The sequence below is a fragment of the Erythrolamprus reginae genome, chromosome 9, assembly GCF_031021105.1.
Source record: "Erythrolamprus reginae isolate rEryReg1 chromosome 9, rEryReg1.hap1, whole genome shotgun sequence".
Taxonomy (NCBI): Eukaryota; Metazoa; Chordata; class Lepidosauria; order Squamata; family Dipsadidae; genus Erythrolamprus; species Erythrolamprus reginae.
Genome location: NC_091958.1, coordinates 5,770,244 through 5,914,422, shown reverse-complemented (window position 1 = coordinate 5,914,422; position 144,179 = coordinate 5,770,244). Strand labels below are relative to the sequence as shown.

Sequence of the window (144,179 nt, the reverse complement as noted above, 5' to 3'; positions counted from 1 at the left end):
TAAAACAATGAAAACTTACCAAACAATTACAATATAAATACTTAAATAAGTACTATCAGTCGATAAATTCCCCATCGCGGATTTCACCTATCGTGGCCGGGTCTGGAACGTAACACCAGCAATAGGTGAGGGACTACTGTAATCTTATTTCCATAATTTCAAAGTGAATGTGATCCACCATGTACCAGTACCATGTATCTGTATTGATTTCCTCTGAATATCAGATTTATTTATTTTATTTATTTATTATTTGGATTTGTATGCCGCCCCTCTCCGAAGACTCGGGGCGGCTCACAACAAGTGAAAAACAATCCAATACAATCCAATTAATTAAAATATTATAAATTTAAGAAAATCCCCTATACTAACATACACACATACAGGCATACCATATATAACTTCAACGTGCCCAGGGGGAGATGTTTAGTTTCCCCATGCCTGACGGCAAAGGTGGGTTTTGAGGAGTTTACGGAAGGCAGGAAGAGTAGGGGCAGTTCTGATCTCCGGGGAGAGTTGGTTCCAGATACATAGAACTAGTCAGTGTATTTGTCTTAATGCATGCACTTTTAAAAAACTTTAATAAAATATTAAGCAAATAATTTCTCTAGATAAAAATCTAGATTCCTCTAGATTTTATCTATCATATAGGTAAAATCATATATGAATTTAGTAGGAATATATACATATATATCAAAAGAAGGATGTATAAGATGGCCTATAAATCACGATATATAGGATCCAGACTAGATCAAACTTAGAGTAGGAGTATTGAAATTAATGGACTTAAGTTATCCATTAGTGATTTAAGTCTCTGTATGTTAAGAGTTGCAGAATGTGTATTATTTTTTTAAGTACAGTAGTCCCTCGCTATACAGTACTGCGCTTCACCTACTGCGGCTTCACTTCATCGTGGGTTTTCAAGAAATATTAATGAGAAAAATCATTCGCGGATCTTCGCTGGTTCGCGGGTTTCTGAGGAAGTCGATCGGCAGATTTAAACAGCCCACGGAACTCGATCGGCAGGTTTTTCAAAAATAATATATCTAAAATTGTAAATACTGTATTTAAATACTGTATCTAAAATAAATACTGTGTGGGAAGGGTTTATAAACACTTAAAACAATGAAAACTTACCCAACAATTACAATATAAATACTTAAATAAGTACTATCAGTCGATAAATTCCCCATCGCGGATTTCACCTATCGCGGCCGGGTCTGAAACGTAACACCAGCGATAGGTGAGGGACTACTGTAATCTTATTTCCATAATTTCAAAGTGAATGTGATCCACCATGTACCAGTACCAATTCTGTAATGTCCATTTTTTAGCCTCTTTCCAACCCAATACCACTACTGCTTGAGCGCTTTCCAGTGCTGCAGTTTTTATTTCTTTAAAATCTCTCAACTCAAATCACCCTTTGAATTGTAAATAAATGCAAATCAGAGCTGAGGAAATAACAGAATATATACTCATAAATAATTGAACCCCCCCCCCCCAATTGGTGGTGGGGAATGTATGTTTAGTTGGGTAATGGGACACATGCACAGAGCACTGTAGTATGTTGTTTGTATTGCGTTATGTGTGTGCAAAAACCAATAAAATGTTGTTGTTGTTTTTTAAAAAAGACAGCCTACATGCAGTAACCCCTGCATAGCTCCATGGAGTCTGACAGCCCATTGGAGTACATCACATACACAGAAACAGGGAATCAAGAGGTGGGACCCAACAGAGGTCATAAAACCAAGGGACTCCATATCTTTTCACCCCTTTTCTTTTCACCCAACATCTGGAAGCATAATGTGAGCCACCTTTTCTTTCCAGGAACTCGTGTCAAGCACTCCTGTCCTCCATTCAACCGTCTTTCCAAGCAACTTCCATGAATCCAGTATCTTTTTCCCCACTTGGAACAGAACCCAGAAGAATATTCCTTCCAACACTGTTAATTTAACTGACCGCTTTCCAACTTTCTAGCAGTTACATTATTCCAAACGTGAGGCCAAATTACTCAGTAAACCAGGAACAGGAAAATTATTCCAAGAAATCAGTATTCCGAATTTTAGCAAAGCTGGAAGTCTGGGTTTAGCAAAGCTGGTTACTGAATTTGAGGGGCAGTTTTAGGATGTTTCTTTGCTTTTTGGTTGCTATGTCTTTGAGAAGTTACATAACACGGAAGTCCAGAGGTGGGGTTTCGAGGACTTCCGTGTTTTTGCAATGCTGCAATTTTGCTGAGGCTCCCCTCGCTGGGAAACCCCACCTCCGGACTTCCAGCGAAGCATCCATTTTTGCACTGCTGGGATTCCCCTGCTGGGATTCCCCTGCAGCATCACAAAAACACAGAAGTCCGCAGGTGGGGTTTCCCATGGAGGGGAGCCTCAGGGGAATCCCAGCAGCGCAAAAACGGGCGCTTCGGCTGGCAAAAGGGTGAATTTTGGGCTTGCACGCATTAATCATTTTTCCATTGATTCCTATGGGAAACATTGTTTCGTCTTACAAACTTTTCACCTTACAAACCTTGTCCCGGAACCAATTAAGTTCATAAGATGAGGTATCACTGTATTTCCAATGGCCTTAGGAACTGAGACACCGCTCCTCTATCAATCTCCAGGCAAGACCACCCACATGCTAATAAACTACTACTACTACTACTACCAAAAAAATCTGTATCATGGGAACATCTGAGCATGTGCAGAAGCCGGAAACTGATCAGCAGCCAGTGCAGGCCGCGGAGTGTTGAAGAAACGTGGCCGAGTCTTGGAAGCCCCACGATGGCTCTCGCAGCCGCGTTCTGCACGATCTGAAGTTTCCGAACACTTTTCAAAGGTAGCCCCATGTAGAGGGCGTTGCAATAATCGAACCTCGAGGTGATGAGGGCATGAGCGACTGTGAGCAATGACTCCCTGTCCAAATAGGGTGGGGAGTCCAAAGTTGGCTGGGGAATTCTGGGAGTTGAAGACCACGCATCTTAAAATTGCCAAGACTGAGCAACACTGCTCTAGCCTTACCAAATTACGTCTAGCTCTTCCTGAACTAGGAAAAAAAGTCCTGATAATTGATATTTTTATCAAGTGTTTTTAATTAACAAGCAAAGGTTGACGTGCATACATTTTTAAAAAAGGCAAACAGACAGTTGAGTAGCTGTTGAACATGATTTAATTCCACAGTTTGCGGCGATTAAATGCAACGCGGGGATAAAAATTTGCCCAAACTATTTAAGCACAATATTAATGATTAACAACGTTTTCATTCACATATACATTTCATTAAAGACATAACTGAATCGTAACATTGTACCACTTAGGAAAACAGAAAACAAAATATAATATATATATATATTTTCAAAATAAGACTTTGTTTCTTTGGACAAATATAACTCTAATTTTACGACTGGCACATGGAACTCAAGAAAGAATATTGCGATATTTTGCACCCTTGATCAAAGACAATAATTTATATTTCATACACATCCTTTCAAGTCATTTATCAGACTTGGTCAGAAGATTGCATCAGCAGAGCTATTTGCAGTAATACAACCAAGGGTCCTTTAACTTCTCTCAAAGTTCTTTAATTAGTTTCCTGAAAACAAATATTCTATTTTAAATTGTATCTGAAGTAAAAACCTTAACTGGAACAATTGTGGGATACATGAAGCCATTGTGACGTAGGACTCTAATCGTTTTGGGAATTCCCTTGGAAAATCTTGTATCTTCTGCTCAAAGAGGAACATCAACATTAAATTGGTGTTTCTTCTCTCCTTTCAGGAACTTCAGGCACGTTTTTACGGTAAATTTCCTTTTTTTTTTTAAGGGTAAAATCTTAATTCATTTTTATAGTAGCCAAATGTCCTTTGACTACTTCCTCTGAGTCAAAATAACAGGCAAAGTCATGGAAGTATAAAGCAAATTTCATCAAGGCTCCTCAAAAATTCCTTACAAATCGAGTCTTTGCCAATTCAAGTTGGCAAGAGTAGAAGGTCTCACGTCATCTCTTGTGCAAATTAACAAATGTATCTTGATTCATCACCTTTTTTGGGAGCCGTGAGTTTCCATGATTCAGCTTTCATCTTTGACATCACTAGCAGAGGAACATTGGATGCAATCTGGCTTTACTTCTGAAGCCACAGCTTGGTTCTCCTCTTCAACATCGGGCGGTTGCTCTCCAGGTTTGTCCGCTGGATCCACAACTTTGAGGCTCTTGCCATGTGTGCAACCCATCCTAAGGTATCGGGCAACACCGTGTTTCCTTGTTCAGGTGGGTAAAGTCCAGAAATGGCTAGAATCTGAAAGCTGAAGGCATCTGTGGAGCTTCTTGTCCACAGCTAAGTAGTCTTTCCAGCTGGAAACCGCTGAGCTGAAGGATGTTTGGGGTTTCTTTGACAACCTTCAGATGCTGACAGTCAATTTTCTTCAGAGAGGCTCTCCTACAAAGCAAAAGAGTTGTGTTTTCTGACAACACACGTTCTGGACCACTGATTCACAAAGAAGAATGACGGTTGACTGTTCGTTTTCCAACGCACTTTGAGGTTGGCCTGGGGTGGATCCAGGGAAGGAATCCTTATTGCCTGGGCAACACCTTGACCAGCCTTGTCAATATTTGCTAGGATTTCTTACCACGCAATCTTTGGTTCAAACTTTTTCTGTTATAAAAGCATATTTATCATAACCAGGAAGGGCTGATATGTTTGGCCGAATTACCGTAAGTCTTTGTGGGGGGTAAGAAGAAGAAGAAAAAAATATTGATTGCCTAACTTGGAGTTACAATATTTATTTATTTTTATTTATTTGTCAAACATGTATAGGATAGTAGCTTGTATAAACATAAGTAAAAAGTAATGATAAAAATTAATGATAAAAAAGGACAATATAAACCTTTCTCTTTCTTCCTTGATTGCCTAACTTGGAGTTACAATATATATATATATATATATGTGTGTGTGTGTGTGTGTGTGTGTGTGTGTGTGTGTGTGTGTGTACCTTTCTCTTTCTTTCCTTTTTATCTAAAGGTAGGTTATGTAAATTGGTGAGAAGCATCCAATTCTTGAGGCTAATTCACTTCGGTTTAGAATTCTGAATGTCATTATTTGTACTGTTGAATGTAAATAATTGCTTTATCCTGCAAGTATGTGTTTCCAAACCGCTGAATTATATCCTAAAATGAATTCAAATCGTATAAAACAGCAAATTCATGGACACGTTTCATAACTAGTTATATTCTTGATATCACTAGAGCTATGGAATAGGATGTTATTTCCATATTCTTCTTGTGTGGAATTTCTTAGAGGAAGCTGTTTTACTCCATTTTCGAACAAACTTGCTCAACAATCTGAAATCCAACCCAATTAGAACTAAACAAGATATAAATCCAATAAATAATAATAATAATAATAATAATAATAATAATAAACAGTTTTATAAAATATCAAGGAGGTGACAGGATGGAGGGATTGATGGAGATAGAAAGATAGAAAGACAGAAAGACAAATAGACAGACAGACAGATACCGGTAAGTGGGTAGGTAGGTTGGTAGATAAGATAGATAGATAGATAGATAGATAGATAGATAGATAGATAGATAGATAGATAGATAGATAGATAGATAAGATAGATAAGATAAGATAAGATAGATAGATAGATAGATAGATAGATGATAGATAAATAGATAGATAGATAGATGATAGATAGATGATAGATAGATAGATAAGATAGATAAGATAAGATAGATAGATAGATAGATAGATGATAGATAGATGATAGATAGATGATAGATAGATGATAGATAGATAGATGATAGATAGATAGATAGATAGATGATAGATAGTTAGATAAATAGATAAGATAGATGATAGATAGATAGATAGATGATAGATAGATAGATAGATAGATAGATAAGATAGATAGAAAGATAGATTATATGATAGATAGATTAGATAGATAGATAGATAGATAGATAGATAGATAGATAGATAGATAGATAGATAGATAGATAGATAGATAGATAGATAGATAGATAGAAGGGCGGGCGGGCGGACGGACGGACAGACGGACGGACGGACGGATGGATGGATGGATGATTGGTGGGTGGATTTATGAGGAGGAGGATAGATATGCAGATGGACGAAGATATAGAAAGGGGGCATGAGGGGGAGAATATTCCTATAAACCAGTGGATCTCAATCTGGGGGTTGGGACCCCTGGGGCAGTTGAATGACTGTTTCACAGGGGTCACCTAAGACCCTGGGAAAAGACAAATTTCCCACGGTGTTAGGAACTAAAGCTTCTATTCTGGTGCCTTGGAACATACTTTTACAATCCGACCAATCAGGCATTTACAGTGAGGTTATCCCTCTGACCTTCCTGCCAATCAGGTTAAAGTTCTGTTGGGAGAATTGGCACTAGACTTATGGCTGGGGGTCACCACAACATGAGAAACTCTATTAAGGGGTCATGGCATTAAAAAGGTTAAGACTCACTATATAAATATTGTTCTAGGTTCTTTACAGCATGCCTGACTTATATTTTAAACACTAATAAAACTTAATGAAGGAAGACCCCTGGTTACCATCTCCACAAAAACCAGGGTTTCTCAAATTGGTAACCTTCAGATGCTTACCAGCTCCCAGATGTCCTCAGGCAGCATCTTCACCCATCTTAAACTTGCCAAGTTTGGGAAAAGCCATTCTAACCCATTCTTAGCAATAAGCTTCATTCTCTTTCCCAACGTGCTTGTCCATTCAGTCCATCCATGTGTCTCCCTGTTGACTTCCGCCACCTGGTCTGCCCCTAACATTGTTGTTGGTTATGACCTATCAAGCCCTTCATGGCATCGGACCAGAATATCTCCGGGACTGCCTTCTGCCGCACGAATCCCAGCGATCAGTAAGGTCCCACAGAGTTGACCTTCTCTGGGTCCCGTCAATTAAACAATGTCATTTGGCGGGGCCCAGGGGAAGAGCCTTCTCTGTGGTGGCCCCGGCCCTCTGGAACCAACTCCCCCCAGAGATCAGAATTGCCCCCGCCCTCCTCGCCTTTCGTAAGCTCCTTAAAACCCACCTCTGTCATCAGGCATGGGGGAATTGAGATATACCTTCCCCCTAGGCCTATACAATTTATGCATGGTATGTTTGTGTGTATGTTTGGTTTTTAATATGGGCTTTTAGTAATTTAAATATTAGATTTGTTTTATGCTGTTTCTTATTATTGTTGTTAGCCGCCCCTAGTCTACGGAGAGGGGTGGCATACAAATCAAATCAAATCAAATCAATATATAGAGCGCTGGTGAGACCACATTTGGAGTACTGTGTTCAGTTCTGGAGACCTCACCTACAAAAAGATATTGACAAAATTGAATGGGTCCAAAGACGGGCTACAAGAATGGTGGAAGGTCTTAAGCATAAAACGTATCAGGAAAGACTTCATGAACTCAATCTGTATAGTCTGGAGGACAGAAGGAAAAGGGGGGACATGATCGAAACATTTAAATATGTTAAAGGGTTAAATAAGGTTCAGGAGGGAAGTGTTTTTAATAGGGAAGTGAACACAAGAACAAGGGGACACAATCTGAAGTTAGTTGGGGGAAAGATCAAAGGCAACATGAGAAAATATTATTTTATTGAAAGAGTAGTAGATCCTTGGAATAAACTTCCAGCAGACGTGGTTGGTAAATCCACAGTAACTGAATTTAAACACGCCTGGGATAAACATATATCCATCCTAAGATAAAATACAGGAAATAGTATAAGGGCAGACTAGATGGACCATGAGGTCTTCCCCAACCTCTCTAGAAAGCAACTGTTTGGAGCCTTTTATGTCTCCTGCCTTCTCTCCTCCCCATCCTAAGGTTGCTTTTGCAGAATATTATTTATGGCTCTACCTAGGAAACAGGCTTTGGGATGGCGAGGCATTTGCAAACCTTTCTCATAGCAACAGCCGGCTCCAGTCGGCTCGGTCCAGCCTCCGTTTCCTTAGCAACACGACTCACTTTTTTTCCCTCCCTCCCTCCTCTGTTCTGCATTTCCAAGTCTCAGAGGAGAGTCCTATAATATCCTGGAAAAATAAAATGCATTTGCAGTGGTCAGCTTTAGAAGTTGGGCCGGGAGGCAGGAAAAGAAAGGGGAGAGGAGGGAAGCCGTAAAGGGAAGGGGAGAGGGAGGGAGGGAGGGAGAGAGAGGGGTGGGAGGGAGCCACAATTTCTTAGCTGTCATTTGCATGCTGTTATCCAGGGCAATATGCTTTGGATATAGAATAAAATATAGAAACTAGAACATAGAACATAGAAAACATAGGAACATAGAAGATTGATGGCAGATAAAGACCTCATGGTCCATCTAGTCTGCCCTTATACTATTTCCTGTACTTTATCTTAGGATAGATATATGTTTATCCCAGGCATGTTTAAATTTGGTGACTATGGATTTACCAACCAAGTCTGCTGGAAGTTTGTTCCAAGCATCTACTACTCTTTCAGTCAAATAATATTTTCTCACGTTGCTTCTGATCTTTCCCCCAACTTAGCTCAGACTGTGCCCCCTTGTTCTTGGGTTCACTTTCCTATTAAAAACACTCCTCTCCTGAACCTTATTTAACCCTTTAACGTATTTAAATGTTTCGATCATATCCCCCTTTTCCCTTCTGTCCTCCAGACTATACAGATTGAGCTCATGAAGTCTTTCCTGATGCGTTTTATGCTTAAGACCTTCCACCATTTTTGTAGGATATAGGATATTTTGTAGGATATAGGTTGCAGTGGCTCAGTGGCTAAGACGTTGAGCTGGTCGATCAGAAAGGTTGGCAGTTCAGCGGTTCGAATCCCTAGCACTGAGTAAAGGACTGAGCTCCCATTCCTTGTCCCAGCTTCTGCCAACCTAGCAGTTCAAAAGCAAGTAAAAATGCAAGTAGAAGAATAGGGACCACTTTGATGGGAAGGTAACAGCACTCTGTGCGTCTTTGGCATTGAATCATGCTGCCATATGACCCCGAAGACGTCTTTGGACAGCGCTGGCTCTTTGGCTTAGAAACTGAGATGAACACCGCCCCCTAGAGTCGGGAACAACTAGCACGACAGTGAGAACATATTTGCTGAATATAACTCTGCATTGACGATAAGGGAGGGCCAGTAAACACTCAACTCCATTCAGTTGACAGATTCCATCCCATCAGGGATTATAAAATGATGATTTTAAGAGGAGCTGCTTTATCTGAAAATCCATATAATATTTAAATTTTTTTATTGATTGATTGATTGATTAGATTTCTTTCTGTTCTGTCGGGCTCTCTGGTAGACTCCTCCCAAAAATTCACAGGTACAAATTTCAAACACAAACACAAGTTTGAAAGTTCAAAACTATGTTCTTTATAATGAAAATTCACTTAAACCAAGCCCTCTTTTGGTATAGCAAAGAGCCCTCGTCTCCAAACAAACTGGTAATTTGTACAAGTCCCTTAACAGTTCTGAGATACTTAGCTTGCAGCTGTGAGGCAATTCACAGTCCTTCTTCTTTCACAAAGTGAAACACACTTTGGTCTGGTTTAGTTTCAAAGCGGGGAAAAATCAGCACACAAAAGGTCAAAGTCAGTAAAGCAGTCACGAAACACAACGATCAGAGAATCCTCCACAATGGCCAAACCCACAGGCTGCTATTTATAGCAGCCTCACTAATGACCACAGCCCCACCCAACCACAGGTGGCCTCATTTTCTTTGATAATAATCTCTCAGTCGTTGTTGCCTATGCATCGCTCTCCGCATGCCTGGCTGTATCATTAACTCTTGTTCTGAATCCAAGGAGGAGCTAGATAATTGATCTCCTTCTGAGCTGTCTGCCCCACTCTCCTCCTCCCTGTCACTCATGTCTTCTTGGTCAGAGGAGCCTTCATCATCAGATTCCACCGGGGGCAAAACAGGCCTGCTGCATGTGGATGTCTCCCCCACATCCACAGTCCTTGGGGCAGGAGCTGGGCCAGAGCTAACCACAACACATCCCATCAGGGATTATAAAATGATGATTTTAAGAGGAGCTGGTATATCTGAAAATCCATATAATATTTAAATTTTTTATTGATTGATTGATTAGATTTCTTTCCTTCTCGAGGTGACTCAGGGCGGTGTATTATAAATGAACAACTTTCTGTGTATATGTAGTTCTCACTTTTTATCTTGCTGCCTCTGTTAAGTAAGGATAAATAAATTCCCAAATAAATCCTACATCCTACATCATTTGCTTTCATGCAGACGTGTTTTTGCTTTCCCTTTAACCCCATTCATTTGAAACAACTCTAGTTTTACTCATCTCCCAAACAATGCCTTTTGCTCATTTTATTTTTAAAAGTTCCTTAACAACCTATTCCACTTCGTGGGTTCCACATCACTTTTAATCGGTCTTTCCTCCTCCTTTGCTTTCTGACGCTTCACTCACCAACGTCTCAGCATGTCTTTTAGGATTCCTTTAACTTCTCATTTGCTTTAAGGAGACATTGCCTTCTTCCCTTCGCCCGTGTTTTCCATAGCAACTCAGATTATAATATAATCTATAAATGAGTTTCTACCAGGAAGAAGTACTTTAGAGAAGCAATGTAGGATCGCCCTCTGGTGGTGAATATTGAAATGGCTGATGCACGGCAAGGCAACACGTTTCATTTCTGCTGCTGAAACAGTGCGAGAAACGGCAGCATTTGGTGTTTTTTTAATTTGTATTTTTATATTTTCTTTAAAAAGCTTCAGAAAGGTCTGTTCTTCTGAGTCCATTGTGCAAGGACCATTCAACCAGGACCTGTTTTTACCATGGTCGGTGTTCTGTCTGGGTCCCTCCAGCAAACACCAACCCAAAAAGAGAAGCCAGACACACTGGTAAAAATCAAAGGCAGTTTATAGAATTCAAAGCAAACACAGGTAACAGAAAATGTCCTTACACTCAGGAACACGCTGAAACTTCAAAGATGTTTCACGAAGGCCATGAAGTAAAACAGGATTCTTGCTGTCAAAAACAACGCTGGAGATAACAAACCTACGCCTCCCCCAAGTCTTCCAGTCTTCTAGGCCACAAGCCAAGATCAGAGACGCCGAGAAGCAAAGCAGGATCACAGGACTTTCAAGTTGATAACGCTCCACATGGCTTCAAGGGCTGGCCTGCCTTTTAAACCCTGCTGAGGAGAACCACACCCAAACCCAGCTGTTGCCAATTCAGTGCTGCCAATACCTTTCTAATTGGTCCCGTCTCTGAGCTGCACGTCTCTGTCTCATGTCAATTATAGCCTTTGCTTCCTCATCCAATGAAGCCAGGCTACTGGCTGGGGAGAGCCCCCCCCCCCCCCGGGGCTCTGAGGCTGCTCCCCCTCATCCTCTTCCTGACATTCCTCTCCCCCGTCTGCCTGGTCCTCCCCCTCCTGTTCACTGTCCTCCTCCGGGCCAGAGACGCAGCCGGTCCCTGAGGAGCCTCAGGCTGAATCACAACAGTCAGCTAGCTAACATCAGCAGCATATAGATTCCATCTGTGATATAGAATGAACTTCGATCCTCATGTTGGGAGAAATGTCCATCTGGGTTCAGTTCCAAGTGGGGAGAAAGACAGTGGAAACATGGAGACTGCTTGGAAAGATGGTTTATTGATGAACAGGATGACAGGGCTTGATATCCTGGGCAAAAAAGGGTAGAGATGCTGGGATTGCCTGGGTTTCATGCCCTCTGTTGGGTTTTGAATTTCAGCTTTTGTTCTGATTGGTTGTCAGACTCCCATGTGACCATGAAGGGGTAACTTCGTAAGTTGCCTTTTGAGTCCCAGGCTTGGTTGAGCCTTGCTGGGTGATGACATAATGAAAGGGCTTTGGGCAATACAGTGGTACCTCTACCTAAGAATGCCTCTACTTACAAACTTTTCTAGATAAGAACCGGGTGTTCAAGATTTTTTTGCCTCTTCTCAAGAACCATTTTTTACTTACAAATCCGATCCTCTGAAACTGTAACCGGAAAAGGCAGGGAGAAGCCTCCGTGGGTCCTCTCTAGGAATCTCCTGGGAGAAAACAGGGCCGGAAAAGGTGAGGAGAAGCCTCCGTGGGTCCTCTCTAGGAATCTCCTGGGAGGAAACAGGGCCGGAAAAGGCGGGGAGAAGCCTCCGTGGGGCCTCTCTAGGAATCTCCTGGGAGGAAACAGGGCCGGAAAAGGCGGGGAGAAGCCTCCGTGGGGCCTCTCTAGGAATCCCCTGGGAGGAAACAGAGCCTCCACCCTCCCTATGGTTTCCCCAATCGCACACATTATTTGCTTTTACATTGATTCCTATGGGAAAAAATGCTTCTTCTTACAAACTTTTCTACTTAAGAACCTGGTCACGGAACGAATTAAGTTCGTAAGTAGAGGCACCACTGTACTTACTATGGCTCTGCCTAAAGGTGGTAGATCTTTGTTATGTAGAATAGACTGACCCGGGCCTTAATGGCCCATTGACAAAGGTGGGCGGAGGCTAAGTTTCTGCCTTTTAGGGAAAAATTGTGTCCTTTTAATATTTCCTAAAATATCTCATTTTCCCAGGAGAGGGGTGGGTGCTAACTTCCTACACTCAAGCTGTGGCCATTTTCCACACTGGAAAAGGCTGGTGAAGAGTTCCACCATAGCTTGAACCCCCATAAAGCCCTTCATGGTACTGGACCAGATTACCCCAGGGACCGCCTTCTGCTGCACGAATCCCAGCGACCAGTTAGGTCCCACAGAGTGGGTCTTCTCCGGGTCCCGTCAACCAAACAATGTCGCTTGGCGGGACCCAGAGGAAGAGCCTTCTCTGTGGCGGCCCCAGCCCTCTGGAACCAACTCCCCCCAGAGATTACAATTGCCCCCACCCTCCTTGCCTTTCGTAAGCTGCTTAAAACCCACCTCTGCCGCCAGGCATGGGGGAACTGGGATACACTTCCCCCTAGGCCTTTACAATTTTATGCATGGTATGTCTGTGTGTATGATTGGTTTTTATATAATGGGTTTTTAACTGTTTTTAGTATTGGATTTTGTTATATACTGTTTTATTGCTGTTGTTAGCCGCCCCGAGTCTGCGGAGAGGGGCGGCATACAAATCCAATAAATAAATAAAATAAATAAATAAATTTCCCCCATCACCATCACCATTTGACAGACCGCAGTCTTGGTCTACATGAACAGCTGCTTAGCCCCCCAAAAAAACATCCTAATTTTTTGAAGAGACATGAAGTGGAGCCTAAAAACCATCTTGCACCGTGTAGAAATTGTGTTTGCAAAAGGCAGCTCCACCCTTTGATCCCGGCGTGTGGAGACGCAGAATTATGCAAACATATGCTCATCGCAGAGAGAAACCACATCAGCAAGTCCCTAACAATAAGCTGCTTCCAACAGTCAAATGCACAATTGCCACCTTAATCAATTACATATCAACAGTAGAGACCTTCAAATTTCTAGGTTCTATCATATCTCAAGACCTAAAATGGTCACCTAACATCAAAAACATCATCAAAAAAGCACAACAAAGAATGTTCTTTCTGCACCAGCTCAGGAAGCTCAAACTGCCCAAGGAGCTGCTGATACAGTTCTACAGAGGAATCGTTGAGTCTGTCATCTGCACCTCTATAACTGTCTGGTTTGGTGCTGCAACCCAACAGGACCGACACAGACTTCAGAGGAGAATCAGAACTGCAGAAAAAACAATTGCTGCCAATCTGCCTTCCATTGAGGACCTGTATGCTGCACGACTCAAAAAGAGGGCGGGTAAAATATTTACTGACCCCTCACATCCTGGACACAAATTGTTTCAACTCCTACCCTCAAAACGTCGCTACAGAGCCCTGCACACCAAGACAACTAGACACAAGAACAGTTTTTTCCCGAACGCCATCACTCTACTAAACAAATAATTCCCTCAACACTGTCAGACTTTCTACTAAATCTGCACTTCTATTCTACTAGTTTTTCTCATCATTCCTTTCACCCATTTCCTCCCATGTTGACTGTATGACTGTAACTTGTTGCTTATATCCTAAGATTTTTATTAATATTGCTTCTTCATTGCTTATTTGACCCCTATGACAATCATTAAGTGTTGTACCACATGATTCTTGACAAATGTATATTTTGTTTTGTGTACGTTGAGAGCATATGCACCAAGACAAATTCCTTGTGTGTCCCATCACACTTGGCCAATAAAATTCTATTCTATTCTATTCTATTCTATTTCATCAGCACAAAAATGCGATCCCAGATTGGACTTTAGCTTAGCATGGTATGTTTTTATGCAAAAAAAAAAACACCATGGTTTGCAGCAGCATTGGCTGTGAACTCAGTCAATTGGAGCGTCTTCGCCAACATCCATACGCTTAGAGGAGCCATGGACAAACCTGCTTTGCCGGTAGGGAGATATCAGCAGAGGTGGGGTGGGGGGAGGGGCAGCAGGGGGTGGAGCCATGCAAATCAGGCCTGTAAAAAAACTGTGCTGTTTAACCACAAGGGGTCGCCAGGATCCCAGGACCGAGCAGATTTACAGCCGATTGGGTTTCATTTCTCTTTGTTTATTTTTAAATGCAACCTGGTTAAATTTCAAGAAAAATTAAAAGAGAAAATGACTACAAAATAGAGGGAGAATAAATTCCAAAAGGAAAAAAGGTTTAAAAAGGAAGCAAAAAAAAAGGAGAGGGAGGGAGGGAAGAAATAAAAAAAATTTTTAAAAAATAAAAGTCTGGGGATTTGGGGAGTTAGAAATACATGCTTCTATGGAACACCACAGGAGGAGCAGAGATGGACAAACTAACGTCAGAACTCAAAAACAAAGAAGAATCTATATTTTATAACTGTTGGGATTTATTCTACTGCTGGCTACAGAAAAGGCCAAACCGTCACAGCCTACTAAGTTATTAAAGTATAAAGAAAAATGACCTGGTGACAATGTGTAAAGGAAATTTGGAAAATTATGATGTTTATACCAATTGAGATTATTACTCTTATTTTCAATCAGTAATTATTAATTATTATTTAAAATAGGCAATAGAAAATGTACAGTTGGTACCATTATACAGACTTGCTGCACATTCGCCTGCTTTCTATTCTTTATTCTTTATTTTTTTTATTCTTTGTAATTTTTAAATGTGTTTATATATATATATATATATATATATATATATATATATATATATATATATATATATATATTGTTTTCGTAAATTTTCACGGGTATATGTATGTAGATTGTTCTGAGTTCGGGTTTTGCCCTGTGTAATATTTTGCATGTCTATGCGACGTTTCGGCGAAATCACATTCACCATCATCAGGCTGAAGTTCCAATCTTTGTGTTGTTGTAAAATGGAATGTTAGCAACTGTCATTTCTTCCTAGTATATAGTGTGGGGGTGGAGATTTGTTTTGAATGTAGCAAATAGATTGGGTGATTATGTTTCAGTGATCTGATTGGTTGGTGTAATCATAATTATTAGAAGGAATGACATGGAGATTTTTATGAAGTGTTTTGTTTAAGGCTGATTTCCAAATATAAAATTCTAAAATCATAATTATTATATATGGGCAAAACCCGAACTCAGAACAATCTACACATATATATGTGTGTGTGTGTGTGTGTGTGTGTATTTACATATATATATATATATATATGTAAATAAAATTTAATTTTTTAAAAAAGAAATCCATGCTTCTTAAAATTGCGTAGGGAAACACTGCGGTAAGCCATGAATGGATATTGGTTGGGTTAAGTACGTTGTCTGAATCCAGCCACTGTCATTTGCAAGCCATTGTGGTTAACCGGCAGGACCTTGGGGAAGAGCCTTCTCTGTGGTGGCTCTGACCCTGTGGAATCAACTGTCCCTAGAGATCTGCACTATTTCCACCTTACCGGTCTTCCAGAAAGCCGTTAAGACCTTTTTTTTCTGGAAGGCCTGGAATTAGGATTGACTGTGTATGGTTTTTTAATAACATTATTGTTTTTTATTGGATTGTTGGTTTTAGTGTTCAGATTTTTACTGCTTTTCACTGTTGTTTTTATTTATGTTTGCTGTTATTTATTTATTTATTTATTTATTGGATTTATATGCCGCCCCTCTCTGTAGACTCGGGGCGGCTAACAACAGTGATAAAAAACAGCATGTAACAATCCAATACTAAAACAACTAAAAAACCCCATTATTATAAAACCAAACATACATACAGACATACCATGCATAAAATTGTAAAGGCCTAGGGGGAAAGAATATCTCAGTTCCCCCATGCCTGACGGCAGAGGTGGGTTTTAACAAGCTTACAAAAGGCGAGGAGGGTGGGGGCAATTCTAATCTCTGGGGGGAGTTGGTTCCAGAGGGCCGGGGCCGCCACAGAGAAGGCTCTTCCCCTGGGTCCCGCCAAACGACATTGTTTAGTTGACGGGACCCGGAGAAGGCGTCGCTGGTATAACCACTGTTAACCACTCTGAGTCCATTTTGGAGTGAGTGTCATATAAATACAATACATAAAAACCATGGCTGAGCACAATATACCTAGTGATGGTTGATACAATGAGTTTGGGGCTTCAAGTAACTATTTAACCCAAAGGGGCTTTTCCAAAAGGCAACTGGATTTTCCTAGTTTTCTTTTTTTCCTTTGAGAATGTTTCACTTCTCATCCAACTTTCTTTGAATGAAAAGTGAAATGTTTTTAAAGGGAAAAAAAATGAGGAAGTCCAGTTGCCTTTTGCAAAAGCAATTTTTGGGACAACCACAGCCTGGATGATTGAGAATCTTCATAATCACAATTTGTTTATTTGTTTATTTGTTTATTTGTTTATTTGTTTATTTATTTGTTTGTTTGTTTATTTATTTATTTATTTATCAGATTTGTATGCCGCCCCTCTCTTTGCAGAGTAGGGGAGGAGAAATGCTCAAAAGGTTTTGCAAAGAAATCATTTCCAAGAAAAAAATATGTATTTTCTGCCCTTGACAGTGGGTCTCTTGTTTCAAGAGAAATAATAATAATAATAAAAAAAACATTTACCTGGATGCTCTCATCGTTCAACCGACTGGCGTATGCTGTTTCCCGTAAGCCAAGCATTAAAGCCCGTAATGTTTGAAAATTATCTAATTTGAGCCCAGACAATTGAATTTACCCCATAATCTCTTCCTCTGTATTTATATCTCAGGAAACAACGGCAACAAAAATAAACAAAATAAATCCCAAAATGGCTCTATGCTACATTATTTTCATTGCTACCAAATGAAAACAAAACCAAACCAGAATGAGATTCAGGATTGGATTTTTGCTTATTGTTATAAAAACAGGTGGCTGTCATGGTTATTAAATTCCTTCCCAGACAGAGAGAAAGACATACATGGATGAGATATATATGGAAGATAGATAGATGGGTGGATGGGTGGGTGGGTGGATGGATGGCTTGGTTGGGCTGGGCTGGGCTTGAAGGGAATGGAATAGAATAGAATAGAATAGAATAGAATAGAAAAGGAATAGGAATAGAATTTTGCCAGCCACTGTAAGATCACTCTTGACTCAGAATTGAGTTATTACTTCGTGGACTCGTGCTGGCTGTTAATAAAATTGAATTACAGTGTTCCCTCGATTTCCGCGGGGGATGCGTTCCGAGACCACCCGCGAAAGTCAAATTTCCGCTAAGCAGAGATGCGGAAGTAAATACACCAGTTTCACAAGCCATCCCTTAACACTTTAAACCCCTAAATTACCATTTCCCCTTCCCTTAACAACCATTTACTCATCATTATTACTGGTACTCACCACTGAATAAGACACTTAGTGATCCTGATATTTATAAACATAATTACTTATTATCAATAATAATTATTTTTTGTTATTTATTTGCAAAAATTATTAGTTTGGCGATGACATATGACGTCTTTGGGTGGGAAAAACCATGGTATAGGAAAAAAAACACAAAGTATTTTTTAATTAATATTTTTGAAAAACTGTGGTATAGACTTTTCGCGAAGTTCGAACCCGCGAAAATCAAGGGAACACTGTATAGTTATAGTTATAGTTTATTAGATTTGTATGCCGCCCCTCTCCGAAGACTCGGGGCAGCTCACAGCATAACAGTAATACAATACATTACAAATCTAATAATTAAAAAAAATTAAATCCATTTAAGAAGACATTAATACCATAATAAACCCCTAACTATGCAGTCATGCACATTAACAGCCGGTGTTCGGAAAAGACGGCTTTAAACTGAATTTGTGTTTGATGACTACTAAGAAAGCTCATTGGTAGTCCTTAATGTCCTTAAACTTTGTACAGATTTTGTGTGTGCTGCGTTCTTTGTGGTCTGTAGCTGGGGCAGAACAGTGGGCCACACCACAAGGGATGTTATCACACCTGGCTGGAAGAAGGCGGAGTGATGCTACCTGGTTGCCAGACCGCACCGTGATTGGACCATGTGACAGTTTTGAGAAAACAGAAAATATTTCACTTTTAATTAGGGGGGAGTCTTCAAAATCGGTTTTCACCAGGTATGTGCCAATATAATATTTCCAATAAAGCTGTTCTTTGCGGAATCTAATTGCCTGGCGGTATTGCTTATCATGGGTCCTATTCTTTTTAATATGTTTGTGAGTGACATAGGGGAAGGTTTGGTAGGGAAGGTTTGCCTATTTGCCAATGACTCTAAAGTGTGCAATAGGGTTGATATTCCTGGAGGCGTCTGTAATATGGTAAATGATTTAGCTTTACTAGATAAATGGTCAAAGCAATGGAAACTGCAGTTTAATGTTTCCAAATGTAAAATAATGCACTTGGGGAAAAGGAATCCTCACTCTGAGTATTGCATTGGCAATTTTGTGTTAGCAAAAACTTCAGAAGAGAAGGATTTAGGGGTAGTGATTTCTGACAGTCTCAAAATGGGTGAGCAGTGTGGTCGGGCAGTAGGAAAAGCAAGTAGGATGCTTGGCTGCATAGCTAGAGGTATAACAAGCAGGAAGAGGGAGATTGTGATTCCCTTATATAGAGCGCTGGTGAGACCACATTTGGAATACTGTGTTCAGTTCTGGAGACCTCACCTACAAAAAGATATTGACAAAATTGAACGGGTCCAAAGACGGGCTACAAGAATGGTGGAAGGTCTTAAGCATAAAACGTATCATGAAAGACTTAATGAACTCAATCTGTATAGTCTGGAGGACAGAAGGAAAAGGGGGGACATGATCGAAACTTTTAAATATGTTAAAGGGTTAAATAAGGTTCAGGAGGGAAGTGTTTTTAATAGGAAAGTGAACACAAGAACAAGGGGACAGAATCTGAAGTTAGTTGGGGGAAAGATCAAAAGCAACATGAGAAAATATTATTTCACTGAAAGAGTAGTAGATCCATGGAACAAACGTCCAGGAGACGTGGTTGGTAAATCCACAATAACTGAATTTAAACATGCCTGGGATAAACATATATCCATTGTAAGATAAAATACAGGAAATAGTATAAGGGCAGACTAGATGGACCAGGAGGTCTTTTTCTGCCGTCAGTCTTCTATGTTTCTATGAATTTATTACTTGAAACCCTGACCGCTCGGGAAACTGGGTAATGCCAGGTGATTATGGGCTGCTTGGTAAACCTAGGTGAAGTCAAACTCGGCTTCATAGGTCGTGTGAATGCAGCCCTCAGGCCCTGGCAAACTCTTTTGAGAATTCCCTTTTCAAAGGCAAAACTGCTATTTCTACCCCAGTTTCATGACTGCAGCTTGGGTTTTTCTTCCTGGGAAAATTCCCACTTCAGTTTTACCGCCCGGATAGTTTATAGCATATGGTCTCCCTTGGAATATATGGTCTCTGTCTTAATAAACAGCGCTCGTGCCTGCCGCCGTCACAGGGGACAGCAAGCGAGGTTTTACGCTTCAGAGTTTCCAACAGTTTTTATTTTAAGCCTCTCTTCCTACGCAGGTTTGCTTGGTGATGATGACTGTACAGGAGGCTGCAGCTCTCTCTTCCCTTCCTTGAAACTCTCTGGGATTAAAAGGAAAAAAAAACAATTCAAAATTGTTTTTGTGTTTAATCTTCTAAATATATATATATATAAGGTCCTTTAAAAATTGTCCCAAAGGGTTCTGTTTATTCTGCAAGAGGGGAATCACAGATCCACGTTGTGAAACCGTGCAGGATAAAACAAGGTTAGTAATAAATTCCACACCCTCCTAAACCTAACAGCCTTTTCCTCATTTATTTTCAGAGCAGGCTGTGAATTGCGTTAGGAATAGAGTACTGCAAAGATCGCACTTCTGTATGCATAGCTACCTGGTGGTAAATTCCATTAAATTCAGTGGGGCTTTTTATTTTATTTTTTATTTTTTTTACTAAAGAGAAGCTTAGGTTGTACATCTGTAATCTCTGGCCAAACAATAAAAATAAAATAAATTCTGGATGCTTAGCAGAATAACAGAGGTGGAATGGACCTTTGAAATCTTCTATTCCAATTCCCTGCTTAAGCAGAACTTCTACCATTTCAGACAAATGCATGTCCAATCTCTTCTTAAAATCCCACCTCCCCCTGTTAGGGCACCCACCCAATTTATTCCACTTATTAATTGTCCCCACTGTTAGGACATTTCTCCTTAGTTCTAAGTTGCTTCTCTCCTATATTAGATTCCACCCGTTACTTCTTGTTCGCCGCTCGGGTGCTTTGGAGAATAGCTTGCCTCCCTCTTCTTTGCGGCAACCCGTGAGATCCTGGAACACTGCTACCCATGTTTCCCTGAAAATAAGACTGTCTTGTTTTGGTTTTGGTTTTTTTGAACCCTGAAATAAACGCTTGGCCTTATTGCCATGTACTCAAAAGTCAGATTGGGTTTATTATCAGGGAATGTCTTATTATGGGGGGAAACAGGGTATCATGTCTCACACACACACAAAACCAGTCCTTCTTTTCATCAATAGAATAGAATAGAATTCTTTATCAGCCAAGTGTGATTGGACACACTGGGAATTTGTCTTTGGTGCCTGTGCTCTCAGTGTACATAAAAGAAAAAGATGCATTTGTCGAGAACCATGTGGTTCAACACTTAATGACTAGACATAATAACTAGACATTCCCAATTCCTGCAACCGTTCATTGTCTTGTTTTAGCCTCTGGCCCCATAGAATAGAATAGAATAGAATAGAATTTTATTGGCCAAGTGTGATTGGACACACAAGGAATTTGTCTTTGGTGCAGATGCTCTCAGCGTACATAAAAGAAAAAGATGCATTTGTCAAGAACCATGACATAATAACTAGATATTCCCAATTCCTGCAACCGTTCATTGTCTTGTTTTAGCCTCTGGCCCCATAGAATAGAATAGAATAGAATAGAATAGAATTTTATTGGCCAAGTGTGATTGGACACACAAGGAATTTGTCTTTGGTGCAGATGCTCTCAGCGTACATAAAAGAAAAAGATGCATTTGTCACGAACTATGAGGTTCAACACTTAATGACTAGACATAACAACTAGACATTCCCAATTCCTGCAACCGTTCATCTTCTTGTTTTAGCCTCTGGCCCCCTAATCACCTTCGTTGCTCTTCTCTGCTCTCTTGGCAGCTGAAGGATGGAAGGAAAAGTTCTCCTTGGCTGGATTCGCATATCGTGCCAAGCCCTACGGTTTATTTTAACCACAGCTGGATAAGTAAAGCACAGCAGCTGGCTTTACGGACAGATGGAACTTCGATTGCTGAATGATGCAACTGTTGCATTGCACCCCGTCTTATTCTTCTTGGTCACGGTTGTTAAGTGAATCGTTCCAGTCAAAGTTATTATGCAAACCCTGCTTTCATTGACTCCTGGGAAGATGGCGATTGGTGATACGGTGACTCCAGGGTGCTCCAACCATCATAAACACAAGTATTTATGTATGTATGTATGTATGTATGTATGTATGTTGAAAGGGACCTTGCAGGTCATCAAGTCCAACCCCCTGCTTAAGCAGGAAATCCTACAGCACCCCAGCCAAATGACAGTCCAATCTCCTCTTGAAAATGTCCAAAGTTGGGGAGTTCACAACCTCCACTGGCAGGCCGTTCCACTGGTTGATCGCTCTGACCGTCAGGAAGTTCTTCCTTATTTCTAGGTTGAATCTCTCCTTGGTCAGCTTCCAACCTCTTCGTCTGGCCCTCTGGGGCCCTGGAAAACAGCGTGATCCTCCTCCTCTCTGTAGCCACCCCTCAAGTACCTGTAGACTGCTATCATGTCCTCCCTGGCCCTTTAGGCTATCCATGCCCAGTTCCAGCAATCTCTGTCTTGGTTTCTAGTCCCCTAATCATTTTGGTTGCTCTTTTCTGCACCTTCTCCAGAGTTTCTATGTCAAGTAGTCCTTGACTTACTGTTCTGTTCCAGCACTGAGCCCTCCCCCCCAAAAAAAAAAAATCAGAAGCAGACCACCAGGTTTAAATAATAAGACATTTACTTTGTATGAGGAATATTTATTTATTTATGTATGCATGTATCTTTGTATGTATGTATGTATGTTAGTCGTTTTTAAAGATTGTAAATCCCACCAAAAATAATTCAAGGTCAGCTCTCTTAGATCAGGTAGAAAGGATGGATCTCTTCCATAAATGTGACAGACAAATGATTTTCCCCGATCTTCCTTATACAGTGATACCTCGTCTTACAAACCCCTCGTCATACAAACTTTTCGAGATACAAACCCGAGGTTTAAGATTTTTTTGCCTCTTCTTACATACTATTTTCACCTTACAAACCCACTGCCACCGCTGGGATGCCCCGCCTCCGGACTTCCATTGCCAGCGAAGCACCCGGTTTTGCACTGCTGGGATTCCCCTGAGGCTCCCCTCCATGGGAAACCCCACCTCCGGACCTCCGTGTTTTTGTGATGCTGCAGGGGAATCCCAGCAGGGGAATCCCAGCAGTGCAAAAACGGGCGCTTCTCTGGCAACGGAAGTCCGGAGGTGGGGTTTCCCAGTGAGGGGAGCCTCAGTGAAATTGCAACATTGCAAAAACACAGAGGTCCGGACGTGGGGTTTCGAGGACTTCCGGTGTTTTTGCAATGCTGCGATTTCACTGAGGCTCCCCTCACTGGGAAACCCCACCTCCGGACTTCCGTTGCCAGCAAAGCACTCGTTTTTGCGGTGCTGGGATTCCCCTGCTGGGATAACCTTGCAGCATTGCAAAAACACAGAAGTCCAGAGGTGGGGTTTCCCCATGGAGGGGAGCCTCAGGGAAATCCCAGCAGCACAAAAACGGGTGCTTCAGCTGGCAAAAGGGGTGAATTTTGGGCTTGCACGCATTAATCGCTTTTCCATTGATTCCTATGGGAAACATTGTTTCATCTTACAAACTTTTCACCTTAAGAACCTCGTCCCGGAACCAATTAAGTTTGTAAGACAAGGTATCACTGTACTTTTGACACCCTCTCCTTCAATTACAATGTCCAGGGTTTCCCCCACACAAGAGAAATGCAGCCTTTGATCCAGGGAACTGAACAGGTTTAATAGACTGACCTTAGCACTGAAAGCTCCATTTATTTCCAAGATGTATTTTGATTTTGTTTGTTTTTTTCTCTTCAGGGCTGACCTTTTCAGCTGGCTAGCCAGATGCATCTGTGTTTGTTTTCCGATCCCTAATGCAAAATGTAAATCTCCTGAGATAAAAACGAGGCAATACGAAGATAGCAATAGCATTTAGACTTGTATGCCGCCTCACAGGGCTTCCCTTCTGCTCCATTACTTGTTGCCGATTCTGCCTTGACAACTGGAAATGTATCTTGTAATTCTTTGGATTTGCAGACTGAGCAAAGCGCAGTCCCGATATATCCACCATTTGCCCATTGTGGCTTATAAGCTAAGCAAGTTGCAACAGGAAGTCGAATACAGTGTTCCCTCGATTTTCGCAGGTTCGAACTTAGCGAAAAGTCTATACCATGGTTTTTCAAAAATATTAATTAAAAAATACTTTGCGGTTTTCCCCCCATACCACGGTTTTTCATACCCGATGATGTCATATATCATCACCAAACTTTCATCCACCTTTAATAAATATTTTTTTTAATAAACTTTAATAAAGAAACATGGTGAGTAATAATCTAAATGGTTGCTAAGGGAATGGGAAATTGCAATTTAGGGGTTTAAAGTGTTAAGGGATGGCTTGTGATACTGTTCATAGCCAATAATGGTGTATTTACTTCCGCATCTCTACTTCGCGGAAATTCAACTTTCGCGGGCGGTCTCGGAACGCATCCCCCACGAAAATCGAGGGAACACTGTATACCCAAATAGAGAATTAAAGCAGGAATATTTAATTTAATTTAATTACGGGACCGCCTTCTGCCGCATAAATCCCAGCGGGCCGATCAGATCCCACAGAGTTGGCCTTCTCCAGGTCCCGTCGACCAGACAATGTTGTATAGCGGGGCCTAGGGGAAGAGCCTTCTCTGTGGTGGCCCAAGCCCTCTGGAACCAGTTCCCTCCAGAGATTCGGACTGCCCCCACATTCCCCACCTTTTGCAAGAGCCTTAAGACCTATCTATGTCACAGGTGTGGGGCAACTAGTATATGCCCCCCCCCTTCAGACCATTAAAAGTTATGTGTGGTTATGATTGTAATATTGATTGCTTGTTTTTTAAGATAATGGGGTTTAGCCATAGTTTTAATGATTAGATTTGTACTTATATTGTTTTATTGTTGTTGTGAGCCGTCCCATGTCTCTGAAGAGGGGCAGCATAGAAGTCTAATAAATTATTCTTATTCTTGTTGTATTTCTATGTCACTCAACTCCCAAAAGACTCTAGGCGGCTTACAACAGATTATAGAAAATACATTTCTCAGAATGTTCAGAATTAAAAACAATGAAAAAGTAGGAGTGTTCTCCACCCCGCCCATCTCCCAACATTGTAGCTCACAACACACAACAGCTGTATTAACCACCATGCTAAATGAATCCAAATAAACTATACTGTGATTTAATGCAACATGTAAATTCATTCATTGATATTCTAGATGTAACATATGTATGTATGTATGTATGTATGTATGTATGTATGTATGTAAGTACGTACATGCATGCACATATACATGTAAAATACCGGTACATGTATGTATAAAATATACATAGTCAAGGTTATAAAAACAGGAGGGGCTGCCAAAAGTGCAAAAAAAAAAAGGGAGCAAAAATCAGGACGGCAGCAGCAAATTCCTTGTGTGGCCAATCACACGTGGCCAATAAAAGAATTCTATTCTATTCTATTCAAAGCAGGAAGCCCGCCTCCCTTCGTTCTGCCTCTTCTACCTACCACGCCCCCAACCCTCTTGGACTTCAATTCCCAGACACTCTAGCGCGGCTCGCTGCGAATCCTGGGAGTTGAAGTTCCAAGTCCCTTCGCAGCCTCCTCGCTCAGCGGCTCTGTAAGCTTCCCGCCTCCGCCTCCCTTAGTCGGCTCGGGAACCTCCCCTTTCCGACCAATCCTCGAGCGGCTAACAAATATGCAAATATCCCCTTCTTCCAGAACCGGGCGGAAAGCCCCGAGACGGGCCCGCCCCCTTTCTCTTTTGCAGCAATCTGTCCCTTGCGCGGGTTGGCTGGCACGGCCGTTGAAGCCTCCTCCCTCTTCTCCCCCCGCCCCCACCCGCTCGGCCCCGCGTGCCGGGGAGCTTGGCCACGCAGGCGCAGTCCGAAGGGGGCGGGCAGCCAAAGGAGGGGCGGGGAGGGGAGAAGGCCCCGCTGGCAGCCGCCGGAGCAGGCCGCGGCAGGACGGGTGGGCGGGGTCGGGCCGGGGCCACGCCGCGCCCACCCCGGAGGCTCCGCCCCCTTCCCTCAGCAGCCGCCGCCACCACCGCCGCCGCGCCACCTCCTGCCTCGGGCAGGGCCTCCGCCTGCCGCCGCGCTGCCCTCGCCCGCCGGTAAGCCACGGGGAAGAGCCGGGTGGGCGGGAGTCTGAGGGAAGGGAGATTAAAAAAAAAAGAAAAACGGGCGGCCGGGCTTCCCTGAGGCGAAAGGGGAGTGGCCGCCGCGCGCTTCTCTCCCTCACGAGCTGTCAAGGCGCCCTGAGGCGGGGGCTCTTTCCGCCCGACGTCCTCAGGAGGGGCAGCAGCAGCCGGCGGGGTCGCGTCCCGCCCGCCTTCCAGGGCCCGGCCTGTCACGCCTCTGCCTGCCCCTCCTCAGCCGGGATGTCCTGCCGGGCTTCCCCTTTCGGGGTGGGTGGTGGGGAGCGGGGAAAGGAAGGAGGGGTGGGGGGGGCAGGTGGGTGGGACTTGGTACCTCAGGGAAGCCTTCCTCCTCCTCCTCCTCCTTCTCTCCCGTCTGAGGGAGGTGGTCGCCCTCCGCCGCTGCCCTCCCCTCCCCCACACCGCGCCCACGTGGGAGAGCGGCGGGGCGGGCGGCCGCCCGCGCGACTGACACACGCGCGCACGCGCACACGCGCGCGCTTCCTCCGGCGAAGGGGGGGTGGGGGCGGCGGCTGCTCCCCCCCTTCTCTCTCTCGCCCCCCCCCCGTCCCCTTTTTCAGGTCTTCTTGGAAGAGGCTTTGGCTTCTTGTCCAGGTGGCCGACACAAGCGATGCCAGCCGCCAAAAAGGGGGGGGGGGGAGGGGGGGTAGAAAGATAGGGTTGCTGCTGGTTTTTTTCTCTTTTTTTCAGAGTTTGGGTGTCCTATTTTAAACACGCCTGGGATAAACATCTACCCATCCTAAGATAAAATACAGGAAATAGTATAAGGGCAGACGAGATGGACCAGGAGGTCTTTTTCTGCCGTCAGTCTTCTAGGTTTCGATATGTTTCTATTCCCTCGCCACCACCATGCCACCAACTCCTCAGATCTGGGATTTTTCCCTAAGGCTTTTGCTGGGCTGCTGGCCATCAAGGGGGCTTGGGCGAGGAGGAGGGTGCCAAACAATCAGGGTCAAAGGAGATCCATGTTGGGCGTTGAAGTGGGCGGGCGCCAGGGGTGCGTGTGATGGAAGTTGGCTTCCTTGTCTCAAGCCGAATTTATTTATTTATTTATTTATTATTTATTTATTTATTCATTTGATTTCTGTGCTGCCCTTCTCCTGAGACTCAGGGCGGCTTACAGCAAATTTATGCGAAACCTACAATAGAAATCTACAATAAAATCTACAGTAAAATACAACCTTAAACCCCCAATACTTAAAATTAATCAATGACATACATACATATATTCAATCATTGCATGGGGCTAGATATTAGGTTTGTTCTTCTTGTTCCCTCGACGGTTTGTTCTTTTTGTTCCTCGAGGCTGCTTTTTCCCCCCTCTGCAGCCCCATAGCTTGTTGGGAGGGTTTTCCCTACAAAATGTGGGCGGGAGCTCTAGGTGTAACTAACCCAGGGCTGCAAAAAGAATAGGTGTGTTTGGGGCTCCTGGGTGTAGGGTGGAAGGCGAAAAGCAAATGGTTTTAAGGGAAAGAAGCATGTTGTGGTCTCGTGGGGAGAATATGAGGCAGGTATGCTGCACAGCAGCTTCATGCTCTACTTTTTGCTGCCATGGTGAGGGTGACTTCTTCATCATAGATCCAGAGTCATGTGTATAGAAGAGGACTTGATCCAGCAGGTACCTGAGTTTGCAATGAACATCACTTCTATATTCCTCATACTGTGACTTGTAGCCATGCTGCCAAATACTTCAAATGATGTTTGGGAGTGGGGAGCACTCTGGCCAAAGAAAGAATATCACATCCTGATCCACGAGGAAGACTTGTGCTGGTCTAAGAAAGAGCGAAGTTACAGTCAAAGGTGCGAATGTGCCAAGCAGGCATGTAGAGCTTCATTTAAAGCAGTCCCTCTTCTGAAGATGCACTGTTAGATCCACCAGCTCTTTCCCACCCAGGCCAATAAGAACAAGAGAAACGGCTGATGCCCCCCCAATATGTGCTCAGTTTTTAAGGCGGAAGTGGAGAGGGTCTCTACATGAAATAGCAGCAATAGATGTAGTGCAATGGGTAGAGTTACCTTGATGGTTGAAAGGAGAAAAGATTATGTGTTGGCTTACTAGGAAGTTTGTGAAAAGTCTTAGTGCTGGGTTGAATGACAAATAGTTAAAATGATCACAAACCATATTTGAACTAAACTCAGATCAAATCAGAGGTAATTCCTCAGCAGAATGGAAGGTAGCAGATGTTTGTGGTCTACAGTCTTTGAAAATCAGAATATGATGGGGGGGGCGGTTGTTCTATAAATGGTAGAATATCTGACACTATAATAGTTTGTTCAAATTTATTATTTATTTTTAAATTGAATTGCACTTCTGCATTTTTCTTCTTCCTCTGTTGCACTGACATTCTGCCTTTCCTCAGATGGGTCAAGGTGTCTTATGTATATCTTCCTTAACTTTATCCCCACAGAAGCAACTCTTGAGGGATGTTGGATGAAAGATTATGATTGGCCCCAAATCACCAATGCACTCCAAGATTCAAGGAGGACTTGAGCCTGGGTTTCCCCAGGCTAAGTGCAGTACCTTTATAACAACAGTAGAATAGTTTTTTTTCTTTATTGTGACTTGTTCCCCATTTCTCTATCCTTGTTAGCATAGATAGAAAAAGCCAACAGTCAATGGAATCCAGATGTGGGTGCAACAAATTGATTCAGTGAATTATCTAAACAGACGACAAAGGCAAATGTTGAAGGGGGGAAAAGAGGCACAGTATATATAAGGCTTGCAAGTCAGTGCTGTATCTTGCTTTTGAGAAATCAAGGGGGAAATTAAGGTGGGTTTCTTTCATAACATGTTTAATGTAGTTAAGCAAAAATAAGAGATTCACTTTGGTCCAGTTTGTTAGAGGAACATTGAAGAAATGAACAGTTGGATATAGTTTTGTAAAAGTTGGGTGGTAACAATCACAAAAATAAAAGCATATGCTTCAGCTTGCAGAAGATATATCAAAGTAAACCAGTTGGAACAATGTAGGATTTCATGCTGTCATCCCTCAATGTGTAATTTTTTTTAACATAGTGGTAATGATAACGGTGGCTGATAATGCATTAAAAATATAAAATGTGAAAGTTGTTCAAGAACATGTGGAAATAGGTTTCATATCATCATTCATATTTTCAATATATATTTACTGAAGGTGACATAATGTACCATACTTCATATATATCCCCATTTTACAGTTGTTTGCATATCACCCGTCTTACGTAAATTAATCTACAGTTGTTTTGAAGTATTATTTTTACAGAACTCTGATAATTATATATGTTTTCTAAGATGTCTGCTCATATTGTGGCCTTTATATTTTTTCTGATGCAAACTTTTATGCTTTATAATTTTAGCTTTTAATGAAAAGTTGGGTAATTTGGCTACATATCCACTTACTTTAAGTGGGAGATGATTCCTTTAAATATGATTATTTCAAATATGGACAATAATCACTTCTAACTACGTTACCATTTAAAGCTATCTAGTAATGGCTGTGGCCACACCATCAGTAGACCAGAGGCTGCAGAGCCGAAGGGATGGCTGTAAAGGAAAGGTTGCTCTGAAAGGCTGCAGCAGTGTTACACACTACAGCAAGAGAAAACCTTGTTTAGTCCTGTGCATCCCTAAATAACTGGGGACTGCTGGCTTATGTGTGTACACATCAGTTTTATATTAAATTACTTTTTCCTTGCGAATTGTCATATACAGTGAAAAGCTTGGTCCTTTTCTAAATCATGGTTAGTAATCTGTAAGTTCTAAAAGTTAAAAGATCTCAGGGAAATAGAGCAGGGGTGATTTTTAAATTTAAAGTTGCATAGATTTGATTTTGTTCCTATCAATAGAGGACTGTAACTATTAGATGCAAATTAACTTGCAGTAGGTAAAAGAGATCAAACAAGCCCTCTTAAAATTCATTACAGCTTGATATCATAGCCTTAGTGAATTCTCATTTTGATTGATCACCATGTTATGAATTAGTCAGCATATTTATCATGGTATTAAATCATATAATACAAACATTCAAGCTCAAAATTTATCCATTTTGAATTTGAAGTAACCTGTTCCAAGTTCAAAAAGTTTGAAACAGCTGTTTCACTCTTGCCAAGTGTTCTTGCTCTGTCCTGTGCCTACTGGACATGTTTCAAACTTGAAATGGTTGTGTTTCCATTTCAAAACTGTTGTTTTATAATTCTTCTGGAATGATTGAAACATTTCCAATTAGATCAGGACAACCTGTTTTGAAATTCAGATATGTTGCATGTCCCTCCTAAGTTTGTCTATTGGAGTAACTTATTTTCTCCACTTGCAGCATCTGGGTATAATATAAAATATAATAGTTGTGCTATAAGTAGTATGACTGCTCTATTTAGTCTGTGATGTTTTATAATTAATATGTACTTTATTGTGATCTTTCATTACTATATTAAGAAATGTTTAGGTCAGAAATGCTAGTAATGGAAGTTTCCAGATCCTTTCTAACATACACAAATTAGAGAAGTATAGAATAAAAACATACAATACAGATGATTTAAAGAGCCTAAAGTGCCCACATGATCATTATCTAGACCAGGGTAGGCAAAGTTGGCTCTTCTATGACATGTGGACTTCAACTCCCAGAATTCCTGAGCTAGCATGATTGGCTCAGGAATTCTGGGAGTTGAAGTCCACAAGTCATAGAAGAGCCAACTTTGCCTACCCCTGGTCTAGGATCATGCTTGATCTGTAATCTACTCTCACGCTGATAATTAATTTTCAGAAACAATCTTTGTCATCTATTCCTGGTGTGCCTCATTTTCATCCTTCTTATCAATATTTCTTCTTCATAGTTACTTTCACTGTAATCTAACCAGATTCTCCTAAACATTGCTGATTCTTCTCTTACTTTTGGTTTAAAACAGTGGTCCCCAATCTTTCTTTGGCCATGCCCCACCTAAGGATTCTTAAAATACTGATGCCCCTCCCAGTGACATACAATTCTTACTATTCAAAAAGTGAACTCCTACTAAAAGCCCATTAGCTTGGTTTAAATAAGGTTCCAATTGCTCCCATTAAAAAGCAAATTGCCCACCTGTGGAGCGTGGGCCCCACATTGGGAACCAGGGGTTTAAAAGTAATATACTAAACCAGGGATCTTCAACTTCAGCTTCAACTCCCAAAATTACTCAAACAGTACGCTTGGCTGGGGAATTCTAAGAGTTGACCTCCACAAGTTGTAAAGTTGCTAGCGCTGGAGACACTTGTGTTAGATAACTCATTGGGTGATCATTTCAGAAATATGTCCTTACCTAAACAAAAACAGAACAGCAGTGGGAATAGCCACTTATTTTCTGCCAGCTTCATCATTAATTTTCTAACCTAAAACTGGCAGGAAGAGTCTGATCTCCTGACCATGGATGAGCACACAGTGGCACTAAATGAATCCCAATTTTGCCAAAAATTAATCCCATGGGAATAATGGATTCTGGGTGCATTCATTCAACTAGCCCATTTGAGGTAGGTTGACCTATAAATGGCCTGGTTTGTCCACATGAAGGTTGCAAATCAGACAAACAGGAGAATTTGAGTAGTATATAGATCCTGATAACCATTTGTATTCTTATCCTGTATGGGTCTTAATTTCCCTTCAGTCCTCTCTAATAGATTGTCATCTCTATATCTTTAATGAATAATTTTTATCTTGTAAACATGTTGAATGAAGTTTTAGTTATTCTTTTTCTGTCTCAAATCTCCCATTATGTAATATGTTCCATAATAGAGTCTCTAGTGTCTACTGTAATGAAAAATGTTATGATCTTAACTTTTTAATAGTAAATTACAGTATATATCTAGGATAAGCTTTTTGCACGCCTTGTAATGTCTTACAAGTGTGACTATTTACTATAGCACTATTACTGATATAGTAGAAACTTTACTGATTTAGTCATTTGATCATACCAAGAGTATAAAATTATGGCAAGTTAATGCAAACACAACAATAGAACATTTACTTACAGTATTCACATATTGCAGATTCCATAAGGATTCCTTGGTTTATCGGTGTCATTTAACTCTTGTAAAGCTGGTTCTGTGGCACTTCTGCCATACTAATGCTTTGTTGTTTTCCTCATCATCTCAGCTCTGCTGTCCCAGTACGTCTGCTAGAAGAAAGATTTTTTCAATCAACACCGGTGTGTCAGTGTAACCTGAGAAAGGGAATCAGTTTGTGCACCAAATGGTAAGAGGGTGATTTTTTTGGTCACCAAATGAAATAGGTTTGCTCTTTGTCATCAAGCAGTTAGCCAAATACTGCCTCCTCAGAGGGACACAGCTTATAGGGATTAGTAAAATGTTTATCAATGTTCACCTTTGACAAAGAAAGCACTGTACACTTGATATATCTCAAACCCTGGTACACAAATTCTATTTGTGAGCCCCCCCCATCTGTAAAACTTAGTTTTGATAGAGACCTTATTCTGGGACAATTCTGAGAACTGTCTCTGAGGGCAAACAAATCCCTTGCTCCACCAAAACAGATTTATCTCCCGAGTATATTTATTAAGATCCAGATAATCTATTAGTTATCTGATTAATAGGTTATTTCATTCCCTGTCAAAATATTAATAAGGTTCATTTAGCTTAAGATCAAAGCATGATGTGCTATTGGCTCTCATAAAATGGGAGCAGTGTAGGTTTTTCTAAAGTTCCTTCTCCATAATTCTTGTAGACCCCGAGAATCTGCTCTTGGGGGGCTAGGAACATGATTTAGAACAGCAGAAGTGTGAAGCAAGGGAGTAAAAACCCATAGAATTTTAGGTGGAAGTTACCTTCAGGAGCCCAAACCACTTTCTGATTTAAGCTGTAGGGTGCCCAATTAAGTCATGAAACGTTTTGCTGGCAAAGTGTAATGTTTCTCAAGCTGAGCCACTTTAAGTTGCGTGGACATCAACTCCCAGAATGCCCCAGCCATCCAAGCTAGTTGAGGCATTCTGGGAGTTCAACTGGTTGCATCTTAAAGTGTCTCAGCTTGATAAACAATGATCTAGTGGATACACCTTGGATAGATATCAGTACTGCCTGTGCTATTGCGTAGAGATTCCTTCCCATTTCACCCAGTTTCAAAACTGGCTTGTAGTATTAGGTCATACGGAATTTAGCATTAATCAATGGATGCTTCTTGACCAGAATTTACACACTATAGTAGCTCCAAAGCCTGGCCTTAAAGCTAGAGCGAGTGTTTAATCAACTCTCTAATGGGAGCTCTAAATCTCCAAAACATTCTTATCTTGATGTTTCTGTGTTAAAAGTTAAATTGTGTCTTAAATCGTTTATTGGGCCATGGTGTTAGATAGTTTTGCTGGAAGCAATGCTTGCTTTGTTTAATTAAAATGTGCTTTAATTAAGAACTACTTAAAATTGGTAATACTGGGACATGCGCGCTTAATGAGATTAAAGTAATAGCTTTTCCACCAGTGCTATATGATAAAACATGATACTAGAACTGATGTTTCCGAATTGTTTATATTTGCAGAGCTGTGCAGTGCCTCAATGCCTTGCTCTCATATCCAGCTTTTGTATTTTCAACCTAACATTTTTCATACCGGCAAATTTGCAGCACTCCAAGAAGATATTATACTAGAACTGAATGTTTAAAATTATTATTTATCTTTCAGATCTGCAATGCTACCCAATTACATCAGGGACCAAATATTTCCCAGGACTAAGTAAAACTTTTAAACAAAATGTGCTATGTATTAATGGGTAAGGATTTTTTTTTCTTATTTTCTATTAAACTCATGATTAAATTCTTCATTTATTATAGTTTCAAGACATGTTTGAAACTAGGCAATGTTATAGTTTATGTAACTTTTGCATTTATAAATATGTATTTGAGGAAAGTTGCTGGCATGACCAGAAGGGATGAAATTAAAATAATGAGACCATAAGAGAAAGAATTTGCAATAGAACCAGTCTTAAAATACCTACAAAAACAGCAAATAAAGTGGTTTGCACTCCTGGAGAGGAGGATGCGGGATTCCATACAGTAGGAGGCATATATAAAAAAGGAGAAGGTCCAAGAACACAAGGCAAACCCAGAAGACAGAGAGACAATATCAAAGACACATTGCAACAACATCAAATAACAATGGTTGAGGCCATCAGAAGAGTAAGAACCCAAAACATTGTATCACTCTTGATAAAAGAGAAACTAAAGAAAAACATAAATGCATATATTCATACATAAAAATATATTTAGCAACATACCAGTAAGAAGATATCAGAAAGTGTTTACGGAATTTCAATTACAGTGTTAATATGTTTTACTCTGAATGAATTCATATAACACACAAAGCCAAAATCAAATAACTATTACGGCTTAGTATTGTGTATGAGCTTACTCCCCTTAAACTGAACATATATATATATTAGTGAATGTATTTCAGTAAAATATAACATCACTGTGGAAAAGAAAGAACGGGGCAAAGTATTGAAATCAAGCATGATAAGTAAAGTTAAAGCAATATGTTATTCAGTTGAATATATTCCTTCAACCACACTGACATTTATTTTCCATGTCCCTAAGGAATATATCTTATCCCATGTGCGGCTACATTTTTGGAGAATTTCGGGGGAATTTAACTGAGCTTGCGTACTTAACTTTGATACCAATAAAAAGACATAAGCCTGAAGGTTCACAATTGCTTTGCCAAACAAACAAACAAAAACGTTTTGTGGAACCAGGCATTTTGGATTATGTTCACTTGTATAAAACTTGCATGCTGTCCAACTCTCAACAATTTTGGGCAGCTCACAACATAATTTAGTACAAAAAGCTATTAGTATACATTGTTTGGGAAATGTATCAAAACCTGTCTAAAACAAATTTAAGTAATGGGTTTAAAATATGTTTATTGCATAAGGTCCTTTTTGTATTTAAATGTCACCTAACAGATACAATGATTCAATTCCTTTCACCCATTTCCTCCCATGTTGACTGCATGACTGTAACTTGTTGCTTATATCCTAAGATTTTTATTAATATTGCTTCTTCATTGCTTATTTGACCCCTATGACAATCATTAAGTGTTGTACCACATGATTCTTGACAAATGTATATTTTATTTTATGTACGCTGAGAGCATATGCAGCAAGACAAATTCCTTGTGTGTCCAATCACACTTGGCCAATAAAAAAAATTCTATTCTAAATACACAGTAACTGAATGATATTTCAAACTGTTTAACTGCTTTCTCCATCCCCTCCTTCTTACCTAGGAATTTTAAAACACTTCAAAATCCTATTTCTACAAAAATACTGGTGGATGTCAACATGGCTTAGATGAAGTGCTTCCCACTGAAAAAAGTATTTTGTGTGCTGCCGTGAGACTTGCTAACTCCATTTGTGGTAGTGGCAAAACAGCACAACTGTATCAAAATGACCGATCCTATGATGGACTTTTTTGATGATGCCAATCTTTTCAGCGATACCTTGGAAGGCTTATCAGATGATGCCTTTGTGCAAACGGGGCCTGTTTCTCTGGTTGATGAGTTGAACTTGGGCGCGGAGTTTGAGCCGTTGCAGATCGATTCTTTAAACCACGTGCAGGAGGCACCGACTCAGCAGAAGCTGAACGACTACGAACATCTCAACCAGTACGACTCTCTGAAGCTTCAGGTCAGCCAGTCCTTCAGCAGCCCGGTCGAAAGCGTTTTATCCCCGCATTCCGACTTCAGTTGCTCTCCTGTCCATCCGCAAACTCAGACCAATGGGTTGTTTCCTGACGATGTAGCAGGCGGGAGCCCGATGTGGGGCCACCAAACCTCGAGCAGCGTTTCTAACCAGAACGGATCTCCATTCCATCAGGGGCCCACGCCGTCTATGCAGCAAAACAAAAGCTTTGTAGCACACCACAGTTTTGCCTTATTTCAGGCCAGCGAACAGCATCATCCGTGCGCCTCGTTGCAGTTGCCGCCAAGCGTGAACGCAGGGGAGAGTACTCGGAATCCGCCTGACGGTTTCATGGAGGTGAACGCGTCTGTTTCACATAGAACTAACATTCCCCATCCCTCCCAAGCTGTTGACGTATCCAAATCGCAACAGTCTATCTCCATGCCCTCTTTTTCCCAGAGTAGGAATAACTCTCCCCACTTTTGCGGCAATCAAGAAGGAAGCTACGACGGGGCCTCTCCTGCGATCACGCCGTGCTCCATCAACACCCAGTTCTCGCCCTCTTTCCCCTACAATAGCAACCAGATCTCTCCTTCCAGCCTTCTTCAATCTTCCACAACTCTTTCTGTCGGCCAGCAATCTCACCCTCTGCCTGACTTTTCGGGGAGCGACGCCTTCGCGACCCGAAGAGGGACCAAACAAGAAGATTCGGACAGCCTCCTCAATTCAAGTACATCACTGACTTCGAATAATTTCCACGTGTTGCATTCAGCACAACCTCAGGGCACCTTCAGTAGTTCAAAGCTCTCTGCGGTGAACATGAATTTTTCTACTCCTCCTGGTTCAGGTCCTCAGCTAAGCCACTTCAGTGACCCCATAGAGGGCAATGGTTTTTCATCTTTGGACGAGAATTTGCTCCGCCAGGTGGAGTCTCAAAGTGCATCGTTTACAGAACTCGACCCAGAAGCCCTTCTCCAGGAAGATCTCCTCCCCCAGTTTGATGAAACTGCCTTTGTTCAGGATGCCCCAAGTAATGATTTAGAACATCAGCTGGAGCAGCGGCTTGTCCCACAAGCCAACCTCCTTCAGACTCAGTCCCAAAACTGCAACCATTCGTGGTATCCTCCTGGTTCTCATCTCCATCAGCCAGAGCAGAAGGACATCAGTGCTGAAGCCCTGGTAAGTAACAGTACTGTTGTGGAATGGTTATCACAAAGGTATTTTTTTCAAAGGCAACTTCCATTGTGGTCCTCCAAGACGTTTCAGTTCTCATCCAAGAAGCTTCTTCAGTTCTGATTGAAGGACCCTAGCGTCGGTGATGTGGCTGAGCTGAAAGTTGGAACTGAAGAAGCTTCTCAGATAAGGAGCGAAACTTCTTCAAAGGCAATAAAGAAAGTCCAGGTGCTCTTTGAAAAAAGCACCTTTGGGACTGTTGTAAGGCAGTATTATGCTATGAAATAAAGTTTATTCTTTACTGTGCTATTGGCCAACACTAACAGGCAAGAGCAGAACTAATTAGTATCTGTCTTGAAAGATATTTATGCCTTATGAGATTCGTGAAATGAAGTTATAATTATCTGTGGTGGGGTAAATATCAAACAGCATAAGAAATTAAAATGAATGTCCATTTCAGAAACTGCAGTTTTCTGCTATGTTTTGCAAAAGACACCGAAACACACATTTTAAAATTTGTTCTAAATTTGTGGTTTGACATTGTAATTACTATTTGTACTTTCAGTCTTGCCAAGTGTTGAACTTTGTAATGTAAAATGGAAGAAATAAAACAACAAATTGATATAATCAAATTCATTAAAAAAAATTTAGATGCCTCCCAAGCAAATCTCTTTAAAAATATTTTTGTTCAGGTATAAGCTTTTTTGGATCTTGTGCGTACAGTTTTTTAACCATAATATCACCTAACACATAAACAGGCTGTACATGTGGATGAATTGACTATAATGTTACCCTTCCAGTGTTCCAGTTCACCTTGGAATTTTTAGCCTACTTTTTGTTGATTTTCAGTCAGTTACCAGTGCAATTTAATAAAATAAATAAATACTTTAGTATTGATAGTTAATTTTTATACAGAATATAATTCTGGGTAGCACAGTACTATACAGATGGAATATTGAATGCACATTTTTACTTTGAAATATGTCACAGGATATCTTGAGGACATGACTTGGAAGTCTTGTCCTAGACTAGAGGCAATACTTTGTCGCTAAAAATCAGGGATATGGTTTTTTTAGAAGTATTAAATTATATAGGTAGTACATGTGGATGAATTGACTATAATGTTACCCTTCCAGTGTTCCAGTTGACCTTGGAATTTTTAGCCTTCTTTTTGTTGATTTTCAGTCAGTTACCAGTGCAATTTAATAAAATAAATAAATATGTTAGTATTGATAGTTAATTTTTATACAGAATATAATTCTGGATAGCACAGTACTATACAGATGGAATATTGTATGCACATTTTTACTTTGAAATATGTCACAGGATATCTTGAGGACATGACTTGGAAGTCTTGTCCTAGACTAGAGGCAATACTTCGTTGCTAAAAATCAGGGATATGGTTTTTTTTTAGAAGTATTAAATTATATAGCTTCTCTCTTCAAATTACAAGTTTTCTAATTATTTAATCACTGTTGAGAAGGCATGAGCATCTGTATTGATTTCCTCTGAATATCAGATACATAGAACTAGTCAGTGTATTTGTTTTAATGCATGCACTTTTTAAAAACTTTAATAAAATATTAAGCAAATAATTTCTCTAGATAAAAATCTAGATTCCTCTAGATTTTATCTATCATATAGATAAAATCATATATGAATTTGGTAGGAATATATACATATATATCAAAAGTAGGATGTATAAGATGGCCTATAAATCACGATATATAGGATCCAGACTAGACTAAACTTAGAGTAGGAATATTGAAATTAATGGACTTAAGTTATCCATTAGTGATTTAACTCTCTGTATGTTAAGAGTTGCAAAATGTGTATTATTTTTTTAAGTACCAGCTTGTTATTGTGAAGACATATAGAAACATAGAAGTCTGACGGCAGAAAAAGACTTCATGGTCCATCTAGTCTGCCCTTATACTATTTTCTGTATTTTATCCTAGGATGGATATATGTTTATCCCAGGCATGTTTAAATTCAGTTACTGTGGATTTATCTACCATGTCTGCTGGAAGTTTGTTCCAAGGATCTCCTACTCTTTCAGTAAAATAATATTTTCTCATGTTGCTTTTGATCTTTCCCCCAACTAACTTCAGATTGTGTCCCCTTGTTCTTGTGTTCACTTTCCTATTAAAAACACTTCCCTCCTGGACCTTATTTAACCCTTTAACATATTTTAAATGTTTCGATCGTGTCCCCCCTTTTCCTTCTGTCCTCCAGACTATACAGATTGAGTTCATGAAGTCTTTCCTGATACGTTTTATGCTTAATAGAGAAAGATCTAGGCTACCAAAGGAAGAGATAAATAATTTGCATAATATTACTTCACTCAAAAGTGAACAGATGCCCGTTTCCAAGCTCTCTTGATCTGTACAAGTTAGCCATTGCAGTATAAAGCCCTACAGGGCAACGGGCCAGAACGAATACCTACCGGACTGCCTTCTGCCACACGAATCCCAGTGACCAGTCAGGTCCCACAGAGGTGGCCTTCTCCAGGTCCCGTCAACTAGAAAATGTCAGTTGGCGGGTCCTAGGGGAAGAGCCTTCTCTGTGGCAGCCCCGACTCTCTGGAATCAACTCCCCCTGGAGATTTGTATATTTAATTAATTGGATATAAAATGTCATACATTGTTTTATTATATGTTGTAAGCCGCCCCGAGTCCTTGGAGAGGGGCAGCATAAAAGCCCAATAAATAAATAAATGCATTGCAAAAAATATGGATTTATATGAATATATTACTTTTAGAATCCTCAAGGCAGTGATTCTCTCTGTCGCCAGTTATACATTAGGAGAAAGTTTCCTTGTCCTGAACTGGCAGCCAGAATTGAAATATGAGCCTGGCTATTACTTGTCCTGCGTTGCAGAAGCTGCTTTGCACTGCCAGGAAACTCAGTAACTGAAAGCAGAGTCATTAACAGTAGTTTTCATGCTCTTGGCGTCCTCTGTTCCTCCTTAAAGCAAAGTATAAACAGGAAGTGGATTCCAGGAAGCAGTGGGAAAAGGGAGCGTAATAAGTTGGAATTCGTGGTTCACGGCAGTCTATCTAAAGAGTAATATGCTGGGGGATCAAAGTCAGGCTAAGCCCAAGTCGCCTCTGAATTGAGCTTTAACATGATTCTGAAACAGAGATACAGTGATATAAAAAGCACCTTTTATATAGTGATTGTAAAAACATACATAAGATGTGTGAACTCCAAGGTATCCCATCCAACATGATAATTACAATGAATTCTATTATTTGAAGTCCACTTTCCTAAAAAATGCCCAGGAAGTGATGAGAGCAATCTCCAACAAACTCTTCGATTCTTTCTTTTTCACCTGTTTCCTTTTTTCTTTTGTTTCTCTAAAGTGAAATATTACTAATTTTCATCAAACATGGTCTTGAACTACAACAGAATTTTGAATTGTACTGAATGTTAAATTATGATTATATTGAAACAAGTCAGCTGTAGAAACTATAGTATGAAATTGGCAAGTCTGAAACCATCCTTAAAATTGAACATAGTTTGCCATATATAGAAGGAGAAGAGAAAGGAGAGTATGTGAGTCTCATATTTATTGTAGTATATTTCCGTAATAACATTGCATGAGGCCCACAAATTCAGTCATTTGTCCCTTACTTAATGAAGTAGTATGCCGTCTGTTGAAATCTTTGTTTGTTAAAGCTCCCGCTAAATTAAATTTGACTGAGGTATATAAAGTCTATATATTGCACTATGGTTTAATCTGCACATGACATTTCTTTCAAAATTAGTTCATGAGAATCAATAGGCCAGAACAGACAACCCCCTTGAGACTGTATGCCCATTATGGTTTCAGCTGAAATAAGCATCAGATATGACCGTCTATTTCTGATTCCCCTTTTTTCTGAATTTGTTTTTTCTCTTTTATCCCTTGAACCTGTCTTCTACCGCAATCCTGAAACAATTACTTGAAATCAAGTACTATTAAATTCATTAAACTTTTGCTTGAAAATATACTTAAGAATTCTCAGAATCTGAGTGCATTTCATAATTCTCTAGAAGTATTTAATAAACAATGAACAGAAGTATCGTATTTTACAAAAGAATGAATTTGTTAAGATTGTTGTACTTTTTAAAATTCAACATCCACGATTGGGAATTTGAAAAGTTTATTTTTTATATATTTCTGTGTAATGTGATCAATTCATCAGCCTTATTCTTTGTCACTGGAACCATTTAAGGAAAATATGTTAACTTCAATAGTTCCACTGGTTTCATAAATAGCGTGTGTAACTCTTTAAATACTGTTTACAGAATTCCTTCGGGCTTTGTGATCTTCTCTTTTTGTAGTATGATCTTGAAATTTATTTTCCACTCTTTTCATCTTTGAGATTTTATATTTAAACGCAACTATAAGTATTGAGATCTAAAAGAAATATTGCTTCAAAGTCGACAATACCATGGTTTGTGGAAGATTTCCGGGAGTATAAGCAAGATTATGATTGCCTTCATTCTTTGGGCTAAACAAGAAAGTACAGATGTTTTTCAGAAATGTTATATGATCTTTGTCCACAGTATTCCAATGGTATAAATCCGAGTGATTTACTATTATCTAAATTGAAATCTCTGGCTTGTGCTTATTCCAGCAAGTTGGAATCCGAACTGTGGTTTCTTCATTGGTTTTGATTTTGTGGTAGTTAGGATGTAACAAATTATTCTAACTTAACCTGCCCTGCAGTTTCCTTGATTTGTTTATAGATGAACGAGGGTCATTTATTCACTGTACGTCAAAATTGTTAAATTCTAGGTTAGAGTTATATATAAATAAAACTTTAGTAGCAAATACTGTAACTTTTAGATGCTAATGATTAATAGAATAGAATATAATTCTTTATTGGCCAAGTGTGATTGAACATACAAGGAATTTGTCTTAATGCATATGCTCTTAGTGTACGTTCATCAAGAATCATAGGGTACAACACTTCATGATAATCTGGGTACAAATAAGCAATCAAATCATATTAGGAACCAATCAATATAAATTGTAAGGATACAAGCAAGAAAGTTACAGTCATATGGTCATTAGTGGGAGGAGATTGGTGATGGGAACTATGAGAAGATTAATAGTAGTGCCGACTTAGTAATTAGTTTGACAGTGTTGAATGAATTATTTGTTTAGCAGAGTGATGGCGTTTGGGGAAAAACTGTTCTTGTGTGTAGTTGTTCTGGTGTGCAGTGCTCTATAGTGTTGTTTTGAGGATAGGAGTTGAAGCAGTTTGTATCCAGGATGTGAAGGGTCTGTAAATATTTTCATGCCCTTCTTTTTGACTTGTGCAGTATACAGGTCCTCAATGGAAGGCAGGTTAGTAGCAATTGTTTTTGCTGCAGTTCTGATTATCCTCTGATATCTGAGTTATCAGATGTCTTAATTCAGTTCCATACTAGTAAGACGTAATCAATATTGATCAACCCAAAAATGATTTTTAAAACCTTTTGCTTTTAATATTTAAATAAACCCGTGGCTTCAGTCTCTTTTCCTGCTATGATCATTATAAATATTTTATTTCCTTTCTTGACAAAAATGTGAGGATGATATTTTAGGAAATATTCTCAACTACCATATTTTTCAGAGTATAAGATGCACCAGAATATAAGACGTACCTTAGTTTTGGGGGAAGAAAATAGGGAAAAGAATCTGCTTACTAGATATTCTTCTGGCTAGCGTCCTTAGTCTGGTCAGCTTATCCCCTTATTAAGGGCTTAAAAAATTATTCTGAGAGTAATAATGAAAGAGCTTGCAAGCCAGTAAGAGCTGGGAACATCGTTAGCATCTGGAAAGAAACAGTCTGAGCAAATAGAGCGATGAAAAAAACCCTGCAAAGAGGGCTTGGAAAACATTCTTCTTTGCGGAGAGCAACAATGAAAGAACTTGCAAGTGGGTAAGAATTGGGAACATTGTTAGCACCTGGTTAAGGCTGGAAAGAAACATTCAAAGCAAGGAAAACAATGAAAAAACCCCCTACAAAGCCAGGGTTTGGAAAACATTTCTTGCAGAGAGTAACAATGAAAGAGCTTGCAAGTGGAAAGAAATTTACTCAGCAAGTTAGAGTAATTAAAAAAAAACCCTGCAAAGACTTAGGGCTTGGAAAACATTCTTCGCAGAGAGAAACAATGAAAGAGCCTGCAAGGTAAGAGTTGGTAAGATCGTTAGCAGCTAGTTCTGGCTGGAAAAAATAGCTACATTCAGAATATAAGACAACTCTAATTATCAGCCTCTTTTAGGGAGGAAAAAGGTGTGTCTTATACATCAAAAAATACGGTACCCAATTTGCCTCTAAATATCACAGAATGAAAAGAAGATAGAAGATTAATTCTGGATTAGACAAGGTGTAAGAAACTGAGTTTAAACATCAGTTCAAAATAATATTGTAATAAACTCTTGTTGAAAGCATCAAGTTAAAATCTGATACTAGAATATTGTGCACTAATAGTTACAAAAATAACTCATCTGGCAAAACAAGGATTCCACCAAAACAGTTATTTGTTAAGTTTTAAACACTCCTTATATACATCACCCATAAAAGTAGATATTATTCCAGCTCCTGTAGAAGGTGGACGCATGAAGAGTTAACTCTACTGCCACATGTAGGGAAGAACAGTCCGTGGAGGGTTAAATTGCAGAGTCTAATGGAATAATAACTGGTAGCACCATCTGCTGGCCTACTTCCGCAGAAGGAGTCAGTATTTTTTAACGACATCTCTAATATTCTCGCCGCCGATGCATTTTGATGCTTTGTGCATTCGTTTCTTTGGGTGTTTTGTGGGAAGGTAAGCTCTCTGCTCGGGAGAGCTATTTTGGAGAGCCTGCCGCCCCAGGATGGCCGAGGGTGTACTTGTCCAGCAGAGGAAGGAGACTTAATGCCAGTCCAGAGGGGGGAGAAAAAAAAATGTTGATAGATCACAATGTGTGTTTGCGGAAGGCTGTGTCTGCCTTGGCTCTCGGCTGGCTTAAATAGGCCATTCAGCAATCTCCTTTCAATGCCGTTCCCTTGAACGCAACCTACCTTCTCGGGTGGTGGAAAACCCGAGGGCAACCTTTGTCTCATGCCAAAAATGTCTTCAGCGAAGAGGCCAAGAGGAAGGGTAAGTGAAAGCTTGAATGAGTGGGAGGAGGAGGGGTTCTTTGGGCTAAAAGGCTAATGGGATTGAATAACCTTCCTTATTACTGGCTGCCGCTGCTACGGGAGTCGTGCCTGTATCGCCATCTTGAGCTTGTTGCTGTTTTTCCCCCGAATCTGGGTGATTTTTGTTGTAGCTTGCTGGCCTTGAGATGGCATTTTGTTGAGCTGTCCTTAGCCCCGCTTTCTCCCTGGTGCCGCAGCACTGTGGGTTAGCGCTTGGATGAGATAGGGGGGAAAAATATGTATCCAGGGAAGGAAACTGGAATTGTCCTGAAAATGCACTTGGAAATTCCTGATTTCCCCCTTTGCTGTAGTGAGAGGCACATTTATGGGTGAGAACATAACATAATTATTATCTCTTTATTTGTCTCTCTTTCTCTCCTCCTTTTTTTCCCCTTTCCCTCCCCCTCCCCCCCTGTTTGGATAGGAAATTCTTTCCATTCTTTGCATTGTGCTTTTTTAAAAAAAACTGTCTTCCATGCAGTCTCAGAAAAGCTAATTGTTTATGCTGCAATCAGGCATTTCAATCTGGGTACATTTAGAAACAACGGTCAAACAAAAGGGACTGTTGAACTGCTTCCTGTGAATCAGCTATACATGAAATTTTAAACAAAGGATATTTTCATAACTTATTGATTGGGATCATCTAAGTGTAAAAGGGGTAGCCTTGCAGTGAAAGTCTGTTTGAGCTAAATGCTTTGTGTCTGAATGTAAAAAAAATGCTTTACATACAGATTATGTTATGACGTTAACTTGTGTGTTATGTAAGTGTGTGATTTTTTTTTTCCTTGATGCTTCATCGGTACATCGTTTGACATCTTTAACTTCACTCAGTGGCTAGAGCAGTGGATAATGTAGTAGTAGTGACCCTTTCCCCTGAGTTCTTTTTACTACCATATTCTGCTTGTCCAGAGAGGAAAAAGTGCTGTTAATTCATAATTCCATTTAAAAACGCAAGGATAACTAAGAATAACTAAGAAGCAATTGTTCAAAAAATACATTTAAAAATGCGACCTTTGTATTTTTGTAAGCACAACAAAGAAAACACGAGTGGGCCTGCAAGAGGCAAATTTGTGACTCAGGTGAAATAGAGCAGAAAAGAAGGAAGCAAAAATTAAAATGGAGAATATGGATAAATGCAGTTGCAGCAGGAATGCTACACTGGCCCACCCACAATTGTGATTGAAGACTGGAAACTAGACCCTTGTCTAGAAGGCTGCTGATCTTCTGTTGTGCTCTGAACGTGTGCACGCTCACTAATCCCCCAGACTCTGAAGGTTTCAAGCCCTGCACATTTTATGCAACAGAATTTTCAGATTCCAAAGTCAAAAATTGTAAAATCCAAAATATATTGGAGCTTCACTGTTTTGATCTAACAATTTGCAACTCTGCTACTTTGTATATTTAAGTATAAGTACCATTTTCAATGGAGGAAAAATACTTAAAAACATTATCTGCCTTTAACATGTTGATGCTTGTTTTTTGTTTTTACTGCACAAAATACATAGGGCCTCACATGAAGTCATTTTTCTTGCAGCTGAAGTTAGATAATCTCCCCCCCCCCAAATGTTGCAGAGAAGTCAGAGTATTGGATTTTTTTTTCTCATCAGGAATATGATTTATACCAATCCTGTTTTTATGATTTTTTGATCTATAGTTATATGATCAATTAAAAATGATTTTTAGCAAACTTGTGATATGATTCAAACACTTTTTATTGAATCTGCGTATAAATATCAGATGTAGATCTAGATTAACAAAATATCATTCCACTGCTGAAAATCCTACGTTCTTTTAAAAGGCCTTTCTGCTATAGAGGTTTTTCCTCTTAATGCAGTGAACAAGAGAGGGAGGGAGTTTTAAAAAGAGCCGCCAGAAAAGGGATGAGATATTCCTAACCATCCCTTCCTTTCTTGGCTGATTCAGGTGTGGAGGTGTCAAACTTTGGAGGTATCAAGCAATCCACTGCTTTTCCTCATCTCCATGTATTGCAAATGGCTTTGTTGAACTGCGCTTCTAAATTTGCAAACAAGCAAGTCCCTTAGAAACATGCATTCTGCATAAACGCACCTAGAATTGTTGACTCAGTGCTGGAATCACTCACAGGTAGCCCTCGACTTACAACAGTTCATTTAGTGACTTTTCAAAGTTATAGTGCCACTGAAAAAAAAAGTGACTCGCTGCTGTTTTTCACACTTACGACCTTGGTAGCATCCCCATGATCCTGGGATCAAAATTCAGATCCTTGGCAACTGACTCATACTCACGACCATTGCTGTGTCCCAAGGTGACATGATCCCCTTTTGCAACCTTTTGACAGTCAGCGTCAATGAGAGATGCGAGATTCACTTAACAACCGGGTTACTAACTTAAAATCTGCATTGATTCACTCAACAACTGTGGCGTGAAAGGTCACAAAACGGGGCAAAACTCACTTAAGAACAGAAATGTTAGGCTCAGTTGTGGTCTACCTGTATTTGGGAGCAACTCCTGTTGACCATTCCTTCAAGGTCCACATATATAGCTTGGCCTGAGGTTTTGACTGCATCCGTAGCTCTACCTAAGACGAGTAACCTATTTCTTCATTTTTTCCTTGCAGCCCCCCTCTGCCAAGAAAGCAGATGGTCCCGGGGTGTACACTAAGCTGCAGAATACCCAGGTGAAATCAATGCTGGAGAAGAAACAGAAGAAAAAAGTGGAATCCGAAAGCAAGCAGGAGAAAGCCAACCGCATCATATCCGAGGCCATAGCCAAAGCGAAAGAGAGAGGGGAGAGAAATATCCCAAGAGTCATGAGTCCAGAAAACTTCCCCAGTGTTTCGGCGGAGGGGAGGGAAGACAAAAAGGGGCGAAAAGCTAAATCCAAACCAAAAGACAAAGAAAGCAGGAAGCCCAAAACTGGCTCTTCCAAAACTAAAGAGAGGGCAAAAATTGGGTAAGTTGGCTCACGTTTTCCTTTATGCCCTTATCAGTGTATTTTGGGTTTCAGTAAGACTTTAATTCAGGCGGTTGCGATGGTGAGGATGTGGATGATACAACCAAGATAATGTTGAAGATTTGAAATAACAGTGAAAAATTATGTCAGCGTGTTAAAAAGTAGATAAATTCTACAAACGTTATGTTGACTAAGCCTGTAGCCCAGTTTTGAATTATTCAGTCACTGGTAATTGCAGAAGGATATAAACCTAGTAGTAAATAAATGTTTTCTATGGTGACACACACGCACACACACACACATGTATATAGGTATGTAAGTATGTATATGCATATGCATATACAGTATGTATTATATTTAGTTTGGTACATTCCTCAATCTAATAAGAGAGAGAGTGAGTTTGTCAATTAATTAATTATTAAATTTTAAATTTTAAAAGCCCAGCTTATGTGATTTTTGGAGTACTGTATTTTAATGGGTTCATATGGCACATTATTCCTGAAACTAATATAGTATGCATATATGTATTATATATTTAGTTTGCTACATTCCTCAATCTAATAAGAGAGAGAGAGTTTGTCAATTAATTAATTATTAAATTTTAAAAGCCCAGCTTATGTGATTTTTGGGGGGTATTTTAATGGGTTCATATGGCACATTATTCTGAAACTAATATAGTATATGTTACACTCGCATCCCCCCCCACACACCATCAATTTTATCCAAAAACAGTCAGGTTACAGAGGTAAACTGAAATGATTGATGCAAAATCACCCAGTGAGCTCCATGGACTAAAAGTGGACTTGAACCAAGCTTAGTCCATTTTCGCAAGGTAGCACAAGTGGCTCTGTTTTGGGTAGGCACATCCATTGGTTGTTCAAGGCCCACAGACACGAATTTGATCTATGCAATCTTAGGTGGATTTCAGAATTATGAGTCATAAAGTTGGCAGGATGAATCATGTGCGATATGGAAGCTTGCCAGCGTGGTCTGACTGCGGCAGCTGTAGTTTGATGATTAAGGAATGCTTGTTTTATTTTTAAAAAAAGAAATGGAAGGATAAAGTATGTTTTCAGGTGTGGATTTGTCTGCTGATTTGTAAATGGGTTTCGTGAACTACCTGAAGGGCACGTTCACGTAGCCAGCTTCCAAGTAGCACAAAACCCAATTCCTAGTAGCCTCCACCTTATGGCCACTGCTGAAGTTGATTCTCTAATGTAGAGGTGGGGAACTACGGCCCTTTTACGATCTGTGAACTTCAATTCCCAGAATTCCTCAAACAGCATGCTCCGGAAGCTGAGGTTCCCATATCATAAAAGGGCCATAGTCCCCCAACCTCTGCAATAATGGAAGTAGCATTTTCCCCAGGAAAACAGAAGATTATTTGTGCAATCTGTTTACATTTTATTTAGCGTTCTGTTCTTTGACACTACGTCATTCAAAATGCCTCACTTGGTTTAAAAACATTGCCTTGATTTCTGATGTTATGAATGCTAATTATTCGTATATTTTAAATTGACAGTACGTAATCTTATCTTACATATATGTCACATGCATTTTGTTTGGTTCAACATCCAACTATGGTATATCGAGAGCATTGTTGCAAATTTAAAGTTGGAGAGATACATGATTCTTGGGCCACATGGTTTGATGACAGTATGGATGTCCACTCCCGCAGGAGATGTATATTTGAGAGTCTTTTTAAGGCATTCAAAAGTGCAGCTGAGGCTTACAATTGTTTCTATAAGATTCTGCCCTTAAATCTTTCAGGATTGTAAAGTTAGAAAATGGAATTGAGTTGTATCTTTTGTTTTTTTGCTTGTTTGTTTGGTTTTAGCTACCCTGTGTCTAGAAATCATTTATTGTTGAAAGTGGCAACATTGTTAATCTTGATGAATTGCTGTTTAACTCCAATATCATTCATTAACTCAGGCATATACGGTTATGATTTAAAACAGCATTTCTTTCTTTTAATGTAGTGCAGCTGAAATTGAGCCTGTTACATATCATGGTTTTTTAAAATTATCTTCCAGTGGCTAGCCATGTTTATGTGTGTGTGAGAGAGAGAATGTAAAAATATATACTGCTCAAAAAAATAAAAGGAACACTCAAATAACACATCCTAGATCTGAATGAATGAAATATTCTCATTGAATACTTTGTTCTGTACAAAGTTGAATGTGAAATTGTACAGCATGTGAAATTGATTGTCAATCAGTGTTGCTTCCTAAGTGGACAGTTTGATTTCACAGAAGTTTGATTTACTTGGAGTTATACTGTGTTGTTTAAGTGTTCCCTTTATTTTTTTTCCAGCAGTGTATTATATATGATATTCATTTGCTGCAATTACAGTATTAGTTGCAACAAATGAATGGCATATATTCATTTACAATATATAAAACAAGACCAAATTATGTGGGCAAAAGGGCTTTGGTTCGACAGAAAGGTCTCTTCTAAACCAGTTTTCAGTTCTACTTGGTGTGTAATTATCCAATCTATAATACGTAAATTATGCATCTAAGGACATCTCTATCCAAATTGGGGTTGGATTGTAATCACATTGTGAATATTCTAAAAATGCAATGAAAAGCAGCACTTGTCAGATTTTAAATATGGAAAATTACATGTCTCTGCAGCCCTCTGATTAAAAGCGAGATGGGATGAGATTAATATTGCTCTCTTTTCTGTAACCTTTTGAGTATAAACGTAGAAATATAATTAATGCTGTTGCATTAGAATATAATTTTCCCCTACATTTATAAAGTCATTGGTTGTTAGTAATGAAATCATTTCTATATTACTTGGTTATCTGAAACCCAAGCTGTCAACCTGACATGTTATGCTCTGCTTACTCTAGATTGTGAATAAATAATAATAATCATATACAGTGTATGTTCATTACATTTATTTTCATTTCAGTGGCTTTTACATGTAAAATATTTAGTGCTTCTAGGAGCAGACAATGATTTTCTCCTTTAATTTGTTCTCTGCAAAATAATATTCCTACTTTCAGGGATTAAACTCACTTAATTTTAATAATAGGGAATACTATTATTTTAATAATAGTAAAAAATAATAATAGTAAAATAATAGTAAAAAAAAGTAAAAAAAACCCCTTTGTATGTGACTTGATGTTTCATATTCCCATCCTGGCTTGAGTTTTGTGCACTGGTAACCATGTCTTTTGTCTCAAAACAGCAAGCTTATTATTACACTGGGTAAAAAACAGAAGAGAAAAATGGATTCCTCAGATGAAATGTCAGATGCTAAACAGACAACTCGGCCACCCTTCAAAGACGGAAGTTCACAGGTATTTTTTTAAAACGCAGTCCTTTTTTTAAATAGGTATTAATTCAGGATCAGCCTGTCTTACCCCCAACCCCTAAAAAAAAAGAGAGAGAGAAAAAAAATGATTGTAAATGATGGGTTAAGGTCATGTCCTTCTACCTATTGTAGAAGAGAAGATCAAATCGACAAGTTAAAAGGAAGAAATATGCCGAAGAAGGTGAAGGAAAGCAATCTGAGGAAGAAACCAAAGTTTCTGTAAAAATAAAAAAAAGTTCTACTCCTTTGCCAGCTGAGCAACCTTTACAATTATTTGTAGTAAGTAAAATTTCAACTGGGCAGTTTACGTCTTGTAGTTCTCCTTATATATAAGTTTGAGGGACAGGTTTGGGGGATTCTCTGCCTAGGCAACAGTGACTACATTTTGTCAAAAAATATTTATAGTGTGATACTGTAGTCAACACCTCTTGTGTTGCACTAGAGAGCCCCAGTATGATTTCAGGAACAACCTTGAGAAACAACCAGTTACATTCAGTTATTATAATCCCGCTTTGGCGAGTACTAGGTGTATGAGAACAATACATGGTACATGGTACTCTGGGTGCTCTCTCAATCCTTTTACTCAAAAGACCTTTTCTGGATTGGATACACAATGTATACACTTAGGTGTTCCACTACTGTGGGAGTTCACTATTGTAAGAATATTCTTGTATTGTCAAAACAAAATATTTGAGCATCTGCCTCGTTCACTGAAAGGAAGAGTATAAATAGAACTTTGTGTCAAGGATTTTATTTGCCACATTTATTGAATAATCAGGTGGAAACTGAGTCAGTCCTAATACACACTCACAAGGTTTAATTGCTTAAGAAATTCCTTCTCCTCTTATCCCCAATGGGGATAATTCCTGTATGATTAAAATGTGGTTCATATTTTCATCTAAACAGGAGAATCCAAGTGAAGAAGATGCAGCAATTGTAGATAAAATTTTATCTTCCAGAGTTGTAAAAAAAGTGAGTAAAATTATGGAGGTATTTATGCGTTTTTAAATTCAGAATGAAAATAAAATTTATAAATGCATATTAAACAGGATATATGATGTACATTTTCAGATTCCTGGGACCGTGTCAGTAGAAGCAGAAGAATTTTTTGTTAAATACAAAAACTAGTAAGTATTGTAATTAAATTGCTAGTGTTTATCCAAATTAAGAGCATACCTTTGTACTTCAGTTTGTAAACTTTTTTTTTTTAAAAAAGTTAGGCAACCATAGAACAGAATTGTCCTTGGTTCTGAAATTCCTTTGACCATGTAAAAGTGTCTCAATATCACACTAGCAATCAGCAAGTAGAAGGAGAACATTTTATTCCTGCCTGTGAGTCAGATCCATAGTTTGGAATTTCCTATCCGGTGCATGTTGTAATAGAGGACTAATTCTAAAATAAGAGTGAGCTATTTTATGTTTGCTATTTGACTTCACTCCAGAGTTCAACAAGAAGGAAACAAATGCTCCAAATAAAAATCTCTAGAACGTAATTCTAGCAAAAAAACCCCGAATTTCACTTTTTGTTGCACAAGTTGTCTTCATGTCGTAAAAGCTTGCATAAAAACCAGTGCTGGCAATAATAAAGTTTCCACGCCCTTTTGTAATGCTAGCTCCTACCTCCACTGTGAATGGGCCACAGAGCAGCAGCTTTTAAAGGACAAAAGAATCCAGCAGAAAATCAAACGTTTCAAGCTGAGGCAAGCACAGAGGGCCCATTTTTTTGCAGATGTGAGTATCTATTAAATCCCACCCAAAAATCTTGCTAAACCAATGAATGTACTGATTGCTAGGGCTTTGTATGATTTGCTCTTTGCCATATTGTAGCAGCAGGCCCCAACCTTTTGGGCGAGTTCCGTGGAAAAAGTTTTTCCCGTGGACTGAAGGGGGCTTGGTTTTGCATGCTGCCTGCATCCCGTGGATGGGGCTTTGCTTGTTTGCATGGACTGGTTTCTGGCATGCCACGGCCTCCGTGGACCGGGAGTTGGGGACCCCTATGTTATAGTTCGGGTGTTGTTTTAGCAAAGAACATATTTGCACTGTTCGTGTTTAGTAGTCAATTGTTATAAATGGATTTTTCTTTTTAAAAAAGGGAAGAAAACATTTTTTTTCAAGGCATGCTATTAATAATTTGGGTACAGCCGGTAATATGAATCCGTCACAGTGCATAGCAGTCTGTATTTCAAGCTGGCCACTGTGTTATCTTGTTCAGGTAAATAAAGTATACATATTTATAACCCTATTTTAATTTTTAGATGGAGGAAGAACTTTTTAATCCTGATTATATTGAAGTAGACCGGGTTTTAGAAGTCTCCTTTTGTGAAGATAAAGACACTGGAGAGGTATAACTTAAAAAACCAACCATTTTATAATTTAAAAAACAAAACCGTTCTCATATATAAATCAAGAGCTGCGAAACGAACACATATATGCACTGATATGTACATATATTTTCAGATTATTAGCTCTGAGTTATAGAAATAAAATGTAGGACAGAATAAATAGGTAAATAACAAATTTAATATTCAGAACATTGAGAACTGAGTGGTAAGAAAGAAAAAAGAAAAATGATGGGAAAAGAAACTTGATGCATCTAAGGAAGATTTATACTCAGTAATTATACATGAGATGGTTGAGTGGATAACCCAAGTAATTTTCCCCCCACTGCAGCATGTTACTTACTATTTAGTCAAGTGGTGTTCCTTGCCATACGAAGACAGCACTTGGGAATTGAAAGAAGATGTAGACCAAGGAAAAATAGAAGAATTTGAACAGCTGCAGTCTTTAAGGCTTGATTCAAGACGATTGGTAAGAGAACTAGAAATAACTAACCATTCTGCTGAGAAATCATTTATTGATTGATTGATTTGATTTGATTTGATTTGTATGCTGCCCCTCTCCGGAGACTCGGGGCGGCTAACAGCAATAATAAGACAGCGTACAACAATAATCCAATACTAATAACGATTAAAAACCCATTAATATAAAAACCAAACATACATATAGACATACCATGCATAAAATTGTAAAGGCCTAGAGGGAAAGAGTATCTCAATTCCCCCATGCCTGGCGGCAGAGGTGGGTTTTAAGTAGCTTACGAAAGGCAAGGAGGGTGGGGGCAATTCTAATTTCTGGGGGGAGTTGGTTCCAGAGGACCGGGGCTGCCACAGAGAAGGCTCTTCCCCTGAGTCCCGACAAGCGGCATTGTTTAGTTGACAGAAATCATATCATGAGGTCTATTTAAGTTGCAAAAAGCCATCTCATCTCCTTCAAAAAAGTAAAATATAGAAATCTCCTGCCCTGGTTTCTGATGTTGAGGATAAAACAAGGAATGGGTTGGGTTGGATTAAATTGGATTAGATGGGATTGTAAAACCATGAAGCCTAATTTTTTTTTGTGGGGGGAGATCTGTCTGTCTGTCTGTCTGCCCCTCCCTCCTTCCCTCCCCCTCCCTCTCTCTCTGCATGATGAAAAAAACAAAAACTCAGACTAATTTCTTATAAGTTATTTGTATAAATGTATTTGCATATTTCAGCAATTGTATTTCAGAAGCTAGTCTACAGTGTCCCAGATTTACAGGGATATATTCTTCAGAGCCCCCAACCCCTCACCCCATCACAATGCATTTTTGCCTTCTTTTTTTTCCATCCAGTGAATAATTTCAAAGATTTTTCATTTTGTATTTTATTTCTAAGGATCGTCCTCCTCCTAACGCGTGGAAGAAAATAGAACAGTCCAGGGAATATAAAAATGGCAATCAACTCAGGGAATACCAATTAGAAGGTCTCAACTGGCTTCTTTTCAATTGGTATAATAGGTATGTTCTCTAAACCAGTCAAAGTAATGTTCATTTTATAGCTGATTCTAAAGTAAGTTGAAGTATTCCTGGTTTGAAATACTTTTGGATGCACCAAAAATAATAAAATGGGATTTGATTGAAACTAATACACACAGGATAAGATTGAGTGGAAATACAGAAATCATATAATGTGAAATAGTAATATGAAATTAAATTGATTGACATCTCAAATCAAAAGTAATATTATATAACTATATTGATTGATGTGTGAAAAAGATAATGTTTGAATGTAAATACTATGATGAAAGAGAGATGCGTAACTGATTATTTTCCTTTTACTTATGAATCAATGCAGGTTTACTGGAAGTATATTTAAGATACTGCTTTTAAAAATGTTATTTTAAAAACCAATAAAGTTTATTGCAAAAAAAAAAAAAAGATTGAGTGGAATCCAGGGGTAAAATGCTACTGGTTCGGCCCGGTTTGGGCATACCAGTAGCAGTGGCTCCAGTGGTTTGGAAAACTGGTAGGTGACGGTTGCACGAGGCTCTGCCCACCCACCCAGACATCGTCATTTTCTTTTTTTAACCCTCTGCACATGTGCAAAGCCTTCTGTGCATGCGCAGAGGGTGAAAAAGTGCATACGGTGGTGGCGCATGGAAAGCATGTGCGCAAAATGGAAAGCATGCGCAAAGCACTCGCTTCCGAATTGGTAAGGCAGGTAAGAAGATTTCACTCCCTGAAGAATCTTAATGTGAGGCACAGGGAGCAATCAAGGGAGAGGTATGAAATATTCTTTTAATCATACCATACTAACTCTTAAATCTTTCCAGCCATTTTTGCAGCATAAATTCATCCCTACTTTTTAACTACAGTTCATAACTATGCTTCAAGATCTAGCATACATATTTTATTCTAACAAATCTACTCTAGTCTGACCTAATGAAGAAAAGGATTAAGGGTGGCATGACAGCAGTCTTCCAATATTTGAAGGGTTGTCACAGAGAAGGGTCAACCTATCATGGGGCTACCTTTGAAGAATGTTCGGAAACTTCAGATCGTGCAGAATGCAGCTGCGAGAGCAATCATGGGCTTCCCTAAATATGCCCATGTTACTCCAACACTCTGCAGTCTGCACTGGTTGCCGATAAGTTTCCGGTCATAATTCAAAGTGTTGGTTATGACCTATAAAGCCCTACATGGCATCGGACCAGAATATCTCCAGGACCGCCTTCTGCCGCACGAATCCCAGCGACCGGTTAGGTCCCACAGAGTGGGCCTTCTCTGGGTCCCATCGACTAAACAATGTTGTCTGGCGGGACCCAGGGGAAGAGCCTTCTCTGTGGTGGCTCTGACCCTCTGGAACCAGCTCCCCCCAGAGATTAGGATTGCCCCACCCTCCTTGTTTTTCGAAAACTCCTTAAAACCCACCTCTGCCGTCAGGCATGGGGGGATTGTAACATCTCCCCCTTGCCCATGTAGTTTCTGTGTATGATTCGATTGTGTGCTTGTTTTTTATATATTGGGGTTTCTTTTGGATTTTTTAACATAAAACTGTAATTTAGATTGCTAAATATTAGATTTGTTACTATGTATTGTTTTTTTACCATTGTTGTGAGCCGCCCCGAGTCTACGGAGAGGGGCGGCATATAAATCCAATAAATCTAATCTAATCTAATCTATTCTCCAAAGCAGCAGAGGGTAAGGGCAAAAAATAATGGGTGGAAAATGATTAAAGAGAGATCCAACTTAGAACTCTAACAGTGAGAACAATTAACCACTGGAATGCTTTCCTCAAGAACTTTTGGGTGCCCCATCCCTGGTGGTTTTTAAAGAGAGATTAGACAGCCATTTATCTGGAATTGTATAGACTTTCCTGCTTGAGCAGAGAGTTAGACTAGAAGACCTCCATGCTCTGTTATTCTGTACTCTGTATATATTCCTCCTGATGGCCCTACCAGCAAGTGTGCTTGTGCTTTCAGGCAAAACTGCATTTTAGCAGACGAAATGGGCCTTGGCAAAACCATCCAGTCGATAACATTCCTCTATGACATCCTTCGTAACGGCATAAGAGGACCCTTCTTGATCATTGCTCCGCTTTCGACCATCACCAACTGGGAGAGAGAGTTCCGCACCTGGGCCGACCTTAACGTTGTGGTCTATCACGGAAGCATGATCAGCAGGCAAATGATACAACGCTATGAGATGTATTTCAGGGATTCACAGGTAATTTCCTACACTGAATTCTAAACATGGTAAACATGGTGAGTGGATGTACTTGTATTGCATCGTACAGAGGTTTCTGAACCTGGCACCTTTTGACACTTGTGACTTCAACTCCCAGCAGTGCTGGCTGAGGTATTCTGGGAGTTGAAGCCCACAAGTCTTATAACTGCCAGATTTGGACACACACATACACCAGTACAGTGGTACCTCGGTTCTCGACCACAATTCGTTCCAGAAGTGTGGTCGAGAACCGATTTGGTCGAGTACCGAATTAATTTATCCCATAGGAAATAATGGAAATGGATTTAATTGGTTCCTAGCCCCTGTTGAGTTGCTGGGAACCAATTAAATCTATTTTCTTTATTTCCTATGGGATAAAAAATCTTAGGAGCTCTATAAGCGCTCCAAGCTGCAGGAAGGGTGCGGGCGGCTGCAATCCCGGCAGCTTCTGGGGGCTCCTTTCCGTAGTGCCTTGTCTTGTTACCTGTAGGCAGCTGCACCAACTTTCTCCTTCCCGGCGGCGGCATTGTTGGCGGCTTCCCTTCGAGGAGCAACTGCGCCAGGAACGACACTTAATGAAGGGAAGCTGCTGGAGCAGCGGCAATTGCTGAGATGGCTTCGGCGGCTTCCCTTGATCACGTGACGTTCCTGGCGCTGTTGCTCCTCGAAGGGAAGCCGCTGCCGCTGCCGCCGCTGGGAAGGAGAAAGTTAGTGCAGCTGCCTACAGGTAACAAGACAAAGCACTGAGGAAAGGAGCCCCCCGAAGCTCCCGGGATTGCAGCCGCTCCCTCCCTCCCTACAGCTTGGAGCGCTTATAAAGCTCCTCAGCCCCCCCGAAGCTGCCAGGATTGCAGCCGCCCCCAGCGGTAACATTTCAGATAATGAACAAAATTTTCTGTGGCTGTTCGGTATCCGAATTTTTGTTCGGTATCCGAAATGTATGACAACCAAAGCATTCGAGAACCGAGGTACCACTGTATAGTGTTTTTGTTTTAATGTGGCATAGATGATCTTTATGCACTTGAGAAATATATTAATGTACTGAAAACCTGTAGAATTTTATTTATTGATTATGCTTCCCAAATAGTTTGCCTAGATATTTGGATCTTGAGAATTTAGATACACTTAAACAGATAAATTTATATGATCTAATCTGGGTTGGTCACCAGGTCCAAAGGTTTAGTCTTCTGAGCTTTTAGACTCAGTCCATCCTCAAGGAAACTACAGAATGTGTGTTTTGGGCAATAATAAAGTTCCCATGCCCTTTTGTGCCTAATATTTATGTGGTGCCTGATTTTGTTGGCTTTTTTGTTGTTGTTGATTGGTCTGTTAAGTCGGTGGCTGTTCTTTCCTTGTCCTGCCAAGTCCTGTCTCCTAAGTACCTGGTATTTTTTTATACCAACTTCCTTTTGAATGTTTGGTTTCTTTCTCTTTATTATCCATGTATGTGCTGTAAAAGAGAATGGTTTTGATACAGTCCTTCATTAGAGAGCAACCTAATTTAAAAAGCTTCCACGTTCATCCAGGCATTAACTTCACTAGCAGATGCAGTGAAAAATGAGAAGTCCGCAATAGGGTTGCAAACTGTGTTTTGCTTTCATTTATATTCTCCCAGGGCCGCATCATTAGGGATACTTACAAGTTCCAGGCCATTATCACCACTTTCGAAATGATTCTTGGGGGCTGTCCTGAACTCAATGCAATTGAATGGCGTTGTGTTATTATTGATGAAGCACACCGATTGAAGAATAGGAACTGCAAACTTCTGGAGGGACTCAAACTCATGAATCTGGTGAGTATTCATTTTGAAGTGTAATGAGATATGGCTCATATCAAGAAAGATGAATGCACACAGAAGGTAGAATGCTAAACTCCAAATCAAGGAATACATTGGATTCAGTTGGCTGCTTTATTGCTGCTCACTTCTATTTTTTTAAAAAAAATATAATGTCCTTTAGGAGCTGGAGTGCTCATGAGTTGAATTTACACACCCTCAAAAGATTTATTTATTTATTTATTAGATTTGTATGCCGCCCCTCTCCGTAGACTCGTTATTTTGTTATTGTTATTTTGCAGTTTACAAATGAGGAGGGGACATGTATTCTACCTGTTTAACTTTATTTTATAACTTTGCCTCTATATAACTTTAATAACACCTTGCATGAATCTTTGTGTTTGCAATGTAGCCTAGATTTTCTTTGACCTTCAAATTCATTAAACCATCTCTTTTTTTTCCTGTTACATGCCATTTTGTTGCTCAAATGTGTTTTGTGATCATTGGTGTAAAATGAAATTACTTAAAAACAAAAAAAAGGTTTACTAAAATAACTATTTATAACTTACCATATGTGTAAATTATATACATGTTTCCACCAAAATAAGACCCTGTGTTATATTTTTTTGAACCCTGAAATAAGCACTTGGCCTTATTGCCATGAACTCCAAAGTCCGATTGGGAGTATTATCAGGGGATGTCTTATTTTGGGGGAAACAGGGTATGTGTAAATTTATAAATTGGCTTGGGAGGGTAAAATAAGAATGGCTGCAGGAATTGGGTATATCTAGTCTAGTGAAAAGAAGGACTAGAGTGACATGAGAGCTGTGTTCCAATATTTGAGGGGCTGCCACAAAGAAGGACAAGAAGCAATGTTATTCCAACTCTGTTATTCTCTTACTCCATCCCCTTATTCCTGTTACATCGAATTATGATTTATAACTTGTTGTCAAATCCATTTTGCATACATATCTTTAGGAGCATAAGGTGCTATTGACTGGCACACCACTGCAAAACACTGTAGAAGAATTATTCAGCCTTCTTCATTTCCTTGAACCTCTGCGATTCCCAGCAGAATCTACATTCATGCAGGAATTTGGAGACCTTAAAACAGAGGAACAGGTATGAATCTTTTATGTTACGCTGTTAAGATTCACATTCGTACACATTCAGAAACTAGAATATGATCAGTCACCTGTTTCAATACGGGCCAGTAAATTAATTCATTTCATGGTCTCTCCAGAACACTTTATGGAACATCACAGATTCAGGAAGTAACTACTTTTTACTTCTTGTTGTTTAATTTCAGTTGTACAAATATAAAGAGAAATTGGCAGAAAAAAAAATCATGGGTAGAAAATGTGAGTTTTTATATGTGCAGAATCCTAGTTTGTGGTAAATGAATATGCTGCCTTTGGTTCAAAAAGCTACATCCACGCATTCTAGGTGGAGCTTATCTAGAAGAGTTGGTTTTCACTGTGTTTCTCAAAACAAAACTTCACAACCTACAATATCCAGATTTCCTTTCAGTTTCAGTGAGTGAGTTGCCAAGAATTTTGCAGGCTCTTGCAGTACAGGTAGCTCTCAACTTATAATTAAATTGAACCCAAGATTTCTGCTAAGTGAGACAGTTGTTAAGGGAGTTTTCTCCCATTATATGATCTTTCTTGCCACATTTCTTAAACGAATCACTGCAATTGTTAAGTTAGTGACATTTTTGTTAAGTGAATCTGGCTCCCCCATTGACTTTGCTTGTCAGGAGGTCGCAAAAGGGGATCACATGACTCTGGGACACTACAGTCATCATGAATAGGAGTCTGAGTTTTGATAATGTGACCACACGGCCATGCGGATGCTGCAATGGTCATAAGTGTGAAAAACAATCATAAGTCACTTTTTATCAGGGCTGATGTAACTTGTGAATGGTCACTAAACAAACTTGTAAATTGAGGATTACCTGTATGTGGAACTAATTGCCTGAATCTTTAATTCTATTTTTCCTGTGCTGTCTTATCCACAGATGGTAATCATTGGATCGCCTTCCAAATTCTATTTTCTATCTCTAATGTGTTTTTTAAAAAAGGGGAGTCCATGACTCTTACCAAAAAGTGGCACCAAGCAGCCTTTTTAGCTTTGAACTTTGAAGCAGCCTTGTGTAGTGAACAAACGGTTTGTAAATTCTACTTCTTTGGCTTTTAGTTAGTTATTTTATGTTCTTTCTAGGTGCAAAAGTTGCAGGCTATTCTGAAACCAATGATGCTAAGAAGACTGAAAGAAGATGTAGAGAAGAAATTGGCTCCCAAGCAAGAAACTATTATTGAAGTGGAGTTAACAAATATCCAAAAGAAATACTATCGAGCTATTTTAGAGAAAAATTTTGCATTTTTGTCCAAAGGGGCAGGGCAAGCTAATGTGCCCAACTTAGTTAATACCATGATGGAACTCAGGAAATGCTGCAATCACCCATATCTTATCAAAGGTAGGTATAGGGTTGGGGGGGGGGGGGTTGTTGGTGTTTTAAAAACTTTTTTATTTATTTCAGGCCTTGTTTGTAGTGAGGCCATCTGACTTTAGAATTAGGATTAATTCCTTAAAGAAAGACTTCTTCGGAATCCATTTGTTTACACCCCACTTTTAAAAATGTAGCCTTTAATCAGCTCCCCCCTGAGATTAGAACTGCCCCCACCCTCCTGGCCTTTCGTAAACTCCTTAAAACCCACCTCTGCCATCAGGCATGGGGGAACTGAGATAACTTCCCCAGGCCTATATTGTTTATATGGTATGTTGTGTGCATGTTTTTTAAATTACGGGTTTTTAGTTTTAATTATTAGATTTGTATTGTATATTGTTTTTCTATTACTGTTGTGAGCCACCCCGAGTCTACGGAGAGGGGCGGCATACAAATTTAAATAATAATAATAATAATAATAATAATAATAATAATAATAATAATACTGTATGTTTCTCAGTTGAGAAAACAGCGGTGATTCACCTGACAGCTTCCATGAGAAGCATTCATAAAAGTGTCAGAGGATGGTGAACAGCAGTAAATATTTCCTTATGCTAATTGTAGAGGATTTATTGCCCCATATCTGATATGTGCCTCTTACCCAATCCAAAGTTGTATAATGTTTCTATACTTGGAAACAAAAGAATAACACAAATTGGGTTTTCTGCTTTTCCTGAACACAGGAGCTGAGGAAAAAATCATAGGAGAATTTAGGGAAACCCATAGCCCAAATGCTCCCGATTTTCACCTGCAAGCAATGATCCAATCTGCTGGGAAACTAGTCCTCATTGATAAACTTCTTCCAAAAATGAAAGCAGGTGGCCATAAGGTGCTTATCTTCTCTCAGATGGTCCGTTGTCTTGATATCCTGGAAGATTACCTGATACATAAAAGGTGAGCTTTCTGTATTGCAAACACCCAGGTCGATGTCACCATATGTGCTTGGTTAATATCCTGAGCTATGCATGAATATTTGGCTGTGGATTAGTTAGGCAACTTGAAGGTGTGTGGATTTTGAACACCCATAGCTTGAGTTGACAAGCCTACTGATTCTTAGTTATGAAATCTTAGATATTTGATCCGTTGAAGTCTAACTGTAATACTAATAGGGCTTTCTTTTAATTTCTCCCTTTTTTTTTTTTACACTTCATAGGTACCTGTATGAGCGAATCGATGGGAGAGTGAGAGGAAACCTTCGTCAGGCTGCCATTGATCGATTTAGCAAGCCGGATTCTGACCGGTTTGTTTTCCTACTCTGTACCAGAGCTGGCGGATTGGGCATAAATTTAACAGCAGCTGATACTTGCATAATTTTCGATTCAGATTGGAACCCTCAGAACGATTTGCAGGTATAACCTGTCGGCACATTCAGTTTTGATTCTGCTATGATGAATTTCATGAATTAATTATGACAGGGTTTTTTCAACGGTTTTTGATGTTTTGTCTCTTTAGGCTCAAGCTCGTTGTCATAGGATTGGCCAAAACAAGGCAGTGAAAGTTTACAGGCTGATAACAAGAAACTCCTACGAAAGAGAGATGTTTGACAGAGCAAGCTTAAAGCTCGGCTTAGATAAAGCTGTCTTGCAGAGCATGAGTGGCAGAGAAAACAGCGTTGGCGGTGTATGTATACTTTGTTTCCTTACAAAAACGAAAAAAAATGGAAGAAGAAAAAGTACTCCCCCCCCCCCCCACCAAACCACTTTCCAAAGTAAATCTTTAAAAGCGAAATATCTCATGAAAGTTTACACCACTTTTTTGCTCTCTTTATTTCCATTACAATTCATTCATTTTGCCAACAAACTTGTGTTGGATGGTTGACTATCTTGAACAGAGAATATTGTTTGTTGGGATGTTTTATTCCATCCTTAGGTCTCTGACTTAAAGGAGAGCCCACAAAATAACAGCTTGGGAATCCTTAAAACTCAGCCTCTATTTAAATAAGAAAACATGGGTGGGATTATTTTTAGCATGGTTAAAAAGCCCTATATTGGTATTCCTCGACATATAACCATTCATTTAGTGACCAATTGAAGTTACAACGGCACTGAAGAACAGTGACTTATGGCCATTTTCAAACAGCATCCCCATGGTTACATGTTTAAAATTCAGACAGTTGGCAAGTGAATCATATTTATGACGGTTGCAGTGTCCAGGATCATCTCATCCCCTTTTGTAACCTGGGAAGCCAGAATCACTTAACAACCTTATTACTAAGTTAACTGCAGTGATTCACTTAACATCTGTGGCAAGAAAGGTAATAAAATGATATAAAACTCAATAACTTTTCTCATTTAGCAACATAAATTTTGGGTTCAGTTGTCGTAAGTTGAGGACTACCTATATTAAAATATACAAGAATAATGTAATGCTTTGGAATATTTCCAATAAAGATAGCAAAAAATTATTTTTATTAAATTAGCATGTATGATTAAATGAAAAGTATTTTACTGAAAGAGTAGTAGATCCTTGGAACAAACTTCCAGCAGAAGTGGTTGGTAAATCCACAGTAACTGAATTTAAACATGCCTGGGATAAACATATATCCATTGTAAGATAAAATACAGGAAATAGTATAAGGGCAGACTAGATGGACCATGAGGTCTTTTTCTGCCGTCAGTCTTCTATGTTTCTATGTATTTTTGCTATGCAAGACGACTAGTAAAAATTATTTTTCTTGCTCTTTTAAACGTATCCAAATTTTACTTCTTCAGATTCAGCAACTTTCCAAAAAGGAAATCGAAGACTTGCTTCGAAGAGGTGCGTATGGTGCCATTATGGATGAAGAGGATGAAAGCTCTAAGTTCTGTGAAGAAGATATTGACCAGATCTTGCAACGCCGCACAAAAACGATTACAATTGAATCTGAAGGGAGGGGATCTACATTCGCTAAGGTAGCTGCAAACTGTTTAGCAAGTGTTAAATGTGCCTTTTTTACAGGGGGCTAAGAAAATTCTGTGGGCTCAGAACTGCTCTGACATTCTTAAAGATGTACAGAGTGTTTCGTTTTGAATTGTTTTGAGCACAGAGTGAGTTGTTTTGAATATTTTGGCAGTATTTAAGCTCAAGAACAGTCTGTTTGTTGAGCTTAAAACTTCCAAAATTTTTGGAATCGCCTGTTTTGTTTTTAAAACCCTAGAGCTGCACTCAGAATAGGAAAAGCTTTATGTTTTTTTTTTTAAAGACTGGGATGTTAACTGTAAATAATCCTGTGTGTCTTATTTGAATCCATTACAGAATCTATTACTAGCTTACTTTTGTATCATGTGTAACTAACAATTGATAAAGTATCCTGCAAATGGGATTTGTTCCTAGCATTAAGATACAATCTTACTTAATTCGCCTTAAAAAGAATTATAATATTATGGTGCTTTATTGTTTGTTATCTCAGGCTAGTTTTGTTGCATCTGGAAACAGAACAGATATTTCATTAGATGACCCCAACTTTTGGCAGAAATGGGCCAAAAAAGCTGAATTAGACATAGATGCCATTAGTGGCAGAGTAAGTATATTTTCAATGAAATTTACTAATGCTTTTGCTGAGGGACCATGGCTAACTTTTATTTTTATATTAATCTACTGCTTTAATTATATGCTTGTTTTGTTTATAAAACCATCTGAAATGAAATGAACTTTATGGAAATTTTGAAGAGGGATTTAAGGGAAAGGCATGGACTAATATATATTCTTATCCTGGTTTATATAGACTCTTGTAGTACTCTTTATATAACCATAAAGCTATGGAAATTTGAGCTTTAGGAACCTGTCTGATTTAATCTGCAGATTTTTTTTCAAATGCACTTTTATTTATATTATGCAGAATAGCTTGGTTATTGACACCCCAAGAATTAGGAAGCAAACAAGGCCTTTTAATGCTACAAAAGATGAACTTGCTGAGTTGTCTGACATTGAAAGTGAAGGAGAAGATAAACCAAAACTTAGAAGACCTTGTGATCGCTCCAGTGGATATGGGAGAACAGAGTGCTTTAGGGTTGAAAAAAACCTGTTAGTTTACGGGTAAGATTTTTTTTTTTTTTAAAAACAACCCTCTGGAATAGTATTTTTAAAATGTGTCTTTTTGAAAGAATAGTGTCTCACTTTACCCTATTTTTTCTGATGTTTGTGGTTCCATTAATATAATAAAAAAAAAATAATGTAACATCTTGTAAGAGTAGATTGTACTGATCACAAAACTTTTAGCATTCCGCAAACATTGATATCAAGCTATATGGTCCTGGGTCATAGACAAAAAAAAATCTAGTTCATTATTGCAAGATAGAATAAATATAATTTAAATAGTTTAATTTTTTTCATATGACAGTTATTCAGATCTTCGCATCCTTAATGGCACCTAAAGAGTGATTGACAATGTGAATTGCCAATCCTGTCATCTCTTAATAGAAATGAAGGATATGGAATGTGCATTTAATTAAGAACACTTGGCATTAATGCATAAAGCTTCTGAAATATGTCACTTTTGTTTCAAATGTTCAAAATTAAAATGAAATAGGTGGGGTCGTTGGAGAGAGATTTTATCGCACGGGCGCTTCAAGAGACAGCTAAACGAACAAGATGTGGAGATAATTTGCCGAGCGCTGCTAGCGTATTGCCTTGTCCATTATAGAGGAGATGAAAAGATTAAAAGTTTTATCTGGGATCTTATTACGCCGACTGAGAATGGGCAGACTCGAGAATTACAGAATCACTTAGGTAAGCCTCTTTTGAAGGATATTATTGTTAGCAAACAAGCAAACAATAAGCTCATTTTAAACCAAGAATTTATTACTCAAAAGTGATTCTAATAAACTGTAATTAAAAATATAAGTCCCTGCCTTCTATTCTTATTTGGCTTAGGTTTGTCAGCCCCTGTCCCCAGAGGCAGAAAAGGAAAGAAAGTTAAGACCCAAACAAGCACATTTGATATACATAAAGCTGAGTGGCTTCGCAAGAACAATCCAGAACATTTGTTGCAAGACGATGGGTATAAAAAGCACATAAAGCACCACTGTAATAAGTAAGTAGCAATAAGTAAGTGTTAATGATAACAATTTTGTTGAGTCAGTAGCTTCTCCACGTGCAAGTATATCTTGAAATGGCACTAAGAGAAGGAGAGAGGGAATTATGATAGTTAATTTGGAAGAAATGTTCTACTCATTCAAGACCCTTTTTGAACTCCCAGTTTGGAGGCAGCTGATAAATTTCCATACTGCCCACTATTGTCTTTAAAGCATTAGCAGACAGCATTTTATAGGCAGAAGCTCTCTTATTAATATATTTACAAAAGTGGTCCATTCATTTTCTGGATTTAGTGAACTTGGTTTTAACTTCTTCCTTCAGGATTTATTTATTTTTATTTATTTATTCAATTTTGTTTAATGCCGCCCTTCTCCTTAGACTCAGGGCGGCTTACAACATGTTAGCAATAGCACTTTTTAACAGAGCCAGCCTATTGCCCCCACAATCCGGGTCCTCATTTTACCCACCTCAGAAGGATGGAAGGCTGAGTCAACCTGAGCCAGTGATGAGATTTGAACCGCTGACCTGCAGATCTGCAGTCAGATCTGCAGTCAGCTTTAGTGGCCTGCAGTACTGCACTCTACCTGCTGCGCCACCACAGCTCAGTAATTTTGGGATTTGGGGGAATGTCTCAAAATATCTTGACTTTGTGTGTCTGTTCAGCTGATTAAGTTTAAATGACAGACACAAAGGAAAAAACCCCATCAAATTATATTTTAAGGACTTTTTTTTAAGGGCAATCTAGAATCTTGCCAGGGAAAATTAACCAAAATTGTGTGGTGTTAATGGATAAATGATCATAGGGCATTGTTGTTCATATTTTATGGTCTTGTTGGTCATATGTATTTTAAATCAAGAACTCTTTCAAACAAAAGCAATTGGAGTGTTTCAAATGGCTTTATATTTATTTCTATGTGCATATTTAGGGTTTTACTTCGAGTTAGAATGCTGTATTACTTGAAGCAAGAAGTCATCGGTAATGAATGCCTGAAAGTTTTTGAAGGAGTTGATGCCAGGTAAATAATACTAAATTTGTTTCTTTTATTCCTTGATCAAAATTAAGTATCATTAGTAGCTTTTGAATCAAGATGAGTTTTAACAGATCTATTGATGATTTAAATTTAAAATTTAGATATTTATATATGTTGAGCACATTTCTATGTTGCGTGAAAGTTTATATCTCACAATGTGAAAACTTACCACCACTTTCTGACTAAACCTTTCAGTGAAATTGATATTTGGGTACCAGAACCAGATCACTCCGAAGTGCCAGCCGAATGGTGGGACACGGAAGCAGACAAATCTCTCTTGATAGGTGTTTTTAAACATGGTAAGCCATAAGGACATTATCTGCTTGCTTGCTTCTTGGTGAATTTTGTCTTCAAAGTTATATTCAGAACACGTTTCTTTCCAGGTTATGAAAAATACAACACAATTAGAGCAGATGCTGCCCTTTGCTTCTTGGAAAGAGTGGGGAAACCAGATGATAAGGCTGTGGCTGCTGAACAGAGAGCAAATGATTATATGGACGGGTATGAATTGTTAAACCGCTTTTGAAAACCAATTGCCATTTTTAGCACCCATGCAAACATTATCTCATTTAGTAATTAATCTGATTCATTGAGTATTGTCTCATCCATTTATGATATACTTTGCAGAACAGAAGGTTTTAGGACCATAATCTATTTCTCCAAACGTTATAATAATTTGAACAATTTAGATGTAACTTCAGCAAGTAGTCTTTCTCAGAGAACACAATTTAAAAAACAGAGGAATCAGATGAAGTTATTTGCTAACTTTTGCTTTTTCCTGCAAATAAACTCGTTTTATTATTCTCTCTTTTTTTTAGTAACTAAATGATGCTTATTCATTTTCATATCATTTATACATCTGTGTTGAATGTGTTTCTTAGGGATGTAGAAGATCCAGAATACAAACCAGCCCCAGCCTTATTTAAAGACGATATGGAGGTAACGCATTTTCACTTCATCATTCAATCGTTTCTTTACAGTTTGGGTAAATGTGTTTGAATCTGGATGGAGAGGAGCAGGTTAAGGCTCAATCCAAGAAAGGCAGAATAGCTCTGAGTTTGCAAGCCAGACTCCAAATTTAATTCTGGATGGAGTTATATCCCTCCAGTACTATAACTCCTACTGGATTCACAATTCCTACTTGAATGGCTATTATGGCTAGAAGGCCCTTTCATTGCTTCATCTGATGTGACAGTTGTGACCCATTTTAGAACGGAAGTCTTTGCTCATATTCATTCAGGCAGTAATCACTTCTCGGTTGTGTGATCCCCTTCGTGCTGCCATTGAAGAGTATGGACAACTACAACTGGTCCAGAATACACCAGTCCAAGTAACTATGGTCTCCTACCATCACTACCTTATAAAACCAATGGTATGGAAGCCTCACAGATTACCAGCTGTCTTTCAGATACAAATCAAGATGCTGATTGCACATTTAAAGGCCTTTGCACATTTGAAGGCCTGAACATCTGTGGGAGTGTCTTCTCCCAATAACATCTGCCAGCCAAATAAGTCAAATAAAGAGGGTTAATTTTGCCCCTTCTCTGTAACAATATTTTCCCCAACATCCACGTCAGTTCTGACTGGAGTTGCCTACAAACCTCCGAGTCTCCGGAGAGGGGCAGCATACAAATCTAATAAATAATAATAAATAATAATAAAATAAATACACTAAATATATTTTGTAGGGTTCTCAATCTTACCCTTTGAAGTTACATATTTGTCTCGGTTAACTATATTTGGTTAACTGTATCATTTACAATTGTATTGATTGTTACTTTATTTGGTTATATTTGATGAGTTGTATTAATTACAATTGCATTCAGAGAGGGTTCGCAACTTGGGCGTCCTCCTCGATCCACAGCTCACATTAGAGAAACATCTTTCAGCTGTGGCGAGGGGGGCATTTGCCCAGGTTCGCCTGGTGCACCAGTTGCGGCCCTATTTGGACTGGGAGTCACTGCTCACATTCACTCATGCCCTCATCACCTCGAGGCTTGACTACTGTAATGCTCTCTACATGGGGCTACCTTTGAAAAGTGTTTGGAAACTTCAGATCGTGCAGAATGCAGCTGCGAGAGCTATCATGGGATTTCCTAAATACGCCCATGTCACACCAACACTCCGCAGTCTGCATTGGTTGCCGATCAGTTTCCGGTCACAATTCAAAGTGTTGGTTATGACCTATAAAGCCCTTCATGGCACCAGACCAGAATATCTCCGGGACCGCCTTCTGCCGCACGAATCCCAGCGACCAGTTAGGTCCCACAGAGTTGGCCTTCTCCAGGTCCCGTCAACTAAACAATGTCGTTTGGCGGGACCCAGGGGAAGAGCCTTCTCTGTGGCGGCCCCGACCCTTTGGAACCAACTCCCCCCAGATATCAGAGTTGCCCCCACCCTCCTAGCCTTTCGTAAGCTCCTTAAAACCCACCTCTGTCATCAGGCATGGGGGAATTGACTTTTTCCCTCCCCCATGGCTTATAAAATTTATGCATGGTATGCTAGTATGTATGATTGGTTTCTAAACTGGTTTTTTTAAAAATTAACTTAAATATTAGATTTGTTTACATTGTATTGTTGTTGCTGTGAGCCACCCCGAGTCTGCGGAGAGGGGCGGCATACGAATCTGATAAATAAATAAATAAATAATAAATTCATTTCATGTGCAGTTCTTATTTTGTATAGAGAAATCATGAGTTTTGTACAGAGAGATCACGAGTTTATATTTAAATGAGAGTTGTCAAGTCATCCACTGTTAACTTTCATGACGCTGCTGCTTTTGGTGTGTTGAGTCAACTTTAAAATGCGGCATATATTGCAATTGAATTGTGCTTCTGTTCATTTTGCATTCTGAATGTTATTTCTTAGGATGATGCCTCATCGCCAGGGGATCTTGTGGTAGGAGATGGAGGTAAAATCTCATGATTTTAACTTTCTACTTCAACAATTGCGCTTCTGAAATGCAACCTTCCACTTTGTTTGATACTTAATTTTGGTAAACCAACACCAGTTATTACAATTATCTTTCTCGATTACAGATGGTCAGATGATTGAAGGAGACAAGCTTTACTGGCCAACTCAGTCTGCCTTAACAACACGGTTGCGTCGTCTCATCACAGCATATCAGCGTACCAGCAAGAGCAGGCAGAGCCAGCCAATCCAAGCACCGTTTTCTGTCCAGGCTTGTGTAATGCCATCTGCCTTTGAAGAAGCTGCTTTAAATCCAAAAGTGGCTGCCAAAATTGAAAGGCAGCAAAGGTAGGCTGTGATTATTAGAGGTTGTAAAAAGTCTTCGATGTCTCCATGGCGTTCTGAGAAAACGGCTCATTTGCTATCAATATTGCCCTTTGCCCTTCCAATCTAGATGGACAAGAAGAGAAGAAGCTGATTTCTACAGAGTGGTGTCCACTTTTGGCGTAGTATTTGATCCAGACAGAGCCCAGTTTGACTGGACAAAATTCCGTGCGATGGCGAGGCTGCATAAAAAAACCGACGAAAGTTTAGAAAAATATCTGTACGCGTTCATGGCCATGTGCAGAAGAGTTTGCCGCTTACCTTCAAAAGATGGTGGGTTGCTTATAATACTTGCCCCTTCGCCCCTCCCGACAAAAAAAGGAAAACTATTTTATGAGCAATAAAAACAAAACACATACCGAAAAAGTTGCCCTATGACAGAAATCCTACATCATGAAATGCATGCTTTGTTATATGATAATATTTAAAAATTCTTTCCCCTGAACAAGTGATAGCTGCTAAATTTGTTTCACCTTAGAAGATAGTATTACATTTGTTTCACTTTAGAAGATAGTTTTAAATTTGTTTCACTTTAGAAGATAGTATTGAATTTGTTTCACCTTAGAAGATAGTATTAAATTTGTTTCACTTTAGAAGATAGTTTTAAATTTGTTTCACTTTAGAAGATAGTTTTAAATTTGTTTCACCTTAGAAGATAGTATTAAATTTGTTTCATCTTAGAAGGTAGCTGAGATTGGGGGGGATGGATGGATGGATGGATGGATGGATGGATGGATGGATAAATAAATAAATAAATAAATAAATAAATAAATAAATAAATAAATAAATAAATAAATAAATAAATAAATAAATAAATAACAAATAAATATAAATAAAACACATTTAATGTCCAAGATCCTGAACTTAGAAGATCCTGCTACAGGTCTAATTCTTTTTGTGTGTGTTTCCTGTGCAGACTTTCTTATTCTTTTTGTGTGTGTTTCCTGTGCAGACTTTGTGGACTCAAACCTTTTCATCCAGCCAATAACAGAAGAGCGTGCGTCTCGAACCTTATATCGTATCGAGCTCCTCAGAAAGGTACGAGAGCAAGCTGTCCGTCATCCTCAGCTCTGTGAGCGATTAAAACTTTGCCAGCCAAGTCCAGACTTGCCCGTTTGGTGGGAATGTGGGACCCATGACTGGGATTTATTGGTCGGTGCCGCGAAACATGGAGTTAGCAGGACCGATTACCACATCCTTCGCGACCCTGAACTCTCCTTTATGTCAGCTCAGAGGAACTACAGTCACAACAAAGCAGCACTTCCGAGGACTTCTACTCCGCTCTTGCAACAGTACCAGATGGCGCTGTCGGCCTCTCCTCTCATGCCTCTACCCAGGCTGCCCGACGCCAAAGGGAACATGCTTGAGGACCCACAACCTAAGGACGAAAACCACAAAGAACCTCATTCTTCAGACGAAGAGTCCATGTCTACTGAAAACATGCAGATCGGAGTGAAGGCAGAACCGTCAAGCCCGAAGAACGGCTCACCCTCACATTCTGCAGACCTCAAGCCTGTTCCAAAGGGAGATCACGACAGGCGCATGGTGGCAGCGAGGACCGAACCCTTAGCGCTAAACGCTGCTTCCAAAAAGCCGAGATCTGGAAAGAGAGGATCAGACTCTAGCTCCGATTCCGACTCCGATTCAGAGAGATCATCCTGTTCTTCCAGATCGTCTTCAACTTCATCGTCGTCTTCTTCCTCTTGCTCTCATTCCAGATCAGGGTCCAGCTCTTCGTCTTCATCTTGTTCTTCAGCGTCGTCGTCGTCCTCCTCCTCTTCTTCCTCCTCCTCCTCTTCCTCTTCTTCCTCTTCATCGGAAGAGAGTGACAGTGATGAAGAGAAGGCCCAAAAGAGACGTAAGTGCCTTTAAAAAAAAACCCCAAAACTCTCAGAAGAAATAAAAGACATAAACTATTTTTCACAGTTTTTTCGGATAGGTAGGTAGTGTGTTTTAGAAAAACAAAGAAATACTCTAATCAAACTTTCTGGGGGGAAATTAATCTGGCTTAATAACAAGGAAAATATATGACGTAACCCTATTTCTAGAACAGAATGTGAGTTCTGTCTGTCATTATTACTCTATGGAGAACAATTTTCTACACTATGTGCACAAAATATTTTCAATGTCAGTTGTTTCTTTGTTCATTCCCAAATTCGTTCCATGCTGATCTCTTGGTATCAGATTGTTTTTTTAATTCACACGGACATTTGTTCATATTCTATATATGGACACAGAAATGCATCTTTAAAAATTGCAGTACAAGTTCCAGAAAGTTGCACAATCCGAAGAATATCTGCATAGTAATCTTCATAGTGTGTGTGGAAATAAGTTCCAGATTAGTCCAAACAAAATCCTTATGCTCACGGTGTATATAATCTCTTTGCAAAACAAATAATCCTTTTATTGAGTTGTCTTTCTTCCACTAGAATGTTTTTTACACAGTAACTTTTGGCATTCATCAATGCAATTTAATCTCCTTTAATTATTTAATGTTCCCGTGCCCAGTTTTATGCACAATGATCAGATTCTCAATTTTTTAAAAAATAATTGTGATATTACTTATGTATAGCAGGGCAGGCATTGTTTGTCCTATGATTTAAAAAAAAACAGTGTTACTGTTATTATTGTCCTGCATCTCAAGCCAATTCTTCCTAACTTAATGTCTCTCATTTATAATGCAATATGCATTTTACAAACAGTTCTTGGTTTATCATTTCAATTGGCACCAGAACCTCAGTCATTGAGTGATTTGGCCATTGACACCTCGCTTCATGTCCTGGTAGTTAAGCAATCTTGCAGATTGTTAAGCAGGTGGCATGTCAGACAAGGAGAGCAAGGGGTGCCTCTTCTTTTGGCCTGGCCCTGGTGCTGCCATTCGTTTTGGTGCTGTCCTCATGACTGGCTATTGAACAAATGGTGATCAATCAAGGACTACCGACCTCAAAGGTGCTTTTCCCAAATGTTCTGAAGAAGCTTCTTGGATGAGAAGTGAAATGTTTCCATGAAAGTCCAATTTCCTTTTGGGAAAAGCACTTTTGGGAAGTGTCTTTAATAGGAAAGTGAACACAAGAACAAGGGGACACAATCTGAAGTTAGTTGAGGGAAAGATCAAAAGCAACATGAGAAAATATTATTTTACTGAAAGAGTGGTAGATCCTTGGAACAAACTTCCAGCAGACGTGGTAGTAACTGAATTTAAACATTCCTGGGATAAACATATATCCATCCTAAGATAAAATACAGGAAATAGTATAAGGGCAGACTAGATGGATCATGAGGTCTTTTTCTGCCGTCAGTCTTCTATGTTTCTATGTTTAATCACAACCTGGATGGGTGAGAATCATATAGAACTATTTGGTGGTAGGAAGTGTGTTGTACAGTTGTGCTTGTCAAATCTCTGAATAGCCCGAAGGGCAATGTATTGTTACTGATTATCTAAAATTTCCTGCAGGGGAAGGAACGCCTCACTTGAAAGCATACGATGAAGAAAGTGTGGCTTCCATAAGTACTGTGCAGGACGAAACCCAGGACAGTTTCCAAATGAATAACGGAACACCAAATTCTAATTGCATCTTACACGGTGGATATATGTTAGCTGCTTCTTACTGGCCCAAGGTAAAGTGGTAACCAAATGCTTACTGTAATGAAATGGGAATTAAAACATTTTCATTGCAGGTTAAAAGTCACATCGCTTTTTGTAGTATGAAAGGGACCTTGGAGGTCTTCTAGTCCTAGCAAGCAGACAAAGGGTTATCAGTAGTGTTTGTGTGTTTTTGTCCCTTTGATGGGGTATACTCTGTAATTTCTCCTAGGGTACTTTTGTGGTAAAACAGGAGGGAATTTCTCCCCCAGGCTTATATAGTTTGTGTGTGTATGTTATGACTGTGTTGTATGGTTGTAATGGTTTTTAGATGCTTTTTAAATATTGGATTTATCTCTTGTTATCATTTTTGTGAGCCACCCTGAGTCTTCAGAGAGGGGCGGCATACAAATTTAATAAATTGTTATTAAGAATATTTTATATCAGTATCTTAGATTTGTTTAATATAATCCTTTGCACGAGTTATATTCTCATGTTTTACTACTCAATTTTAGCATATTATACTGCATTTTAACTTATTCTTTATTCAAATTCCCTATATTTTAGCCAATTTTATTGTATTTTAACCAGTCACAGTTTTATGACGACCGGTGTGGTCCTTTTCCTCTCTTTGATATGGTCGATTGACTAATCAAATAAAGTTGATATTGATTGATTGTTGTTGTTGTTGTTGTTGTTGTTATTATTATTATTATTATTATTATTATTAAACTGTTCAGAGTCATCCTTTCTGTTGGCCGTTACACACTGATTGTTTTCAACTCGCGTTAATCCTGAGAGAGAGGAATGTGAAATTTCTAAGCAGCCTCCTCTTTGTTTTTAGGATCGGGTTATGATTAACCGGCTGGATAGTATTTGCCAAACAGTCCTGAAAGGCAAGTGGCCCTTTGCGAGGAGAAATTACGAGACCAATCCCGTGGCTTCCTTCTATACCACCAAGCTCCTAGACAGCCCAGGTGCCGCTGCAGACTATAGCGAGTCCGGCATCCCGACTCCCCCAAGCGCAGACGTTCGAGAAGAAAGCGACCAATCAGCACAGATGTCAAAGGTGAAGAAGCATGTGCAGGAAAAGGAGTTTACAGTGAAAATCAATGACGTATGTTTATTTTTATTGCCCTAGGCCCTGATTGCGATTGCGGTGTGCAGCATGCTTTACCTACAAGTGGCTGCCTGCTCTCAATCTTACTTCCTTGGCCTAAATACTTGCGAGTATTTTGGAGCAGTGATTTTGGAGTATTATTCTCTCCCCCCCCCCTTTCTCTCTTTTGAGAATCTCGTTTTCGAGGCCTGGCAACAACATGGCATCGTTTCTCTCTCTTTTGCAGTCTTTGCTGATGAGTTGCTTCCTTGAATGGCCTTTCTCGATGCTTTTTTCTGGCGCTGTAATTACTCTCCAAAGTAATTTTCTTTTATCTCAGAATTCTTTTTTTTTTAAGGAGTTTTTGATAAATTACAATTTCAAATGAGCAAAATTATCAGAATAATGTCCATAGCTCCTTAGATTTGCACACTGGAGTTAGCAGGTTACACACGCGAATTAATTCAACCTCTTCCAGCTTGGTCTCTTAATATCTATGGATTCCCACTTTGGTTGCATATTTATAAAAGTTATCTAATGCATTTGATATTGAAACTGGCTAAAACGCAATGGTTAACACAGGCAGTTCTTGACTTATGACCACAATTTATGTTCCTAAGCCAGAGTGTTGTTAAGTGAATCACTGCAGTTGTTTAGTTAGCAAACATGGTTGTTAAGTGAATTGGGCTTCCCTACTGACTTTGCTTGACAGGAGGCCACAAAAGGGGATCATGTGACACACACACACACACACACACAAATACTCTGGAATTGTCATAAATACATGCCAGTTGCCAGAGCGTGTGATGGGATGCCGCAATGGTCATAAGTGTGAAAAGGGTCATAAGTCATTTTTTTCAATGCCATTCTACATTTGAATGGTCACTAAACGAATGGTTTTAAGACGAGGACTGCCTGTATTGTCATGTGGGACGGTGAGGGGCCTGGACCTAAAATTCTGCATGTAAATCCTAAACAGCGAAAAATTCCTTCTTCTTCCCAAAGAAATCAACTAACTCTTTAATATTTGCTTAACAGGAAGGTGGTTTGAAATTAATTTTTCAAAAGCAGGGCCTTTCTCAGAAAAGGCCATTTGAAAGCGAAGATGGCCTGTTGGGACAGCAGCAGTACCTCGCCAGGCTGCATGAACTCCAGAACGCTTCAGAGACGAGCCTTGCCAATTTTCCAACGTCTTTGCCAGAGTCAGGTAAGGTTGAAAGCCATCATGGAAGGATGCTTTGTAAAGCTCAGCTGAATCATAATCTCTGATAGCTTTGAACACTTTGTAGCATTTGGAAAGTCCCACAGATTCACTGGTTTTTCATAGACAGTTTCAGGCAATATAAAGTACTGCATGTTCTCTCTTCCTCCCTTTCTCTCCATCTCCACCCCATCTCCCTCTGCCTCTTATCTATCTCTGTCTGTCTCTCTCTCACACACACACACACACACATACACAAAGAGAGAGAGAATTCCAAAGTGGTGCTGACTGGTGTGATGGAACTACAGTGGCATTACAAGTAGCCAGCTAATGGGTTTATTATCTCTGTGACTGTCAGTGCTACTTTGGTGTCAAGGCTAACCTTTGTTTGAACTTTCTCACCTTCTTTCATGTGGCCAGCCACCAACTTTTACTTTCTGCTTGTACTTCCTTACGATTTTAAAAAAATGGGTAACAGCAAAGTTACTTTTTCCCGCACTCTTTATTTTTTTTATTTTTATGGAACTACCAGTGTAGGTAGCGCTATATGAATCAGCATGCTTTTAAAATAACTGACATAGAAAAACAGGTGGAAACTACATCACCGAGACAGCCAAAGTAATTTATTTATTTATTTAGTCCAATACATGATACACATTGAAGAGAATCGATATGTAGTAATATAACTAAAGAAACGGATAGAAGAAAAGATATAAAAGTATAGGTGAACAAATTTGAAAGGAAGAAAAGATAAATGAGATAAGGAGAGACAATTGGACAGGGGACGGAAGGCACACTGGTGCACTTATGTACGCCCCTTACTGGCCTCTAAGGAACCTGGAGAGGTCAATCGTGGATAGTCTAAGGGAGAAATGTTGGGGGTTAGGGGTTGACACTACTGAGTCCGGTAATGAATTCCACACTTCGACAACTCAGTTGCTGAAGTCATATTTTTTACAGTCAAGTTTGGAGCCGTTAATATTAAGTTTGAATCTGTTGCGTGCTCTTGTGTTGTTGCGGTTGAAGCTGAAGTAGTCATTGACAGGTAGAACGTTGCAGCATATGATCTTGTGGGCAATACTTAGATCGTGTTTTAGGCGTCGTAGTTCTTAGCTTTCAAGACCAAGGATTGATAGTCTGCTTTCGTAGGGTATTCTGTTTCGAGTGGAGGAGTGAAGGGCTCTTCTGGTGAAGTATCTTTGGACATTTTCAAGGTTGTTGATGTTCGAGATGTGGTATGGGTTCCAGACAGATGAACTGTATTCAAGGATGGGTCTGGCAAAAGTTTTGACAGTATTGAAAAGATCTTTGCTGTGGCTAAACCTGTTGACATGTATCCCCCCCACCCCACACACACACAAACATCCCAGTCCCTGATAAGAAGCACCAAATCATTTTCCCCATAACAGTTAGTCAAATATTATTATTATTATTATTATTTAGTGTTATCCCAAGCCTGACACATCAGAAAATCACTAGAAAAAGAAAAGCTGATTCTACAAGTAACATTTTAACATTTTAATTTTAAGTTCAGATTTATATTCTTGCTTCCTTAGTAAACCTGCAGCAGTCAGATCGTTCTGGAAGAAGGCTGGGCTGATACAATGATTTGCAGGAAAAAAATGCTACCCTCACATTTCTGTTTTAGACAACTCGATTATTGTTGTTGTCAAACTTCTGCCTGGAAGTTTGATTGGTTTTGTTTCATCTGATCATAATTTTATGTTCCATTTCACTAGGAACCTCTAAGCAGTCAAATGCTTATGCAAATGGAGTAATTGCCAACGATCAGCCGGCCATGAAAAAGAGGAGAGGAAGAAGAAAAAATGTGGAAGGAGTTGATATGTTATTTTTAAATAGAAGCAAAACGCCTAACCACGTGAGTAAATCTGGGCTGGTATTTGAAACCAATTGAAATGTTAATTTTGAAGGCGTTTGACATCCTAAGGCTGACCAGAAGGAATTTGGAAAGACACAGTATAACTAGTATGTCATATTTTTTTTATTTTTTTATTTTTTTAAAATATAATTTATTGATTTATTGAAAAGGGAAGGGGAAGAGGGGAGTACAAAATCAAAGGGGAGAGGAGGGGAAAGGAGAATACAAGTACAGTATAATGAGTTTGAAGGTAAAAAATTACAGAGGATTACAGAGGTCCATTATATTCCTTAATATATATGTTATTATTATAGCAAATGATATTATTAAAATAGTTCTATTCATATTTCATTCTTTATTTACATTCCAGTGACCATATTGATTATCTATACCATATATTACTTAATAAGTCTAAGGAGGAAGTGGGGTGGGAAGGGGATTGTCTGTATCAGTAGCAGACATTGAGTTTAATTACTTGTCGTTCTTATTAAGCGGTGAAAATAGGAAATGAGAATAGTAAAAGATGTAAGAATTAAAGTTAAGATAGAATTAAATTTTTTTTCAGTGATTATGTGGATATATCAGTAGAATTGAACTCAGACATCTTTTTAGTTGTTTCGTATTCTAGATATCCATTGAAACCATTTCTCCCATTATCCCTTAGAAAACAACAACAACATGTCTCATCCCCAACTTTGGGTTTGTCTTGTTTGTGCGTGTGCACTTGTGAAGGAGATTTTTACATTTGCAGACCTAAACCAAACATGTAAATTACAAAATGCCTTTCCTCGCATTTATCACCTATTTATTTTCTTCCAGGTTTGTCATGGTGTTAGTATCCCTCAGGTTGGTCTGGGCATAATGCCCCCTCTTCCGTTTGCACCATCGCAAGGCCTGTGTGGTGTGGAAAGCCCCGTTCCAGTCATTAATTTAAAAGATGGCACAAGGCTTGCGGGAGATGATGCCCCCAAGAGAAAAGATTTGGAAAAGTGGCTCATTGAACATCCTGATTATGTCGAAGATTTGGGAGCCTTTATCCCTGTGAGTTATTCATTCATTCATTTAGTTAGTCAGTCAGTCGTTTTGCACCTCTAATGTGCCTTCTGTGTGATTTTCATCTTTCAATGTAGATTTTTAATTGAGCAAGTAGAGACACTACTGGGTTTTGCCTAGTTTGGAACTACCGTGTCTTTTGGAGTACAAGACGCACCTTAATTTTGGGGGAGAAAAAATAATCTTCCTACTAGGTATTCATCTGGCTAGTCTTTAGTCTGGTCATCTTCAGCATGGTTGGGGATAAAAAATAGTTTCTAAAAACCCTTCTCTCTCTCTCTTCAGAGAGAAACAATGAGAAAATCAGGCAAAGGGGTGATCACTGCACTAGCAAAGCACAGAACATCGCTTTACTTGTTAGCACCTTGTTTGAGCTGAAAAAAGTGGAAGATCGCTTGCTAGCAAAGCAGGGAAGATTGCTTCACTGTTAGCACCTCCTTAGAGCTGAAAAAAGGCTCAGCTGATTGCCGGAGGGAGCAGTAATGAAAGAAGCAGGCATTGGGAAGATATTTTAGCTAGCAAAGCACAGAAGATCATTTTCAGCCTCTTTTGGCAGCATGGCGGTGCCTTATACTCTGAAAAATATGGTATTTAATTTACAAAATGAATAATCAGATACTCTGGATTCAACGTGATTTAATTCTATCCTGCCTGGAAATACCTGAAAACAGATTTAAGAGCATTTAGTGACCCATTTTTAAAAAATTCTTGAATGACAGAAAATGCAGCTTCATGAAGGAAGACCGAAACAAAAACGGCACCGTTGCCGCAATCCTAACAAGCTGGACATCAATAGCCTTACTGGGGAAGAACGTGTTCAGCTGATAAACAGAAGAAATGCTAGAAAGGTAATTGTTTTGCTACAATGAGATTGTGTCAGCACAAATAGTTTCTAGGCTCTTACGGCCAGAATTGAGCCCCCAAATTTCTGTGGCTAAGTGAGACATTTGTTAAGTGAGCTTTGCTCCATTTTTATAACCTTTCTTGCCATGGTTAAGTGAATCGCTGCAGTTGTTCAGTTAGTAGCATGGTTGTTCGGTTCCCCATTGAATTTGCTCATCAGGAGGTCGCAAAAGGAGACCACGTGACCCTGGGACACTGCAACTGTCATAAGCACATGCCAGTTGCCAAGTGTCTGAATTCTGATCATGTGACCGTGGGGGATACTGCAGTGATCATAAGTGTGAAAAACATACATAAGCCACTTTTTCCACTACCGTTGTAACTTTGTGAATGCTCACTAAATGAATTGTTGCAAGTCGAGGGCTACCTGAATGTAACGCACATAAACTGAGAAATATTCTCCTCGTTTCTGTCACAGGTAGGTGGTGCTTTCGCTCCTCCGCTGAAAGACCTCTGCAAATTCCTGAAAGAAAATTCTGAATATGGCGTAGCTCCCGAATGGGCAGATGTTGTTAAGCAGTCGGTGAGTGTAATAATTAAGACTGTTCCAGCAGCTAAATTGGGAGATTAACTGGATCATGGAAAATTCTTCTTTTTTTGGGGTAGTTGAGAAAAGTTTCCAAAAAATCTTGAGCCTTACTTGTGTTGCTGATAAAAGCAACAAACAGCCATTTAATTTTTTTCCTAGATGTTAGAGTGAAATACTTGAAAATGACATTGACATTCCTTGAAGATTACTGAGAGGATAAGATAGTGGAATGGAATGGAATAGAATAGAATAGAATAGAATAGAGGATTAGGGATAGGATAGAACTTTAAAAGTTCCATTGTTGGAATATTCCCAACTTCTGGCGACCAGTTGTTCCACTGATTAGTTGTTCTAACTGTCAGGAAATTTCTCTTTAGTTCTAAGTTTTTTATATAGATAATAAATGTAACTTATATTAGCTTAGTGTTTCTTATTTTATTTATCGTGGGGTTGCATTTAATTGCATTGAATTGTGATGCAGAACAGACGATGGTACGGAATAAAATTATTCATTCCCCCCCCCCCCCCGCTCCATCAGGGTTTCCTTCCGGAGAGCATGTTCGACCGCATTCTCACGGGACCTGTCGTTCGAGAAGAAGTCAGCAGGAGAGGAAGACGGCCTAAAAGTGAAATAGCCAAGGCAGCAGCTGCAGCTACGTCAGCAGCGAACGTTTCCGTCGCCCCTTTGCTGACCAACGGGCTGCTCCCGGGAGTGGATCTCTCAACCCTGCAGGCCTTACAGCACAACCTGCAAAACTTTCAGTCGTTACAGGTGACCACGGGTTTAATGGGAATATCTGCCGGTCTGAACTCGGTGGGCGATGCGAAAAACATGGCCGCCGTCTTTCCCATGTTACTTTCAGGAATGGCTGGTTTACCAAATTTGCTCGGCATGCGAGGACTCCTAACCAAGTCTACTGAACCGGCTTTCGAGGAGAGGAAAGGACAGGACCCCAGAGAACTGGACGGAAAGAAAGAGAGGACAGAAAGCTCACATGCACATAATGGTGGAGAAAACTCCGTCTCGGGTTCTCCTTCGACCTCTTCGGCGGCCAGCACCACGGCCAGCTCCTTAGCTCTTAACCCTTTACTCTTGTCCAATATACTTTACCCAGGAATGCTTCTCACGCCAGGCCTTAATCTCCATATCCCAGCTTTGTCCCAATCGAATATTTTTGATGTACAGAACAGTGAAAATCATGGCACAGGCTTCACCAAGCCTCTGGGAGAAAAGGAAGAGAATTCCAGGGTTCCGGATGAAGAAGGCGGCAAGGGGGAAACCGAGCCGAGCTCTTGCAACGGAAATAGCACAGACGAAGCTTCAGAGAAGGCAGACGCTTCTTCTGGCTGCGACAGTACATCTTCCTCGTCGGAGGACTCAGACTCCAGCAATGAAGATTGATTCCCGCCCCCCCCCCCCCCCCCAGACTCTGCACTTAAATTATAAACTGGTTTTCAAGTTGTTCTTTCATTATTTTGTTGTAAATAACACAGTGTTGCGTGAGTGCATCAGTAATTTACTGACCCGAACATTTCAGTATTGTTTAGAAGTGCAAACTGCTTTCAAAAAACATTTTGCATGTAATATTTCTTGAGGTTCCTTTAGTTCCTGAAATTCTGTATACTATCAAAATATACACAGTGGTGTAAAAAGAAAACATAAAATTACAGGAAAAAGGCATTATAATTTTGGGTTGGGGGGAGTAGTTTTTTTTAAAAGAAAGCTTAGAAAGAGCTGTATATTTAATATATTTGCGGTGAACACAGTTCTTTATGCGCATTACTGATTTAATCTGAATATAGTTTTACAGCCTCCTTGACACTTATAATTTACAGATCAAAACTCAGCAATAATTTGGGCAGCTAATGAATGTCATGAAAGCTGTAGAATCTACATCACCATCCATTGCTTTAATTCTATGGAAATGATCTGGTGTTATAATGCACTGTTGATGTTCTGAGTTCAGGTACAACTGTGTTTGAAATAAATAAATAAAAAAAGTTTCCCATTTCAGCCAATGAAATTGGCTACTTGTTACCTCAGCTGAGTTAGTTTAGAAAGTTTACATTGGTTTCTCTGCTTGTTTTCCTATATGCTACGCTTTTTAAAAAGCCCTCCTGTGTGTGTGTTAACATTTGGCAAGGGAAGTTTATTGTTACCGGTTGCACTCTTTTTACTTCTAGCAAAGGGAAAGCTTTTATTTAAATTATCCCTTTCCTGTCTTCAGCACCATGGGTACTGATTTTAAGTTTCGCTTCCATCTGCAGCCTTCGTGTTGTTGAGGCGCTGTATCCACATGTCGAAATAACTCGGAAGTGCCACTCTGAACATTGCATAATTCGCGCGCAAGGGTTAGAATCCTTGCAAAGTTAATACTGTTCGCTTTGTTTGTCCAGGTTTCTATTTCGTCTTTGTCACGTAACCTCTTGTAGTTACCAGTTCAGAATGGTAAGGGGAAATGTAGACATTTTAAAACTCACATTTTTACAAGCTTGAGAAATATGTGTATGCATATATGCATCTATATGTGTGCGTATACAGTATGTATATGTATATATGCGTATATGTGTGTGTATAATGTATGTATATGTGTGTATATGTGTATATACACACACACATACAAATACACACTCACCTTCCCACCCCACCCCCCAAAAAATCAAGGTTTAGGGTATATTGAATAATTATAATAATGCTGAGTTGCCCTGTAACTTTTAAAGCACTTTTAATGATGTGAGAAAAGTATACCATGAAACCATGATATAAACAATGCTTAAAAGCATCTGTTTGAATATAAATCCTTAGAACCTTACTATGTAGAATTAGTCTTAACATTTGAAGTGTGGTAGGATTTATTATTATTATTATTGTTATTATTATTATTTTTGCTGAAGCTGCTATTACTCTGACATGGTAGAATCATAGATTCACACCACATGGTGGAACTGACTGAGATGAAGTGTGAGATTGTGTTAATCTCATCTGAGGTCCAAAATAGTCAAAAAAAATTTTTTTAAAAGGTTGATGGAATGGACAAAACGTACTGGCAGTATAGTCAATGACAAACCTCTTCAAAAGGGAATAATTTAACAAAAGCTGTATTTTGATATGGTTCTATATGCTTGCTTGTACAGTAAACAAGACTGTGTTGTTTTTTTTACCAAATCTTTATCAATAAAAACAAAATTTGTACATGCAAAACCGTAACTCCCTTGGGTAGAAGGCAGTATTACGTGTCATTTACAACAGTTATAAAAGCATCATTTGAATTGTGCTGGTTATCGTATTTCCCTCTCAGAATAGTACGACTTGTTTGGTCCTTCATACAGTGTCTTAGCAATAGTCAAAAGATGTCATGAGGAAAGGGGTAGCAATTTTTCATCATGATCACTACATATTTAATATTTCGCCCTTTGTAATATAGCACTTTTGTTTCTTGTATGTTATCCACAATATAGCCAAAGTTTTCCAAACACAATTGTTGACTTAGTCAATGAGTATTTCAACAGTACCACTTTGTACCATTCCCCTCCAACGTACCTGCCCCTGAAAGAAAACCCTAAGCATAATTTTTAATAAATTTATGAAATAAAGTATTTTCCTAATTATGGTGAAGTGAATTTGCTTACCATTCTAGTGATCTTTGTCTACAATAAGGCAATTTTACAGTTTCAGCAGTATGAATATGAAGTAAAGATTGTTTTTAAACCAGTATCAGTTGCAAGGAGAGAGGCTCGCACTCTTGTCAGCTAAAACAATATGCAAGTGTGGCTGCATAACGAATCGTTAAGAATCTTCATTAGAATTTCATTAATACTGAAATTTCAGTACAAATATCCAGGATGGTGAAGAAGTGTATGTTGGTAGTGACTAAAATAACTTTAGTTGTTATTGCCTTGTATTCCTATTCTTTGTTTCGGGCTTCATGATCCGTCTTAGTCCTGTTTTTATTTTCCTTGAACATTTTGCAATATTTGCCAGTTGTGTTCTGTGTAGTCTGAATTTGCTTTCTTGTAGTTGAACAAGCGTCTTAAAAGTTATTTGTAATTTATTGAATTACTTTCTATGATGTTCTATAGAGCAAATGGAAGTTTAATTATTTTTTATTAAACATATTCTTTGACAACCCACGATGTTGGTCTCATTACATTGAAAATACCTTTTTGTGACACACCTTAGTTGTCATACAACGTAACAAAAACTGACAGTGAGATAATTCTGCATTCATTTTGAAGGAATTAAATGCGTTCAATCCATGGAGGAAGTTCTTAACAAACCAGGATTGCAAATATATGACAAGTTCCTTCAAAAGGTGTATCTTCTGCGAGTTTCCAATTGAGATTGAGATTGAACTAGAGGGAACACTTGCCTAAAAAATATCCAGAAATTGAAAATAATTAAGTGATGAAAATCAGATGGTCAACATCTGATATTTATTTACTCCAATATCTAGATTTTACAACTCCCAAGATAACTGCCTTTTCATTGGCCACAGCCACTGAGGCTGAAAAATTCCTGAGTTAGGGATATTTGGGAGACTGAATATTTAGTGAATGTTTCATATTAGGAAAAGCAGCTTTGCCTCTTGTATTAAATTAGACTGTAAGCTTAATATTAATAGATTAAGAAATATACAGTTGTTGCCATCTGTTACGTGACTGCAACCCATGGAGGCAAAATATTCCCATCTCTATTAAAGTACTGTTCTGTTTTGCAGACCCCAGATAGAGGACATTAGTAGGTATTTTCAATATGTCTAAATATACAGGTAATCGACTTGAGGACCACAACTGAGCTCAAACGTTATGTTGCTAAGTGACACATTTGTTAAGTGGATCATTGCACTTAATGCATTTGCCCCATTTTACGACTTCTTACCATATTTGTTAAGTAGATCATTGCAGTTGTTAACTTAGCAACACCGTTGTTAAGTGAATCTGGCTTTCCCATTGGCTTTTATCAGGGGGTCACAAAAGATGATCACCTAATTCCAATCCTCATAAATATGAACCCATTGTCAAGCATTGAAATGTAAATCCCATGACCATGGAGATGCTTTGCAATGGTCATAAGTTACTTTTTAGTGGAGTTGTTTGTGGTCATTAAACAAACTTGTAAATCAGGGACCAGCTGTAATAGGATCCTTTTAATCATTGGTGGGAAAGTTGATTTAGCCTCAGCTGAATGATTGCTTGTTCAGCTTGGCTTCTGAGAGATGCCATCAGCTTTTTTTTTAAAAAAAATATATATCTTTATTGATTATTTACATTGATAAAAAACAAGACAACTTAAAAAGAAAGCATACATACATACAAACAAGACATAATAAAGCATTATGCTTTATACATTGTGTAGTTTTGGTATCAGAACTAAGAATCGATACCTGCTGTATAGCAGGATATTTTTAATTGCAGCTTATTCATTTGCAACCATTTCAATTCCTATTTATTAGTGCACGTTAATCTTAAATTATCAGTATCTATTTCTCTATATTTCTTTTCGTTTCATCTATATTTATTCTGTGGTATGGTGGTTCATTAAAGTAACTATATTTACATTGGACAGCAGTTTGTTTTTATCTCAATTTTTCTCCATTTTCATTTGAGTGTGTATTTGCAATCAAAATTAAAAGCTTTTGATGCAGGTGTGGGAAGAGCGACCCTTGCGGGCCACATCCAATGTTAAAAACCCACCTCTCCCGACAAGCTTGGGGCCACTGAGATGTCAATATCTTGCCCCGGCCACCAACAGTTGAATGTATGGTGTACGACGTGATGTGTGTGATGGATTAATTTTAACTACAGTCTTAGAGTTAGAGTTAGAGTTAGAGTTCTTTCTCTCTTTCTTTCCTTTCTTTTTGTCCAAAACATGATGAAGATTACAGAGTAAAAATATATAGTAAGCATATACTATATAGTAAAGTTAAATCAATGAAAGACTAAAAGAAAGATATAGGAATAAAATACTGTATACCAATGAAGGAATAGAAGAAAATATATAGGAGTAAAAGCAGAACAGCGGAAGGAAGACACGCTGGTGCACTTATGCACGCCCCTTTGTTGAAACCCGCCCCGAGTCTCAGGAAAAGGGCGGCAAATAAATCGAATTAATAAAATAAATAAAAGCATCCTGGGACATCTTTGAAGGAAGTGTGGACTTCAACTCCCAGGATTCCCCGGGAGACCCAAAGCTCTCCTAACGCCCCGCCTCCGAACAAGTAACGCCACCGCACAGGACCCCGCGGATTGGGTCGAACCTCTCCCCCTCCCACCCAATGGGAGGCCGCGAGGGGCGGGCCCGGCGGCCTTCCCCCACACGCACGCACACACAAACAAGCCGCGGCGCAGGCGCAGTGCGGGCCTGGTCGCGCGAGCCGCGAGCCCTTCCCCTTCCATCCTCCCCGTCAGTCTTCTTTTTTCCCCCCTCAGAGGAGAAAAAAAAAAGGGGCGATGCTGGGCGGCGAGGAGAGCGGCCAGGCTGCGGCCGGAGGGGGCGCCCCCGTGTCCGCGGCCTCTCCCGCAGCTGAGGCGGAGGCGCCGGCCTTGGCCGCCCCCGCTGCCCGCGACGCTGAGGAGAAAAAGGACGAGGAGGAGGAGGCGGCGGAGGAAGAAGAAGAGGAGGAGGAGGCTGCGGCGGCCGCCGAGGCGGAACGAGCCACCCGGCAGCGCTACGAGGAGCTGTGCAGCAGCCTCAACATGGACGAGCGCGCCCGAGCTGAGGCCTGGCTCAGCTACCAGAGTATGAGGAGGAACTACACCCTGGAGGTGGGGCCGGGGGCGGGGCCTGCGGAGGGGGCGGGGCTGCGCGGAAGCTGGCTGGCCGGCCGGCCACCACTAGGGGGCAGCAAAGCCTCGCAGCGCTCTTCCCTCTTGGAGGGGCGGGGCCTGCGAAATGCCTCCAGGGCGATTTGTGCTATTACCTGCCAACGTTTCTTTTATGTTGTTATTTCCTGCTGGTCCTCGACTTAACAGGGTCACAAGGGAGCCCCAGATTTATAGTTTGTAAAGTGAGACACTTGGAGAATTGAGTTTTGTCCCTTGGCTCTAATCCAGGTGTAGGCAAAGTTGGCTCTTCTATGACATGTGGACTTCAACTCCCAGAATTCCTGAGCTAGCATGCTTGGCTCAGGAATTCTGGGAGTTGAAGTCCATAAGTCATAGAAGAGCCAACTTTGCCTATCCCTTGCACTAAGCGAATCGCTGCAGGGGTCGTTAAGTGGGTCACTCGGTTGGCTTCCCCACCCACCCCCACCCCATTGACTTTGAGTTGTTTGGGAAGGTCGCTAAAGAGGATCATAGAACCGTCATAAATATGAATCAGTTTGCCAAGCATCCAAATTTTTTATCTCGTGACTCTGCAGGTGCCTCAAGGGTTGTTAACTGTGAGAAATGGTCCTAAGTCACTTTTGAATGGTCACTAATTGAACTGTTGTAATCTGATGATCCTCAGTTTGTTTCCTTGGCTGTCCATGGTCCTTTCGGGAGTCTTGCCCAACACTAAAGTTGCTGCTGTAGAGCAATGTTTCCCAACCTTGGCATCTTGGAGATATTTGGACTTCAACTCGCAGCATTCGCTGGCTGGGGAATTCTGGGAGTTGAAGTCCAAAGTCGCCAAGGTTGGGAAACACTGGTGTAGAGTGAGGGTGTCTGGAGTTGGTTGTGGTGTATCGTAAAGGGATGATTTATCCACTGAGGCTTGTTTTTCATGAGTTGCATTGTTGTGATCTTGGAGAATATTACTTAATGATACCCTACATTGTAAATTGAAATGGATAAATGCATTCCTTAGCAAATCACACCTGCAATACGTCTGATGGACAATAGAAAAGCAGCTAAGAGACAAGAGTAATGAACAAAATAAGAGGCCTTCAGTGTTGAAGAGAGGAAGCGTCTATAAAGAAACATGTAATCAGTGAGAGTGATGGATTTTAGCTTGAGGGTTTAAAGCTTATGTAATAGCTTTGGTGGAGTTACAAACCAGTCACACGCTGTTCGTGCACCCAGCTGTTGAAGCACATAGTCTCCAGTTACAATATGTGTCCAGAAAACTCTAATTTTAAAAGCAATCTTCCAAAAGTTGCACCTGATCAGAAATAAGCTGTTTACCTGTTGTTTTCCTAATTAAATACTGAGGTTCGTCCATCCTGTTAGAAGAGGACCTTGACATCTAATAGGTTGTGGGCTGTCCACGATGTATCTTCAGGTGGCTGATAAGACCTATACGGGCAGAAAATGTTCTGCCACATGTTGGGCAGATATGTGTGGGCGCCATTGTCATAGCATTTGCAGCTCTGGCTTTGCGCTCACTGCTTTTGTGCTGTAGTTGTTCTTCTGTCCTCAGATGTCTGGCAGCCTTGGTGGATCAGCATGCGCCATGTTGATAGATCTTGTGCCAGGATTTCCCAGGCTTTCAACATGTCTTTGTATCGCTTCCTTTGTCCCCTATGTGATCACTTTCCTTTAGACAGCAAAACATAGAGGAGCTGTTTAGGGATGCGATGGTCTGGCACCCTTGCAACATGGCCTGCCCAGTATTATTATTATTATTATTATTATTATTATTAATTAGATTTGTATGCCACCCCTCTCCGCAGACTCAGGGCGGCTCACAGCACTGATAAAACAATATACAGTAACAAATCTAATATTAAAAGTCTAAAATAACAATTTAACATTAAAAGCCTAAAAACCCCATTATTTAAAAGCATACACACAAACATACCATACATAAAACTACATAGGCAAGGGGAGGTGTCTCAGTTCCCCCATGCCTGACGGCAGAGGTGGGTTTTAAGAAGTTTACGAAAGGCAAGGAGGGTGGGGACAATCCTAATCTCTGGGGGGAGCTGGTTCCAGAGGGTCGGGGCCGCCACAGAGAAGGCTCTTCCCCCAGGTCCCGCCAGCTGACATTGTTTGGGCTTTCATCACCAGGGTGTGAACTGATGACAGGCCTGCTCTGGAGATTACTTCTAGGCCTGGCACCTTATCCTGCCAATTAAATATTGGATCTATATGGAAGGCAAGAGTTTTCTCTATGCTTTATGAGTTAGGTTGACAATTAAATTATAGTACTGTTTGGTAAATAGCATTCTATTTTTGGCCACTTGATGAATAAACAAAATACGGTATGTTTCTTGGTAAACCAGTATGAATATTTTGTTTTTTTGAGTTTGCTGCTTTGCCACTGCAGTTTATCAGTAGGAATGGCTGCCTGAATTCATGCCTGTCAGTCTGTAACCTTCCTGAAGTCTCACAGATTATACACTGTTTTTAGTTTAGTAGATTGTTAATTAATCCAGACTTTTATTATGTTATTTTGATAGAGGGTACTAACACACTATATGCTGAAAAAGCATAGGTTAAAGAAAGAAAACTATGCTTTAAACTTCAAATATTTATTTCCTTTGAAGTATAATTGTGGAATTTAGAATTCAGAGGCTATTACATCAGTTCTGCTGGAATAGACTTAAACCAGATTGCTTATTTATTTTTATTATTTATTTATTTATTACTTAGATTTGTATGCCGCCCCTCTCCGAAGACTTTATTGCAAAAGTACTTTATTGCAAAAGTAATCTACACATATGTGAATGTGAGCCTTGCAAATCCTTTCTGAATGTGTAAACTGGAGCTCACAAAGTCCCACTACAGTTTCCGTATAGCCAAGGTGTTTTTCATTTTCTGTTTCCCAGGGTCAAAGGTGCTTTTTCAAGAGGCAACTGGACTTTCTGGTTTTTGTTTTAAGATGTTTCTGGAAACTGAGACTCTCCATAGACATTTCCCTGGATCAGCTTTCCTCTTCCAATAGAATATGATCATTTGTTTATTTGGAACTGAGCAAACTTTTCAAAGATGTTTATAATAAGCTAATAGCTATCTAATTAAATAATATAGCTAATTCCCAATCAGGAACGAATTTCTTGCAGTGGTATAACTTCAGAAATGGGTGAATTTATTTTGTTTTCCATTAACAGGGGAATGATCTGCACTGGTTGGCATGTTCGTTATATGTGGCTTGCAGGAAAGCTGTCCCAACAGTTAGCAGAGGGACTGTTGAAGGAAATTATGTGTCTTTAATCAGAATACTGCGCTGTTCAGGACAAAGGTAACTTCTCTTCTAAAATGCTGAGATTGTCAAGTTTAGAAAGTCTTTTGCAGAACATTATATTGCCATTTTAATGTGTAAATTACTATATGCTAATGAAGCCTTATTATATCTTAACACACACCTGATGGTTAGAAAGCACCTTAATCACATACAGATAATCCTAAACTTAACGACCGCAATTGAGCCCAGTATTTCTGTTGCTAAGTGAGACATTTGTTAAATGAATGTTAATCCCCATTTTACAACCTTTCTTGCAACAGTTAAGTGAATCACTCCAGTTCTTGAGTTAGTAACAGGGTGGTTTAGTCCAGTGTTTCCCAACCTTGGCAGATGCTGGCTGGGGAATTCTGGGAGTTGAAATATCTTCAAGTGGGAAACACCGGTTTAGTCAATCTGGCTTCCCTGTTAACTCGGCTTCTCAGGAGGTCACAGAAGGGGGATCACATGATCCCAGGACACTGCAGCTGTCATAAATAGTTATTTGCCAAGAGTCTGAATTTTGATCATACGACCTTGGGGATGCTGCAACAGTTGTATTAAAAATGAACTTAACTTACTTTTTTCAGTACCATTGTAACTTTGAACGGTCACTAAATGAAATGATGGGAGTCGAGGATAGACGCATGGAGATAATAGACACATGGAGATAATATAAATCAGAATCGTTCAACAAAATGTTTTGGAATGTAAACATTTCTCTGAAGTTTAAATTTCTGATCATCGCAAATGTCTTCAGTTTGATAGAGTTTTTTAACAAGATGAAGAAGTGGGAAGATATGGCAGACCTACCCTCCCAGTTCAGAGAACGTACCACAAGATTAGAAAGAAACTTTACAGTTTCTGCTGTAATTTTTAAGAAGTATGAACCCATTTTTCAGGACATTTTCAAGTACCCACAAGACGACCAACCGCGACCGCCCAGAGGAAGGAAACAAAGGTATATTATTCATGTGGTTAATTCAGAATTCTGCCAAGGAGATTTCATATCTTGTTCTACAAGTATGAACGAGTTCTTCACTTAATTCTTATTAACTCTTTGTGGCTGATTAAAATGCAGTTTCCAATTGTGGTCATAAATGGAGGACCATCTATTTATTACCTGTGTTTTCTTGACATGTTCCAAAAATTACGGTTTTAAGACTTTGCTTCTGCTTCAAACTGTTTTTTCCTGATTTGGGATATTTGTAACTATATTAGCAATTCATAGTCTGTGTCTCATTTATAACTGTTTTCTTAGGAAATGTCCTTGCTGAATTAATCTTACTAATTAATTAATTAAGGGCCTATTATTGTTTTATTTAATAAATACAAGAGCTATAATATGTAGACCAATAGTTTTTTTAGCCTAAGGGTTCCAGGCTGTCAAAGAGGAAATACAGTACAGTACAGTGATCCCTCTATTATCGCGATGGTTCCGTTCCAGGACCCCTTGCGATAATCGATTTTTCACGAAGTAGCGGTGCGGAAGTAAAAACACCATCTGCGCATGCGCAGATGGTGTTTTTACTTCCACCGCCGCCCGCCCTTCGCCCGCCCACCCCGTTGCTCGCACCTGGGGTTTCCCCGTGCGCGCACCGCCCGCCCGCCCACGCCATTGCTGGGGCCGCTTCCCAGCTGGGAAGCGGAGCTGGGATGTCCCCAAGTGCGCGCGTGTTGCTGGGGCCGCTTCCCAGCTGGGAAGCGGAGCTGGGGTGTCCCCAAGCGCGCGCGCGTTGCTGGGGCCGCTTCCCAGCTGGGAAGCGGAGCTGGGTTTTCCCCAAGCGCGCGCGCACCGCCCGCCTGCCCACGCCGTTGCTGGGGCCGCTTCCCAGCTGGGAAGTGGAGCTGGGGTGTCCCCGCGCGTGCCGCCCGCCCGCCCACGCCGTTGCTCGTGCCGCCGCTGGGGTCTTACCGGGGCAAGAGGGGGAAGACCCAGGGAAGCCACCCAGCAGCTTATCTGCCCGGCGGGAAACTCCACCATCTACGCATGCGTGGCCATAGAAAAAAGGCACGCATGCGCAGATGGTGGAGTTTACTTCCGGGTTGAAAACTAGCGATATAGCCCTTTCGCGATGCTCGAGGACGCGAAACTCGAGGGTGTACTGTATACCACTTCTGTGGTCCAGTCTGAATGTATATCAATAAGTATCTTCTTAATGTACATTTTGAAACGTTTTATTAGACAGTTGAAACATAATACATTTGTTTCTTTTTTTATGGCTACATTTCTAAAAAGGAGACAACCTTGCACTGTTTCTGAGGTTTTCCAGTTTTCCTGGGTCCTCTTTGTTTATGCAAAAGGTAAGAATTGGCTTTTTTTTTTCATTGATTAGAATGTAAGAACAGTAACAACCAGCCCATTATGTTTCTGCCTTGTTTTCAAAAGGATTGGGACAGGATATCTTTTGGAATGGGATAGATACATATATTTGATAAATTAGTAAAAGATCCTTTTAGTGTTAAATGAGCATCTCAATTTTAATTTTATTATGAGCACAGATACATCAGTTGCAAATTGTTACACTTTATATGCCTTTACATCGAGTCTTCGGAGAGGGGGGGCATACAAATCTAATAAATAATAATAACAATAATCCATAATAAATATTCTGTGGGCTTATTTCTAAGTTTTTCGTAGTAAATATTAGAAAAAGAACATTTCACAAACCTCTCTTTAAAATTTCAAACCTTTTATTTAAAAATATTTGGGGGAAAAAACCCACAGTTCAATATGGTTTTATTAAAGTTCATACCAGTAAAATATGTTCCAATTGAGTGGAACACAACGAATCAATGCACAGTTAGAAAAACCCTTTCCTTCAGTTAAGAAAGAAAGTCCATCTGTTAAACAAGATTAAGAGAGTTGCCAGAAATCAGCACTGACTTAAAGGCATAAAATTACACAAAAATTTTATGGTAGAAGTTTCTGTCAGTGAGAAACATAGTACTAACTTTTTGCCTGTTTACAATACAATAGTGGAATACACAATACAATACACAACACAAACCCACCTTATAAATTTGCAGAGCCTTAAAATGAGACAGGTGGCTGTCTTACGTTGCTTATGCCCAGGAACTCAAAATACACACAGACACAATTTGTTTCTGTTTCTTTTTGTTGAGGGAAGTGGTTTTTGCTCTTTTATCATAGCAACTGTACTTGAAAGGGCAGGTTTGGTCTTGTTTAAGTGATAGGCTTTCTAGCTTAAAGACTGACATCTTACGTTTTATTTCCTTGCATGGCAAATCTGCAGGCGCCTTGCTTGCTTCTAATCCAGACTGCTACCGATTTTTAGCAACGTTGAGTATTAATTTTGTATTCTTAGTTTCCCCCTTTTAAATAATATTACCTTCCGCTAGTCTAAATTTATAGTACTTGCTATCTGAATCCATTATTAAATAAATGCAATATTTTAATTTGCCTATTTATTTTGAATGGAAAGAGTGAAAGAATTCATTTTAAGCTTGGAAACAACATTACTTTCTGCTATTTAAGTTTGGTTAAAAGAAAATAATCCTCACTTCAAATTGACCATATTAATGCTCTTCCCCCTCTATATCAAGCTCAGCGCATAATTGAATATTTGAGCATTTCATCATAATATTCAACCTAGCATTTTAATATATTTTACAGCAGGTCTCAAACAAGCCACAAAATAAATAATTGATTTAATTGATATTATGTAGGCATATATTCTCAAGATTGCATCTGGTTATTGTTTAAAAAATGTGGTGTGCAAATTTATTAATTTAGATTAAAAAAATAATTTCTGCTGAGTTCTTCCATATTGAATTTCTCCATATTGAACCTCACAGGCAATTTCCCTATGATCAGTGATGATTTGGTAAATTCATACCATCTTTTACTGTGCGTCCTTGATCTAGTCTATGGAAATTCTTTGCAGTGCCCAAATCGTAAGGAGATTCTGAATCCGAGTTTTAAAGGTAAATTTAATACTCTTTTATTATGCCGCTCTCCAAATATTATTATTTATTTTAAATGAACTTAGACCATAAAATGTGACCAGCAAATTGATGTATATTGTGCTAAAAAGTTCACACATTTACTTTCCTGTGATAGCCAGTCATTTATTAAAAGTTTACCATAGAAAAATCATAGTGTGCCAGAGAGGAAAAATATTTGTATTCAGACTTAACTAATTGCCTGATGAAAATTGAAGAACAATCCTTCATGCTTTAAAAGAACAACAGATCTTACGTACAACAGGAAATTGATTGTGTGGGGGTTGGGTATTCTTCCTCCTCTTCTTCCTCTTCCTCCTCCTCCTCTTCTTCTTCTCTTCTTCTTCTTCTTCTCTTCTTCTTTTCTTCTTCTTCTCTTCTTCTTTTCTTCTTCTCTTCTTCTTTTCTTCTTCTCTTCTTCCTCCTCTTCTTCTTTTCTTCTTCTCTTCTTCTTCTTCCTCTTCTTCTTCTTCTTCTGCTTCTTCTTCTTCTTCTCTTCTTCTTCTTTTCTTCTTCTCTTCTTCTTTTCTTCTTCTCTTCTTCCTCCTCTTCTTCTTCCTCTTCTTCTTCTGCTTCTTCTTCTCTCCTCCTCCTCCTCCTCCTCCTCCTCTTCTTCTCCTTCTCCTTTTTTCCCATCTGTCCATTTAGGAAGTTAGAAAAATGTTCTTTATTTCTTTCTCTCACCCCCTTCCCACTTAACCATTCCAAGGGCTGCCTGAAGACTTTCACAGTAAGGACTTTAAGCTCTTGTCTGAAGCCCCTTGCATCATTGAAAAGCTCTGCTCCTTGCACGATGGCTTGGTTTTGGAAGCCAAGGGAATAAAAGAACATTTTTGGAAGCCCTATGTGAAAAAGCTCTTTGAGAAAAAGGTATGTCATTGGATAACAATTTTAACCCATCTTCAGAATAATTACAGCTCCACTATTGATCGTTAACTTCAATTCCTTTATTTTTTTTGGTAGATCCTAAAAGGAAAAGAGGAGAACTTGACAGGATTTTTGGATCCTGGAAACTTTGCAGAAAGCTTGTAAGTACCATAAAAATAACAGTACTACTAATTTTAGGATTTTCTGGGTACAAAGGATCCACCAGCCTGTAGCTTCTAACTCTCTTGGGATTCAGGTTGGGTTTCACAATTTTATGAAAGCTTATGAAAAACGTTTAGCAATCATTTGCAAGCAATGATTGGAGGTTCGACTACCGTAACGCTCTCTACATGGAGCTACCTTTGAAAAGTGTTCGGAAACTTCAGATTGTGCAGAATGCAGCTGTGAGAGCAGTCATGGGCTTCCCTAGGTATGCCCATGTTACTCCAACACTCCGCAGTCTGCATTGGTTGACGATCAATTTCCGGTCACAATTCAAAGTGTTGGTTATGACCTTTAAAGCCCTTCATGGCATTGGACCAGAATATCTCCGAGACAGCCTCCTGCCGCACGAATCCCAGTGACCGATTAGGTCCCACAGAGTGGGCCTTCTCCGGGTCCCGTCAACTAAACAATGTCATCTGGCGGGCCCCAGGGGAAGAGCCTTCTCTGTGGCGGCCCTGACTCTCTGGAACCAGCTCCCCCCAGGGATTAGAACTGCCCCTACCCTCCTTGCCTTTCGTAAACTCCTTAAAACCCACCTTTGTCATCAGGCATGGAGGAACTGAAATATCTTCCCTGGGCCTAAACAATTTATGTATGGTATGCTTGTGTGTATGTCTGTTTAATAATGGGGTTTTTAAAATATTTTAAATTGTAAATTTATTAGATTTGTTATAAACTGTTTTTTATTGTGTTGTGAGCCGCCCCGAGTCTACGGAGGGGGGCGGCATACAAATCTAATAAACATAAACATAAACATTTGTGTTTCGATCATCCCCTTGCCTGTCTTCCATTCTTCGTTCCAGTAAGGCCATCAACAAGGCCTATGAGGAATACATCCTGTCAGTTGGAAATCTAGATGAGAGGATCTTTCTGGGAGAAGATGCCGACGAGGAAATCGGAACCCTGCGAAGATGTTTAGGCACAGCTTCGGAGATGGAAACAGCCGAAAGGGTACAGATGAAATATAATCTGCAGGAGCACTTTGAGCGGGTGAGTCTAAATACGGTCTGGCCTGAAGTTAGTGCCCTGATGCTCAGCCTTATTTCAAGATCCATCAAATTCAAGAGGACAGGACGACAAAGCTCTCTTCTAAGGAGGACGTTTATCTGTGGGCAAACATTTCAATTTTTTTCATTTAACAAAGGTTATTGGTGATTGGGTTGTGTGATTGTTTTATTATACGGGTTTTTAAATTGTGTTTTTAAACATCAGATTTGTACTTTGTTTATGATTGTTATGAGCTGCCCCGAATCTTCAGAGAGGGGCGGCATACAAATCTAATAAATTATTATTATTATTATTATTATTATTATTATTATTATTGTTATTGTTATTGTTATTGTTATTGTTATTATTATTATTATTATTAATTAGGTTTGTATGCCGCCCCACTCCGAAGACTCGGGGCGGCTCACAATAATCATATGCAATGTACAAATCCAATGTTTAAAAACATATTATTGTTATTAATGTTATTAATATTATTAATATTAATATTATTAATATTATTAATAATATTAATAACATTAATATTATTAATATTATTAAAATGGCCACCGGAAGGGGCAAACCTTGGTAACTCATGAAATCTACGTACCTTCCCTACCGGTTCAGAAGCGCATTCATGCACTCTCATTTCGCTTGCGTGCATGCCACTGTCACACATACTTTTTCACTCTCTGCACATGTGCAGAAGGCTTTGTGCATGTGCAGAGGGTTAAAAGAAAAAAAGAAAATGGCGATGTCCAATAGGGTAGTCTGGGCCTCGCGCTGCCTCTGCTACTGATTCTCCAAACCATCGCCAGCTGCTACTACTGGTTCACCTGAACTGGGCCGAACGAGTAGCATTTCAGCCCTGAACTCTGGGTTGTAATGAGGACCCCTTGGTGCTTTCTGAGCTTGGTGGTCTCCTTGCTGACATTTCATTACCCAAACTAGGTAACATCATCAGTGCTAGAAGGGAAAGGGGTTGCTCGTGATGTTACCAAGTTTGGGTAATGAAACACCTGCAAAAAATCAACCCAGCTCCGAGAGCACCAAGTTCATTACCCAAACTACACATCCTCCTGTTGTCGTTACCTAGTTGGGTAATGGAATTATTATTATTTTATTATTATTTATTGGATTTGTATGCCGCCCCTCTCCGCAGACTCGGGGCGGCTAACAACAGCAACAAAAACAGCATGTAAATCCAATCCTAAAAATATCTTTAAAAAAACCTTATTCGTAAAACCAAACATACATACATACAAACAAGCATACCATGCATAAATTGTAAAGGCTTAGGGGGAAAGAATATCTCAGTTCCCCCATGCCTGACGGCAGAGATGGGTTTTTACGAGCTTACGAAAGGTGAGGAGGGTGGGGGCAATTCTAATTTCCGGGGGGAGTTGGTTCCAGAGGGTCGGGGCTGCCACAGAGAAGGCTCTTCCCCTGGGCCCCGCCAAATGACATTGTTTTGTTGACGGGACCCGGAGAAGGCCCACTCTGTGAGACCTAACCGGTCGCTGGAATGTCTGCAAGAAAACTTCTAAGCATAGAGACCACCAAGAATCCCTCCAAGTTTAATTAGCTTAACTTTCTCTCTCTCTCTCTCTATATATATATATATATATGTATGTATGTATGTATGTATGACATGTTTTTTTAAAATTATATTATATTATATTTATTATAAGTTGTCGGCTATGAATAAATTAACTGCCTTGTAATGGCCCTGGGTTGGGCCTAGAGGCAAAAAGGAGCTGTGACGTTCCTTCAATATACCAGGGTGATCCGACATAAAAAAACGTGTGTGTGTGTGTGTGTGTGTGTGTGTGTGTGTATGTATGTATGTATGTATAACTTCTCAGTCTGGCATCCTGATTAAGAGCTACTGGTCTGTCAGTTAATTGCTGTGTCCCTTTAAAGCATTCATAGTGCCCCATCTCACCCTAGATTATCAGAAAATGCCAACAGTTTATCTCTGACTATGTACTTGTTCTATTTCTTATAGACTTTATAGGGCTTTGTTCTGTCTAGATATCTTAATAGGGAGATTATGAGTTAGAAGAAGAGGCAGATTTCAGTCCAAAGAAGGCAATAACCAGGGATAAGCCTTGTTGGACTTTCGTCAAGTGATTTTTCTGAATAAAAATCTGAGTTGAAAGTACTGGAGGTTTCTTGAAATGCCTTTCATCTTTGTATCTTATGATTAGACAAAATCTTTCAGAATAGCTACGCCTCTCACTGGCCGGAAATACATCAAGGATAGCGATCCTTACTTGAGCCCTATTTCCATCGCGACCCACTGCTTGACGCGGCTTCACACAATGTTGGCAGGGCTGAAGAACGGCCCTAGTGAGAACCTGGAGCAAATACTGAGGTCAGTAAAATCCCTCTCCTTGTTCTTCCCAAATTGGTGGCTACAGGGTGATTCAAATTTGAGCGGGCGGCTGAAATGCACGCTTTTTAAAGTATCCCGTATGATTTTATATGCTTTTTTAAAAAAACCCCAAAGTGGACTACATTCTTTAGTGATGTTCAATGTACATTAATCCCACGCTACTTCACGGTTCATCTTTTGCAGATTCACTATTTCACAAGTTTTCAAAAGGGGCTTAAATCCATTGAAAATTTTAAATCCATTCAAAATTCATACAACTCTTTTACAGTACTACTGTACTCTATTAAAGAAACTGGTAGGATATCACATGTAGTTCCAGCTGAGAAACTTATAGAATGACTGTTTAATGCAAAGGGTGGGTTTTAAAAGTCGAAATGCTCGTTAAATACATTAAAAAAATTATTTCCTCTACATCATGGAAATTCGTTTTTCACGGGGGTCTTGGAACGCATCCCCTGCAAAAAACCAGGGATCAATGTATACTAAACAAAATCAATTTGTGAACACTGCACCACCATATGAAGTTAAACCTTCGTGGTGTGGAGATAATAAGTTGGTCCTTAACACCAGTAAGACCAAGGAGCTTATACTGGATTATAGAAATAATAAATCAGGCAACCATTCCTTATTTATCAATGGAAACTAATTACAGCAAGTGGCCATTTTTGAGTTTTGGAGTGTTGTCATAAAAGAGGACCTGACCTGGGGAGCTCACATTGCAGCATTGGTCAAAAGGGCCCAGCAGAGATGACACTACCTGAGACTTCTCAGGAAACAACAGCTTAATGAAAAACTGCTGGTGACCTTCTACTGCTGTACTATAGAGAGTATTTTAATTTACTGCACCTGTATATGGTTTGCCAATTGCACAGGGGCAGATAGGACAGCATTCCAGAGGGTCAGTGTCATTGCCCAGAGGATCATTGGTTGCCCTCTCCCCTCTTTGGAAGAGCTTTATAGCTCCTGCTGCCTTAAGGAAGTTCAAAACTTCCTTAAAGGTCCATCTCATTCTGTGGACACACCCTTTTTTTTTAATTATTACCATCTGGCAGATGGTACAAGAGAATAAAAACAAGGACAAATAAGCTGCAAAACAGCTTGAAACCCAGGGGAATAACTACATTGAATTATACTGTATAGTGCAATACTCATGCAGTGAATTGTATAGAACGTGAAGGATGTGTGTTTGTGTTTTGTTTTTATAATTTTAATGCACACCGAAGATGTCATTTAATATCGTACAAGGTGCAGTGAAAATAGTGAAGTAAATTAACTTTGGAGACTAAGCATAGGTTTCAATTTATTTTAGTGATAAATGCTTGGATAAAACTGGCATTCTTTTTTAAAGCCTCCTGTATAAGACTACATAAACATAAAGATGTTTTCTTTCAAAAGTGGCAAATCTTCATTCTTGACTTGTTCATTGACAGGGGATGTTCCAGGGATCCTTCTCTGTCCATTGTCAATAGAGTGAAAGAAATGTATGAAACTTATTCGCAAAAGGCGCCATCTTCCGGAGAATCTGGGAATTTCCCCAAAGGTGAGAACATAAAAAGCATTTTTGCTATGTTTGTGTTCCCCAAAGACTCTAGTTTTAGTATTAAACTATTTAATTTAACATGTTTACTTGGTATATTCATACATTTTAGCACAATATAAGAATGATCATTTAGTATTATTTATTTATTGGCCGCACAACTTAGCACAGACTAACTCTGGTCAGCTTGCAATATTATTTCTTTCTTAGCGGATATGAGGTATGATGTATAATAGTAATTAAGTTTCTTTACAAGCTCGTTCTTAATATTAATTTCAATAGACCTTAAAATAGTTCTTGTTTAAGACCAAGAAACCAGTTTTGGGGGAGAAGGAAACCATATGTGTATGTGTGTTTAATTATTATTTTACTGGTGGTTAATAACCCCTGAAAGTTTTCATTTTAAAAATTTTATTATGGGTAAATTATTTCAGATCTTGTTGGTAAACACTTCCGTCTTGCTGAGGTCCTTTATTATAAGGTTTTGGAATCTGTCCTAAAGCAAGAAAAAAAAAGACTAGAAGACGCTGACCTATCTGTAAGTATAGCCCATGAATTTGCATATTATCTTTTAAAAAAGCAACAACTGATGGGGTCTACAGGAAAATGTAGCATAGAACACTTAAGATGCAAAACAGGCCAGAATCTGATTCTTAACCATACCAATTCCATACATTCAGCCTTCAGTTTGCTCACTGCTTTCCACAGAAAATAATCAACTAACAGGATAATTTGGCAAAGGGATATAATGTCAAGAGGATCCACCGTGATTCAACCAATTTATGAGAGATGAGGGTAAGAAATTCTGCTTAGGGAACAATCAGATAAAAACGATTCATCCTGATCATCACAAGATTTAGGACACCCCAGTATGAAATCAGGATATTTTACCTTTCTCCCCCCCAGGATGTTTTACTAAGCCTCTAAGTCCAATTTGCATATGTTTTGTATATGTTTCTTAATAGACAAACAGCATTGCACATGTATTTTTTTAAACAACCTAGCTATGCTTTGTGATTTAGGCACAAGAAATATCAGGTTTTTGTACTGAACTGCCCTCACTGTAACACTCTCTACATGGGGCTACCTTTGAAAAGTGTTCGGAAACTTCAGATCGTGCAGAATGCAGCTGTGAGAGCAGTCATGGGCTTTCCCAAATATGCCCATGTCTCACCAACACTCTGCAGTCTGCATTGGTTGCCGATCAGTTTCCGGTCACAATTCAAAGTGTTGGTTATGACCTATAAAGCCCTTCATGGCACCGGACCAGATTATCTCCGGAACCGCCTTCTGCTGCACGAATCCCAGTGATCAGTTAGGTCCCACAGAGTGGGCCTTCTCCAGGTCCCGTCAACTAAACAATGTCGTTTGGCGGGACCCAGGGGAAGAGCCTTCTCTGTGGTGGCCCCAGCCCTCTGGAACCAGCTCCCCCCAGAGATTAGAATTGCCCCCACCCTCCTCGCCTTTCGTAAGCTTCTTAAAACCCACCTCTGCCGTCAGGCATGGGGGAATTGAGATACTCATTCCCCCTTAGGCCTTTACAATTTATGCATGGTATGTTTTGTATGTATGTTTGGTTTTATAATAAGGGTTTTTAATTGTTTTACTATTGGATTGTCACATGTTGTTTTATCACTGTTGTTAGCCGCCCCAAGTCCACGGAGAGGGGCGGCATACAAGTCCAATAAATGAATGAATGAATGAATTATTATTATTATTATTATTATTATTATTATTATTATTATTATTATTATTATTATTATTATTATATAGAGGGGCGGCATACAAATCTAAATAATAAATAAATTATTATTATTATTATTTTAGGGCATCCTGGAGCACGATGTCTTTCATAAGTCCCTCATGGCCTGCTGCCTTGAAGTCATTATTTACTCCTACAAGACGGCGGATAGTTTCCCCTTCATCACGGATGTTTTTGATGTTCCTGCCTTCCACTTTTATAAGGTAAATCCTTTGCGTGGAGCGCTCTAACAAATTAACGTAGTTGCTGTTAAAAAGGCAGTGACTGTACCCCTCCTTCCTTTCTAGTTGTCCATAATAAAGGTTCGATTTGATACATTGCAGGTAATCGAGATCCTGATCCGAGCAGAAGATGGCCTTTGCAGAGAGGTGGTGAAGCATCTCAACCACATTGAGGAGCAGATTTTAGAGAGCCTGGCATGGAAAACGGAATCTCCACTCTGGGACAAAATAAAAGAAAATGAAAATAAGGTTCCAACCTGTGAAGAGGTAAACTCCTTAAAACCCACCTCTGCCGTCAGGCACGGGGGAATTGAAACATCTCCCCCTTGCCCATGTAGTTTTGGTGTATGATTGATTGTGTGCTTGTTTTTTATATATTGGGGTTTCTTTTGTGGACTTTTTAACCTAAAGCTGTAATTTAGATTGCTAAATAGAATATCTCCAGGACCACCTTCTGCCGCACGAATCCCAGGGACCGGTTAGGTCCCACAGAGTTGGCCTTCTTTGGGTCCCATCGACTAAACAATGTCATTTGGAAGGACCCAGGGGAAGAGCCTTCTCTGTGGCGGCCCCGGCCCTCTGGAACCAACTCCCCCCAGAGATTAGAATTGCCCCCACCCTCCTTGCCTTTCGTAAACTTCTCAAAACCCAACTCTGCCGTCAGGCATGGGGGAATTGAAATATCTTCCCCAGGCCTATATCATTTATGTATGGTGTGTTGTGTGCATGTTTTTTAAATTATGGGTTTTTAACTTCATATTATTAGATTTGTATTGTACATTGTTTCTATCACTGCTGTGAGCCGCCCCGAGTCTACAGAGAGGGGCGGCATACAAATTAAATGAATGAATGAATGAATGAATGAATGAATGAATGAATGAATGAATGAATGAATGAATGAATGAATGAATGAATGAATAAATAAATAAATAAATAAATAAATATTAGATTTGTTACTATGTACTGTTTTTACCATTGTTGTGAGCCGCCCCGAGTTTGCGGAGAGGGGCGGCATATAAATCCAATAAATCTAATCTAATCTTTCCTTTTTGCTCCTTTGTGACTTGTACAAAGACTTTTACTAGAAATGTCCCAAAGACTTGGAGCAGTGGGGATTCTTAGGCTGCGGTGCCTAAACCCTTATAACACCACGATGGGATATTTTGTGCTTTTAGGTGATGCCCTCTCAGTATTTTGAAAGATCAAATGGCAACAGCATGGCTGGGTCCCCTTTAACTCCGAAGAGATTAAACGAAGTTCGTGCTGAAGCTGGAACTCAGGGAAAGGGTAAGCCTTTCCAAATTTACAAGATAAGCTGTGGGGCAGAAACTCTGAAGGCCTAATTCCAATGTGTAAAAATATCTACAGTTTTGAGAAAATATACAGTGGTACCTTGGTACTCGAACGCTTTGGTTCTTGTACATTTCGGATAACGAACAAAATTTTCGGCAAAAATTTGCTTTGGTATCTGAACAAAAAATTCGGATACCGAACAGCCACAGAAAATTTTGTTCATTATCCGAAATGTTACCGCCGGGGGCTGCTTCAGGGGGCTGAGGAGCTCTATAAGAGCTCCAAGCTGCAGGAAGGGTGGGGGCGGCTGCAATCCCAGCAGCTTCGGGGGGCTCCTTTCCTCATTGCTTCCTCTTATTACCTGTAAGCAGCTGCAAAAACTTTCTCCTTCCCGGCGGCGGCAACAGCGGCGGCTTCCCTTCGAGTAGCAACAGCGCCGGGAACGTCACGTGATGAAGGGAAGCCGCCGGAGCCATCTCAGCAGTTGCCGCCACTCCAGCAGCTTCCCTTCATTACGTGACGTTCACGGCGCTGTTGCTCCTCGAAGGGAAGCCGCCGCCGTGAAGGAGAAAGTTTTTGCAGCTGCTTACAGGTAACAACACGAAGCACTGAGGAAAGGAGCCCCCCAAAGCTGCTGGGATTGCAGCCGCCCCCACCCTTCCTGCAGCTTGGAGTACCGAATTTATTTATCCCATAGGAAATAAAGAAAATAGATTTAATTGGTTCCCAGCGAGTTAACGGGCTGGGAACCAATTAAATCCATTTCCATTATTTCCTATGGGATAAATAAATTCGGTACTCGACCAAATCGGTTCTCGACCACACTTCTGGAACGAATTGTGGTCAAGAACCAAGGCACCACTGTACATTATTAATCCAGATAGTCCTTGACTTACCTCCATAATTGAGCCTGGCATTGCAGTTGTGAGTTGAAGCACCCGCATGACCAGAAGTAATATTTTGTATTTTTTTCACAGTGATTGTTAAACTAACCCATTCGTTTGCATGAATTTATTTTTATTTTTTTTGCCAGAAATCAGCAGAAATACATTTGTAGTCATAGAACTGCAGAATGCCACAATAGATCATAAACTGACCAGCTGGACATGTAGTTATGGAACATGGTGTGTGTGTTGTGTGTGTCTCCATTTATGATGTCTGGGAGTGCTTTATGAGCCCTGAAGTTGATGTTCCTTGCTCCTTGTAAATTTGAACTGTTGTAAAATGAGTGGCTATTCAGCGAGGTCTATCTGTAGAAAAAAAACCCACATCTTTTTGTTGTTGTGGCATTTGAATTAAGTTAGAAAGTGGCATCAGTCTCAGGACTATTCGCATTTACTGTCTCCCTTCTGTGACCATGTATCCTTCCTTTCCTTAATCTTCCTATCATCATCATCATTTAATGACCTCGTAATCCCTTGCATTGGGGTGGAGTCTGGCAACTGAATGGAGCTGAGTGTTTACTGGCTGGATGCCCTTCCTGTCGCCAATATGGAGCTATATTAATTTATATTGCTTCAGTCCTCTAAGCCAGTGTTTTTCAACCAGTGTGCCGCGAGACATGGTCAGGTGTGCTGCGAAGAAGGAAGCTCAGGTTCTGGTCTCGCAACATTTTGCTGAGAGAGAGAGAGAGAAAGAGAGAGAGAGAGAAAGAGAGTGTGTGTGAGAGAGAGAAAAGAGAAAGAGAGAGAAAGCAAGAGAGAGAGAGAAAAGGAGAGGAAGGGAGAGAGAGAGAGAAATGAACAAAAAGGGGAGGAAAAAAAAGAAATGAGAAAATGATTGAGACAGAGAATGAGAAGAAAGAGAGAGAAACGAAAGAGAGGGAGAAGTGACTCTTGATTTAAAGCATATGATAAAAAGCACCCAAGGAATAACACACACACACACACACACACACACACACACACATGGGTGGGGAGGAGACAGGGATGGAAAAAGAGAGGAGAGTGTCTAGGGGTGTCATTTTGTGTCATTTTGGTTGGTGGTGTGCCCCAGGATTTTGTAAATGTAAAAAATGTGCCGCGGCTCAAAAAAGGTTGAAAATCACTGCTCTAAGCAGTTTACAGAATCAGCCTCTTGTCCCCAACAGTCTGGGTCCCCATTTGACCCACCTCGGAGGGACGGAAGGCTGAGTCAACCTTGAACCTGGCGAGATTTGAACTGGTGAACTATAGCCAGCAGTCAGCAGAAGCAGGTTGCACTCTAACCACTGCACTCTAACCACTGCGTCATCAAGGCTCATACATTCTCATAGAACATAAGAACATAACCATGCTGAATCAGGCCAAAGCCCATCGAGTCCAGCATTCTGTGTCACACAGTATCCCACTGATTGTCCATGGGGATCTTGAGCAGAAAGAGAAGGCAAGACCCTCCCTTTCCCTCGACCCCCAACAAATGAGACCCAAGTGAATCCTGCCTGCCTCAACCAACATAGAGGCGGCACTTGGACATCCCACATGGACATCATAGTGCCCAGAGAGAGAAATACCTGCCTGTACCTAAATCCGAACTCACAGCCTCCTGATTGTGAGGCGAGAGCTCCACCTCTAGGCCACCTCTCCACTCTTAATCTTTCTCTCCAATAGCACAATAGTCCACCGCGGGGCCCAGAGATGAGATTCGAGTCCTTTGAAATCCTGAGCTGCCACATGCTTGCTCTGTTCTGCTTCTTGAACGTCTGCGCATCTGAAAAGAGCTCCGTGATTTAGTCCCATCCAAGGCCTTTGAGATCGCCCTTAGTTTCTTTACCCAGGCTACATCACGCCTGATTGCCCCACCTTTACCCTTCCCTTTGTGACCTCTGCAGGCATTCCGTTTTCTCCAGCCACCCTCTACGAACGGTACAGCTCCCCAACCACCAACCCCACCCGAAGAAGGCTGTTTGTGGATAACGACACCACCGGGGAGACCCCTCCGACACCCGTGAGGGTCTCTCAGCCGCCTGTGATCAGCACCGTGCCTGTACAGAACGTCTCTGCCGATACCATCCCGGTCACTCCAGTGCCTGGACAGACTTTGGTCACCGTGGCAACCGCCACGGTGACTGCAAATAATGGACAGACGGTTACCATACCTGTACAAGGTAAGGTGGATCAGCGCACGGGTGGGAAATACCGCTTCCTGAAACCGTGGTACGGCTGATGGCTAAGGCAGGGCCACGTTAACATCGATAATGTAGACATTCTTTGTTGGCCAATGTGATTAGCCACACAAGGGTTTTTTCTCTGGTGCATAAAGTCTCAGCTTACATACAAACAACAAGGAATATAATCGTAAGATACCAATAGGAGAAGGGGTAGGAAAGGGAGAAGGATGGTGGCAATACAGCCCTACTACATGGCTAAATAATCTTGGATCTAAGACAGTGATGGGGGGGGGGGGATTAGATATTCAGAAGAATGATGGCACGAGAAAAAATTATTTATTTATTTATTTATTTTATTCATTCATTCGATTGTTATGCCGCCCTTCTCCTTAGACTCAGGGCGGCTTACAACATATTAGCAATAGCACTTTTTAACAGAGCCAGCAATATGGCCCCCACAATCCGGGTCCTCATTTTACCCACCTGGGAAGGATGGAAGGCTGAGTCAATCTTGAGCCGGTGATGAGATTTGAACCGCTGACCTACAGGTCTACAGTCAGCTTCAGTGGCCTGCAGTACAGCACTCTACCTGCTGCGCCACCCGGGCTCTTATGTCTGGTTCAGTGGTGAAATCCATTTTTTTTACTATCGGTTCTTTGGGTGTGGATTGGTGAGCGTGGCCGGGGAAGGATACTGCAAAATCTCCATTCCCAACTCACTCTGGGGCCCAGCAGAGGTGGCATTTGCCGCTTCTCTGAACTACTCAAAATTCCCGCTACCGTTTCTCTAGAACCCGTCCGAAGCTGCTGGGTTTCACCCCTGGTCTGGTTTTTTGGGGGGCATGCAATGCTCTATAAGTGGTGTCCTGGGGGAAATTGAAAGAGTTTATGTCTAGAATTCGAGGGGTCTTCCAACTTAAACTAGTTTTTCAACTTAAAATAATTGGGGCGGGGGGGGGGGGGGGCTTTCCTGCCCAAAGGGGGGAAAATGCCAATCCCCAGGTCCTGTGATGGCGAACCTATGGCACGTGTGGCATATGGAGTCATATCTCCTGGCATGCGAGCAGCTCAGCTCCAGAATGCATGTGGGCATCAGTCACCTGATTTTTGGCTCATGCAGAGACTCTGGGAGGGCGCTTTCAGTCTCCGGAGGGGCGGGAGAGGGCATTTTCACCCACCCCAGGCTTCAAGAAAGCCGCTGGAGCCTGGGGAGGGCAAAAAATAGGCCTACCGGGCCCACCAGAAGTCAGGAAATGCGACAGGAAATGATAACACGCGCGCAAGCTTTCGGCCCCCAAGGTGGATTTGTATGCCCCCCCTCTCTGTAGACTCGGGGCGGCTAACAACAATGATAAAAACAGCATGTAACAATCCAATCCAATACTAAAATAACTAAAAAAACCTTATTATAAAAACCAAACATACATACAGACATATCATGCGTAAATTGTAACGGCCTAGGGGGAGAAGAAATCTTAATTCCCCCTTGCCTGGCGGCAGAGGTGGGTTTTAAGAAGTTTACGAAAGGCAAGGAGGGTGGGGGCAATTCTAATCTCTGGGGGGAGTTGGTTCCAGAGGGCCGGGGACGCCACAGAGAGGGCTCTTCCTCTGGGTCCCGCCAAACGACATTGTTTAGTTGACGGGACCCGGAGAAGGCCCACTCTGTGGGACCTAACTGGTAGCTGGGATTCGTGCAGCAGAAGGAGGTCCCTGAGATAATCTTCTTTTGACAGGCATTGCCAATGAAAATGGGGGCATCACATTCATTCCGGTCCACGTCAACGTTGCTGGCCAGGCTCAATCCATGCCTACTTCCATCCCACCTCTCACTGCGCAGACCCTTGCTGGCACACTCAGTTCCCAGCAGATGAGTGGCCCAACCCTTCAGTTGCAAGGCCAGCTCCAGCAGGTGGCCCACCCTGGAGAACGGCGAATAAAGCAGCAGATCAGCAGTGCTGGCAACAGATCCCGGAAAGCTGGCTCACTCACTCTCTTCTTTAGAAAGGTACATTGGCCCTGGAAAAGAGACTGTTTGCTGTAGTGGTTAAGGTGCTGGCCTAGGAACCAGGAGACGGGGCGTTCTAGCTCTGTCTTAGGCAGGGAAACCCAGCTGGGTGACTTTCGTCCAATCACCAGGGGACTTGTGAGTTTTAATCCTGCCTTAGGCATGACATTGGACTAGTCACTCTCTTGGTCTAATCCACCTCACAGGGTGGTTGTTGTGGGGAGGAGGAGAAAAAGGAGAATTGGGTATGCTTGCCTCCTTGAGTTATTTATGAAAAATAATAAAGGTGAGGTAGTAAAATAATATATAAATATAAATAGCATAAACACAGTCAAGGAACTACCAATACCATTCCCACCAACATTGACAGAACAAGCCACTAACATTTAAAATTAGAGCAAAGCTCATTCCTTAGCATTATTGATGATGTTACCTAGAAACATATAATAATAATAATAATAATAATTATTATTATTATTATTATTATTATTTATTAGATTTGTATGCCGCCCCTCTCCGACGACTCGGGGCGGCTCACAACAATGATAAAAACAATATTATAATGGCACAAATCTGATATTAAAAAACTAAACTAAAGAAGACAGACGGCAGAAAAAGACCTCATGATCCATCTAGTCTGCCCTTATACTATTTTCTGTATTTTATCTTAGGATGGATCTATGTTTATCCCAGGCATGTTTCAATTCAGTTACTGTGGATTTACCAACCATGTCTGCTGGAAGTTTGTTCCAAGCATCTACTACTTTCAGTAAAATAATATTTTCTCATGTTGCTTTTGATTTTTCCCCCAACTAACTTCAGATTGTGTCCCCTTGTTCTTGTGTTCACTTTCCTATTAAAAACACTTCCCTCCTGAACCTTATTTAACCCCTTAACATATTTAAATGTTTCAATCATGTCCCCCCTTTTCCTTCTGTCCTCCAGACTATACAGATTGAGTTCATGAAGTCTTTCCTGATACGTTTTATGCTTAAGACCTTCCACCATTCTTGTAGCCCGTCTTTGGACCCGTTCAATTTTGACAATATCTTTTTGTAGGTGAGGTCTCCAGAACTGAACACAGTATTACAAATGGGGTCTCACCAGCACTCTATATAGCAGGATCATAATCTCCTTCCTGCTTATTATACCTCTAGCTATGCAGCCAAGCATCCTACTTGCTTTCCCTACCGCCTGACTGCACTGTTCACCTAGCTTGGTAATGAAATGTCTGCAAGAAAAAAAGCTCAGAGAACACCAACGATCCCACAGTTCAATCCTGAGCCAAAAATATTCTCTCCTATTGGTACAAATAAACCAAAGAATGTGGCATGTTTTGCAAAGAAAACTCCTTTCACTGTCTTTTCCTGAAGCATTTTCATAATTATTAGCTTTTTCATACGGATGTGAAAAAATGTCATTCAAAGAAAAAAAGCACATGTCGTTTAGCCCTGACAGTATTTCCTGGCTTCAACAGGTGTTTTATTTAGCAAGTGTCCGTCTGCGGGATCTTTGCATCAGGCTGGATATTTCCGACGATCTCAGGAAGAAAATCTGGACCTGTTTTGAATTTTCACTGGTACAGTGCTCGGAGCTCATGATGGACCGACATCTCGACCAGCTGTTGATGTGTGCTATTTATGTAATTGCAAAGGTAAAGTTTCACCCATTTCATTTAAGTTGGAAGATAAAAAAAAAACCCTAGCACTAATTAAAGTGCTAATAACATTGGTCTGCTAACAGATACCTTCCATTCCAGGTAACCAAAGAAGACACCTCGTTTCAGAACATCATGTGCTGCTATCGAATGCAGCCCCAGGCCAAAAGCCACGTGAGAACATTTTCTTTGTCCCTGTATTCAATCATCTTCTTTTAATGATCCCATAATCCCTTACATCAGGGTGGAGTCTGGGCAATTGAATGGAGCCTAGTGTTTACAGATTGGGTGCCTTTCCTGCTGACCAATGCGACGGCAGATATATTTTCAATGTGCCCAGAGAGAGAAATACCTGCCTGTACCTAGGATCAAACTCACAGCAAGAGTTGTGACGAGAGCTCCACCTCTCAGCCACCGCACCACTCTTGTTCCTCTATTCCAGGAGTCCCCAAACCTGGCAACTTTAAGAATTGTGGACTTCAACACCCAGAATTCTCCAGCAGAGAATAGCTGGCTGGAGAATTCTTGGCGTTGAAGACCACAAGTCTAAAAGTTGCCAAATTTGAAGACCTCTGCTCTATTCAATTGTTTTTATTGAGTTTGTTTTCTTCAATCACCCGTTTTAGTTCAGCCTTAAAGGGAAGGTTCCAGATATTAGCGTAGTTTTCAAATTTTCTTTGGTTGTTTTTTTTTTTAAATCCAGCAAGGCCATTTTCCCTTCTGAAACAATTTTGCCTTTTTTAAGGTGTACCGCAGTGTATTGATTAAAGGCAGAAGGCGAAGGAATTCTGGCCCCAGTGACGCAAACAATCCGCAGAATTCCCCGGTGGAGAAAAATAAGGACCAAAGTAAGTGATTGTAGTAAGTTGAAGACTGAAACTAGAAAGTCCTTCCGCTTTCTAACTTGTGCCTAAAACTGCTAGTGTCAACTCTGAAGTTGGCTTGGCTGAGGACATTTTTGAGGCTCCAGTGTTGCCACAGTGGAAATGAGGGTTAGGGAGGGGGAGGTCCTCGGAGAGGGGCGGCCTATAATTCCAATTAATAAATAAATAAATTGGAAAGAGCTGGAGGGTTGTAGCCAAAACAAAACACTTTCCCCTGGGAACCAAGGTCATTCCAATAGGAGGCTGAAGAGAGGAGGGGAAGTGACGTTACCAAGCAACTGGACAGCCCCCTGATTGGAACACCTGACTGGGAATAGAGGAAAACTTAAACCACAGGAACCTTTAGAGCCAATAGGATAGAGCCAATAAAAACTGTTCTTTGAGGAATCTACTTGCCTCTGAGTTGATTGATTGATTGATTGGTTGATTGATTGATTGATTGGATTTATATGCCGCCCCTCTCCGAAGACTCGGAGCGGCTAACAGCAATCATAAAACAGCGTACAATAATAATCCAATACTAAAAATGATTAAAAACCCCTTAATATAAAAAACCAAACATACATACAAACATACCATGCATAAAATTGTAAAGGCCTAGGGGGAAAGGGAATCTTAATTCCCCCATGCCTGGCGGCAGAGGTGGGTTTTAAGAAGCTTACGAAAGGCAAGGAGGGTGGGGGCAATTCTAATCTCTGGGGAGAATTGGTTCCAGAGGGCCGGGGCTGCCACAGAGAAGGCTCTTCCCCTGGGTCCCGCCAAGCGACATTGTTTAGTTGACGGGACCCGGAGAAGACCCACTCTGTGGGACCTAACTGGTCGCTGGGATTCGTGTAGCAGAAGGCGGTCTCGGAGATATTCTGGTCCGATGCCATGAAGGGCTTTATAGGTCATAACCAACACTTTGAATTGTGACCGGAAACTGATCGGCAACCAATGCAGACTGCAGAGTGTTGGTGTAACATGGGCATATTTGGGGAAAGCCCATGATTGCTCTCGCAGCTGCATTCTGATTATTACGGATGTATTGCTTGGAACCCTGACTAAAAAAAAAAAAAGAGAGAGAGGCTAAAATAGACAGTGGTTTCATAAAACTATCCAATCCAGTGTATCACAATCTGTCTTTGCAGCGAGCCGAGATTCCAGCCCAGTCATGAGGTCAAGTAGCACATTGCCTATCCCTCAGCCTAGTAGCGCTCCTCCAACACCAACGCGACTGGCTGGAGCTAGCGTCGACACTGAGGAAGAGGAGCGTGGAGACCTGATTCAGTTTTATAATAATGTCTACACAGACCGGATTAAGGACTTCGCCCTAAAGTACTCCTCGGCCAACGGTGTAAGTAACCCATTTTTTTCTTCCAAATAGGTAAGCTACCACCTGTCCGATTAACAACTGGAGTTACTCAGGTTGTCCTGCCATTACAATATATTGCTTTTTTAAAAAAATAAAAAATCTGATTTTGGGTGTGCGAAGTGGATATTGACTTGTGATCTGGGCAGAAACTGGAAATAGTAAGAAGGGGATACTTTTAAACCAAAGTGCATTGCAAATATTTATTTTTTATTTATTTATTTATTTTTAAATATTTTTATTTTATTTTTATTGGTTTTGCACATAAGAATTACACAAACAAACATAAAACAGTGCAAATATTTATTTATTATTTATTTATTTACATTGAATTGGATTTGTAGGCTGCCCCTCTCTGAGGACTTGGGGCGGCTCACAGCATATGCGAGAAACAATAACAAGCAATCCAATTAATGCATTAAAAAACAATCTTAAAAGATTCTAATTTTAAAAACTTCCATAAAATAAATCGCTAATAAAGTTACTTTTACCTTACAACAAAATAGAACCGTCTTGTATTTGACACAGTGGATTATTGAATCCTGTAGGTTAAATTTTAAAGCTGATAACTCTGAAAACATGTCATAACTCTCATATAAAATTCCTAAATTGCTTAGGACCATTAAGGTAAAAAAAACAAAAAACCAAGTGGATATGTTGTGATGCTTTAAGTTGCCAAATGCACCCCACTCTCTTTTTTTGTGCTTGTTTGTTAACTGAATATTTTATTGCTCTTTTGCATTAGACTGATATTCCTCCCTTGTCTCCCTACCCGTTTGTGAGAAGCGGCTCTCCGCGCAGAGTTCAATTGTCTCAAAACCACCCAATTTATATTTCTCCCCACAAAAATGAGTGCGCAGTCTCTCGGCGTGAGAAAATATACTACTATTTCAGTAGTAGCCCGTCAAAGGTAAGAGATGCTACTGTGATGCTCTTGCACATTAAGTATTTTGAAATCTTATGCCAATTTAGTAAATCAGAAATACATACTTTAGCAAGCTGTGTATATTTTTAAAATACATATTCATGGCTGACTAGATTTGCCAGTGAATATCATTGTTCACTGTAATGATGTGAAAAGGATGTTGAGATTCTAGCAAGAGTGCAGAGAAGAGCAACAAAGATGATTAGGAGATTGGAGGCTAAAACATATGAAGAACGGTTGCAGGAACTGGGCATGGCTAGTCTAACGAAAAGAAGCACTAGGGGAGACACAATAACAGTGTTCCAATATTTCAGGGGTTGCCACAAAGAAGAGGGAATCAAACTATTATCCAAAGTTCTTGAAGGTAGAACAAGAAGCAATGGGTGGAAACTAATCAAGGAGAGAAGCAACTAAGGAAAAATTTCCTGACAGTGAGGACCATTAATCAGTGGACAACTTGCCTCCAGAAGTTGTGAATGCTCCAATATTCGAAGTTTTTAAGAAGATGTTGGATAACCATTTATCAGAAGTGATGTAGGGTGTCCTACCAAGCATGGGGTTAGACTAGAAGACCTCTTAAGGTCCCTTCCTACTCTGTTGTTGTTGTTGTTGTTATGGCAGAGAGAGAGAATATTTAGAACAGTGTTTCCCAACCTTGGCAACTTGAAGATATCTGGACCTCAACTCCCAGAACTCTCCAGCCAGCATGGAATTCTGGGAGTTGAAGTCCAAATATCTTCAAGTTGCCAAGGTTGGGAAACACTGATTTGGAACATAAAATGCAAAGTTTTATTTCTCAGTTGTATTTATTCAAGTCTTTAATGTTTTTCCGAAGCTGTATTTTCTTTAGGATGAGTATTGATTAGAGCCTCTTTAAAAATAAGACCAATGATTGAGACAAAAAAAGAAAAGGCATTGTTTGAACTGTGGGGATTTGAGATGTAATCTTGAAATATTAATTTATGGAGCAGGGAACTGAAGCAACCTCAGCCCCATTGCTTAAGGGGGGATTACATGAAGTTCAGCACGATGTCAGTGGTGTAAATTCACGTTGTGGAGATTAATCTTTGCAGCTGGGTTTTCAGGGGATTTTCAGTTTCTCTTGCTCATTGCACATTTCAGAGACTTGAAGAAATTAACAGCATGATTAGAACGGGCGAGACCTCGACAAAAAAGAGGGGCATCGTCTTAGAGGAGGAAGTCGACTCGCCAGCCAAGCGCATGTGTCCAGAAAACCACACGGCCCTTCTGAGAAGGTTGCAAGACGTGGCCAACGACCGAGGCTCTCACTGATGTCAAAGACTAACCGAGGATTTCATTTTTTTAATTGCTACCTGGACTTTTCTTAACACTTGACCAGTAATAATAGAAGCCGTGACTTCCACACCTTCCAAGGCACTTGGGGGGCAGAAAGGGTCTTGTTTCTCACCTCCGTGAGTGCGATGCTCCTGGCCTCCAAAGAGGAGTCTTCTGCTTCCGTTATCACGGATGTCTTCTGCTCAAAGACAGTTGGGGAGGTTGAGAAGAAGCGTCCTTTCCTCCCTCGCCCTCCAAATCAAACCAGCTTTGCATGGATGTATCCCGTCAAGCGTCCATGGATCCGGTTTACATCCTTTTCTCTTTTTAATTTATTCAGTAGAAAAGATTGGTTTTAATCTCAGAACTGGAAAGACAAATTATTTTTACATTAGCCCATTAACATTTTTTCTTCTTTCTTTTAGCTAGTTGGATCTCATCCCGTGTCATGTCTAGAATCTGCAGTATTTTAATTGCAATTTGGAAATGTGGCAGTCAGCGGTGATTGAATCAGCTCTATGATTATCTGGTGCAGTTCAGAACTGCGGTTAACTTTTTAAAATTAGGAGTGAAGATTCTAGTACATTGAAATGGAGGGGAGGACTTAAACCTCCCCTCCCCTCCTTCTCTTTTCTCCGCTCCTCTCTCCTCTCCTCTCCTTTCTTTCTATGCCCTTCAGCTGATATGGGGAATATTATGTATATATATACCACAAATCCCATTGTATTTTATCTGTGCAATGTTTTCAGTCAGCTCCTGTCAACAGGTAGCACTTCCCTTCTTCTCAAATGCAAATTAAGAGTTTTGCAACCTTGGCAATGGCACTTTTGAAAAATATATATAGATATATAGATATATATTTTAAATAGCAAACCTTGAGACGAAAAGCTGTGTTGAATTGCTTGAACTGTATTTATTCTGGAAGCGCACAGAAGTCATTCTGAACTCTTACGTATGAATATTTTAACATAGGACTGTTAGCCTTCCCTGTTTCTTGGCTTCATCGTAGCAGACGGTTGTGTCTTCCCACTATTCTTTTTCAAAATGAGGGAAACATTGGCCATCCTGGATTATCATTGCAGCTGTTTGATCCACTCCAATGTTTAACTGCTTTAAATGCAGGTCAGGAAGAATGATGTAGAAAAAAGGTTTTCTGATGATCACAATGGCTCACTAGTATGCAATGAGACCATTTCCTAGCTTTTTTAACGGATGCCATGGATTAAACCTTAGACACTCTGTATGCATAAGTATTTATGCTCCAACACTGGACTGCGGCGTTAATGTGGTTTCTAATACATGCTGAAAATTTCCATCCCCCCGTCCTCCCATAAAGGATCAAATTGAGTCTATAGAGAAGTTAACAGTGGTGTTCGAGCAATTGAATGGTCACTTTGAGGGCTAATACCCTCACTCGATATCGCCAATATTTTGCCCTGGATTGCATTTGCAACAAGATCTGTGCTGCTCTTAAAATTGCTCCAAAGGTGATCTAAATGTAGACCTTTTAGCTTTATGAAATGATCGAGTGGACATAAATCAAATGCAGAGACGTGGTCATGAAATAGGGCAAGTTTTGGTACATGTAAGTTTACTCTGTTGACGTGATTCCTAAGTTTTATACAGGAACAAAGCCCAAAAGGTCTAAAAACCACAAATTCAGTCTTCCATCAGGCACTGTCCACAGCTGTGCTTCTTCTGTAGCTTCTCAAAAGGGGGAAAAACAATTATGTCTGCCATAGATTAAGCCATAATTAAACTCTGTAAAATCCTTCCCACATTTAGTAGACTTTAGATTCAAAATTTCCATCCATTTTGCCTCATCTTCTGAGGCATCCAAAGTAGTGAAGATGCACTTAAATTTACCTATTGATACCATAATACAAACGACGTATTTCCCGATTTAACAGATCTGGGGACATAATAGAAGCCTTTTCCGTTAAATGGCCTGTTAACTTGAGATTTTACTATAGTCGGCAAATCAGAATCCCAAATAATTTGTACTTAATATTTTATCCAAAGAAAACAACCACGTTGATTTTGTGCCATGATTGGTCTTTATTTTTTTTTTAAGATGTCACTAGTAACACATTAGTCAAGCCGTCTCAAGCATTTCTAAGTCAACCTACACTAAGATTTTATTAAAACCAAGACCTCTATAAAGGATTTTGATATTTTTTTCCACTTAAAAAACCCTCCCACCTTTCCTGACTAATGTACTATTTAAGGCTGCCTCTAATATTACTTTGACAAATCTTAAAGGTTATTTGAGTTAAGATGCATGCAACTATCACAATGGAAGAGTTCTCTACCCTAAGCCCGTTTGCAGTAAAAGTTTTCCTCCTATATGATTCTTGCAGGCAATTCGGTTGCGGCCCTAAAGATTATGGGGAAAGTTATGTTAGAAGCAGTCACTAGTGGCAACATCTGTAAAGGGGGGGAAAAAAAACTAGGTACACATCATACATAAATCAATCTCGGCCTTTCTGCCCCTAAAAGGGCGAGAAGGAATTGGAACCAAGTATTTACAAATTCCATACCCTAATAATATTTACAATAGAAACCAATGCATTTAAAAGTTTTTAAATATAGTATTTACTTTGCTATATTAGTTTACATAAACACAGATTATCTCTGGAACGAGTTTTTTCTGGCCTGCTCTTTACATTAAAAATAAAATTAAAATTAAAAAAGGAACCCACCGAAAACCTGGAGCTACATTCGACTCCTGAACCGTTCGTTACCCACTCACAAAGGACTTCCGTACAGAAGCCAAACCTTTGTAATAAGACCTACTTGCAGGCTGCAATTAAAACTCAACGTAAAACACCAAGAGTCCAAGCAACCCCGCTGAACAGGATTACTTGTAAGTCATTTGCTAGCATTTACTCTTTACTTAATCCAAAGTCAAGAAAGAGAACCACAGTTTTTCGCTGTTGGGCTCTATTTAACATTCTTCCTTCCAGTCAAAAGGGTGGAGTCTATCATCCTTTTCCAGCAGACTAGGTGGGAAGGGTCTTGTCTTCTTTACTGAAAGGTTGAACGGAGCCTGGTTTGACCCACGACAGGCCCGAGACTTGCGTATTCTTGCATTGGTCATCTCCTTTCTTCTTGGGAAAAACAAAGAAAAAAGCATATTTTGTTGCAAACTTAAATCGAAGTCTCCTTTCGCCATTCTTTTGTCTTCTAAAGAAACTAACCCTCCTTGTTCAGCTGAGTAATCCACAAGGTAGCTGATCCTAAAAGAGTTAAATACAGTGATACCTCGTCTTACAGATGCCTCATCATACAAAATTTTCGAGATACAAACCCGGGGTTTAAGATTTTTTTGCCTCTTCTTACAAACTATTTTCACCTTACAAACCCACCGCTGCTGCTGGGAAACCCCACCTCCAGACTTCCATTGCCAGCGAAGCACTCGTTTTTATGCTGCTGGGATTCCCCTGATGCTCCCTTTGCTGGGAAACCCTACCTCCGGACTTCCGTTGCCAGCGAAGCGCTTGTTTTTGCGGTGCTGGGATTCCACTGCTGGGATAACCTTGCAGCATTGCAAAAACACAGAAGTCCAGAGGTGGGGTTTCCCCATGGAGGGGAGCCTCAGGGAAATCCCAGCAGCGCAAAAGCGGGCACTTCAGCTGGCAAAAGGGGTGAATTTTGGGCTTGCACACATTAATCGCTTTTCCATTGATTCCTATGGGAAACATTGTTTCATCTTACAAACTTTTCACCTTAAGAACCTCGTCCCAGAACCAATTAAGTTTGTAAGACAAGGTATCACTGTACTCTTAATCTCTCTGAAGCTAAACCAGGGGGGGTCCAACCTTGGCAACTTTAAGACATGTGGGACTTCAATTCCCTCAGCCAGCATGGAATTCTGGGAGTTGGCGTCCACAAGTCTTGGAGGTTTATTTATTTTATTTATTAGATTTGTATGCCGTCCCTCTCCGTAGACTTGGAGCGGTTCACAACAGAAACAATACAAATCCAACACTTAAAAACCCTTAATATAAAAGACAACCATGCATCTCATACATACCACACACAAAGGGGGAAGGGCCCAGGGGGATCAATTCCCCCATGCCTGACGACAGAGGTGGGTTTTGAGGAGTTTACGAAAGACAAGGAGGGTAGGGGCAATCCTAATCTCTGGGGGCAGTTGATTCCAGAGGGTCGGGGCCGCCACAGAGAAGGCTCTTCCCCTGGGTCCCACCAGACATTGTTTCGTCGACGGGACCTGGAGAAGGCCAACTCTGTGGGACCTAACTGGTCGCTGGGATTCATGCGGCAGAAGGCGGTCCTGGAGATATTCTGCTCCGATGCCATGAAGGGCTTTATAGGTCATAACCGTTGCCAAGGTTGGACTCCCCTGCTATAAACTTCTATTTTCACACTGAAGCTACAGATCTGTGAACTTCAATTCCCAGAATGGGATGGGATACTTTTCATCATAAAGAGCTTGCCTCAGTTTCTTTCAATGCAATAGGACTTATTTCTCCCTGTTAAATTTTTTACCAGTTTTATAAAATAAGACTGAGGCTTCCTCCATACCTTCTGAGTCAACATCTTCTCCCTTACTTCATTGTGTATAGCTGGATTCCAGGGAGAAAAGCTGCAAGACACAAGCAAAATGTCATCAGGGCTTCAAAGTCTCCAAATGATCCTTTTTAATGGAAGTACAGTAGCCCAACAGAGGTAAAATATGAAAATTAATAACCCACCGTCCTAAGCACGTCTACAGTGTCTTAAACATTTCAAAAACTTGCAATGAAATATAAATTTTCCACATAGGACATCTATGAATGTAGAATCCTCCAGTTTGCTTGGACTTGTAACTACTTTAGACAGCCGAAATCTACATATGATTAAGAGAAACACAGGTAGTTCTCATTTAACGGCAAAACGAACCAGTGACTTGGCCATTGAGTGAAGCGGTTGCTAGGTGAAATCTTAACTGCTTAAAACCGTAGTTTGGCTTCCACTGCGTTATAGATCTGTGGTGTTCGTAAATGCAAGATCACTAGATCACTTTTACATCACCCATTGCAGCTGAACAGTCACTGAGGCTATTGCTAAATCGGAATTATCTCTACAGTGGTACCTCATGATACGAACCCCTCGCCATACGAACAATTCGAGATACGAACCCGGGGTTCGGAAATTTTTTGCCTCTTCTTCCAAACTTTTTCCATCTTACAAACCCGCCAGCCGTACGCTGAACCTGGAAGTTCGGCAAAAGTTCGGGTTCGGTTGGCCGCCGAGTTCAGGAGGATGCTGAGAAGCCCCGCCGCCCGGCTGTTAGCTTTTTAAAAGAGCCGCGGAGCTGTCAGGCCGGTCAGGAGGCTAGAAAGGAGGTGGGGAATCCCAATAGGGAATTCCAAGAGCGGAGCTTTGACGTCACAAAGACGTCCTTCCTGGCCGGCCACCTGAACCTGAACTTTTGCCGAACTTCCGGGTTCGGCATTGGGGGAACGCTGAGAAGCGCCCGGCTGTTTCAAAAGGTGACAGCCGGGTGGCGGCGTTTTTTTTCCTTGCACGCATTAATTCGTTTTACATTGTTTCCTATGGGAAACAATGTTTCGTCTTACGAACTTTTCGCCTTACGAACCACCTTCCGGCACCAATTAAGTTCGTAAGACGAGGTATTACTGTACTTGGTCCAAACTATATGATATGACTTGCTAAGTGTATTAAGGTTACCTAATTGCATGAGGGTCTTCAATTTTTGGGGGATCAAATAACTGACCGCTGCATAATTTTACACTGTCAACCACTTTGCTCTTGAAGAGTTGAATATCTTCTTCATACCTAAGAAGAGAAAGAGAATGCATTTTAGAACTCTCCCGGAAAGGAGGGAAGCATTCTATTAAATGTTTTGGGAGAAAAAAATATGCGGATTTATTGCAGAGTTTCCTGCTATAAAATTAGTTTTATATAAACATAATGCCCATAAACTATGATTTAAACAAAGGCATAACTATATTGGTAGTTATTTCCGTTAACATGATTTTTTAAATACAGTAGTACCTCTAGATACGAGTTTAATTAATTCCAGAACGGAGCTCGTATGTTGATCAGCTCGTGTCTGGAACAAATGGCTTTAGACTTTGTTTTTCCCCGTGGAGATAACCAGAAGCAAGGATTCTTGCGCCACCTAGTGGAAGCTCGGCTCATATCCCGAATTTGAGCTCGGGTCTGGAACAGAAATTTCGCTCCCATCGTGGCTCGTATCTTGGAATACTCGCATGTGGAGCAGCTCGTATCTAGAGGTACTACTGTATATGTATCTAATTTATGCAGCCACCCATCTTACAAGCAAATAATCTTACAATGAATCCCTAAAGTCATTTTCATGAACAAATACTAAACATTTTGTTTAAAAATCCCATTAAAATATACCTACAATACAATATCACAGGTACAGGTTACATTTCTCTGATTTTATTTATTTATTAGAGTTGAAAGGGGCCTTTCAACCTTTCTTCGTTTGGCCTTTTGAATCAGGTAAAATGTGATTTTTTTTTCATCTGGTTCTGTGGGTGTGGCTAATTTTGTGGGTGTGGCTTGGAGCTCAGGTGGGTGTGGCCGCTGGCCTTGCTTGTCAGGTTTCCAAAACTGATCACGTGACCCTGGGGAATTCTGCAATGGCCATAAGTGTGTAAAACTAGGGTTGTAAATCACTTTTTTTGTGCCATTGCAACTTTGAGTGCTCACTAAATGAATGGTGGTAAGTTGAGGACCACCGGTAGCTTATGTAAAAAGGGCTGACCCCTTCTAGAATTCCTAGAAGGGGTTAATGAAAGTAATTTTGGAACTGAAGCATACAGGAAAGCCACTGTCCCTTGGCCTAAGGTACATATAATAAGAAAAAAAACATACTCAAAAATAGTATACAGTGTTCCCTCGATTTTCGCGGGTTCAAACTTCGCAAAAAGTCTATACCACGGTTTTTCAAAAATATTAATTTAAAAATACTTTGCGGGTTTTTTCCCGTATACCACGGTTTTTCCCACCCGATGACGTCATATGTCATCGCCAAACTTTCGTCCGCCTTTAATAAATATTTTTTTTAATAAACTTTAATAAATAAACATGGTGAGTAATAATCTAAATGGTTGCTAAGGGAATGGGAAATTGTAATTTAGGGGTTTAAAGTGTTAAGGGAAGGCTTGTGATACTGTTCATAGCCACAAATAGTGTATTTACTTCCGCATCTCTACTTCGCGGAAATTCGACTTTCGCGGGCGGTCTCGGAACGCATCCCCCGCGAAAATCGAGGGAACACTGTATTATGCAACTTCAGAGGTTCTCCCATTACACACGCAAACACACCAATAAAAACTTACAGCACAGCAGATTCAGGGTTCAGTGGGTTGGTTGTGTCGATCTTGTAGAAAACTCTGCGTGCGTACATCAGTATTTGCCATATGTGGTTGTGATTGCGCCTTTAGGAGAAAGAGAGAGGCAGCTCAAAGCGCTCGCCAGAGGCCCACCTGCTCAGTGCCCAGAGGTTCTGGACCCAGGCCCATCCCGCTCACCTCCATTTGGCAAAGGCTCTTTTCACGTCCAGTTCCCCTGAGAGAGGGTCCACCAGTGGATGGAAAATGGGCAGATCAAAAATCAAGCGCTGAAGAGAGGGGGGGGAATGAAAAACATCAATGCCAAAACATGCAGATTGGTTGAAAAAGTCCATTCAAAGGAACCAACACTCCCTCCACCCCTAAAAAAAGTTTCCTTCCTTCCATCAGAGTAAAGATGACACAGTGAACTGTTATTAGATGCAAGGGTCAGGTTGCACATTGCATGTTAAGAATCCTTTCATACTATTTTTGAGCCTTTAAGAGACGGCGTTTAACGTGCTGTTGGAAGATCCGGAAAAACCAGGTTAGGGAACAGATCCTCCAACCATCATCAAGGAGAAAAATCTATGTGGTTACTAAGAGTCAACAGTGGCTTGATGGCACATATAGTCAATCAATCAAGGAAGGTCAACCCTAGACACTCATTAGGCTATTGTGCAAATTTCACTACATGGGCAACTAGGCATTAATTAGTTTTTACACTATATATTTTAGTTTCCTAACCAAATGCACTTGGAGCAGATTGCAATTAAATGAACAAAATTGTATTTTTGTGGTTTGTGAGTAAGCAGAAATAAGGAGTTATTTAGAGTTTAGGAATTGATCCCAGATTTTCCTTAGGGAAAGAAGACAGGAATATTTTAGAGTTATGTTGGGCGAGATGGATGGGTAGGTAGGTAGGTAGAGATAGATAGATAGATAGATAGATAGATAGATAGATAGATAGATAGATAGATAGATAGATAGATAGACAGACAGACAGACAGACAGACAGACAGACAGACAGAGGAGAGAAAGAAAGAAAGAAAGAAAGAAAGAAAGAATTCAGTATTTATCAGCAACCCCAATCATGATTATCTCTGACTTTCTTTCAAGCTGAGCTCAGCTCTTGATATCCACATAGATACTACTTTCTCCCATAATAGATTTTGTCTTCCCAATTTAGCCGACAACCCTGTCAGTTCCTGAGGGCTTCCTTCCAAGTCGAAACCTGCTTAGCTTTTCTTAAGGTCAACCAGATCCTGCCACCTTCCATGACCTTTCCTAGTGGTATTAGCAGGAAAATGGCCAATAAACTGAAGCAGCCCCTTCCTGGAGTTCTGCTTTCATCCTGGTAATGGGGACATTTATTTTATTTCTTAATCATATCTCTAAATTTAAATAATCTGATTTAAAATTTCTTCTATGCATATTTATCTACCCTCCAGTGAATCAAATTTCAATAAAATACTAAGTGCGTCTCCCATATCTTGAGTTAACTTTTTAAAAGTTTAATTCAACAAGAAGACAGTGCAATAATTAGATTACCGGTGGAGTTAGTCATTTTTTAAAGAAAGTTTCAATGCATTATTGCCTAAAACTCCTCTAGTTATTATATTTTAAGTTATCCGTGTTTTACAAATGGCTGTTCCTGCCCAATATCGTTCTGGATTATTTTCCCAGCAACGTAGTTGCAGGAAGCTAAAGACATTTTGACAATAACTTTGCTGCCATAAACATCTCCAAGTTTGGCTGGATTTCTAAGTCCCTTGAGATCTGCCAGAGTCAACCTAGAAATGGTAAACAAGGCAGTTCTGTAAGATCAGAAACTAAGGGGAGAAAACTATAATGCATTTCATTGTTGAACAATGCAAGGAGGAAGGTAAATGGCTGATGTCTGGAACCGGTGACTTCAAATATTGTTAATAGTTGGACTTGGCACCACCAAAAAAAGCCAGAAAACACAAATTGCCGCTTTTTTTTCATCTCTGCGCGCTCACATTTCCGGTGCTGGGCAAACCTGTTGTTACAGTATGTTAACACCCACCTCTGTCTGCAATAAATCCACTAGGATTTCTGACTGTTAATAATTAAATGCAGGGGGAAAAAATAACATTTGTCCTTTTGCCCAGCCTAAGATGAGGAACATGCCGAGAAAACAGGGCTAGAGTTTTATATGAGGTTAGAACCAAGAATGCTTTAAGTCCCAGCAAAGATTAACTAGTAAGTTTCTGGGTTGGGTATCTAAGGATTTCAGTGTAATAGCAGAGCTCAGATACAGGGTCGCTGGTTCAAATCCCAGTCATATTTACAAAATTGTCCTAGCATAAATGAATCAAATCTCTATGTCTCTGATATCTGGTAATATTTATTTAGATAATGCAGAGTATGTGTAGCCCATTCCCTTTAATGGATGTCAATAAGAAAACAACACAAGTATTATTCAGCATTCCAAGTGCTTTATAAACTGGAAAATATTTGACACGGGTCGTTTATTTCCCTGCTTCCTAAAGAAAGTTATAGCTTGGAAAGGCTATTGCTTATCTCATATTTATCTGTTCTACTAAAAGATCACCTTCATCAGACTTTCCAATCTTCAAATGCCACCCAACATTATTTATTGGTGAGCAAAACTGAATTAAGAGTTACACTGTCCCATCTCTACTCTCTCCAAAATTTCCAGTCTGCTGTTTTAGAAACCGTGATTACATTGCAGTAAGGATTACCTGAGTTTACTCCCCAAGCCACCTAATTTTTCCTCCTCTTCCCTCCACATCCCTTTTTTTCCTTTAATGTTGTGTCATTCCGCATGGAACACATATAGAGGGGTCCTTTTCAAGGGCCAGAGGTAAGCCAATTGTGACATTTCTTTGGCTGAAGGGTAGGATAGGATACTGTCCATAAATAAAGAATAAAATAAACATGAGTGTTCTACAGGTATTTTCAAGGCAATATTGTGGCGGGTCAGCGAGCGCATTCAAATAATATTCAGGATTATTTGAGGGTTACTTACTGGACAATCCCCATCGGGATAATTGTCAGGGATGTAGATTGTAAACTTGAACACGCCATCCTGATATAGCCCGTGTCTTATGAATATGACTCCAAACCACACTGTTCAAAAAACAAAAAAGATTTTTATTTTAAAAATGAGCCACTGAAATAACTCTGTATGGGAAGAAAAATAGATCAGGACTTTCGGACTTACTTAATGCAGACTGATAAGAAGGCTGCACATAGACTCCAGGCAGCTTCTGCTTCACAACCAGAGTACTGAAATAAAAGACACAATTAGAAACATTTTCAACGACGTCCATGAGAACAAAGCCAGCACTGACCTTTTCCTTGAATTAAGAAATTCCTTCCGCAGAGCCAAAGGCACAACAGATGTTACTCGGCTCGTCTGCCACAGCAAATCTATAGCAATCTCTCTCTCAATTGGCAATTTGAAGGACTTCAACTCCCAGAACTTCAATTTCCCCATGGCGGCTGGGGAATTTTGGGAGTTGGAAGTCCACACCTCTTCAGATTCAAGTTTCAAGTTTCAAGTTTTATTGGATTTATATGCCACCCCTCTCCGAAAACTCGGGGCGGCTAACAACAATCATGAACAATATACAATAAAATCCAATACTAAAAGCAAATTAAAACCCCTTAATATATAAAAACCAAACATACATACAAACATACCATGTATACAGTTGTAACGGCCTAGGGGGAGAAGAAGTCTTAATTCCCCCATGCCTGGCGGCAGAGGTGGGTTTTAAGTAGCTTACGAAAGGCAAGGAGGGTGGGGGCAATTCTAATCTCTGGGGGGAGTTGGTTCCGGAGGGCCGGGGCCGCCACAGAGAAGGCTCTTCTCCTGGGTCCCGCCAAGTGGCATTGTTTAGTTGACGGGACCCGGAGAAGACCCACTCTGTGGGACCTAACTGGCCGCTGGGATTTGTGCGGCAGAAGGCGGTCCCTGAGATAAACTGGTCCGGTGCCATGAAGGGATTTATAGGTCATAACCAACACTTTGAATTGTGACCGGAAACTGATCGGCAACCAATGCAGACTGCGGAGTGTTGGTGTAACATGGGCATTTTTGGGGAAGCCCATGATTGCTCTCGCAGCTGCATTCTGCACGATCTGAAGTTTCCAAACACTTTTCAAAGGTAGCCCCATGTAGAGAGCATTACAGTAGTCGAGATTGCCAAAGTTTGAGAAAGACTGCTGTAGGGCAGGGGTCTCCAACCATGGCAACTTTTAAGACTTGTGGATTTCAACTCCTAGAGTTTCCCAGCTAGCTTTGCTGTCTGAGGAACTCTAGGAGTTGAAATCCACAAGTCTTAAAAGTTGCCATGGTTGGAGACCCCTGCTGCAGAGTACACAGAGAGCACCATTAATCGGAAATATACTTTTAAACACTGGGAACACTGTTGTGGTTAGCTCTGCCCCAGCTCCTGCCCCAAGGAATGTGCAGGTGGAAGTGGGGGAAACATCCCCATGCGGCAGGCCTGTTTTGCTCCCGATGGAATCTGCCGACAAAGCCTCCTCTGACCAAGGAAGCGTGAGTGACAGGGAAGAGGGGAGTTTGGCAGACAGCTCAGGAGGAGATCAATCATCTGTATCATCCTTGGATTCTGAACAAGAATTAATGACGCATCCACGCATGCGTAGAGTGATGCATAGGAGACAACAACTGAAGGATTATTACAAGAGAAAATGAGGCCACCTGTGGTTGGGTGGGGCTGCTGTAATTAGTGCTACAGATAAAAAGAACAGCGTGCTGGTTTAGCCTTGTGGCAGTTTATCTGATTCAGTTTCGTCAAGATCGTGGTTTTTGTGCTGTTCAAGATTGTGTGTGGACTCTCTGGACTTTAGAATTGGACTCAATTTCCCAGTTATTGGGTGAGCAATTGGATTGCATTTAACCTGTGCCTTGTGTGTACCAGAAAATCCCTTTGACATTTAAAAAGGGAGCTGTTTCTGTTTTTCTGTGTGTGTCTTCCTGGACTAATTACCCTGTAATTACGGGCGGTTGAAACACGCTGGCAGAACACAGTTACCCAAAGCTTTAACTAAGATAACTGGTAGAGCCTCACCAGCTTTGAGGACCCACAATATGAGCATATAAGACAGGTGTGCCAAGAAAATGAGAAGTACAGCAAGAAAATAAGACATGAAATTCACAGCAGAGAAAAAAATAAGGCTATGCTTTTTTTCCAAAGGCATGCGAGCTTGCTGAAAGCTAACCAGGATCTGCTTCAAATGGACTCTATTTGTCAAACTGGACTTCCATGAAGGAAGAAGAGGCATATTTTGTAGACGAAGGAGATCCTGCTTCTTGCTATCTGACTCACTTAACCAAGAACAACTAGAGGAGAAAATCCTGCTTTCCTGCATATTAAGCACACCACACAAGAGTAACAAGAATAGCTGCAGGAGGCAAAACAGTTTCAAAACCTTTCGTAACCCCTTTTGCCTGATACAGAAGGATGACTTATGACATTTCTGATCTTTTTAGAAAACTTTTGGGCGCAGGCTACATCACGGAACGCTGTTGCAGCTGGGGAAGAGGACACCCAATGCTTTCCTGACAAGGGCGGGCATGTGCGAGAACAAGAGGGAGTTGTGTTCCCAGCACAGCGGCAGAATCTGACCCAGCCATCAAGTAACAGGGGCGGCATTTTGCCAAACAAAAGATTTCATAAATAAGATTCTGATTAGCTTAAAATGCACCTCTGTTCAATCTGAACAAAGCTAGTGAGCTTTCTCCCTGACTCTAGCACCAGCAAGGCCTCTGTTAACTCACATTTAAACAGACCTATTCGCAATTTTCAGATGGGTTAATAATAATTTTCAGATGGTTAATAATAATTTTCAGATGGGTTAACCAGCCAAGAATACACTGAGATGGAAATACATTTCTTAAATGGGTCAAATGGCTGTCCTTTTTAAACCGACAATGGCAGCAGCCACAAAAGACACAACAAAAGCAGAGGGCAGCCTTCATCTAGCTTGTTATCTGACAGCCCATCTTACAATAAACTGATTTATAAAAATTATAGGAGTTTATGTCAAAGGAAGTGCATCCCTTCATTTGCAGCCTATTCAAAAACTGCTTTTCGGTAGGGAATGGAACTGATGCTGATCAATTTCTTCTCTATTCCAATCACAGACTTAGGATATAGATTAGCAGGCGATTGAAGAAAAGAACTGGATTTTATTTTATACTTAATTATAAGACCTTTTCCCCAGTTGGATCAAACGCACCTTTCCCCCCTGGTGAATGTATAATTTTGAGCCAGTCCAACTGCTCCCCGTGCTGACTTGAATTCTGGAAGTTAAAATATAACACACGAAGAAAATTTGCTATACATCTTTCCAAGGAGACATCTTTGAAATGGACACCAGCCCACTGGGTGCTAAAGAGAACTTGTTGAGAACTAAAATTGCATGCTGGCAACTCTCAAAACAATCCTCGGCAGCCTTCCCTAAACTATGATCTACCCCGCAGCCATTCCAACAGAACAAATGGGGGGAAAATGAAATTTCAATCCAGCTTTGACCTGTCCAGGACAGCCTCTCATTTGCTGTGTCTCGCGTCAACATTTTTATCACAAAGCAGCATGCAAACCAGAGATTCAACCTAATGATTTCCCACCGGATCTTGGGTAGATAAGAGCAGCCTGAGAAATTTTCCTTTGTCAATCTTAAATCGCGGATGGAGATCCTTAACAAAAGATCACAGTATTATCAATCGCCGATCTATCAAATCATCTGACTTTGAGAACTCTCTAGAAATCATCCAGTTCTTCGGGAACCTGCTTACCAACTTCTGAGAGAAGATAAAAACCTCGGGGAAATTGCCCCGATTCCCCTGGTATTAAAGTGAATGCAAGATACAAGCTCAGCAATGGAGTGCTGCTTCTTCTTAGACAAGAAATGACCCCGATTCAAAGCGAGCAACCAAAGGCAACCACGGCACATCGCCATAGGAGACTAAGACCTACTATTCTGCCAGCAGGGAATATTCCAAATAGAAAGGTCCATAGGAGGCATGTGTTCCGTTGGTAGACTGGGTTGACAGGGCAGGAGAAGCAGGCTTGGTCATCGGCATGACATTTTTGGGAACGGAAGGCAACTGTTTCTTGGGAGCGGAGCGCGGAGGACTGGTCTTCAGCTCGCCAAGCGGAGCCTTTTCTTCCGTTTCCGGTTTCTGCAGGAGGGAGGCAAAGCGAGAAAAGTCGAAATCCAGCTGCAAAGAATATAAACCCCATTCCACCTCACTCCGGTAGCAATTGAGCAGATTTGCATCCAGCTAGTCCCAATGACTCAAAATTCACTGAACATTGCTATGTATAAGCTAACTATGGCCAAATAAAGATTGTCAAAACAGCCTAGTCTGCTTTTTAATGAGAATATCGCTATCAATTGATATGCTTTGCGAGATCCTTTTTTTAAAAACAAACAAACAAAAACCTCTTGCTAAATTTTAAAGGAGGAGAAAAGCTCACATAAGCATTTATTTATTTATTTATTTGATTTGTATGCCGCCCCTTTCCGTAGACTCGGGGTGGCTCACAACACAATAAAAACAGTTTATAACAAATCTAATAATTTACAATATAAAATATTTTTAAAAAACCATTATTAAACAGACATACACACAAACATACCATACATAAATTATATAGGCCCGGGGGAGATATCTCAGTTCCCCCATGCCTGACGACAAAGGTGGGTTTTAAGGAGTTTGCGAAAGGCGAGGAGGGTAGGGGCAGTTCTAATCTCTGGGGGGAGCTGGTTCCAGAGAGTCGGGGCCGCCATAGAGAAGGCTCTTCCCCTGGGGCCCGCCAACCGACATTGTTTAGTTGACGGGACCCGGAGAAGGCATATTCTCCTTTGAAGAAAGAGTTGTCCAGTAATCTCATTCTGGGATTACAAGATTGAAGATACTAATTTTATATATATATATATACATATATATAATATACATTTATTTGCATTTGCATACATTTATTTTGCTGAGAGGCAAAAAAGGAGCTGTGATGTTCCTTCAATACACCAGGGTGATTCAACACAAAAATATGTAACCCTTCCCTGGTGCAGAGCTGAAGGGATTGGATACTGTAGCTTGGAGGTTAATTCCCTGCCTTACAAGGCAAGGGTTGCAGGTTCAAGTGCCAGTGAGGGTATGGCTAGCTGATGAGGCCAAAATAGATCTATCCTAGTCTCCCTTAATTTTCAAATTCAGCAAAAAACATGTGACATATAAACACACACACATATATGCTTTCTACGCAATTTCCCAGGAATTACAATTTTTAAAATGACTGACCTTTATAGCTCAGAACATGTGAAAACCAACAATAAAAAAGAGGAATGAACAGCAGATAAACTACCTTGCGTGTAGAACTTGCAGACATGCTCCAGAAAGGGTTCATAACGTGTAGCCCAAAACACCAGGTGAAACTGTACTATACTTTCCAAGCGTCCGACTTTCTATAGTTTCTTTCTAACCTGGAAACATGAAAGGGAAGTTAATGGCTCAGTTCCTACTGCTCTGATCAAGAGACATGTTCTTTTAGTTTCATTGCCCATGTGTTTTGACTGTTATAAGTCTCCAGAATGAAGCTCATCTAATCTATGAAATGCGAATTAATAGAACTCAGCTTTCTTGGCAAACTCATAATCCCAATTCCCTTTTTTGGAAATGTAACAAATATGCTGGAGTCAAGGTTGCTTGCTGGAGAAAAATTGGCACACTAAAAAGGGATGCTCACAGCAGTCTGGAACTGGAGATAAGACATAAAGTCCAGGAGATAAGACATGGTCATAACTCAAGGACTACCAGCATATAACACTATAGGAAAAGTGTGATCGGTATCCAACGCACTATTTCACTAGCATGCTCCTTTTTGTGGATGCCTTTCAGAATTGCTTCCCATCATTTAAAAAATAAATAATAAGAGTTACACCGAAAGATTCAGAGAAATTCCAGATGTGCTTAAGTTACAGGCTGATGCTTCCCTGCAGGAATCATGGAAAGCTCCATTTATGAAACGTTGGTGGGGAAAGAGATCAAAAGGGCAAAAAATGCTACAAGGCTTTTGCTTAGTTTATAGGCTGGACTACTAAACACTTAAACATCACATAGTCATTAACATCTTCATTTCTGAAACCAGATTCCAGCGGATTTAATGGAGGCTAATTTTTTTGTTGTCATGAAGGTGTTCTTAATTATCTTCAATAATGAAGAGGTGTGGTTTTTCTATCCCTCTCCCTGGAATGCATTTGTGCTATTCAGAAATCATGGGCACAGTATAGTGTTGCGGCAAAACTCAGTTGCCAGTCAAGGGGATGGAGACCACAAGGAGATTGCGTAGCTCAGGTTTATTTGATGCATGCATCAGGTTCAGAAGATATAAAAGCAATGTCTGAACAGTGTGGATTGTTTTTCAGGGCTCTTTATACATTTCCAAAGGAGTACAAAAAACACACACAATATCAGCCAATCAGATACTAGTTGTCAACGTTTCCTTATACAGAAAGTAAAAAAAAAAGAGTTATACAATGTGGAAGGTGCAGAATGTACAACAAAAAGGAACTTGCGGTTAGTATATGGGTTCATGCATGAAGCTATGTGCCTTGAGAGCAGGTGGCAGATGTATCTATACACCATCAAAGCCATGTCCTTTTCCCTTGGCACAGCTATGTTCTACCGGATGCAAGGCATAGATTATAAACACAAAATGTACTTTCGTACTCTAAACGTCAAGCATAACTATATATGTGGGGCATAGGTCAAGGCTTAAGAAATGCAGAATTTGGGCTAGCACTAAATATGAATCTATATATCAGGCTAGGAGACATGATCTCACCTAAAGAGCACGTAAAACAAAAATAGGCCAGCTAAGGAACAACAGCAGGTTAGACTTGTCTGCCAACTCCATTGTGAATGCCAGCACACCTTATTTTTTTCTGAACACCTAATGACTTCCGGTGGTTCCTATTTCCATTGAAAGAGATGCTATACTTTTGTGCCTCCATCCTCAAATTTTCCAATTAAGAAATAGAAGGACGTGCACTGTACTTCAAATGAACTTCTGACTGCCACGCAGAATAGAAGCAGAAATGTGTCGGATGAAGCCGCCCTGTACGGAGGCTGAGTTCAGAGTTTCACAAAAAGATAAATCTCGGGGGAATCAACAGAGAAAAAAGGAAAGAATTCAGAAACAGGAGAGGGAAAAGTATATTGTAAAAAAAAAACAAAGAGACAGATCTAGAACTACAGAACTAGGATTATGATGAAGCGCTAGGGAGCTTTTCTTCCTGTCCAGAGGACAATTTCAGGGGCAGTCAAGGACTAGGAACAGCTTTCCAGAAGAATCCGGAGAAGCTTTTCATAAACATGTTTAGTTAAGAAATCGGGAAGTGATTTAAGGAGAGCCGGACAAGGCCAAATTCCAAAGATCTATTTAGTTTTCCGCTGCAACCAACCAGATGACTACAGGAAATTCACTGGTAGAAAAATAAGGACATTTGTTCTAGGCTTCTGCATAATTCTTCTGTTGGCTGCAGAAAAATGCAGTTTTACAAGAAACTATATACCCCAAAAAAGTAGTTTACTTACAATGCTCAAGCAGGAATCTTTTACTCTTTCTTTTTTCCCTCTCTCTTTCTTTCTTTTATCCCCCCCTCTCCGTTCTCTCTCTCTTCCAATACAAGTAACCCTCAATTTACAACAGCTTGCTTAGTGACAGTCCAGGGTTAGCACAGCACCGGAAAAAGTGACCACTGCCGGCTCATTTTCATGACGGTCGCAGTGTCCCAGGGTCATGTGATCTGCTTTTGTGATCCTCTGACAAGGAAAGTCAGTGGGGAAAGCCAGATTCATTCAACAACCATGTTACTAACTTAACTGCAATGATTCACTTAACAACTGTGACAACAAAAGGTCGTAAAATGAGGCAAAACTCATTTAATATATGTCTCATTTAGGAACATACATTTCGGGCTAAATTTTGGTCATAAATTGAGGAATACCAGTATAATTCTAAAAGCCTCCAGGGTGAAGCCTTTTATAAACCTGATAAAGAAATAAAATAAACCCACTTTGCACCTGTTCACACTCTTTAACCGGAGCCAGTCCAAGAAATATCTATTTTATAAACTAAATCATCTGGAGATTATGAGATTTAAAGTAGGAGATATGGGAAAGGCTGGTTTAGCTAAATGTTTAATTTCACAGCATTTTTGTTTGTTCCTAATCTCAAATTTGCCACCTGTTTGCTAACATTCCTCCTCTTGTGTCCATACTCTGAAAATGATACAGAGAGTGAAATGCAAGGTTGCTTTTTTTTTTTCAAAGTGCAACTCAGGAGCAGAATTAGTGTAGAAAATCCCTGATTTTCAAAGGTAAGCTTCCGCAGTCAAATACTGGGCATCAAAATAACCCTAAATCGCCTTTTTAAACCAGGAGGCTTAACACTGCAGTAAGATACAAAGGTAATTCATAATTAAAATTTTAACCATGGCTCCATCACAAGGGGACCATAAACCACAGATGATAAAATCCAATCATTGGTTGACCAGTACATATAAATCGAAGGAAAAGAAACCAACATTTCTTTTGATTTGACACTTCCTCTGACACTAACAAGAGGAAAAGGGGTCATTTTTTTCCAAAGCCCTGTTTTTGAAGATTTTTTGCAAGTCAGGTTTAGCCAAGGCGGCTTGCCCTATATATTTCACCACAAACATACAATAAATTGGTGTGGTACAGGTTAGAAACACAAAAGCCAGTTGGATGATTTCAGATCAATTGCACTCTCTCTGCTCAGCCCACCTCACAGGGTTATTTGTTAGGGCAAGTGAGTTGGACAGTCCTATACATTTTCTTAATAAATAAAAATTAATTTAGAAAGTGGGTAAAAATATAGCAACACTTCATAGGTCAGAAAAATACCAAATCCAGTTTAAACATGTGGCTTACTATGTGACCTACTATGACCTAATAATAATCTGCTGTACACAACATGACAACAGGCCTCTAAGCAACAGCTGAAGGACTCCTTCAACATTTGGAAATTTTGAATTTATCAGACATACAACCACCTATCCCATCCCCCATACCACACACCTTGTTTAGGCCTTCTTATATCCTAGGCACTCCACTAATAACTTTTTAGGTCCATAGGTCAGGATTTGAATTATGGTCAATAGACAGTAAATCTAGCTACAGATTATTCATGATATCCTACGCTCCAAAAAGTAACAATAATAATAGGTCACAACCGTACCATCATAATAATATATTCCTGGTAAGTTGGGCTGGGTAGCTTTGGGCCAGGCTCTCTCTCTCTCTCTCTTTCAGCCAAACTCACTCAACAAGGTGGTTGGTTTTTTTTTAGAATAGAATGGAATAGGGAATAAGAAAGAATAGAATAGAATTATTTATTGGCCAAGTATGACTGGACAGAGAGAGAGAGAGATGCTGGGTGGTTATGTATATATTTATATCCATTACATACATACATAGATACATACATATATTTATATATCTCCATTACGAAATGTTCTTCCACATGTTGGGCAGAAAATGTGCGGGCACCACTATTGCAGCATTTGCATTTGTGTATATAAGCACACACACACACACATACATCTGTGTGTACACACATGTATGTATGTGTGTGACTGTGTACATATACGCACACAGTATATACCTATACATATTTTATAGACATAGATACACGCACGCACACAGACTAAGGAGTCTATACTAAGGAGTCTCCCTTGCATACATATGTTACACACATACACACATACGGGAGAGAGACAGAGGATAACAACAGATGGATAGAAGATAGACACATAGATAATAGAGAGGGAGAGAAAAGAATGTGACCGGCAGGTCCTGTAAAGCAGTTTCCCAACCTTGGCCACTTGAAGGTATCTGGACTTCAACTCCCAGAATTCCCCAGCCAGCATTCGCCCTGCATTCGCTGGCTGGGGAATTCTGGGAGTTGAAGTCCAGATACCTTCAAGTGGCCAAGGTTGGAAAACACTGCTATAAAGGCGGAGGAAGAAGCAGGCGGGCGCCTCACAGGTGAAGCCACAAGCCCCCCCCCCCCCAATGGCCGGGGCAGAGCTTCACCTGGCGAAGCAGCGCCTGGCAGGCCGAGGAGATGAGGGGGGGCCCTCCCGGGGCTGCTCCTCCAGGCCTCCCTCCTGCCCCGCCGCTCCACCGGAAGTTCGCCAGCTGAGGTAACTCGACCTGCCGAAGGACAGCCTGGCAAGGCGCTCCTCTTTCCACCCCCTCCCCCGCAGCGGAGCCCCCTATCCCCCACGACCACCACCACCAACCCCTCCGCGCACCTTCAGCCAGGACGGCGTAGAGCCTCGCCGGCCGCATCCGCGCAGGTCGGGCTGTCAGCGCGAACCAACGCGCATCCGCTCCCGGTGGAAGGGCGGGGGAAGTTTGGCCCTCGGCGAGCACCGTCGCGAGAGCTAGAGCACGCATGCGTAAGCGGGCCCGGTGACCTCTCGAATTCCACACGCGTTCACGCACGCGCGCCCCGCCTCCGCTTTGCGGTCTGACCTCTCCCGAACTCACCACGACCGGCCCCGCTGGCGCCTTGCCTGCCTCTTCGCCACCCCCATCTGGACTGCTCCCGGGGCTCTCGGCCGAGTCTCTTTGGCAAAGGTACGGGACGCCGGGATTGGCCAGTTCCCTGCTTGAGGCCCGCCCTCGTCACAGCTGCTTTTGTGACTTCCGCCGCAAACCTCCGGATGGAGCGGTTGGGGGAGAGGGAGGCAGGGAGGCCGTGGCCCCGTTGCTAAGCTGCGGAGCTCGGCGACGCCCACCTTGTTGGGCAGGGTTTCCTGATTGGATGGCGCAGCCGCCTATTTCCGAAGGCGGTCGGATTACAAAGATACAACCGCGAGGAACGGTTTAACAGACGCGGGGATTAACCAATGAAAGCGTTTGGGCTGGAGGGTGGGGGAAGGTTGAGAGGAAGACGTTGATTGGTGGACGGGAACGAAGGCCAGGCCAGAAGGGGAGGGGCCACACTTTGCCAGGGCGGAGAAACGATTTGCCTCACTGCTGGTTGGGTGGACTACATAGCCCATCATCCTTGTCTCCCTCCCAAAATAATTACCTTTTCGAAAGATGTTGAAAAAGTACCACTTTTCTTTGCGATTTGGTGGGAAAGGAAATGTATAATTGCATAGGTTGCTCCTTGCCCCAAACCAGCGGTACGCAAAGTCGGCTCTGCTATGACTTGTGGACTTCAACTCCCAGAGTTCCTGAGCCCGTCATGCTACCTCAAGAATTCTGGGAGTTGAAGTCCACAGGTCATAGGAGAGCCAACTTTGCCTACCTCTGCCCCAGACCAATCTTTTCCTGGGGAATTTTGGGAATTAAAATCACATCTTTCAAGTTATCAAGGTTAAGAAACATTGCCCTGAAATGATCAGGGCCTTTAACCAAGATTTTTAGAACAAGCCTGGTTGACACAACACAGCCTACAGTTTATATACGCCTGAATTGACAAAAACACATTTAATCTCACTCTAAACAAACCACATGATGGTTTAGTCTGCATCCACAGCCTTACAGTGCCATGGATCAACCTGCCTTGCCCATTGTTACTCTTGGGGGCAGCCGATCTCGGGTGGGTACCAGTTAATGAGATGCCAGCCGGTTTCGTTTTGATGGGAAATAAAAGACACCACTAGATGGAAACCTCCACCGTTGTTTTTAAAAAAATATCTGCTTCATTTAAAGCAGAGGTCTTCAAACTTGGCAAGTTTAAGACTTGTGGACTTCAATTCAATAGCTGGCTGGAGAACTCTGGAAGTTGAAGTCCACAAGTCTTAAACTTGCCAAGTTTGAAGACCTCTGCTTTAAAGCAACCCATCCTTGCCCAGAAGAGTCTCACTTTGATAAATGCATGGATTCAGCCTATCTTTATTTTATTTTATTTATTTATTTTGTCCAATACACAATGAGAGTTTTAGTGGGTATATATATACCCTTCCCTGGTGCAAAGCTGAAGGGACTGGATACTGTAGCCTAGAGCAGTGATTTTCAACCTTTTTTGAACTGCGGCACATTTTTTACATATACAAAATAATGGGGCACCTTGAGCAAGGAGGGAGGAAGTGGGGGGGCTAAAAAAAATTGGGCAAAAAAAATTCTCTCTCTCTTCCTCCCTTTCGCTCTATTTCTCTCCCTCTTTCTCTCCCTCTCTCTCTCCATCCCTCTTTCTCTCTTCCTTCCATCCTCTCTTTTTTGCTCTCTTTGTATCTCTCCCTCCTTCCCTTCTCTTTCTCTCTCTCTTGCTTTCTTCCTCTCTCTTTTTCTTCCTCTCTCTCTTTCTCTCTTGCTTTCTTTCTCTCTCTCTCTTTCTCTGTCGCTGAGCTTCGCGGCACACCTGACCATGTCTCGTGGCACGCTAGTGTGCCACGGCACACTGGTTGAAAAACACTGGCCTAGAGGATAATTCTCTGCCTTACAAGGCAAAAGTTGCAGGTTCAAGTCCCAGTGGGTATGGCTAGCTGATGAGGCCAAAATAAAGCCGAAATAGATCTATCCTAGTCTCCCTTAATTCTCATATTCAGCAAAAATACATGTGTGTGATATATATATCACACACACACACACACACACACACACACACACACACACACACACACATATATATATATATATATATATATATATATATATATATATACATACTGTATATATATATTTTCAATATACCAGGGTGATTCGACACAAAATGTAACCCTTCCCTGGTACAGAGCTGAAGGGATTGGATACTGTAGCCTAGAGGATAATTCTCTGCCTTACAAGGCAAAGGTTGCAGGTTCAAGTCCCAGTGGGTATGGCTAGCTGATGAGGCCAAAATAAGGCCGAAATAGATCTATCCTAGTCTCCCTTAATTTTCAAATTCAGCTTAAACATGTGACATATATATATATATATATATATATATATATATATATATATATATATATATACACACACACACACACACACACACACACACACACACAGTAAAATACATGATGAAGGTTATAGAGGAGATATTCATAGTAAAATATATCTATGAAAGAATAGAAAAGAAGATATAGTAATAGAACTTATCAATGAAAGAATAGAAGAAGAGATATAGGAATAGAAGAAAGGTATAGGAGATATAGGAGAGCAATGGGACAGGGGACGGAAGGCGCTTTAGTGCACTTGTACTCTAGATCGCATTCCGTTCGATTCAAAGAATCCACTGGGTTTGATTTGCTGAATCAAGGTAGCCTTTGGAAACATAAACCCTTTTTGGGGGGCAAGTTGCTGACTTTGTAATCCGCTTAGAGGACTGTAAGCAGGGGTGGGCTACTGCCCAGACCGGGAGGGGGGGGGGGGCGGACGGAGTGGGGTGGCGAAAATGGAGCTCCACCTAGAGCACCCAATTTGCACCGAAAGATGTTGAAAGAAAATGCAGGGTTGTCCTGCATAAGCCAGGCCCACAGGGTGGTAGTAAAACTTTTGATAGCTGGTTGTAAATCACTGTGAAGTGGCATCTAAATCTTTGCTCTATTGCTATTGCTCTTCCATCCATTTCTCCCTTGCTCTAGAAAGAATGCCAGTGTCTCACTTTTCCCACTGGCACAGTTTGTGTTGGGCAGATGTTTCACCCAAAAAGAGAGGACTAAGGAAGTGAACGGACCTCTTCCCCCATCCAAGATTGAGAAAGAGCTTCATGGCAAAAACAAACATTCTTCAGGGTGCCCAAGAACAAAATCTAATGTCTCTCCTATAATAATCTCTCTCTCTCTCCTATTCCTATATCTTTCCTTCTACTCTTTCATTGATATAGCTTATACTTATATATTTTCTTCTACCCTTTCATTGATATACTTTACCATGAGCAAATACACTCTAATCTTCATTACTTATATATATATATACATTGGGGGGGAGGGTGTTTGTGGACAAAAAAAATAAAGAAAATAAAAATAAAGAAAGAAAGGAGTCCATCGAGCAAGGAATAACATTTAAGATGGACATGGCTGAAGGATCTGGCCTCCATTACACTACTTATATCTCCAAAGCAGATGAAAGCAGGACAAGGAGCAATGGGTGGATCAGTTGATCAAGGAGAGAAACAACTTAGAATTAAGGAGAAATTTTTTGACAGTTAGAACAATTAATCAGTTGCCTCCAGAAGTTGTGAATGCTCCAACACTGGAAGTTTTTATGCAGATGTTGGATAACCATCTGTCTGAAGTAGTGTAGAGTTTCCTGCCTAAGCAGGGAGTTGGACTAGAGGACTTCCAAGGTCCCTTCCAACTCTGTTATTCTATTCTAAAATAATATTGATATCAATATACAGCAAGTCTGTGATCCAGTTCTCCAAATCACCTTTAATATTTATAACGTCTATTCTACTTGGAGGACCCTGAATAGGCTGAGGGTTGGAACACCTAAATGTAAAACCAGTATATTCAAGTGGAGATTCTTAGTGGATACCAACAGTGTGTGACATAGACACAAAGCCCTGGCTGGTATGTCAACTACTATCAGAAACATATTGATAATGACTTATTTTGGGCCAGAGACAGCCAAGAAGGGGGCTTCATTCTGGCAGTTAAATTTTGCTCTTAGACATAGAAGAAGTCAGTGAAAACAGGCTGCAAACATGACTCCCACAAATCTTACACACAAAATATGTTAACCTCAAACCCCGTGAACCATGATTTCAGCTTGCAGTACTCAAGATGTATGGCTCCAGGCGCCAGTCCTATTGGTAGCTTACCGGCATATGTAGATGTCTGCCAAGGAATTAATCTATAAAACTCCTCTGCTTAATTAGCGAAGACTTCTCCAAATCAGTTGACAAACCCTATAAAGAAAGAAGTTTTGCAGGGGGAAAAAACCCAACCCAAACCCATCATTACTTCTGGATGGCACTTTAAGATTTAATATTCATTTTGCTCTGGGCAGACTGCTAATCTGAATGGGCCGAAAAGAAAAGAAAAAACGGTGACGTTGCCCAAGGCGGCCAGAAAGGCTGCATGAAGATTTGATGAAGAAGCAAAAAAGAACTTCCTTCAAGGAAACAAAATGGTTAGAACGCAAAACCCCTGTAAAAACCGACTCGCATACAGACTTTGTTCCCGCACTCTCTCCCACAGCTAGGGAGGCGAAAACCAACTCTGGAGAAAGATGATGTTTGAAGCAGCCACCAGGGGCTTCAACCCAATTAAAGAAATATGAATCACTTAATCCTCTGAGTTTCAGTCTATCAGGCCAATTTGCATACATTTGCTATGGACAACAATAATATTCACGTAACAATAAAGAAGCCCCCCCTCTCTCTCCTTGTGTGTGTGTCTCTCTCTATCCCTCTCCCTCTCTCTCTCCTTCCCTCTTTCTCCCTCCTCCCCTCCCTCTCTCTCTCTCCCTCCCTCCTCCCCTCTCCCCCTCTCCCTCCCTCCTCCCCTCTCCCTCCTCCCTTCCCTCTCTCTCCCTCCCTCCCCTCCCTCTCTCCCTCCCTCTCTTCCCTTCCCCCTCTCTCCCTCCCTCTCTCCCTCCTCCCCTCCCTCTCTCCCTCCCTCTTTCCTTCCCTCTCTCTCCTTGTCCCTCCCTCTCCGCCCTCTCTCTCCCTCCTTCCTCCCCTCCCTCTCCCTCCTTCCTCCCCTCCCTCTTCCCCTCTCTCTCTCCCTCCCTCCTTCCCTCCCTCTCTCCCTCCCTCTTTCCTCCCCTCCCTCTCTCTCCCTCCTTCCTCCCCTCCCTCTCCCTCCTTCCTCCCCTCCCTCTTCCCCTCCCTCTCTCTCTCTCCCTCCCTCCTTCCCTCCCTCTCTCCCTCCCTCTTTCCTTCCCTCTCTCTCCTTGTCCCTCCCTCTCCGCCCTCTCTCTCCCTCCCTCTTCCCCTCCCTCTTGCTCTCTCCCTCCCTCCTCCCCTCCCTCTCTCTCTCTCTCCCAAGCCAGTGAATAATTTTCATTCTCAACCATCTCGGACAGCTGCATCTTTCAGTTCTCAACTGAAGGAACTATCTTGGTTTGTTTCCTTTCACCAACCTCAATGACCTCTCAGCCTATGAAACAAACTACAGTGGTACCTCTACTTACGAACTTAATTCGTTCTGTGATCAGGTCCTTAAGTAGAAGTTTGTAAGAAGCAATTTTTTCCATAGGAATCAATATAAAAGCAAATAATGTGTGCGATTGGGGAAACCACAGGGAGAGTGGAGGCCCTGTTTCCTCCCAGGAGATTCCTAGAGAGGCCCCACGGAGGCTTCTCCCCACCTTTTCTGCCCCTGTTTCCTCCCAGGAGATTCCTAGAGAGGCCCCACAGAGACTTCTCCCTCCCTTTTCTGGTTACAGTTTCGGAGACTCGGGTTTGTAAGTGGAAAATGGTTCTTGAGAAGAGGCAAAAAACCCTTGAACATCCGGTTCTTGTCTAGAAAAGTTCATAAGTAGAGGCCTTCTTAGGTAGAGGTACCACTGTATCTTGGTTTGTTTCTTTTCACAAACCCCAATGACCTCCCAACCTAAGAAAGGAACTATCTTAGTTTGTGGAAGTGTCTGTGAGAGCACAGGAACAGAGGCCCGATGCGTTGATCTTTTCCACTGGCTTAGGTGCCACCACGGGGCAGGTGAACCTCTGAACGGATCCTTTTCCTAATTCCGGATCCTGGGTTTCCAATGGCCATTAAAACTGGCACTGAGCCTTCCTGAATGCAATTGAGCTTGGCAGATCTTGCCAAGGCAATTCAAAATAAATGACTTCACGTCCAAATAATAAGTAATAACAATGTTAGCCCTGCATCGGCACGGGTTCGCATTGGGGGGGGGGTGCGCAGATTCAAATACAATATTAATTTTAGGGATATGAGTGACTGGGGAGAGGGATACAAGGAGAGGAGCGAACGCCTTCATATCCCCCTCCCTTCATATCCCCAGGCAACCGGCTGCTGTTCACCTCGGCGGCGCGGCAATTATGTGGCATAATGACTGCACTGCAAATAAGCAGGGAGATTTTATTAAACCAAATGAACAACTCATCTGCGTCTTATTGCGGTTTGATTGACAGTGACGAGTGTTGAGCCGACACGGGTGTGCAAATGACAAAAAAAAAAAAAAGAGCGGGCCCGCAAAGCTCTTGATAATGTTACTCTCGATCAAGTTGCTTGGGCAAAGCTCTCCGAGTCAATAAAAGAGAAAGAAAAGAAAGAGGGAGCGAGAGAGAGAGAAAGAAAGAAAGAAAGGAGAGAGAATCAGAGGAGAGAGAGAGAGGAGAGAGAAAAGGGCAGAGTGAAAGAGAGAAGGACATAGAGAAGAGAGAGGAAAGGAGAGGCACAAACTCAGAAAGAAGGACAGAAAGAGAGAGGACAGAGAAAGAAGAGAAGGAGAGAAAGAAAGAGAAAAGAGAGAGGCAATGGGAGAGAGGGAAAGAAGGAGAGAGAATCAGAGGAGAGAGAGAGAGGAGAGGGAAAAGGGCAGAGTGAAAGAGAGAAGGACATAGAGAAGAGAAAGGACAGGCACAAACTCAGAAAGAAGGACAGAAAGAGAGAGGACAGAGAAAGAAGAGAGGGAGAGAAAGAAAGAGAAAAGAGAGAGGCAATGGGAGAGAGGGAAAGAAGGAGAGAGAATCAGAGGAGAGAGAGAGGAGAGAGAAAAGGGCAGAGTGAAAGAGAGAAGGACATAGAGAAGAGAGAGGAAAGGAGAGGCACAAACTCAGAAAGAAGGACAGAAAGACAGAGGGCAGAGAAAGAAGAGAGGGAGATAAAGAGAAAAGAGAGGGAGGGAGAGAGAGAGAAAGAAGGAGAGAGAATCAGAGGAGAGAGGAGAGAAAATGAGAGAAGGACAGAAAGAGGAGAGAAGAAAAGGACAGAGTGAAAGAGAGAAGGGCATAGAGAAGAGAGAGGAAGGGACAAGCACAAACTCAGAAGGACAGAAAGAGAGGGCAGAGAAAGAAGAGAGGGAGAGAAAGAGAAAAGGGAGGGAGGGAGAGAGAGAGAAAGAAGGAGAGAGGAGAGAGAAGGAGGAGAGAACATGAGAGAAGGACAGAGTGAAAGAGAGAAGGGCATAGAGAAGAGAGAGAAAAGCACAGACAGAAACTCAGAAGGGAGGACAGAAAGAGAGAGGGCAGAGAAAGAAGAAGGGAGAAAAAGAGAGAGAGAAGGATGCATATTCATTCACCAGCTTTGCCCCTCAATCTGGGAGCCAGGGAGGGTTGGTGGGTGGGAGGAGAAGGGCCTGGATGGAGAGGCCCCGCGTCACGCTGGCATTTCATCTGAATTTCAAACTGCCTTCGCCGAGTCGTACAGACCTGGCAATAATATATTAATATGAAAAGTAAAGGTCATTGCACATAACGGTTAAGCTCCCTGAGCTGCGCCTTTCCACCAGCAACAGGCTTTATGAAGACACGGAGAAGAAAACAAAAGAGACACCGCAGACTGACGGAATAGGGGAGGGGGGAGGCAGTTTGTGGGGAGATGGAAAGAGTGCCCCCGATCCCAAGCATCTTATTTCAAAGCGGCGCCCGATTCCCATACAAATCCTAAGCAGAATGTCCTTGAAAAGACCCAGCTCTTCACCCAGCAACATCAAATTCCAGCTTCCAACTGGCGGTTTAGTAATAGCACTTAGACTTATCTGCTGCTCCACAGTGCTTTTACAGCCCTCTCTAAGTGGTTTACAGAGTCAGCCTCTTGCCCCCAACAATCTGGGTCCTCATTTGACCCACCTCGGAAGGATGGAAGGATGAGCCAACCTTGAGCTAGTCAGGATCGAACCCCTGGCAGTGGGCATAGTTAGCCTGCAATGCTGCATTATAACTATTTCGCCACCATAGCTAAGTTTTACAAGGAGAAGGAGGAGGAAAGAGAAAAAAGGAAGGAAGGAAGGAAGGAAGGAAGGAAGGAAGGACAAAGAAAGAAAGGAACGAAGGAAGGAAGGAAAAAGAAAGAAAGGAAGGAAGAATAAAAGAAAAAGAAAGAAAAAGGAAGGGAAGGAAGGAGAAAGAAAAGAAGGAAAAAAGGAAGGAAGGATTAAAGAAAAAGAAAGAAAGAAAAAGGAAGGGAAGGAAGAAGGAAGGAAAGAAGGAAGAAAAAGAGGAAGGAAGGAAAAAGAAATGAAGGAACGAAGGAAGGAAAAAGAAAGGAAGGAAGAATAAAAGAAAAAGAAAGAAAGAAAAAGGAAGGGAAGGAAGGAGAAAGAAAGGAAGGAAAGGGAGGAAGGAAAAAGAAAGAAAAGGAAGGAAGGAAGAATGAAAGAAAAAGGAAGGAAGGAGAAAGAGAAAGGAAGGAAAAA

The 144,179-nt window shown here is 40.6% G+C and overlaps 3 protein-coding genes across 14 annotated transcripts; 2 read left to right on the top strand and 1 right to left on the bottom strand.

The window, feature by feature from the left end:
- Positions 1-31,962: 31,962 nt before the first annotated feature.
- Positions 31,963-84,105, top strand: CHD9 (chromodomain helicase DNA binding protein 9). 6 transcript variants are annotated; one of them, XM_070760170.1, is made up of 39 exons: positions 31,963-32,061; positions 33,497-33,584; positions 35,099-36,671; positions 46,425-46,759; positions 49,958-50,069; positions 50,990-51,055; positions 51,155-51,210; positions 51,697-51,814; positions 52,339-52,425; positions 52,754-52,891; positions 53,779-53,900; positions 55,865-56,108; positions 57,724-57,900; positions 58,861-59,004; positions 60,106-60,361; positions 61,075-61,285; positions 61,545-61,740; positions 61,844-62,011; positions 63,103-63,282; positions 63,780-63,890; positions 64,209-64,405; positions 64,899-65,098; positions 65,243-65,402; positions 66,331-66,420; positions 66,631-66,734; positions 66,819-66,936; positions 67,317-67,374; positions 69,304-69,346; positions 69,474-69,693; positions 69,800-70,002; positions 70,682-71,587; positions 73,184-73,347; positions 74,157-74,429; positions 75,450-75,618; positions 77,352-77,491; positions 78,311-78,532; positions 79,264-79,392; positions 79,866-79,970; positions 80,515-84,105. In XM_070760170.1, the coding sequence occupies exons 3-39, from the start codon at positions 35,259-35,261 to the stop codon at positions 81,376-81,378; spliced, it is 8,499 nt and encodes a 2,832-aa protein (XP_070616271.1). In that variant the 5' UTR covers positions 31,963-32,061; positions 33,497-33,584; positions 35,099-35,258; the 3' UTR covers positions 81,379-84,105. The 6 variants fall into 6 exon arrangements, with proteins under 6 accessions (XP_070616271.1, XP_070616272.1, XP_070616270.1 ...); XM_070760171.1 differs by lacking the exons at positions 31,963-32,061; positions 33,497-33,584 and adding an exon at positions 50,216-50,362 and having other exon boundaries at positions 80,515-80,748; positions 80,840-84,105; XM_070760169.1 differs by lacking the exons at positions 31,963-32,061; positions 33,497-33,584 and adding an exon at positions 50,216-50,362 and having other exon boundaries at positions 74,157-74,381.
- A 2,216-nt stretch (positions 84,106-86,321) lies between these two features.
- RBL2 (RB transcriptional corepressor like 2) lies at positions 86,322-115,885 on the top strand. Of its 2 annotated transcripts, none has more exons than XR_011559800.1 (22): positions 86,322-86,741; positions 89,951-90,081; positions 90,821-91,021; positions 92,300-92,364; positions 93,880-94,008; positions 94,736-94,896; positions 94,990-95,054; positions 95,922-96,108; positions 98,316-98,482; positions 99,934-100,043; positions 100,475-100,578; positions 101,868-102,005; positions 102,126-102,290; positions 103,199-103,310; positions 106,126-106,401; positions 108,137-108,408; positions 109,886-110,062; positions 110,168-110,239; positions 110,822-110,913; positions 112,080-112,285; positions 113,046-113,210; positions 114,348-115,760. XR_011559800.1 is itself a non-coding variant. In XM_070760174.1 (22 exons), exons 1-22 carry the CDS (start codon positions 86,427-86,429, stop codon positions 114,516-114,518), a joined length of 3,492 nt encoding a protein of 1,163 aa, XP_070616275.1. In that variant the 5' UTR covers positions 86,322-86,426; the 3' UTR covers positions 114,519-115,885. The 2 variants fall into 2 exon arrangements, 1 of the variants encoding a protein (XP_070616275.1); XM_070760174.1 differs by having other exon boundaries at positions 110,811-110,913; positions 114,348-115,885.
- A 674-nt stretch (positions 115,886-116,559) lies between these two features.
- AKTIP (AKT interacting protein) lies at positions 116,560-135,734 on the bottom strand. Of its 6 annotated transcripts, none has more exons than XM_070760178.1 (10): positions 135,465-135,734; positions 130,249-130,366; positions 128,857-129,062; positions 125,067-125,131; positions 124,872-124,972; positions 122,057-122,145; positions 121,865-121,963; positions 120,219-120,326; positions 119,070-119,130; positions 116,560-117,628 (listed from the first exon to the last, which is right to left on the bottom strand). In XM_070760178.1, exons 2-10 carry the CDS (start codon positions 130,288-130,290, stop codon positions 117,524-117,526), a joined length of 876 nt encoding a protein of 291 aa, XP_070616279.1. In that variant the 5' UTR covers positions 130,291-130,366; positions 135,465-135,734; the 3' UTR covers positions 116,560-117,523. The 6 variants fall into 6 exon arrangements, with proteins under 6 accessions (XP_070616279.1, XP_070616276.1, XP_070616281.1 ...); XM_070760175.1 differs by having other exon boundaries at positions 116,560-117,631; positions 135,465-135,638; XM_070760180.1 differs by having other exon boundaries at positions 135,227-135,547.
- Positions 135,735-144,179: the final 8,445 nt, after the last annotated feature.

Excerpts from the sequence above, each read along its gene's own strand:
- CHD9 (XM_070760168.1), top strand. The coding sequence starts at position 35,259 with ATGACCGATCCTATGATGGACTTTTTTGATGATGCCAATCTTTTCAGC. Across the intron at positions 62,012-63,102 it reads GAGAAAACAGCGTTGGCGGT|ATTCAGCAACTTTCCAAAAA; the intron begins GTATGTATACTT and ends TTACTTCTTCAG. Across the intron at positions 65,403-66,330 it reads ATAAAGCACCACTGTAATAA|GGTTTTACTTCGAGTTAGAA; the intron begins GTAAGTAGCAAT and ends GTGCATATTTAG.
- RBL2 (XM_070760174.1), top strand. The coding sequence starts at position 86,427 with ATGCTGGGCGGCGAGGAGAGCGGCCAGGCTGCGGCCGGAGGGGGCGCC. Across the intron at positions 96,109-98,315 it reads TGCAGGAGCACTTTGAGCGG|ACAAAATCTTTCAGAATAGC; the intron begins GTGAGTCTAAAT and ends TCTTATGATTAG. Across the intron at positions 100,044-100,474 it reads ATCTGGGAATTTCCCCAAAG|ATCTTGTTGGTAAACACTTC; the intron begins GTGAGAACATAA and ends AAATTATTTCAG.
- AKTIP (XM_070760175.1), bottom strand. The coding sequence starts at position 130,290 with ATGAACCCTTTCTGGAGCATGTCTGCAAGTTCTACACGCAAG. Across the intron at positions 124,973-125,066 it reads TTCTTATCAGTCTGCATTAA|TGTGGTTTGGAGTCATATTC; the intron begins GTAAGTCCGAAA and ends TTTTTTGAACAG. Across the intron at positions 121,964-122,056 it reads AGAGCCTTTGCCAAATGGAG|GCGCAATCACAACCACATAT; the intron begins GTGAGCGGGATG and ends TTTCTCCTAAAG.